This window comes from Lonchura striata, chromosome 11 (genome assembly GCF_046129695.1).
Source record: "Lonchura striata isolate bLonStr1 chromosome 11, bLonStr1.mat, whole genome shotgun sequence".
Lineage (NCBI taxonomy): Eukaryota > Metazoa > Chordata > Aves > Passeriformes > Estrildidae > Lonchura > Lonchura striata.
The window spans coordinates 12703529-12833742 of record NC_134613.1 but is presented as its reverse complement, the minus strand read 5'-3'; the positions used below and the strand labels follow the sequence as shown (position 1 = coordinate 12833742).

Sequence of the window (130214 nt, the reverse complement as noted above, 5' to 3'; positions counted from 1 at the left end):
AGCACATTTCCTTTTGCCCTGGGTAGCACATTAGTGACAGCAGACATTGCCAATGCACCTTTTACCTCCTGAGCTGCCTCAGAGATTTGCTGGGGGAATTGCCTTATGTTACTAATCTGTTGCTGTCCGTGTAAACCCTGCTGCAGGATGGCAGCAGCACATCATGCTCATTTTGGAAGGGGAGGAGGGCAAAAATAGTGCTGAAAACTTGGAGGCAAGGAAGAACAGTGAACCTTCTGAGTCATTCCATTATCATTGGACCTCATGATGGGATATTTGATTTCAGTTTCTGGAGTGAAATTAATGTCAAATTGCCAACTAGCCATTGCAGAATACTTCTGAGTTTCAACATGTTTTTAATTTAGCTTCTGTATGTTTCTATTCACAGCGCCTGAGCTGTCCATGCCAACAGCTGCTTTCCATAAGCCTCCTCTGTTCACATGCACCTATAGCACAGGTACAGCTGGATATGCAGGATCTTCACCATGGTCCCCCACTGCCATCACTGCTGAGCCTGCTGGTGCTGAGTGAACAATAGAGTCTTCCTTTTCCTGCTGAATTCAAATTCAGTGCAATTAACCCCTACTTTTAGCCTCTTTTGATTAAAAAACAACAAACACAGTAGATCTGGATGTAACATGGATATTAATGGCAGCTTCATTGATGTGCTGTGAGTCACTTCTGAAATCTTCTGTATTTATTGAGTGCAGAGGGTGCCTCAGACTACAGCACCCCAGGCTTGAAGGTGGTGGCCCTTGTGACACTCCTCTGAGAGCAGCCTGCCCTGGTATGAAGGAATACTTATCTGGAATAAGAAGGCAAAACAATTACATGAGTGCATATCAAGCTGTGTAACAAGTTTCTCTTCCAAGATCTCTCTTTGCCTTCCAGACAAAGTTTACCAGTGTTTATTTTTTTCCTGTTGGTATATTTTAATTTGACCTAATTTGCCTTGTAGCCCATGTTGTCATTCAGTGTCCAAAACTGGAGCATGTTTTTGGCCTGTGACTATTTTTAGCTGGTGCAAGTAGAGCACTAAACCAGCAGCATTCATGCCTTTTTTTACAGGCTTCTCACTTTGGCAGCGGGCCGTAGGAGTGCCTTGGCAGTATTGGAAGTGAAAAGGTGATGATGGTCCAAGTGGGTCATTGTTTTGTATCCTGACTGTTACTGGGTGCTGTTCCTTAGCTTTTAAAGTCACTATTGTACGAGAACTTTCTCAGATCTCGTCAAAGAGAGTTGGCTGCTCTGAGTGAAAACTTTTTCCCTTCCTTGGATAAGATGTTTCCGTTGGAGGAGGGTGGGAGACTCGGGTGTCGGTGCTTTTCCTTTAGGTAGCTAAGCCATATGTAAACTAACGTGCCTCTACAGTCTCTGCTCAGATTTATCTGGTATTGACCTCATATTCCTTCACTGCTTGCACTTCAGTTCTCTGCTCATGTTGCCTCCCTGTTTAAATAGCTACAGAAAGCTTGGAGATCAGCCTGCAAATAAATCCTTCTGGTGAGCTAACGCAGTCCGGCAGTTTGGTGTCCTTCATTTTTGTTGCTACGTCTTTTTTATTTTGCCGAAATGCTGCCCTCGAGTGGCGACCAGCCGCTTGATCCCAACGGGAAACCGAGCTGTTCTCCTGGCTGGCCGGTGCCCCTTTGGGAGGTAAATGTTCCTGGTGGCCCCGAGCACAACGGGGCTCCAGAGTCAGCATCCAGCAGAAGCACTGCTCAGCCTCTTTGTGCAGGAACCGGCTGGAAGTTTCCAAGCAATACTATGGCACAGCAGCTGGAGCTCCCTGACACCAACAGTGTCCTCTTACAAGAAGATGGAGAACTGTAATTCTGAAGGAAATGTAATGTTTTGGTATGCTTATCTGATCACAAGACCTCTAAATTTAATTTATATGATTACTTCTTGCAACCTGTTGTACTGTTTCTTTACTTGAGTTCAAGATTTTAACATAGAAACCACTTGTAGAAGAGTATTTTTCTGTGACAGGGTAAAGATCTCTGATCTTGTCTAAGCAATACCTCCACTGTGCTCTCTGGGTCTTAGGTCTGGGTCTCATGTAGCAAAGGGTCTGTGTGAAGGTCCTGAATGAGCTCCAAAGCATCCCAACAGTATATTATGTTGGAGTACAACATCAGGAGTTAATAACAGGATACAGGTGGTTTGTGGTAAAGCAATTTGAGGCATTACTGCTTTGAGCTTTATTCTGTGTCTGTGTCAGAGGTTGCAGCCTTTGCAGCAGTGTTGCTCAAGCATAAGGACACTGGCTCCTCAGTACTGGTTTTACTCAAATGATTGTTTTTCTGGGCCACTGGAAACTGTGTCAGCATGTGACTTGTTTTACCTGCAAGGTAAAAAGCAAAAACAAAAACAAGGAAGGGTTTTTACGTGAAGGGAGAGATGTCTTTTAGGAGGACTTTGTTCCTAGCATTCCCAGGGTATTTGAAGAGCACTCCATGTTTCTGTGCTTCACTGAAGACCAATTGTCCAAAGGGATATATAATCCTACCTGTATGTAATTAACCCTTCTGGCAAGTACCTAAGTGTATCCTATTGGGAATATTCTCATGCTCTCATCTTTTCATAAAGTCAGGAGATAGTGCTTTTCCTATGTACTGTAAACTTCTGTCATCCTGCACAATATGCAAATACCATCATTTCTTCCTGCTTAACACACTTAATTAGGGATAGGCTTGTTTGTTCAAGTATCACTCTGGTTTGTGAACTCAGATAAAGTGAAGACAGAAAGTGAGATAATTTCAGATGCAGAGGCCCTTCTAGAGAGTCCTTCAGGACTGGTTATTTACGTGCTTGCTGCAATGACCAGCTAATTCTTGCTCACCACCCTTTGGATGCTTGTTCCTGGCAATAGTTCTACCTATGTATGTATGAATATATGGCATGTATGAATACATGGAGGCCTCTGAGAGGCTGTGTGTGAAACACCTCTGTCAAATACTCTCAGTTGAATAATTTTCGTGGTGATTTGGCTCAGCTAAAGGCTTCTTGTACTTAAAAGCTCTCTCAGAAATTATTTACATCTCTATTTCTAGCTTCTGAGAGCTCCTTAATTAAGACGCTGATGCTGGCCATAAAATGTGGGGTTTTTTTCAAATGATCATATTAGCACCTCATCTTTTTTACCCAGCACTTCTGAAATCCCATAAAACACAGTGAAGTATGGGAAGACTGACTGGGGCATTATTACCACAGGGAAGAATACAGAAAGGAAATGTTCAGACTATTCCAGTAGAAACCAGGTATACATATTAATTCAAGCTCTGAATTTTCAAACATGAGTTCCAGACTTGCAAGGCAATGTTACAGGCAGCTAATTCTACAGTGGAAGTTAGTCACTTGGAGTGCCTGAAGCAGTGGTTATGTCTAATATTAAACCAGAGATAGGTAAGCTGCCAATGTCAGTGCCTAGGCTGTATATATGTAGAGGTCTGGATAGTGGTAGTTCCTGGTAGTTACTTTTCACTGGACTTGTAAATGAAACTATTAAGCAGAGCTGCAGCAGAAGGAGGCAGACTCACTTTCAGCTAGGCTGTACTGGTTACATTATATCTCACATTTACCTAATAAACATGAATACATTTTGAATCATTTAGTTCCTTCAGGTGAAACCTGAAGTGAATAGGGACCCACTGATTTGCTTGTTCCTTACATCAAATCCTCTTTACTTTCCTTGAATTTCAAATTTTGTCTTACATACTTGAAAACATAATGAAATAAACTTAAGCGAGGAAAATGGAGAATATCAGTAAAATAGGAATGTTTGCTCTCTGCAATTTAGTGCAGAAAAGCATTTTTTTCTTCCATTTCCTGGCTGAAATACTCCATATACTTTTGGCTTTAGTTTCCGAGCTCAGTCCAACATCCATTTGTTACTGTGCAGTGAATCTCTGTATGATACTAACTAGACATGGCAGCTCTTTTTTAAAATAGACCATTCCAATCTGTCGCTTTATTCTTTGGCAACAGGATTTTTACTTTCCTGAGATGAACTCTGCTGCTGGCCAGCAATCTTTTGGAGTGGAAGAATTGCAGAACAAACTGCTGCCATCAGCTAATTCACCTGAGCAGAGCTGTGTGTGAGACCTACCTTGTCCTCTGAGAGTCCTGTCAGTCGTAGCAGCTGGACAAATATTTTCAAGGTGGCAAGTGAGCCAATTACCTGAAAGAGCCCAAACAGTTTATGCAAATACCTGTGCTGTTCTTAGTCACACAAATTTGCTGGAACTTGCCTCACATCTTCTTTCCTGTTAAGCAGTTCTTTCAAGGTGCTCTGAATCATTTCCTGGCTCCATGCATGTGAAGAGCCTGAAAAGGTACCTCAGTTTCCCAGGATCAATCTTCTCCTGCTTCCTGGTGAGAATCTCAAGTAGGTTTTTCATTAGAAAGCAATCAGGGAATTAATTAGCATTTAGCTTCCAGATTGACTTTGTTGTAAAATCATATAAAACCCTGCAGCATATTTGTTTGTTACACTGGATACAGCTACCAAGATGCATTTTTCCATCACAAAATGCAGTGTGATCACTAACATGGCACCACTAGGTGATGCCTTTATGACATATTGCTCAGTTCCTTGTTTCTAGAGAAGCACACCACATTCAAAAAGGGAAAAAACAGTGAACGAGACAAAAAAAGAGGTAAAGGAATCAGAAGAGAAATATATCAAGAGCTATGTCTTGACCTGGTATGTGCAAAACATGAAGCTCACTCACCTGCACAGCTCCATAGGTGGGAACAGAAGCCCAAGGACTTCAAGCACATGTCAGGAGTAGAGGCAGAGCAGACCTCTGGAACCAGGATCACTCTAAAACTGTGTCTGTGCCTCTCCAATGACTTTATAAAGAAAAAAAATAATTGTTATTATCAAGATTTGGGCCTCATTATACATGGGTCCGCAGGAATTAGGATGCCACAGTCGGATGGGTATTCAGACCCTTTTGTTGCCTCTGTCCCCTTCAGCATAATGTGAGGTAATGTGAAGCTGCAAAAAGAGCTGGCTAAAACTCTTTCCTCCTCACCCCACTTCCATGTATTTAGTGGTTTTTTTAAACTTGGCAAGCTGACCAGCAGTATTTAATGCATGATTTGAGGAACAAGAGGTACTGAATATATCACTCTCTTAAGCAATGTGACATAGTTGCCATCTGCTTTCATTACTTATTGGTTTAATTGTCTGTCAGGGTAAGAGGTTAATTTTCCTTCATAACAAGTAGCATTTCATACTATCAGTATATTTCTGCTCACTCAGGCATTGCCTTAGTTTGAAATGTAAATTACAAAATGCAAGAAAAGAAAGAACTTCTTTGGAGTGGAATATTACTGATTGATTGCTCTTTTGCTTGATGGAGATGCCTGTTCATGTCCAACTTAGTGCTGAGAAATACATGAAAGATAAGAAAAAACAAGGGAAGTCTGCTAAAACAGCGTTTCTTACAGAAAGATATAACTGTGGGTATCAAGTGGCTCTGAGGGCATAATTTCTGGGAAGATTCAGGCTTTTCACATATCAAGTGCAGTCACTCATCACGGTGAATATTTGTACGAGTGGCTGGACCAGCAGGGGATCTTTCATAGTAAACAATTATCTGCCTCCTAGGGCAATAATGAATGCTTGAAATTAGCAGCATAATGTTCAACAGTAGTTTTGAGATTCTGGCTCTGAACTAGATACTAAAATTGAAATCTTATTTCACAGTTTTGGGTTTGAAAAAGAATTAGTTTTTTTTTGTTTTAATTGGCACCTTGAATGATAAGGTTGTATGAACTACACTTCAGCTAGCTTGGATATACAAAGATTCCTCAGCCTACTTTACAGCAATAAATTAATAAGTGTGTAATCATCCTGTGAATTGAGATCATTATTTTAGTGTAGCCATAACTAAAAAGGAAAATGTTAATCACTGAGATTGGATTATGCAGTGACCTTTTAAATCTATGGTTGTTTGCAGCTATTAGACTTGTTTCAAAGTAGGAGTCTGAGAGCACTTTTAGTTGTGGACGTTTTGGAAATAGTTGCAATGTTTCTGTCCAAAAAAAAATAACTACTTTTCCCCAAAACAGCTAATTTCTAGTTACTGATTTTTTAAATTCTTTGTATAATCCAAACTATGAACATATAAGATGTTCTCCAGTGCTTTGGTGTCCTGAAGAAACAGCAATTTTCAGCTTTTGTTTAAAAACTCATAAACCTCCTTTTCTTTCTTCTTGATGAAAAGGATTTGGTGCTTTTCTTTATTATTTACATTAAATCTGAAAGTGGAAACAAGCAACTCAAGTTCTTTTGGGCAGATCTTTCTCCCCTGTAGGACTCCAGCTGCTTATGAGTTGTAGTTCAGTGGCTGTGCTGGTTCTGGTTACCCAGAAGGGATTTCTGTGGAAAAAACACTTGCAAACAAAGAGGAGTTTCTGTGGAGAGCAGAGGGTGGAGGGTGGAGGTGAGGTGAGGAGTCCTTGCTCTGCTGCAGAGGCTGACTGGGGTCTCTGGGTGCTCAGTCACGCCTGGGCTGCTCCAGTCTGGCTTTGGGAGGCACCTTGGCTTGAGGTCACTGGAGAGACCAGAATGCATGAAATTAAATACAGCTGGGCTTTTAGGTGCGGGGGAGCCAGATGTGTGCTTGTAATTTTGAACTCTAAAATAGAAATAATAATCCTGCTGGTTTAGTTTCTAATCTTTTTGCAATAGTAACTATGCATTTGCTAGATATGTGATCTCTGCATGGCACACTGGGGCCTCCCACTCAGCTGAGGCTGCTAAGCTCTGTGAACTACAGCTAGGTGTTACAAATGCACACACATCTTTAGTGCTGGCTTTGTAGCTTTTAATTGACCCAAGTGATTATCTAAGGTACAGAGTGAGAGCACCACATTGGCTGTTCCAGTGAAGGGCTTAGACTCATCTTCTTAAAAGCCTTTTATGAATCATAACTCTCTCTGTCCTTGAATAACTTAAAATCTAACAACACTGAAAATCTCAACAGTCCAAACCTCTTATGACGGGTGGTTTTGACGCACATCTGAACAAGCAGGTACCATTACTCACCCTCACTTGGATTATATCCCAAGGTCCCTTTTGTAACATCCTGTAGTCCTGTGACCAGCTCCTGACCTGCTTCTGTAAACAGGCAGGCTTCTGTTGTTGAATGTTAAATCTAGCACACAAGTAACTCAAGTAGAATATGTACTCAGAGATGACATTTCAAAGGTGAAACCTATGACGATTAGCTCAGAAGTGAATTTATTTTTCCAAAACTGATTACACCAAAATCTATTTCCAGTGGACAACATCCTGGTAATTTAGTATCATCCTGGAAATTTAGTCCCATCCTGGTAATTTAGTCCCTTTCCTAGCTGCAATCACTAATTGGGAATTCTCTTAGCAAATGTTTTTGCTTGCAAGGATTTCTCCTCATCATCCCTATTGCCAGCATATCATCTGTGTACAAAATCTACCTTAGCTTAACTGTCAGCCTGTAAAGATCCATTTCAGTGTATCAGCTATTACATCAGTATATCCATGTTGGTCTTTTGTGTTGTTTGTATTCTCAGGCTCTCTAGTCCTCATAAACCCAGATCTTGGCAGAGTAGCAGCATTTTCATACAGAGATTTCAGTCTTCCCTGCATGTGGGTTTGTTTTGGGGGATTACATCTGGTCTGGGGATGAGGCTGATGTTATTTCAGCTGTGCCATTACACAGATCAGTGTAGATGCTCCTCAATGGTAATTTCTGTTCCACACTGAGTTTCAGGAGACTCAAGCCAGTCTGTGGCCACAAACAGTATCAGTTTATGCCTATTTTACCATTTCATCCCCTAACAAGAGCATGAACCCTGATTAATCTGTGGTGTGACACTTAAATCTTTCAAGTCAGTCTGAAGTGTGTTCAAATTAAAACCATTATTCTCCTCTCAGTTTGCATGTGTAAATGGGATTAGGTCAAAACAACAAAAGCTCCATGTTATTTATTACAATTGGACTGGTCATTGTGAAATGCAGGTTTGCTCCTCCGGCAAGCAATCCCTGTAAATAGGTTAGTTGTTAGCATCAAACCCCTTCGTGTCTCAGGTAGGAAGTGCAGGGCAAGCAATTGTCTTCTAATTGGAGAGAGCATTATGTAAGTCACTGTTTCTTCTCTGTACTTAAACAGATTTTTGTCTAGAGCTTATTAAAGATAAAATTAAGTTCTAGAGAAAAAAATGTGTCCTGCTTCTCCCTGAGCCAAAATGAGTCCTCATCTCTTTAAACCTCTTATCCTCAGGAATTTCTTCTGGTTAGTGCAGTAATTTTTCCCTTATATGGCAAGTTCATCGGGAGCCCTGAACCCTGGGTGTCTTCTGAGAGAGAGTTAATGGCATCTGAGGAGTGGGGTGGCAGGGGAATCATTTCAAAAGTGTCAGTGGTAAAATTTACCAGCATGCATGTTAGCCTTCCTATTGTTTTTTACTTTGAACCTTTTTTCCTGAATGATTGCTATTATAGGCTTTCACCTAATACTGAAACAGTAGAAAAACCTCAACATTTCCAACTGTGTCTTCTGGTTTGAACTGATTTCTAGCCTATAGACTTCGGATTCCTAAAGGTCACTGGCTTACTGTCCATCTACCAGATGACATAAACCTATTTGTTGTAGGTCTCAGCCATCCCATTGTGAGGAGAGGGGACAAGCCTTGGCCTCTTCCTCCAATGGTCAGCATGAGGCATGCTTGGGAGCTTCTAATTCCAAGTGTATGTTTTGCTTCCTTGTTCTGATGCTGAAGGGGCTTTCTCAGTGTTAAGGCTGACAGGTGCTGGCAGTGAATCTCAGTTCTTCTCGTGATGAGCATACAGGCTCCAGGCAGATCCAGCTGGTGCCCCTTGCCTTGGTATTGCCCTTCCTTGAGGCAGCCAGCAGCTGTACCCAGCCCTGATTCATCAAGGAGATCAGGGCTTTCTCCCATGTGCAGTTTGGAGCAGCTGTAGTCTCTGCTCTTTTCTGTTTGGAGTGTTCCAGGGGCTTGCTGTGGGAGTGCAGTGAATATTCCGTGTGGGAGAAAGGAGGGAGTGAGAACCAAGCCATTAATTAAAGGCTGCCTAGTCTGAGCAAGCCAGTGCTTAAAGCACAGTTGCCATGGATGCTCCAGCCTGAGTCACACTCCTCATGCTCCCCTCTGCTGTGCTGGGGTGCCTGGCTGTCCCTGTGCAGAGAGGGTGACACCGATGGCTTTGGTGATTCACAGATAATAGGGCAAGAAGCATCACTGCAGCCCCAATGAGCTCCCCTGGAAAACAAATGCATGGCCAGCAGATAAATCTCCACTGACAGACTAGTGCATCTCTAGGAACTCCTGCAACCAGTAGCAAGGGCACATCTATTGTTAACATTTTGTTGGGTGAATGAGAAAAAAACATTGATATATCTGTACCTCAGTCTCCTCCTCTGTAGTGTGTGAAGGATATGTGCAGTAGTCTTTGTTTGAGTACTTTTTAAAGTTTACACCAAAAGTACTTGGCAAAATGCAGCAAACTATGATTTATTAATGTTTTGAAGATGGACCAGAAACTGAAATGTCACCTGAATCAGTTACAGGGCAAGTGCCATTGATAGCCAGCCCTTCTACATACCCTTGTGGTATATAAAACCCTTTTGGGGAAATTTTTTTTTAATTCAGGGCAGCTTTATCCAGGGGAAGAGATTCAAAGGGCCATCCAGATGGCTGATCAGCTTGGCATGGGTTTAAACATTTTCAAGGAAATTAGTCTGTCGAGATTTCTTTGTCAGGCTCCAAACAGAGCAAATGATTGGGCTCAATCTGAACATTCGGAAAAGGATGCAGGATGTTGGTGCCAATGCTTTTTTAGTATCTCTTGTATCAGATCTTGTGTGCCAAACTGCTCATGTGTCCAGAGGTAAACTTAATCACCAACTCTGAGCTGATTCTCTCCACCCATCTGAGCTGATGGAGACATCAGGCTCTTCACTTCCTCTGTAGCAGGTGGCTTTTAAAGTATCTTCATATGTCACACCTAATTCATTCCTGCCATTGCATCACTTACTCTCTGGAGCACAGTTCTTGTGTCAACGTTTTTCTTTTATTCTGTATGATGCAAGTATTTGGCCTGATTAAATTATAGGCTGGTACTCTCATGCAGTTTAAGGATAGCAGATACACAAGAGGTCAGACTAGATGGCCCCAATAGTCCCTCTCATGGAAAAATGAGACCAAATGGAATCATTACAAAGCACCAAGTAATTTCAAAGCAGCAGGCACTGAAAGCAACTCACAGGCAAAGCTGTGAGCTGTGCCACTAGGTGATTTAATACCCACCTGGCCTTTGACTTATCTGACACTGCTGTGAGTGGCACAGCTGAGTGCTGCAATGACTGTGTGCACCAGTGGACAAACAATAAGCAAAACCTTGTGCAAGTCTCCTCCTGAACACCCAGATCTCCTTGGATATTCTTGCAGTGATTCATTCTGGCTCCAATTTATCCAGACAGCCCAGTGAGTCCTTCACAGGAGCAGCCTGAGGTGCCTCAGCCAGGGTGTCTGGGCACTGCTGCCCTTCCAGCACTGGCTGTGTGCAGCCTGGAGTCTCTGCTGACTTCTCAGCATGCAGGATCATGCTGCTTCTCCTTGGAAACTGTGCTTTCCATTGTGCAAATATTAAAAGTAACTCGTTATGACTTGTTCATTTAATTATGGAGTCAATTTGAAAGCTTTAGAGGAGTGAAGGGAAATAATATTTTAATTGGATTTTCTCATTGGTACAGAAATAAAATAGGAAATATCTAGAAAATATTAAGTACAGCTGTCTCATTTTAATGAAAAATGTATATGAAATTAAAACAAATGTATTTTTATGTAAATGTCATCACATATCTTTGTTTAAATTTTCAGTCTTTCTCATCATGGAAATGGTCTTTCAAACCCCATGAATCTCTAGTGCTGGAAGGGACCCCAGCTCTTGGCAGGTGGCATAGGCACTCACGTCCTGCTGGCTGGGTTTGCCACAGCTGCTGAGTGCTTCTGTCTGCTCCTGGCAATCAAACTTCCCTTCTGTCAGGCACCCTACACTGCTCCACAGATGCCTATGAGATCAGTACTCTGCAAAAAAGGAGGGCAACTTTAATGTGAGGTAACCAGGCCCAGGTTCAGTGAAAGTGTTCTTGACTTTATTCTAGGCTCAGAAGAGATGCCATAAACTTCCCTGTGGTGCATTTAAGGTGTCACAGTAGTTCACCTGGATCAAGCAGCACATTTGGAGTGTGAAGGCAGAGAGGGTTTAACTGGAGCTTTCATCAGCAGCCACAGAGCAATTCATTCTGCAGAATAAAATTTTAAGGAGACTCTTTTGAGGGCTTACTTATTTTCAAGTGAGTTAACACATTAATGACACTTTGTTTGTTGCTTTTCTTCTTTGTTTTTTTCCCCCTCAAGCAGCCTAAAAGCATACAGGAAAAATACAGGGATGCATTAGAGTGACTGTGCTGCCTGGCATTGCCCACCAGCCAAAGGGTGGGGGGAGCCTCCACAGCAGCTCCTGCCAATGTCTCTGCTTTTCCTGCTCCTGAATGTAGCATCCCATGAACTGTTATAACACAAAACCACATTAGATCTCTAAGCAATCTGCTTCATGTGGGTGATGAACACCAGTGTGTGCAGGGTGCCAGCGCTGCTGAGTACAAACTGACCATGAATGCCAATGCCCTGGTTCACCACACCCTGGGCACAGTGACCTCCTTCTCCAGCATCATCATCTGAAAGCTTTTAACCTGATTTGGATGAATGATGAGTATACAACAATTTAATGGACAAGTGGAAGAATTGATGCAAGATTCTCAGGCCTGGGGAATTCTTTAGTGTTCACCAACAGATTGAGAACTAAGCAGATTTTAGGTGACCTGTATCTGTGGTGACAGCTGAGAAATAAACAATTCTGAACTAGGAAATGTTGCTTCCAGATTCTCTTCAATTTATTATCAATGCAGTTATTATCAGAAAAGATTGACTGTGAAATAATACATGCAATTGCTTTATCTGACTGCCTTGTTTTCTCCTCCCTTTCTCACTGAGTAAGTCTACCTAATGTCAGACTCAATAAAGTCAGACAGCTGGTTATAAGAAACAAACAGACCCTCATTAAGGGAGGCCCCTCGTGCTGCTTTTGTTTGTGCTCATCTGCTTTATGGGAATAGACAGGAAAAACATGAATATTTAAGGCACTTTGCTTTGGCTGGGAACCAGCTGAACACAATTTCAGTGTTTTGCCCCTGTGCCACCTCCTCCAGAAGGAAGCTTCAAAACCCATTGACCACTCTGCTCCATTCATACAGCAATACATTTGCTCTGGCTGAAACTGATGGTTTGGTTTAATGTGCAAATGCTGTCCCCTGTTAAAATATCCCAGATGTTGAATTGAGAACTGCTTGGTTTCGTGGTTCCTGTCCACCAGCCCCATCCCCAGCACAGCACCTGCCTTGTGGTGCCTGCCTGTGCTCTCCTTGCATTTGGGTGCCAGCCTGCTGCAGGCTTGGCAGCAGCTTGTGCTGGGCAGAGCACAGAGCTCCCGGCTCTGGCTACAGAAACACACCAGCCACCAGATCAGAGCTCCTGCAGGAGGGCACAAGATTTAGTCAGCTTGAACCCCGTTCTTTGATATTGTATTAAAACTCCCTAGAGTCTCTGTTTCATTCAAAACGGAGATTTTACTTTTGGGTAGATGCATTAAAAGAACACAAGCAAGGGACCTTTGGCATGGCAACAGCAGGGGATGGATGGGCAGTGGGAAATGCAGCTTCCTGCAGTTCAGGCTGCCACTCCATATCATGGGAAAATGACCTGGAATTCCTGGTAGAATATGAAGCACTAGGGTTTGCACTGTTGTTGCTCAGGCTTGGGAAAGGATTGAACTGATTGGAATAGGAAAGATATAAAGATGTATGCTCAGAGACTAAGAATAGTATCAATCCTCTCTTTGTAAAGTCATTATTTTTCAAAAGGTGCAGCGTGATAAGGTGTGTTCTTTGGTATATACTACATTTATATTCAAAATCCCAAGGGAATTGAACACAACCCCTGTAATGCAGGACTAAAACTGGTCTTTTGGTAAAAGCTATGAATTATGTAGAAATAAAATTCTGAAAGATAGGAAATGGAGTGCAGGACCTCATGAGCTTCTCTGCAGCTGTATTCTCTGATTCCCTTACGAGTGAGGATCTGGGAATTGTGCTGCATAGTTCCCATGAGCACTCTTCTGATTTAGACTCTGCAAATCCCAGCAGAACCACATACTGAGATACCTCCTCTTCTTTCAGTATGAGATTTTCCCATTTTCTTGAAGTATCATCCACTCATTTACATTGAGATGAAAAGAAGAACGATACTGTGAGATTTCACAGTTAAAGTACTGCCATAAGTAAAGGTGGTCTTAAAATAGGTAGAGAAGATGTTTTATTTCTCTGTGGGTTAACTGTGAAGTTCTCTGGGATTGTGGAGAACAAATTGTCCGTGGGAAATGACATTTCCTTTTCAATTGTCCTTATGCATTGTGCAGCTATGTGTATTTGGCAGTTCTTTTGTCATGCAGCACAGGTTCTAAGGGCCATGTTAACCACTCATTAACTCAGTCCAGGCCTTTAGGCACTCTGCAATGCACCTGAGTCCCTTGAACCTTAGAACTGGGGATATTGTGAAAGAAAACGGTGTGTTTTGGTGTCAGGTTCTAATGAGGTGCCATATGGAAATTTCAGATACACTGTGGAGAACAGAGGGCAGGAAATACCACCAGTCTCTCCACCTGAGAAGGTGAAATCCAGCAGAGTGAAAGTTGCAAGAGCTGCAGAGGAGAAATCAGTTTAATCTAATGTCCGAGAACCAACGGGGGCTCAATTCAAGTCACAAACCCATGAAAAATTGCAAAATCCAAATCCTTTGTGAAGGTTTATTTAGAAAAACCACAATGCTGGGGAGTCACTGTTACATAGCGTGGTAATTCTCTTCCTCTTGAGTAATATGCACCACACTGTGCGCATGCAGTTACATCTGTTCCAGAGCTAACATTGCCATTTATACATGTACACATATGGTCCTCAGTGCACGCTACACTTCACAGGGACATTAGGACACACACAAAGTTGAGCATTTCCATGAAAAAACCTGTATAAAAAATACAAACCAAACTGAAGCAGTCAACACGAGAAGCAATGTGCAAAAATAGACAGTTACTCCTGAACGTTTGCTTAAGAAAAAGGGACTTTTCTGTCCTTGTTCCCCATTTAGCATTGACAATGCAGATGTTGTCTGAAAGTAGGATATGAAATAACTCATCCTGCCCCCCTTTTTGTTAGTTGCAGAGATTTTTAACCAGCTAAATAATCCTGTAGTAGTGTGAAAATCTGCCTCCAAGCATCACCACTGTGTGCTGTTGTTGCATCCAACAGATCTTTATATTGCTGCAATGTCTGACCTGTGACACTCAAGGCTGGTGACAGCCAAGGCCTTGTGTGGAGCACACAGAAGAGGCAGAACAAAGACATCTCTGGTCACTGAGCCCCCTGGCAGGGGCTGGCAGCAGCTGCCTGCAGAAAACAGCCGGGGATTGGGAGCTCTCCTCACACATGCTGGAAGGAGCCAGGCTCCCAGGTCCTGGCCATGGGGTGCACAGCTCTGGCCCTGTCTCCTCACTCATGGTGGGGCTGGAGTTGGAGATGATCCCTCCAAGGGTGAGGCTCTTCCCTCAGAGGAACCGTGGCTGTGCAAAGGGAAGGGCAGATGAAGGGATGGAGAGCCTCAGAGCTTTCCCCAGCCAGGTACCTCAGTGCAAACTGGGGCTGCAAATCACACCTGACTGCGTAAGCTCATGTGTGGCTCTGAGCAAAGCCATCCAGGACATGCTGCAGACACCATGAAGCAGCCAGACCAGCCCATCCTTGTGAAACTGCTGCATGCAAATACCAACACTGTCAATGGCAACTAAGACTAGAAATGGATTGCACTTGTCTCCCTTGAACACAGATACGTACCACTAAAAAAGAAAAAATAACCATTAAAAAATCTTCAAACGATTGATAATTGGGATTCCCTTGGTTGGAGTAAAGGAAAAGAACAAGAAATTAGGGGCAGAGTGGTTCCTATCACTGAAGGTTGTCAGTAACATAATCTTTAGATGCTGTGGATGAGGATTCTTCCCACCATGAAACTTCATGGTGCAAAGCCCAGTATTCCCCTTGTAATCCAAAAGTTTTCTAAGGATTCTATTTAAGCCCATGCAGAGTTATGACTGTATTATAGAACTTGTAATTTTTTTTAATAGGAGATCAAAGTTTTTCACAGCAAATCCTGCATGGATCCAGGGAAAACCTTAGCAAGAGTCCCCTGTGTGTTTTGTTTTATTTGCAAAGCAAAGGTTTCAGTTTATTCTGGGGAAGGAAGGAAGTGGAAAATGTAGAGACTGGGAGCTGCTGGGGGAGTAAACTGTGGCTACTGCACTTTTATCCCAGCTCAGCAGACCACTTCAGCCAAGTATTTTAAGTGGGATTTCAGCAAGTGTTATTCACTTTGGGCCCCACTACAAAGACCAGTATCCAACAGGAAGAGCCTTGCCTTGCACCTTCTCCTTTCCCTTACAAAAGGCACAGAGGGAGGGTTCATCCTGCTAGCTCACACCTCAGCAAGGTGAAAGCATCGCTCAGGGAACCGTGCCAAGCACTGCCTGCTCCGGGGCTCCCCGTGTCTCTGATTCCAGCACCCCACAGCTTCCCTGCTAATCCTGAGCCACTCCTGCAAGTCCTGCAGTGACTGAGGTGTCCAGCACTGCCCACAGCAGTGCTTCATCCCTGTCTCAGAGAGGCCGGAGTGCCCCAGGTGGCAGCGCTGCCTGCAGGAGCATTTCTGCAAGCTTGGGGTGTGTGACACCTCTGACCTGAGCGTCCCTTGGCTCTCACAGCCTGTGCCCGTGGAGCCAAAATGAACCTCTGCCTGTCAGTCAGCTGTTGGCAGTGATACAACTGTGGTAGAGAGTAGTTTTAGATGGTAAAATACACAAAATGACACATCAGACTGAAGTATTACTGAAATTTTGACGCTGTTGAGCGTTGGGGTTAGCTGCTGCTTCGTGAGTGTTTTCCACTGGGTTAAGATAATGTCCAGCATGTAAGTTAAAGCCATGATTTAGCAAAGTATTTCTGCATGAGCTTAAATCTGCCCTTATTCAGATAAACACTGGCACGAATACTCATGTGCCTTGTGATGCAGGGACAAACCTCAGCTGCAGCAGATAAATGTCAGGCATGTAGCTGTCAAAACTACGCCTTTAGTGTCTTTCCCTGGTAGCACAGTGGCTTTCTTGGATTAAGTATTTAATTAATCTTCATCTAAAAGGTCCTGAGAACAGTCCTATAATGCTAACAAACGTATATAAATACAGGACTAAAAAAAGTCAAACTCATGGCTCAAAGCAAAACAAATATTGCTCAGAATACTTGTTTAGGTTAAGATCACTAGCTGTAAACTGTGCATTCTAGTAGCAAACAAAAACTTGTTGGCCTAGAAAAAAAAACCAAAAACATTCAGTGTCTACAGGATTGGCAGCACTAATATCACTTTACAATGTGGAGTAAGAATAAAAAACATCAGTGTAACATTGCAAAATGATCCACCTAACCTAAGCTTATGTAAACAAGTACGCTTTGAGAACGTGTGTACGTCTAGGCGTGATCCTGCGCTGGGAGCTGGGTGGGTGCAGACCCAACAAGGGTGGCAGGAGCTGTTCCGAGGTGGGTCCAGCTGCCCAGATCCCACTGCAGGAGAGAGGCTCAGGGGTGTGAACCTGCAGACCTGTACTGGCATCACTAGTTCTACTCCTGGGAGCAGCCCATTGCAGGATTCAGTTCAGCAGGACTATACACATAAGTAAGGATTATTCACAAACATAAGGCATTGCAGAACTTGGCCCTAAAATTTCTATTTTCAGCAGAGAATCCCTTATCCATATTCAAGGTCATATTTTCATATATCAAAAAGTGTCTAAAATAAGGGTCAGAGTCATGTTATGCTCAGGAACATGGTTAAGATGCTGCATATTGGCTTCAGATACTGCAAACCATTTTCTTCATTAAAATCAAACCAACTATGAACCTTTCTCATAAGAATTAAATTAACCATGAAAATTAAAAATGTGCAGGCTCTGTTTTCAAGGTTAAAAGGAGACATTAACAGAAATCAGCAACTCCCATGGTAATAGTTTTCCAGTGCCTTCCCTTCTGAGCAGTGAGCACTCTGAGGCTGCAGTGGTGGTGGGCTCCAGTCCTGCCTGGTGTCCTCGGCGCTGTGGCTACTGCCGCTCCCCTTCCACCCGCTTCTTCCGAACTGCACAGAGCAAGGAGAGAGTCAGCACTGCCCTCTGAGAGCTCCTCCACAGCCAGCCCCCGGGACATGGAGCACAGAGCGAGCAGCTCCTGAGAAACGCTCAGAATTATGCCCACAAATACCACAATCAATATATACTATAGACCGTAATGCTCCATAAAATAATTGTACCTAAACTGCATTGTTTGTATCGCAGACTGTAGAATTGCACCAAGTGTTCACATCAATGCATTTTCCACAAAAATCACATTCTGAGCTAAAGGTTTATTGCTAGATGATAAAAAAATCACTGCTTCCTGCACTTCCTTCCAGTGATTCCATTTAGATTTTATTACAGTTTTATTGTTCTTTTAAAAGACGCTGTGTTCCAGATAAATTAATACTGCTCTAGTCTGCAGTGCTGTGGATTATTTAAGATCTAGGCATCAAAAATTAGTAATTTCTGTAATTGCACAGTGTATCCTATAGGTAAACAATAATAATATTTTTTTAGAAAATAATTTGAAGTACGCTTAATACTGTTAATATTGGCAAAAAATATCATATTGGACCTGTTTAAACTTCACCTGCTCTGACTGGATCAACCATCAGACAGTCAGTTAATTAACGCTGGCTTTTCACTGGAAACCACATAGGTTGAAGTTGCCGTTTAGCAAAGCAGAGTGGTAAACCTTGTGTTATGGACAGGATTATTTTGACAAGCAGTGTGAATTTTTACAGCTCCTAAGATATATTATACCTGGTATAGAGCAGGTTTAGTCGGGCAGCATTTGCTACTCCACATTCTAATAAAATGCACTGAGTTTTTTCTGACCTGGCCAGATAAGATTTGTGAGGTTTTCCTGTTTGTATGATACAAAATTTAGTGTTATGTCAGTGTCATGTCCTGTTCCTGATATTGAACAGCTGAAGCACAGAACAAAGCAGTAAAACTTGATGGATGAATGCTTTTCACCACAGAAAGTCAATACCAACAATATATTGCTAAACATCTCATTACTTTACTAAGAGGAGGTTTTTTTTATCATGCCTTTTTGGCAAACAGACTGCATTATTCCAAAGCCTGCAGTGTAGCATCAGTCATGTGTGTCTGCTTTCAGTGTTTTGTTCATTTATTTTATTGAATTCCTTTAGGAATTCTGTCCTACAAAATCTTGAACAAAACCAAACGACACAAACATGGGAAAATTAAGATTAGGACATAACTCTAATGACAAGTGGTGAAATAATGGGGGGAAAGGGTTTTTCTCACTTTGTAGATGGGATATTTCAAATGCCCTTCTGGACACTGATAATTTTAGGAAAAATAGTTTCTAGTTGGAATGCTTAGGTATTGCTAAAAATTAAAATTTCAAACCCCTAAAAGTATGTATGAAATAAAAAGGCTTTAGCTGAACTTTTATCTTAGTTCCCACAGAAAGAAACCCAAGCTGAAACCCACAAAGTCATCAAGGTTTGATACCCCAGTCTGAAGCAGAACTGATTAAAAATACAAAATTTAAATTTTTCCCCCTTCTCACTCTAAATTTCTTCTGCCTAGTCATCTCCTTTGTATTCTGTGTACTGAGCACACAGGGTGTGCATGTCACACTCAGGTGACACTTGCAGGGTTTTATTGTCTGTGCCTGTTCTAGGCCACAGAAGCAGGAGGGTCTGGTTTGCTCCCTTGGCTGGGCAGGCTTGGTCCATCATGGGCTGGACAACAAAGTCAGGACTTCTGTGTCCTCTGAAAAAACAGGATGGGTTTGACTCCTCATTTACTAGCCAGAACAGCTGATAGAGCAGTGAGAAATTTAGGATATTCCATAGAAAAGGCTGAAGTAACTCCCCAGAAGGAGCAGGAGAAAAATAGTGGCTCCTAATTCCAGTACGATCTTTGCTGTTTTCTGCTCTAGAGTTCTGCATCTCCCCTCACACAGAGCAGTGTGAATGCTGTACATCTGGATGTACAGACAGGGAGAGCTATGCCTGGGAAGATCAGGGCTTGGCTCACACAAAGAAATGATGAGTAAATGTAGTGACATCTTACCCAGGTCGTTGTTTTTAGTGATAGCTGCTGCCACCCTGGTTCTTGGACCTTGTTTTGTGAATTGGTATCCAAACTTGAGAATCCTGGAGTTCTCCTCCAGCATCTTGGCAATCTCCATCTCTACAGCTGTCCCAAGCTGCTGCCTCTGTTGGTGATGTAGTGAAGTGTCCCCAAAAGAAAAGGAAACATTTGCTTTCATATGAGAGAGAAGTAAATGGTTGTGTTTAAGTACTGGACTGCAAACTACAGAGAATCCCATCCCTGGAGGTTTTGCCCTGAGTTTTTTTATTTGGCTTTGAGTAGTTTTATTGAGAAGTTTTCCACTCTTTGGTTGCACTGGCTGGGGACATGAACTGCAGAATGAGCCACAGAGGCTGCCTTGACTCTGCCAGAGTCCCCTGGTAGAACCCTCTGGGAAATCCATATAAAAGAGAAACAAAAGTGAACTTCCCCAATGGTCTCTCTTTACCTGGTTGTCAATTTTAATCTCTGTTAGGGATTCATTCGTTTTCAGTGCATCAATCAGCGCCAAAATCCCTGTCCCAGTGATGAAGTTGGATTCTACATTCAGACTCTTCAGTGTTTTGTTCACTTTCAACATATCTGCAAATGCCTGAAGGGCCAAAAAGAGGGAACATGACATAACATCTTGAAAGTTTCAGGGAATAACAGGGAATCTGCAAAACACAGCTTTGTACCGACAAGAAATAAAACATAAATATGCTTAGAAGAATGGAGAGGTAGATCAGAAGATATTCTATTTCTACTTTGCATAGCCATAGGGCATTCCTGCAAGGGAAAATAAAGAATGTATCCTAAAACAGACATGGACCTGCTTAAAAGTTGTTGTGGTTCTTTTTTCCCAGTAATGTTAAAACTTACAATAGCTACAGGATCATTGCTTCGAGTAGCTGCAAGGCTGAATGTCTTCACATGTGTGTTGGTTTCCAGAGCTTTTGCAAATTCTTTCAGTGTTGGAATAGGAATATTCTAGAGTAAAAAGACAATAGTTAGGAAAGCCAATCATACTGCTGATTTTAATTATTATGAAACTGATTGCTGAACAACCACAGTCCGTGCAAGGAAGCATCCCTGGTGCCTTTAGGAGTGTGTCAGAGTGGGCACAGTGTGCCCCAGAGGCTGGGGGTGCCTGTGCCAGGCTGCAATGCCAGCGCTGCCCAGAACTGGGGCAGGCCAAGGCAGCCCAACTCTCCTGAGCCACTTTCTATTCCTCTGCCAGCTGTTCAGTCTCCACCTGCCAGCTCCTCCTCCAGCTGCCTGAGTGGGCTCATTGAATTTGGCCAGTGATGATTACACAGTGCCCATGAGATATCTTCCTTTACAATCTGCTGAGAAAGGCAGCCAAAGGGAGTCACCCTTTGGGCATTTAATCAGCATTTAATTCAGCATCAGGAATTGATGACCTTGGAGCCACTACAACAGTCCTTTCCCCAGCCCTTCCCTGAGTGTCTTGCTTTTTCTGAACAATAAAGAGAGACAAAATGTGAGGATAAAAGGCACAGGCTTTGGAAGCATTTTAATAAATCCTCCTATGATGACATGGACAAAAACACAGCATCTACCTTTATGTTGTTGAGATTAACTTCTGTGAGACTAGGATCATTTGCTTTTATCCTTTGTAGACTTGCTTCCACATTGGTTGGATTGGGTGGCTCCTCAAAGATGGGCTTGACCTTTTCACCTTTCACCACATCTGCAACACAAAATCTCATTAAATGTCAACCCAGGAACAGGCACCATCACTCTGGCTGTTCAGTTCCCATTTAGGTTTGTAGTGCAGCAGTCTAAGAAGGCTTTATGGGAACCACAAAACCTGCAAGTAGGAGTGTTATCCCCCCTAATCCCTGCCATGCCCTTTGCACCCCCTGTGTACCCAGAGCTGTCACTGGAGGCTGTGGTCAGGCAGGCTGGGCAGCATTGTCATGGGAAAACTTCTCCTTTATATAAAAATCCCTGTACAATTAATGGGAGCCAAAACAGCTTTGACGACTATTGTTTGGGATGTAATATTCTGCAAAAGCTGCTTTGTACTTTGTCTAGTATCTGTAAAGAAAGGTGTGCTCAGAACTTGCCCATTATATTAGTAAGTAAATGTCCCTGCACCTATGAATAGACATAAAGCAACATGAGCAGGAGGCCCCTCAGTTTCCTCCTCTCAGCTGATACTATCAGCCTTACTATAAATTCAATTAGCTCTTGTAAAATTGCAACATCTGCACTTTTTAAATAATAAAACTATCAAAGCATGAAAAGTAAGTCTGTCTGCCAGCACCAAGATTTACGAAATCTTTGAGTAGTCATGTTCCAAAGAACTATGGTATTTAGTGCTGGAAGCTATGAGCTATAAATATTCTCAGAGATGCATAAAAATCATAGCTCAGAACATAATTAGCTTAGAATACAATCTAATTCCCACGCATATAGTTGTGGAGATTAATTTATTAGCCCTGACCGCCCAAGCCACTAGAAGCAAAAAAGGAATATTTTGCTGACCACAAGTATGTTTGAATCCTTTTGTTTTATGCTGCAGACAGGGAGAGGTTTTGAAGATTTGTGTTCAGGTCTCAGTGTACTACACATTGCTGTTCATTGCAATGGGTTAACGTTCATGCCATATCACGGGCCAAAAGTAAACCACATCTTACTCAGAGCTCATACTCATAGTAGAGATGGTCATAGACAAATCTTGAGCTGGTTTTCACTCTGCTCCCTTTGATCCCAAATATATATATATTTTTTTTTTTACTAATTCTCTGAGAGACCTCACATATCCCTGGTGCCATGTCAGCCTTTCTAGGCAGTTGGGAATTGAAAACTACATTTAGAGAATTCACCTTGGATGCAAGGATAGAAAGTAAACAAAAAAGCAAAGCATTTTTTGCACTTGTGGCAACACCCTGCCAGACTGGGAGCAGGGGAGACACAAGCACCCTGTCCTCAGGTTAGACATCACAGTGTACTCAGTCTAGAGTCAGGAGGAATTTTAATTTTCTAGTTCTTGTTGCTTTCCATGAGTTTTTCTTGTTTCTTTAATCATGGTGTTGTTTTGCCACATTGATGAGCAAATTTTTACTGAAGCATTTCACTTAACTAAGGAAAGGTATTGCTTTTGGACCAAAGAATACAGTGATGTGATGGTGATTTTCTGGTTCATAGGTCTGCAATTGGAGCATAGTTTAGCTGACTCACATAGCTGACTTTTTGACTTAGTACAACAAAAATATTCTGAAATCTATGAGGATTAGTAATGCATGCAGTTGCCTGTTATGAGATAGATGGCAGCTCACATAGGGCCCCCACTGGGAAGGTTTGCAAAGCAGCTTTATCCTGAGAAAAATGAAGTGACACAGTGTCCTGTCTACTTTCCCACCTCCCCTTTAGCAATGGAAGATGGAAAGGAAAGCCCTTGGTAAAGACAGCTGCTGTTCTCATGGCCTGAGAAGAAGAAAACATTTTTTTAGTACTGTTTCCCTAGGAAAGGGCATTCTACAGTTTTGTCTTAAAAAGTAAAGTTTAGCCCACTAGATATCCAGGGCCTGGAGGCAACAAGCTCTGGATCAAGGCTTGGCAGCTCTCAAGAAGAGCTTGGAATTCAGATGTGCCCATTTCTCCCTCCATCCAGCCTCCGGTGGGTTGCTGAGCTAAGATCACATTCACCAAAGGTCTGTTTATTTAGTGCAAACATTTCTGGATTTGTTTTTAGTAACTACAGCTGTTTCTCTTGGGGGATTTCCAGAACGATTCCGTTTCCTGTGTCCCTAAGGAGCCACAGAAGAGGCACTGCAGCACTGCCACAGGAGCCAGGTGGAGGTGGGACATCAGAGGCAGAGGCTGGGGCAGGAGCACATCCAGGCAGTGTTTGCCTCCAGTGATTGCAGCTCGAGGTGACCCTGGTCACAGACGTGACTCTGACAGGGATTCTACCACATTTGAGCCCAGTGATTACAAGTAATTTTTCAAGTGTGTAAATGTAGGTACTTGGGGCAAGATGGCCTGGCCTGAACTGCAGCCAATTCTCAGCTACAGCTCACTCTGTTTTCTGCCTGCTGCCTAAACTGAAATGGAATGGAAATTTATATGTCTTGGCCTCTCAAATACTCCCACTTTTTCAAATTCCTCTGCAGAGCCAGATACTGCTATCCAGGAAAACAAATTTCCTTAGGAATGGTTTGTTTGTATATTACTGTTGTTTTTATAATTAATTTTAAGATTGTATTTACTTTTAAAAAGCCACCTAATGATTAATTAGATCAATCAAAGTTAGGCCCAGTTACATTACACTAAATTAGATCAACAGACCCCACCTACAGGTGTAGAAGTCCCTAATGATGACATGTGGCCCACAAGAGAAATCTGCTTGCTTACTTCTCACGATTCCTTTTCCATCTTTACCGCGGGCTCCTGCCTCATCAAATTTTGGGTTGTTGACCATGTTGTGCACTCCAAGAACAGCTGAAATGGGTAAACACCAGCAAGAGGATACAATGTTAATGACAGGAACACAGACTACAGGAAAGTATCTGCTACAAATTGTAGTTTAGTTCCCCGAACAAGACCCCCTTTATAAAATGTTAACTGCGTGCGTCATGCCCGCTGGTAGGGAGAGGCTTTTGGGCTCCAAATTCTGGAGGTACAGACACTTTCAATACAGATTTTTGAACAATCAAGTCAATGTAGAATGCATGTCCCAGAAGTGCCAGCTGGAAGGAACCACTGTGGGTCATCTTGTCCAGCCTCGCCCTCAGGCAGGAGTGCTGCCAGCATTAATGAGGTCAGCCATGGCTTTGTCTGCTGGAGTCTGAAAACACCCAGGGATGGAAATCCCGCAATTTCTTGGGGTAAACTGTTTCAATGCTACACTCCTAATCACTTTCCTCCCTTAATATACAACCTGAACTTCTTATAACTCGTATGTTCTATTGTTTGGTGTATCTGGGAACTTCACTGTACATGTGATGAGCTTAATGCATTGGCATTCCCACCAGGGTTTCTTATGGAAGCTCATCAATATTAACGCCCTTGGAAAATAATCAGAAGTGGTGAAGATCCCCAGGTCTAATCACCTGGCAATCAATTTTCTCATTCAAGGGGTTAGATTCCAAATTTCCTCATGGATTCAGGATCTTTATCCATGCATGCTGTAACAAGTTTATCTGGCTATTTGGGATGTCAGAGGTAGGGAGGTAGCTGTAGTATGCTACAAACAACACAGATACAGTAGGATCAGTCACTTCCATAATAGTGCCAGACCCCAGCCTGCAGTCCACTGTCCACCTTCCCTTCCCCAAATCACATGAGCTGCTTCATCTTCCCCCCTGGCCTGACACATCCATTTTAAGCAGAGAAGTCTGAAATGAAGCAGCTGTTGAGTCCCGTTTCAACCATCCTGGGCAACGTGTGGCCCATGGCCTGGCCAGCCATCAGACAAGCACCAGGGGCTTGAGGGGTCATCACGAGACACTCCTGGGGCAGGTCTGGCCAGAGAAGAGCTGGACACGTGGGAGGATCCTGTCTGCATGTTGTCTAACCTGCAAGGTCATAGAGCTCGGTATCAGAAGCACTGGCCAAGGCCTCTTCTAGTTCTGGATCCAGGGTCACCTTCTCTTCTGTGCGGGTTTCTACGGGCTTTTCTTTAGGGATAAATATTTTTCCTAAGATAAGAAAAAAAGCCAAAGTGAGCAATGAATATTGGAACAACTTCTTTTCCTCCTGGCAGCAGAGGAATAGGTCTGTGACAGTGGAACTGCTTGAAAATATAATCACATGCATGTTTTTCTCCTTCTTACTTGACGTTATCCTCCACACCAGGATCTTAATAAGTCTAAAAATAAAAGGTGTAGATTACTGCTCTGTGTTGGTGATTGTTATTTTAGGAATTTGCTCTCAGGAGGTGTCCCAGCTGGGATTTTTCTGAAGGTCTTGTGTCCTGAAATAGGCAGAATCAGGTCTACACAAAAAGCTTGCAGAAAATTCCTCCTTATATTTAAATGAGGCAGTAGGAGCAGTTAAAACCATCCTACTGCAAGAATCTTTCAGTTAATGAACTTCCATACATGATCCTGAAAGCTCAGCAAACCTGTTCTCTTCCAGTAACTCAGTTTAGTTCCCAGCTCTTCCAGAATATTTTCCCTCTGTGTCTCCTGATGATCATTCACATAAATAACCTTATCCTGATCATTTGTGCAAGCCTGAAAAGTCTGAACTGAACCACTCCTGGCATATTTGTTTCTCTCTGTATCCTGCTGATGCCTTTGGGCAGCAGATGTGTTTCCATGCAATATTCCCCCAAGACTGAGGTCATTGGCCTGTCTGCTGAAATGAGGGAAATGCAGGATAAATCCAGGAATAACACAACAATTCCACCACTCCTTCAGGCTGCTGTGGTGGTTCACCTCAGCAGTGTGATGATGTAACTGCAAATGCCTGGAGTGAGGCCCTTTCACTCAGAGCTGGAGCTGCTCTCAGGTCACCAGCACTGCTGGGCTTTTCTCCACCCAGCTTTCCTGACCAACACATCCAGTGCACAACTGGATGATCCCCAGGCAGCAGGCAGTGCCATTGCTCCAAAAATTGAGTGAATTCCCATGATCTACTGCCCACTGTGCCATGGTTCCCCTCACCTTGTCCCTAACAACTACTTCTCAAGCAGGCTTTAATTAATGCTGTTGTAATGATGATCTTTGGTGCAGGCAGCTTTGGCCCACTGTCACCATTGAATTTTCATTTTGTGCAGCTTTTTACACTCTAGGTGTAATGCTTGAAGCATTACATCTAGTCCTGTGGCTTTCTGAAATGTCTCTAAAATAGTTTAATTTTAACTCTATTAGTCATATTGTTGCCATTCATAAATGTAATTGTGATATTTAGTATTGAATTACAAATGCTTTGCCTCTGGTTTTTCAACACTATCATCCTTTTGTGGCTTCATTTTTTCCCCATTATGGTCCAAAGTATCATTCTCATGTAGTAATTTCCAATTCATTTATATCTTTTATACAAGTTTATACAGCCACTTTTATGCTGTCAGCTTTCACGACTCAAGTCACTGAGTAAGCTCAGAAAAAAACTTCAATTAAATTTCTGAAACTCTGGCAAGGTTTATTGATACATGATTCAAATTATTTGCCTTACAGATATTTCTACCAAGACTAAACCACTTCTGAGTACAAAACTGGACAGAAAGTTATACAGAAAGGCAAAGAAGCATCATTGTATGATTTATTTTTCATGTGATAATTTAAGTAAGTAATCTTTTTAGAAAAGGCTTCAAGAAGATAAAAGGATAAAAGCCTTTGGTGGGTGAGAGGTAAGAACCATTTTAACTATGACTGCATTAGGTCACAGCAATTAAGGACAGCCATCCCAGCAGCACCAAACAAAAATCAAGTGGAAATCTGGGGTAAGAAACACTCTGCAAAGATAGGTCAGTCATGCTTTACAGGTTTAACAGCAGCATGGGCTTCAGACTCTCTCTGTGCTACCACCTAACCTCAAATGTTGGGTGGCACTGACCAAGACTTAACTTGATTCCAGCTTGACATAAGAAAAAAATTAATTACTGTGCTGGAGGCCAGAAAACCAAAATCAATCAGAATATCTGAGTGAACAATCAATAGTGAGGAATTCTGTCCAGAGAGTGTTTTCCTTTCAGATCACTGGTGATTCCACGTGAATTTCAAGTATTCAGTAGGTTGTTTAAGCTATTGAGGGAATTTTTATCCTGACTGATAGCACTGTTGTCTAGCAGCAATTCCACAGGGCCATAGCCTGTGGAGACAAAGCATCTCCATCAGGCAGTAAGTGATTCTTCACAGGCCCAAACCCAGGTCCCACTTTTCACAAACACTGATCCCAGCCTCTACTGTCACCTGTAACATTGTAAAGGAACACAGGACCTTGAGGTTGGACTAAACTGGACAAAATATGTGGTGTAGTTGGTCTTTAAGGACTTTGGATATGTGAAGGTCAAGTATCTTGCATAGCAAGAAATCAAGGGGTAATGGAAACCTCTAGAGGCTCAAACCTTTTCTGTACAGCTCACATATATAGGAATACAATTTTAAACATTTGCTTCAGGCATATGTAATTCTTGGATAACAGCCTGAATCTCGTTAAATGTGTACATGATTCCCAATGATAGTTTCATTTAACACATTCTTGGCAAATGTTTTAGAGAAAAAAATCTATTCTTGGTTATATGAAATATTTAAAGGGGCAAGGTCATGTCAAAGACAGTAATAGATATCTTTAATGTATGTGGGCCTTGCTGGCATCCAGTGGTGTTTAAAAATATTCTTTTTATTGCTATCTAGATAAGAACATTCCAATGTGAAGAGATGCTGTAGTACAGTAGATGGAGGTTAGAAAAGTTTCTGTATTTAGCATGTTATTAGGAATTTATTACCTGTCCACCAGCTGCAAAACAGTGTGTCTGTTTATAGACAGCTGTCAACCAGTTTTCCTTCATTATTTAAGGACAGAGTTTAAAGATTCAGGAGGTGTCTCCTAGTCCGACAGCTGTACATTGTAAATTCATTAGCCAGTGCATCATGGAATTCACTGACAAAATAAAATATGGATTGTGGCTTCCTTGATTCAATGGTCCAACTTAAAATTTATTACTTGGAAGAAGTCTTGGAGGAATAGTGACATTTTATTATTATAAAGTGAGATTTATGATGAAAGGCTGCTGCTCTTGGTGTTCTTTATATTCACACTGTGTTTTAGAAGATACTTTATTATTACTTTATTCTATGTGGTATAATTAATGTTGGCTGTGTTATATTTTTCCTCCAGAATATGCTAATATTCTGTGCTAAGTTATTAGTAATAGCTTAATTTTCTACCAATGAAAAACACAGTGACAAAAGTTCTGTTTATACATAACTTGAGCTACTTGGTTGTTAACAAGAAAAAGATAACCACACTTCTGTATAAGAATAAGATATTTTTTGTTTAACTGCAACCAAAGTTCAGTTGAAGTAGAATATAATTTCATTTTTACACAAGCATAGAAACCCAAAGTGTGTGGAATCTGGAGTGCTTTCTTTCAGTGTGAAATTTTAAGTGTGCATCACTGCAATTCTCCCTTTCTTTTGGCCAATCTGAGCCAAAAGTGCCTGAGGTGACCTGGGTGATGACTGAGGCAGCTGATTACAAACCAGGGACTCTCTGAGTGTGAGTGCAGTGGGCAGAGTTTTGTCTGGGCTCAGTTTAACAGCAGACCTACTCCTTTTCACCCACTGCAAAACAAGGCTTCTATTGAAGCTGAAATTGGATATGGTTTTCCTCAAAAGAGGCTACATGAAACAAAATCCATTGACAACCAGAGGGAAGAAGGATTCAGAGGAAAGCACTACAGAGAGACACAGAAATGTGAACCAAGGTAAAAGGAAAGCAAATTCTCTATAAAAAAAAAGAAATTCACTGGGAACAGTCATGAAACCATAGATGTAATTTTGCCACTTGGTTCAGCCAGGTCTCTGTTCCTGCATTGTGCAAATGCTCCCATTAAAGCAATGTCAGAGTAAAGCAAGGAAATGAGACCTCCACCTTCTTACACAGTAATAATTTACCAGCATATGCACATCTATGGAAGGATTTATTAAATTAGCAGGGAACTGCTTCAAGTGTATTTTCCTGAAATGATTTTTTTATTTATTGATGTATAAGGAGGGGGAGAAAAAGGAATTTGGATAGTGTGGTTAGTAGGATTTTAGCAGCAAGTCCAATCTAAAACTATTTTGAGGATTTCACCTTTGTAGTTTGCAGCATTTGGAGCAGCATTTCTGGTATGCCTCCTGTATTCCTTCCTTCTTATATCATTTGACTTTTATGAATAAATAAAAATTGGCACCATTTTATTTTAGTATTTTTTTATATTTAGTATATTCTTGGTATTTATTTCCATCTTGTACAAGTCAAAACTGTATAAGCCAAAACTCAATAAAACACAGAGCAATGGGAAATAAGCCCATTCATATTAGATGAAATAAATCTCCTTTTAACATTACATTTTTAAGGATATTTACTTAATTTTATAATACAAATGCATTTTCTGTTATAATTGTAAAATAATAATGTACTTTATTTTTCTGTATAGCGTAGCTCAGATTATTGCATTTTCAAGAAAATACCTGGTTACACTTACTACTTCTGACTTCTCAATGAATCACTGAGTACAGTGAGTGCTTGTTTGTTCTCAATTACAGAATGCTACACTGACCTTGGGAGTGAAATTCAGTAATCCTGGAAATCTGCCTTGCATAAATCACAGGCACCTGATTCTTTTTTTCATTTTTCACTATTCTTTTCTGTTGACGCTTTTTTAAACACCTCCCTACAAATATTCTATAAAAATGGAGCTAAATTAGTTCTTACCAAGAATAAATTTGTATTATGAAGAAGAAAACATGCGAAGTTCAAGTAAGCATGAAGCTCAATGCCAGTAGTAATAAAAATGCAGTATCATAATTGTTGTTGTTCTGTTGCTCTTGGATTAGTGTCTGCATATTCTAGGCTTTAAAAATTATGACAATGGAATAGGAAGGCTGCGAAGATAAGCATTCCAAAGTTGTTAAACCTATTGTGCATAAACACAAAAAGTGAACTCAAGTTGCACCAGTATCCTTGACTTTGATCAGCATGCTGTGATTCTGCCACTGCAGCAATACCCTTCAAAGAACTCTCCTGGAAAGTATGCTTGCTCAGACAAAAATAAACAAAAGCCAACCTGCACTTTTTTAAAACAGAAGGAAACCTAGAATTTCTTCAGACCCTCACGTAGATTAACACAAATTAGAATGCAGTCCTAGGGCAGTCCTCTGCATTATCTCCTGGCTTATTCACTCCACTAAGCATGCAGAAAGCTCTTAAATCTGATGTGAAATGGTGGTAGAAGAGGAAGAAACTCAAACTGTGCCACTGCACTTCAGGTCCTCCTGGACATCAAAGACCTTTGAAATATGGGCAGAGCTGAACACTACACTAGTATGTTCCTTTCTGGCCTCTTTTCTCCCATCCAACACATTCTTCTCCTCTTTTCCTTCCCTCATTGCCCCCTGTGCCTCCCCCATCCCCTATGTCTCCTGGTTTTGAAAATCTTTAAGTTCTAACCCTTCCCACCACCTCCCTTTCTTCTGCCCTCCCTTCCTTACCACTGCTCTTCTCTAGTGCTCCTTTCCCCAGAGCTGCAGATCCAATCCTTCATCCTGGAATATTCATACAGTTCCTCAAACCCCCACTCCACCTCTCTGCCCCAGCCTCTCTGCTGGCTCTTTACTCTTTTTTCTCAAGTACAGTGCCCTTACAAAGGGAGGGGAGCTCTCAGATGAGGAATTTCAAGAGCATCCTGAGAGCCCAGCCATGCCAGCTCCCTCTGGGCACTGCTGTGCTGCCTGCACAGGCAGGCAGGAGCTCTGACCAGCACTCACTGCAGGGAGAATACTTGGAGAATGCTACAACAAACTGGATGTACAAGAAAGCACAATATGTTGAGGATGCCAGACTTCAGTATATTTCCCTTGGGATTCCATTTCAAGTCTTCTCTTCAAAGCATGGAGGCACTGCAGGTCATAAAAAAAAAAAAAAAACAGCTGGAAAAATTTACTCTAGATGGATAAAACAATGTGTTTTCTCCTAATCTTGTTCCTGGAAGCAGCTAAGTCCTTTTTGCTGACACTTTCCAAAAATTCAACTCGAGGCAGCCTCTCAGCATGGGAAATTTCACTGTGAACTGTGCAAGTTTGGCAAAGTCATGAGCGACTAAAAGAGTCTTAGAAAAGCAAACAGTGAAAGGCACTGGCCAGAGGCATTACTGTCAGCAACTGCAACGCTTTCAATGCCTTAAGAGACAAACATCAGTTCTAAATTTAAGCCCTAAAGAATGGGAAAAAGGTGGCAAAAATTTAAACAAACCATTTAGGCATTGAGGGTGAAAGGACTGCCATGTCAATCCAAGAAAGATACTGTGTCTCTGTATTAAACCCTAACTTTTGAAAGCAGTCTGTTAGACACAGTGGAATTGGAACTCATTAGCATCTACTTTAATACTCTGACCTTCTGAAAATGACTGTCCTTATTACTGGTGCTGTATATTGATACTCTGCTTGGCACAGAATCACATGCAACATAGATGGTCTCTGCCAGAGCAACTGAAAACACAGCTTTGGCCAAAAGTTCTCTGGTACTTTCTTCCCTTTCCCTTTTATCAGTCAGCTGAAAATGTTAGTATTTAATCACATACAAGCATGTTCCCCTTCCCTTTCCAGCCACAAATAATAATAGCCCAGTCCACTGGAGTTTTTCCATGACTTTGATGAGAACTGGATCGGATCCAGAATGAAATGGTTTGGCAAGGAGCAGAAGACCTTGTAGAAAACTGGGACAGTGGTGCAGTGGTGAAGGGTTGAAACAGCAATCCTTAAAGCACCCTTTCATAGCTAATGACATTTCACAACAGAAGAACTTTTTAAAATTGTGTTTCATTAGTACCATACAGTTCAGAGAAGCCCTGCAACAAAGCAGAAGCAGAAATGCTGGTACCAGTTGATGTCTGCACCACAGCAGGACTCAGCTTTTAGCTGAGGTCAGGCTGCAGAGAAGCACAGCACTGACAGAGCTCCAGAATACTTTGTGTCTGCACTGCCCCTCATGTCCCACCTTCTCTTTTTATTCCTGGGTCATTCCTGAACTTGAAAATGATACTTCACATGAAAGTGATGGAAGTCTGGTAACCACCTGTCCCAGTTATATGTGTTAAGTACAGTGGGTCAACTGTACTTAAGTACAACCCTAAGTAACTTCCACAGACCATCAGCTTTTATGTAAGGATTTCTAGAACATCTATCCTAAGTAGGAACAAATCCAAAATACACAAAATAAACACTTATAAACTGCCCATCACCATGGCCCCAGTTATCAGCCCTTACTCTTCACCTACACTGCTCAGTATTAACAGACATCCGTGTTGCACAAGAGCTCCTGAAAGCCACCAGATCATTTCAAATCACACAATGGGGCATTCAAATGAAGCACCCAGCCCTGACTTGCATTAGGGAGGATGTGGGTAAAACAGTCTGATAACATTTCTCAGTGGCCAGCTTTGGGTGTGAGCCTGTGATCATTTCAGCCCTGGTTCGGGCAAACCTTGGGTCTCCACTGAAATCTGAGATCTATCCCATACAGACTTAAATCCTTTTTGTACAGCAATTAATGAAGTACGTTACCAAGCTGCAATATGGCAGAGGTCCAAAACCCTAATGCATTCCATATGTTTGATTGTTTTTGCCAAACATCTCCAACCTCTTGAAACCACAATTACAATCAAAAACAAGGCAATTTCCTGCATAATCAACCCCCAACCCCTGTCTTGGGCTCACATTTAACACTTCCTGTGTTGTAACCATTCTGCATATCCCTGCAGCTCTGGAGTTTGTTTTAGCTTGTTTTCTAGGACAATCAAAACCTTATGGTTGCTCAGCATATAGAGACCAACATAGGCAACTGAGTTTTTGTCCTTCAGCAGATGCTTGGTATTGCTTCTTGGTCATGAACTCTCTAATAAAATATTAACAACAAAAAAAGAGAGGCAGTCACAGTAGATAAAAAAATCATCATGTCCCACAGACTGGTCTGGAAGGAGGATATTTTAAATGTCACCTTCTTTCCAGCTCATCAGTGAATTTCCAAGTTTTAGCTTTGTATGATAACTGTAAGAACTGGTAGAAATGTCTCTTTACATTTAGTAGAAGCATCCCACTTCCTATAGTTGGAAAAATAAATGCTTTCCCAGTGGCAGACAAATATCATAGTACAAAAACTGACAAAAGTTCAGACAACACTTTACATACTCTAATCCTACTGAAACACAAATATTCTTAGGTCATAAATACCAAATTATAAATTGGCATCAATTCCTCCCAAATATACACAACTGGATGACTTTTAGGGCTGCTTGAGAATTTAATTTTTAACTAGCAGAAATAGCATCAAATTAAATTTGAATTATTTAGAGAATGGCTACATTACAGTGCATTTAGAGTGCAAAGAAATAATTCAACAGAAATCTATATCATATAATCATATAAATATTTACCAATCTGTAAATGCATCTTAGAGACCATCAACATGCAGAAGATGAAAAATAAGATTTTCCTCAAGAATTCTTCTTTAGAATTCTTCTGAGGACACATTTTAGAAATTTAAATTATTTTTCCTGAACTAATTACTGAGCTTTGGAAGAATACTAATTATTCTCCAATTAAAGCATGTAGCATGTAGTAAAAGATTTGAAAATGTCATTCAGGATTACTTTGTTTCCTTGCATGGGAAATATCTTCTTAAAGTGTAAATCAAGTAATTTATATTTTAATACAGCCATCCTGATGGTTTTTTGTTTGTTTTTAATTGAGAGTGTCAAAACGAGTAACACTGCATTTGGCAGATGGAGATTTCAGTTATATATTCTATAAGGCTCAGCTTCTGCATTGCTGGAAGTCTGGTGGTGTTTCTGTCAGACACCTCCTGCCAAGCCACAGAGGGGCAGCAGGACTCACACTCCAGTACCAATTCAGGATATGACAAGCACAAAATAAACAACTTTGTTCTCAAAGTCAGTTCCCTTAAAGCAGCACTAAAATGACACTGTGCAGCCCATCAGCTCTCAATTGTCAAGGTACTGGACCTCATCAGACCTCAGATTAATTCAGTTATTTCTAACCAACAAAGAAACAAAGGGTATTTTCATAGCATTTGGCCTCTGACTTCAAAGAAAATGTCGTATAATTCTGTGTGTTTAGATTATAATTGTAAAATGACTGCAGAAATCACAGAACACATGGTTGTTTTCATTTGACTTAATCTGTTAAAGCTGATACTGAGGATTTTGTCATGAATTTGTATGGTACAAAGAGGAAATTAAGGGAATAATTCCTGTATCCTAAAATGCTGCCATTACCTCATAATTGTAATAATTCTTGAAATTATAATTTTGAAGTAAATGAACACAGTGAATCAAAAGCCAAATTAAGAACAGCTTTAAATGCTAGGAGGGCTGCACTCACTCTGTGCTCAGGGGGAAGTGAAACGTGGTTGAAGTGGTTGGTTGTGTTTGCAAAGCAGTGGTATTCCACACCAGAGACACCAGGAACTAATAAGCAGAACTAATAAGCACTTTAAGGGCATCTGGAAGCAAATTTAGGAATAATATTGCTTCAGCTTCATCAAAAGAAAACTGAAATGGACTAAACAGCCCAGTCCATGCAGTACCACTGTCAGGGACAGTTCAGGGTCTCATTTTGTACAGATCAAGGGCCAGTGCTATGGGTATAGACAATTCCATACACTGCTGGGTTTTGTGCACTGATGTTTCAGGCTTATTTGGAGATCTCAGATATAACTACAGTGAAAACTGAAAAATCTTAAGTCTGTAAATACCAGTAAGGTGAGACATGACTGAAGGTGTTGGTATAAATATCTAGGGACCTGCAAGCAGTGACTTGTACTGCTCTGACCCAGCAGTGTGCAGGAGACTGAAAACAATTGGTAATAAATCCATACTAGAGTAAAGTGCTTTCCTTCCTGCACAGTGTGTGCTTGACTTCTCCTGCTACTGGCAGGACCTCTGCCCTGTCACTGCATGTCAGTGGGCTCACAGTCAGCCCTGGAAGAGCAGGATGTGGGCATGCTGATGGGGGGAAATGTAGGTTAAAGAATATGCTGCATGCTAAAATGACACATTGATCAGATCTAGCTGGAAAACGTCTCATTTCTCTGAAATCATTGTTTCAAAGACTGAGAACACAATGTAATGATAGTAACAACTCCTGGCCTATGAAATGTTATATAAATAACATTTTACATCTTTGATAATGGTACATAATGTAAAAAATGCTGCCCTTGACTTAAGTCTGCTTTCCCTTAAGCAGATCCCATTGAAATAACAGCAAATCCATTACATGGCCAGAAATGGACCCAGACACAGAAAGTTCCTTCTTGAATGAAGGGGTTGCCTGAGGCCATCATTTTTGTACTTTTTATAAACAGGGAAAAGGAGCTAGTGGTGCTAAAGGAATATTGTTTGTTTAAATTATGACTGTTCCTGCCCTGAGGTTATCCTACCAGTGTTTAAATTATTAGAATTAGGTTTTCCTGTTTTTCCCCCTTTTTCCTGTAGCTGTAGGACAAGGGTAGCAGGGAAAGTGTCTGCATGAATAGTATTGCCATATGTGATAGTAAACAAGTGGAAAAATACTTATTTTTTTGTAACTGTATTCCCTGAGCTGTTACGTACAGCAGCTGTAGGCAAGATTCACTCAGAAAGGCATTTATGTGTTTCCTCCTGAATGCCTCCCCCAGTGCAATGGCCCAATGCTTAACAGGGACAGTCCCTGTGGGGCTGGTGAGGGCAGCTTTGTGCTTGAGTGCACCCAGAGGCACTGGCTGACCAGGAGCTGCTGCTTGAGCCCTTTGCTGGGCTGGTGCTCGTGTTCCTGTACCCCCAGCAGGCCATTAACCACCACAAGCACAGAGCTGCCACTGGGGCAGGCACAGAGCTGCCACTGGGACAGGCACAGAGCTGCCACTGGGGCAGGCACAGAGCTGCCACTGGGACAGGCACAGAGCTGCCACTGGGAGTGCAGAGCAGTGAGACAGACTCTGGCAGCAGCTGAAGCTCCCCTTCACCTGCTGCAGCAGCAGCCCTAGATCCGACGCCAGCCTCGCCCCGCGCCACCAGAGCCTCAGCTCTCGTGTCCCAGCACGTGGCACAGAACAGCAGGGCACTGCCAGTGCCACCCTGTGTCACACAGCATGGCCAGTACCTTTCTTTTCCCCTGTAAAGGGTACGAAGTCTTCTCTGTCCTTGTGCTCCAGAGCTTGCTTCTCCAGGTAGGAGAGCAGGCGCTCTCTGTCGAAGGGGCCCGTGGCAGGTTTAGTGGTCTGGTCCTTCTGCCGAAATCCCGCTGGAAGCAGGGCGTTCTGTGAGACAGGGGCATGCAAAGGAGAGCAGGCAGCTTCACACAGTGCTCCAAACCTCAGCTCAGTGTCACTGGTTCCTAAGTGAAATCATTCTTTGCATAATGCTCTTGGGTGAGAGCAGTAACACACGTTACCTGAATGCAATCACGAAACCCAGCATATCATTCAGCCTTCTTGACTTACTACCCACTAATATTTGTATTAACCATATTCACAGTCAGAGCACAGAAGAACCAAGTAAGGTCAGAGTCCTTTGTTACACATATTATAACCACAGTTTGCAGTCCAGGTAGATAAACCAGGATGTGTTTTCTGTACATTTCCTTTACTCTTTTACCTCACTGTTTTTCTCTCATTGAAAAAAAAATCCTTTTATTCTAAAGCAGATGTCTCTCAGACTTCAGAAATGAATGGCATGCACTAAAGAGACTGGTGAATGAGGTAGACTTCAGCTATTCAGAGTATGAGGAAGCAAGCAGATAATTCCCACTTTCAACACGTGGGATCCTGTACAACATGTAGCTGTGGGTTTCATCTGCATCCTGTAACATAGGACCAAGAACAAGGTCCCCACATGTCAGCCCAGGAAATCCCAAGAAGAAATACAGGTAGATGGACCTTGCAGTGCACATGCAGTAATGCCAACGTGCTGAAGGTGCCCCAGAGTACTTCAGAAACATTTCCTCACTGGCCAGAACATGCAAAATAAATTTGATCCATGGCAAATACATAGGGAATTCTGAGCACATCCAGTGAACTCAAGTCACCAGCTATTTTACCTGTGCATGCACAAATGTGTCCAGAGTGCTCCAAATTCACTGCACATATGTAGCATAAATACAAATGCACCATGGACTGATTTACTGGGTTGGTTGGTGTTGTTTTTTTAAATGGTTTTCTGTATCTCCATTTGAGATGCCAGATACTTGAAAATCTAGATGTGGTGGTAGTGTGGGAAGTGGCAACATGGTGGGAGAGAACACTAAAGCCCCCCTTCATTTCCAAACAAACTGGTGCTATAGAATTAGAAGCTATAAATCTATTGTGCTTCTCCAAATTCATTTCGCCTCCAGACAGAACATTTTATCTGCCATTTTACCTGCCAGTTTTCAAACTCCTACATTAGTTTGAATATTTTCAGGTAGGTACAGTCACAATTCCCTGCATATTTGTGACTGCAACCTCATTATTGTAGTGGTTCTCAGACCAGAAATCTTTAAATTCTTTGTGAGAATTTCTCAATTATTATATATAATAATTACATATTACATATTCCAAATAGAATTACATATTATATCATCTATTGTATATATATAATTACATATTACATATTCCCAATATATAATTGGTATTTTTATATATATATATATATATATATATATATATATATATATATATATATATAAAATCCCAATTATTCTTACTCACTGGAAAATGACAGTTTTGTGGCTGAATCCTATTTTTCTTGATCACGCCCAAATATGTACTCTTCAGATAAAAACATGTGCTAAACAACACAGTCAACAGATTTCAGAAGTTCAAGAGACCTGATCTCCATAAACACAGGTTATGTTTGTTTATTGCTGTGCTCAGAATCAGCAGCCATAAAAAGCTTCTCATTGTGTTGCAGTGTGCCAACACTATTAAAGATTTAGATTGCAGACAAGCTCATGTCTAAATAGACATGGGATAGATCAAGAGCACAGTGACTTTTAGAAAAGTAGCACATCACAGCAGGAATACAACCAAAATGTCTGTAGCTGAGCTGCTCATACTGTAGGGTGCACTGTCCCTACTGCAACAGAATGCAATAAAAAAACACTGCAGTGTGTGGCATTTCTAACAGGCAGTGTTGCAATTATCATCACTCACCTCAGGATCAAGGTCATCAAGAACATGTTCTAGCTGCTTCAGTTCATCCTCTGAGAGCTTGCTGAGTATTTCATCTTCGTTGATATTCTTGTACTTCTCCAGCTCCTTTCGGAAGGGCAGAGACATGGCTCCTGCTGCTCTGCTCTGCTCTGCTGCTCAGGATTTCAACCATCCAGGGGTACCCAGCTCCTCCAGCCGTGCTCGCTGCTAACAATAAAGCATTGTGAGCATCTCCATTTAGCTGAGAGTCCTGGAAAGCCCACGTGCTGAGGGTCACTGTGACACTTATTCATGAAAACAAAGCAGCAAGATGTCCTGGCACAGCACAGGGGGTGTGGGACGGGCGGCAGCCAAGGAATAGCAAGGACGGGTTCAGTGTACTGGGGGCAGAGCAAACAGCAGCTTCCAGATATAGATAAGGAAAATGTTAGCAACTTTTCCTTTTTTTATAGAAATATAGTTGGTTTATTTCATTTGCTTGGAAACAGTATCTGTTTGCTCTTTTGGCCAGAAGCAAAGGAAAGTGGTAGAGTCACAGACAACAGTCTAACACTGACAAAAAACAAAATGTTATGCCTTGAGGTATTCTATCTTATCCCAGCTTTGCTGGTGGCTGAAAGCTAACCCACATATTTTGCCTGACTTTTTGGCACATTCTGGTTACCTAAGCATCTTTCAGGTACACTGGTAGTTAGTCTTATTTCAGCATGTTTGGATATAAATGATAGCACATATTATTAAAATTCCTGGAGTAAGGAGATGCTAGTTATAGCTCAAAATATTATCTGTAATTCAGTCTGTTACATGGGAGACCTGCAGAAGTTCAAAACTTGAAGAAACATGAACAAAATATGAACAGAGTATTTCACAAACTCTTTTAGTTTTACAATTTGAATATGATTCCTTGTTAGATGACCCCAACTGACTGGGAACAAGAAGATCTCATTTGCATGACCACAACAGCCATTGTCACATTATCTGTCATATGACAATATGACAAAGGATTCTCTGTCTTCACTTGCTCTTTTTTTTTTCCTGTCCAGAACAAATTCTAGAACCAGAATCACCCTGTAAAGGGATAGAGTGAAGGAGATTTAATTTATTATTAGAAACAGCATTACCTGGGGACTCTCAGGGTGCTCCAGGCCCTCCCAAGTGTGCCCGGGGCCCACAGCAGCACAAGCACTCTCCAAATGACACAGTCAGCTGTGCACTTTTACAGCTGAGTGTTTGCATTCACAAATTTCAGAGTTATAGTTGATATGGAAACCAGTCAACTGGCACCTACCACTGATTTATGTATCAACCCCAACCCTAATTTCCTTTGGGCAGGTTTTTAGTGGTCATAAGCAGATAAAATCCATGTGGGTTCTGTTGCTTGTCACATGAGTTGGAAGCCTGATTTTTATTTTTCTTTTATTCCAAATCCAAATAAAAATATTTCATTTACTTAGGAGTTTCACTATTTAAGTACTAAATAATAAATCATATTATATTTTTGTATTTATCAAAAAGACTAGAAATAAGCAGCCTATTGAAAGGGAAGGGAATAATCAGTGGATTTAAAATCTGAAATATTTGGAATTCTGTGACTACTGCAAGGCACAATAAGCTTTGACCGGAAACTTAAAATATCCAATTCCAAGAAGAATCATTATTTTGCCTACACGCTTTCTTTTTTCCTTATTCCTGCTCTGTTTGTGGCTGCTGTTTTCCTAGCACAACATCATCATCAAGCAATTCCAAATGTCAGGATAGAATTCAACCATTCTTTAAAGTGAGAGTTTGTTTTTGGGAGGTAAAAGTTACGGCTGTTGTGAAATTTTCTTATAATACCAAAATTTCATCTTATGCAATGAGTGTGGGGGATATTTTGACCAAAAACAGTACAAAAGAACTAATGTTTTTGTGTACTTAGTGATGAAGGAGAACACTAGTTTGATATGTGTTTAATCTGAGCAATTTTTTAACCAAAATTACTTGTTAAATAATGAAAGCATTTTATTTATGAATTATATTTATTTAAACTGTAAAACCAAATTGAGCTGCAGTACACCATTCTGCCCTAGGGCATCAGGTGCCTTCTCTAAGTTCCTTTGGATAAACTCATTACAAACATAACATTTCAGCCAGCAGTCATTAACAGAGCTAAAATATTTCTTTGAGGGGATTACAGCTTTTTAAAACTATTTAAGTGAAATGGTTATTTTATTAGAGTTTAATCACATCCCTGGAAAAGACAGAAATGTAATCCCAAGGTTAGGGTAATTAAATATTGTAGGAAAAGCAACTTGTAAGAGTCCAGGAGAGTTTCCCTGGCTGAGGGTCAGGGGTTCAGTTGTGCAGGACACCTGTACCAGGACCTCTCCTTGGATGTACAGACTGCAGGGTTACTGCCAGGAATTGTGGCATCAGCAAGACCATGGACCTGAGAGCTGCTGTGAGCTCTGCAAAGCTGCACCCGGGTGAATCAGAGTATGATCCTGTGCACCAGACACTCCCACATTCCTTGTGAACTGCCCAAGCACTCAGCCATGAAGGGAAGACATGCCAGGAGACATTTTGGACAGGTGACAACTGTTGCTATTTTAACTTTTAAGAAGAGAAGGTGCTTGATCATGTCCAGCAGGAATGCCCCAAAGAGGAATTTATACTCACATATGTATCAGCCTAACTTCTCTCCTGGAATGAAGCACTGTGTTGAAAAACCCTCATTAGATTGATAGTGCATGGAAGAGCCTGAAATTGTGCTTTTCTTGCCTGCAAACATTTGCAACAGAAATTCCCTTAATATTTTCCTTTCACAACAGAATCCTACTCTTTTGTGACTGAACAAAAGCAGAAGACACTGCTTAGAGAATTTCTTTGTCCACAATGCCTGAAAGCAGTAAAGCCTTTCTGGAGCTTTCACTCTGCTGCACAGGCTGCTGCAGGCTGGGCTGAAACACCCATTGCTCCTGTCCCGGGTTTATGCTCTCCAGTGACCTTTCACCAGAGCCACAGTATCACAAATCAAGGGAAGGAGATAAATCCAGCAATTCAGCATCAGTCAGACAAGGAAGGAAATGCTGAGCTCTTGATTCACACACACTGGAAACTGCTGCCTAATGTGATGATAACGATCTCCACCTCCCTAATTGGATTTGATACTGTTAATATTGTGTATGTAAACAGAGCCATATGCTGTCTGTGCAGCTCCTTACTGTGGCCTGAGTGTGCACAACTATTTACTCCTTGCACATTTCTTCCATTGGATTTGCTTTGTTGTGATTTATTGTGTGAAAACTTCAATTAGTTACAAAAGCAGTTCTAACCCGGAGCTCCCTGCTGCTGTTATTTTGAGCATATAAAAGCAGATCAGGTGTCACACAGCACAAGGGAGATGTCCAATCTAGCCACAGAGACAACACACTCTTGAATGTTACTCTGCATTAGGGACACTGAGGGAAGCAGGATGGGGGACCATGGATAACACCATGCAGTTTCCTTTCAAACCTACTGGGAAGAGTGAAAGAGATTAAGGATTGGGGGAGCACATATCCCAATTGTTTTTCTCCACTGAGTTTCAGTATAGAGCATCTCAGCTTCTCATGGGCCTAAGCTTCCCTGTTAAACAGCAAAGCCCAAAAGGTGAGATCTATGCTCGTTCTGGATGGGGCAGAACTGTAAGAGGCATTTCTGCTATCCACATGCTACTTTTAAACCTTTGTGGAGCACAGAGGTTTCACAGTGAGCATCAAAGAACCTCTTGCTACAGCTGTGTTCCTGATTCCTTCTAAAGAAATAAATACATATGGTGTTATTTGGGGCAGCTTTTCACCTATTCCTGTCAACATCAGCATTCAAAACATGTTTTCAAAGAAAAAAAGGGTGTCATTATTCAGCCCACATAAAATCGTTATTGCTCAGTGTAGTTAATACCTGCTGTGATCTAGCCCCTCTGCACCTTGCTGTGTTCATAAATACTTTTTGTTATGCTCATACAATTCTGAAAGGGCTTTCTAGAGGAGCCAAGCTGCGGTTTCTGCTGATATCACAACACTGTTGTAATCTTCTACTGCTGATACAGATGTTTCTTTCTGAGAGTGAATCACTCCTCTGCTGAATTAGTGTTGAATGTCACAGGGACCCACTTCCATTTGCTTGGATCCCATAGGAAATGTTGGAACAATGTGACTGTAGAATCTCCTATGGACCAGCAGCTACAAATGCACTTCAGGTCACTCCTGCTATCCAAAACACAGAGTACACACTTAGAGAAAAATCTGCCTCTGGGGTCCTGCAAAGAGGAGAAGACTGTGATACAGAGGATGTGAATTTCCAGGTTTGATAGTGTGTATAAGCTAAGAATGAAGGTGCATGACAGTGTGCATTATGAAGTATAGAGAGATATGATGAATGGGAAATTAATAGAGTTCTTTGCATTTTTATTGGAAAAAAAGTATTTTTTTATAATCAGGTTTGAGAAATTGTTCTCATTTTTGCAAATTATAGCATCTGATCTTTATAAAGGAAATCCTGATGCATGACCTATTTTAAACTACCTCTGTATCCAGAGTGGTGGATATTTGTGTTTTGAAAAACAGTTGTGAAATTGATCTGTAAATGTGGAAAAAAATCTTCCCTTTCTTTAAATAGACTCATGTAAACATGAAAATAAAAACCAGGTGGAATTAATCCCAAGTTAAATTGATACTGGAGCAAATAAATAGGATTGGGGCCATTATGATTAAGAGCCGTATTTGTGCAACACAAGCAGATGCTCAGTAGAAGGAGGATGATTGTCCCATGCTGTCCAGGCAAGGAGTGCCCCCACCACTGAATCCAGTGCCAGACAGGGAACATTAGAAATACTCCATTGTCTGACATATAAATAAGTTTCCTTTTCAATTTTTTATACTTAAAAGGCAAGACAAATGTACCAATGTATTTTCTAACCATGAACATATGGAGGATGTATACTAGGAGATCATGTTTTGCAGTAGGAGTTTCATGAATCTCAGAAAAGTTAGGAGGAATGCATTAGGGCCAGCACAGAACACAAGTGTGGCAGGAACAAAGCACTACAAAAGTGGGGTTTGTGTGTGCATGATGAGAATAGAATTAGCTACAGGTCCTGATGTCAAAGAAATTCACATAGGTAGAAAATGGAAGAGAGATCAGTAGAAAAGTATTTCCTCTTCTAGAATCCCTCAACTTTTCTGTCTGTTTCCCAAAAAACCCTTCAGAACATAAGAAGTGCTGAACTGCTGCAGCCTAGTCACCTTTTCTAAGCCTTTACATTCATGACATAGCATGATCACTTTGGGGATCAGAGTAAGTCACCTGTTGAAGGATTTGTAGAACTGGGTTCTTCAGTGGGTGTCTCTGGGGCTGGCAGGGGGGAGAGCTCAACTGCACTTGGCACCACCTCAGGGCTGGTTCTGGGAGAGTCAGAGTGTGGCCAAACCTCTCCAATGCCCAGCCCAGCTGCCATCCTTTGTCATACTGCAGCAACGAATCCCTCAGAATCCCTGTATAGTTAAAATGCTGTTTTTCTCCAGAGCTAGAGTTACTTCATGCTCTATTCTCAGCAACTGGTTTAGTCCTATACAGAGAGCAGTGTATAATTAACAATTATGTTGTCCTAATATCAGACTAGGCCTGAAATTTTAGGATAGTCGTTCAGTGATGGAAAAACTCCACTTGATAATTGGATGTGGCATTCTGAACCTTGGTAATGTTTATGCTACTCTATAGTAGCATCACAGTTGGCTGCTTAAATGGGGATTGATAACTTCCATGCAAATAAAATGTGAGACATTAATTCATTGTAATGGGACCTCAGTCATGCCCTTTACAAAAAAATAACCACCATGTCTATTGCAAAATTATCCATATGAAAGCACTGTTATTTATAGAAGACATAAAGGGATGTATTCCCTCTGATTGAGGTAACATGAAAGGTTTTTCCCTGGTGATTAAAGGAAGATGAAACATTGATGCTTCTCCCACTGAGGCAGAATGTTACATAACGACCAATTTCTGATTGTTTCTAAAATATCATTAGTGGTATTACTCATAGCCATTCAAAGCATGAAATTGAGTCCTGGAAACAAAGTATTTCTTTACAATGCCTGATGAATTTATAGCTTGTTTCTGGGTATCATGGTATTTTTAGATCATAATTGTTTCCAGACAAACATATGATGACTAATTTTACAGTGACCATATGATGATTTAAGTCTTAGAAAATCCAACCTTTAAATCCCTCATTTCCTACCTCCAAGAAGAGGATGACAGAACAAACCTACGCCTTGCAGACAATGGTGGTCTTGTGTATGGTGGTCTGACATTTCAGTGATGCATCAAGTACAGGAAAACAGCAGAGACCTGTTTGTCTGACCTGTCTCTTGCAGCTGAACACTCCCCATTGTTTCCAGAGGGGCACAGTTTCATTATAAACTAATGAAACAATCTTTCTGCTCACTGCAGCTGGTAACTTTGTAGAACTGGAAGGTAGGGTTCTTCCGTTTATGGAACCTATGTGATGGTTTGAAAATCTGTGCAATGTTAATTAGCTCTTCTAAGATAAAAACAACAGTGACTGTCTGAAACTGAGGGTGGTGTGAAGTGCACCGCTGAGAATCATGGAGGACAGTCTTTTTATACAGGCAAAACAGAGGATGAAGTGGCAGTTTTTTTATACAGGCAAAACAGAGGATGAAGTGGCAGCTCCACCCACAATTTGTCATCGGTGTGCTTCACTCTGATGTGAACAGAAACACCCTGCTGCTGAGCTGTACCAGGGGTGGCTGACTGATGGTCCCTTGGATAAGTGCCCATTTGATTGCAAGCAGAAGAAAATGGCCCTATTACCTTCTGAGGGGCACCAATGATATTTTAACCTCCTTCAATAACTAGCAGACTGTGCAGGTTTGCAGCAGACAGGTGCTGATTTACATGGAACAGGTAAAGATCTGAACCCCTGGTCAGCACTGCCCCAGAGCTGACATCTCCCAGCCTGTGACACAGCAGCCCATGGCTCTGTGGCTCCCAGGGGAGCATGGATCATACACATTACAGGAACAGCTGTCATGTTTACAAGGAGGTGTCTTCATCCAGTTCAGAGTTCCAGATTTTTTTTTTTTTTTTCTTTTTGTGTAAAGAACTGCAGTCTTTGTAATCAGCACATCCACCATGAATGCAAAGCAAAGCACACACTCTGGTAGGAAGACCTGCAGCTTTGCAGCTTTGCACAGAGGCAAACTTGGAAAGCCAAAGGCCAGGTTCTGGTATCCTCCTTGACTGATCACATTTACATGGAACGAGCTGCTGTGGAGCCCCAAACACCATCAGCCACACGAGAGCCTCTCCACTGCCCTGTCAGGAGAAAGAAATGCCTTGTGCAAGGTCAAATGGGAAGTCTGTGGCAAGAAAAGGAACTGAACCATCTTCCAAGTGTCAAGCATTGGACAGCATTTCCTTTGGCTATGGATTCCTTCTTCCATGGACATTTTGTACATTCAAGTGGATCTTTTAAATGAACCCAAGTGAAAGTACAGCAGAGAGACCCAAAGGCTGGCTAAGAGCATGTACTAAAGACTGCAGAACTGAGATCCTGAATAATGAACACTGCTAGGTACCCTCTAAATAAACCTCTTTTTGCATCTTTCCTAAGCTGTTTTTTTTCCTTACAATGTACAGAGACATCATAATTGCCAACATTTTTTGCATTTTATCTGTAAACCAAAGCCAGAAACCATACAGGATGTGCAGATTCCTACAGCTGAAACAACAAACAGAAGAAGGAATCACCTGGAAATTGAGTTTTATGCTTGCAATGAAATACAGGAGACCAACCCTGGAAACAACAACAGCAGTGTTTGTTTCCCACATGTTGGAAACGTCAATAGGAAAAAAGGACACTGGGTAACATAAACTCCAGCATTGTTCCACCTGTGCTGCCAACAGATAACAAACCAAGTGCTACCTTTTTGTCACCACTGTTCTCAGATTTCCCTGTTTTAGCATAGCAGCTGGACACTCAGCCCCAACTGCTCTTTGAAAGAAGGATTTAAAAACTAAGTTTACAGATTTCTGGGGCACCAAATAATGATGACCAAACCCCTTTGTTAAACAGAAGCCACGACTACACTTGTCTGCTGTGGTCAGTAAACAGAACATAGGCACTCACCCCACTGTTAACCCATCATGTACAAATACCTGTGGCCACAGGATGCTACTGGGGCCTCTCAGTGCAAAACTCTGCACAGCCACCTCAGCCCCAGTCAAAAGGACACTCAGTTACAGGAAGCCATCAACCTAGGAGGTTCAATAATATAGGAATGCTACCAAAAAAAAAAACCCTAAAACAGATTACTAACAGTAGAAATGCATGAGCATCGCTTGCCAGAAGTTGTAAAATACTGGAGATAATGTTAATTTGAGGAAGGAAGAAAAGGTATGCAAACAGAGAGCAAAGCACTCCACTTTGAACAAAATTATTTAGATTATCAAGAGAGGCTACTGGCTAAGCTCAGACATACAACATACAACCAAACTGGATAAATGGATAAAAATGGAATTTAGGTTGGTGAAGTCACTAAAATGAGTCACATAAGTCTTCAATTTCTTACCCAGTGGTAAAAATTTAAATATATCCATAGTGGAAACCAGTTAAGATGTGCACAGTGTAGAGCACCAGCACAAAGGTAGGCAGGCTGTTAGACAGCAAATGAATGCAGAAGAACAGGGAAAGGACTGTGATATTGTCAGTATAATTCAGTGAGACATCACCATGCACCCTGAGTTTGAGTTCAGTTTTCTGGTAACTGCATCCCTTTCAAAGAGTTAGATGATGTGATCCCTACAGTACCAGACCAGCTGTTCCCAGGTGTTTCTTTGCCATTACATGTTCCTCACTCCAAGAGTGAAGAGCAGAACAGAGGAAGTTCAAAGACAATTTCTGAGAATAATCAGTTAAAGTAAAGCTTTCATATGATAAGAAATTGAAAGACTGAATCTATTTACTACAAATAAGCAACTCAATAACTTGATGAAGATTTCCTCTATGAAACACTTTCAAAAGCATAGATCTGCACAGTAGTATAAAAATATAATTACTTCTTCCAATTATTTTAAAATTTGTATTTGACACTGATAAATTTCTGAATTTGTCTCGTAAGTAATAATGTCAGAATTTTTTTCAGAAGTTTATGTCACTACTAAACTCAGGATGCTTTTGTTAGTCTAACCAGTTGTCATTTACTTTTTGGTGTTTATAGTCCTCAGTTATTTTTACATGCTTCTCATTGATTAACTGTGGATTTTTACTCTGGCAGAAGAAATTCCCCTATAGTTTCCATCAAAGCAAATCCCCTTTAATTAGGGCAGCCTGATTATTTTTAATTAGAAGATGACAGAACAGACAGTATGTGATATCTAATGCCAGTGTGCAGGTTTTGAGGGTACACTTTGCTCCTCAGGACCTTGGAAACGTTCCTAAATTTTCTAAATCGGCGATCTCTTCCCGAACCCGGCACTGGTTCGTTTGCTCTGAGCCGCTGCCCGGCGGCGGAGCAGAACCACCCTCCGCCGGTCCTGCTGTATCCGTGACACACAAAAGGCCGGAGATCTCCAAGGAGGGGCAGCCCGTCATCACCGACACAAACACCTAGTTTACGTATTTTATTAAATGCCCCATCTAATTTCTGTCCTCCCACGCGTGACCCGGAGGATGCGAGCGCTCCGCAATAAACAGGGGCGCGCTCGCTTGTCAAAGCTGCGGAGGCGCCGGGGCAGGCGCCGCGTTCGCCGCCGAGCCCGGGCGTGGCGGGGCCGCCCGGCCGAGCCCGCCGCGCCCCGCACGGCTCCCGCGGCGGTCCCGGGGCGCGGCCGGGGTGGCATCGGGGTCGCGCCGCATCCGCGCCCCGCGCCGGGGATGCTCCGCCACCGCCGCCGCGCCCGCTCCGCAGTGCGCGCAGCCCCGCGGAGCCCCCGCGGGCGATGCGTCCCCGCGTCCCGCCCGGCCCGGCCGCCGCCTTACCCCGCCGCGGGGCCGGGCCTGGCCGCCGCCGCCTGCGCGCCGCTCCGCGCCCGAGCCCGGCGCCGCCCGCCGCCTGCGCGCCCCTCCGCGCCCCGAGCCCGGCTGCAGGTGGGTGCCCGGCGCGGCGGCTGCGCAGCGCGGCCCGGCCTGCCGGGCACGCCGGGACTCGTAGTCCGGCGGCGGCGGCTGCCGCGGGCACCGGCACCGGCCCGAGGGCTCCCGCAGCAGCGGCTCCCGCAGCAGCGGCCCTCCCGCCCCGGCCAGGCCACCCTCCCTTCCCCCTGCTCCCTCAGCCCTCTGCTTCTGTCTGCCCCAAGCCTGCAGGTGAGATCCCACTAACCACGAACTCCCTGTCGCCTCTGCCTTGGCATGATGCAGCCTGAGCCTTCCCCTCACCTTGTGGCTCGCAAAGGCTGCGCTGTGCTTTGGGCGCTCTGCCAGCCCGGCCACCGCCCCTGCCCCAGGAACAGCTCTGCCCGCACTCCCTGCAGGGGTACCCGGTCAGCTCCGGGCACGTGTCGGCAGCTGATCCCACAGAACACGGTCTGCTCAACACCTGCTGCAAACTGAGCCAGCCAAACAGGTCCTGCAGCAGAAACCTGCTGGCCCTCACCCTGAACCAAGATGTGTCACCCCAGGGAGACAGTTTTGGAGTAGAGGGTGCTGGGCCCCGAGACCATTTTGATATTTTCCCTTTCTTCTGTTAATTAGTGTTGGCAATTCAATTTATATTTGTTCTATTATTCTATAGTAAGGTTAACTATCAGTTGAAATTATATGTAACATTTGAGTGAACCCCTTTTAATTAAGCAAGTCCATAATTTAATTTATCACAATGCTTTCATTGGGTGTTGTGATTTTGAACAGAGGCCCTTGGTTCTGAGCACTAAGTGATGAGTCACAAGTAGCAGAAAAGCTGTTCCAATGATTGGGATGTCTTTAAGTTTTCATTTCACATTGGCAGGAAAATAAGACGTTACCTTGTTAAGAAGCGGATGCTGCACTAGAGTTGAATTTTCCTACAGAAAAAAAGTACAACTAAGAAACACCAAACCCTGCCAAACACCTCAGGTGTCTGTACAAGACTTAGAGCAGAAGACTCAGGCTAATATGAGGGGCTGGAGGGTTACTGTGGGTGTTTTGCCACTGCTGCTAAGGAAAACACCCATATCCACAATCATGTACAGAGTGTAGAAAATTCCTCCAAAGCTGCAGTTACTGCTTGGAACCTCCTTGCCTCCAACTTCTCATAAAATGGGATAGCCAGCCATAAGTTAACAGCTTTTTTGACAAACATCTAAAATGTTATCAGATCAACAGAAATGTGAAATAATTAGATCCATTTATTCTTCAGTCTTTTTCTTTCCTTCCCTGCCTTGAAGCATTCAAAGAAAACAGGGTTTGCATCTGTGGATTTGTTTGTTCAGTCCCAGAAACATCAGAGAAGCTGAAACAAATTGCTTTGAAATCTTCTGCTCTGTAACTTGGTGGCTCAGGCTGAAGAGCAATTTGTTGATTTGGTGGTCTCATTCAGCCATGAGACAGAAATGTGGATTTAATTATTGACACAGTTCAAACCCTCTTTTGGGATTTAATCTTGGCCTGTAGGATCAGGGTTTGAATGAGTCAGTCATAGTTACACAAATACTGGGAAAGGGGAATGTATGCTATCTACACAGAGTGAAAGTTAACATTAGGGTGTTTGTTTTTTGATAAACTCCTACAAGTTTTTTCACTCAGATTTTCCTGTCATGCCTTAAAATTTAGTAAGTTGATATGAAGGAAAATAAATCCTCCCATGATGACCTTTCCATCTGCATGCTTTGTATCTGATGAGAAATTCACTTTATATTACTTTCTGTTAAAAATGTAATAATCCTCTGCAAGGAATATAGAGTTTGGCTGAAGTCAAGATTCTGCTCTTCTTTGGCTGTGGTTTCATGGTTCTTTCTTCCTTATAGCTCATGCATGGAATTTGCAACCAAGAAATTAGAAATATGATCAGTTTCTGTTTAAGAAAAGCTGCAGGTCACCTGTATTTATGAGGCATACCAACAAAACCATACACAGTAAATAGATTAAATGCAGATGTACTAGATAATCTTTCATTCTTCCCAAACTGCAACATTAGAAGAAAAATGTACTCAATACAATTCATTAATCTGAGCTCTATCCCATGTCTGGGCTACAGGAGATCCCATTTATGGGCTATGCCTGCTGTGATATATTTACCTCAAATTACTGTGGCCACCTGCACTGACCATATTTCCCATGTGTGGGATTTTCCAGGCTGGCACATCTGACAGGGTAGGGTAAGGCTCCCAAGCAGTCCTTTTTTCCCTGGCAGAACGTTTACATAACATTTTTCCCACCTAGCATTTTAATTTATTTTTATTTATGTATTTGACCTGTTAAAAGAAGTGCAGTGGCAGAGTAAACACCCTAAGGATATAACATATTAAGGGGACAACTACTCTAGAAAAAAAAATTTACTCCACTCTGGGGGATGCCTTTGAGAGCTGGGATCCTGTGGATCCCAAAACAATGCATTTCCCTACAGCCAGTCACAGTTTGGTTCAGAGGCTCTGTGGTGACTGCAGTGTAGATGTTTGGCATTTTTCCAACTCTGTCTAAACTGGGCTTACTGCCAGCAGGTTGTACCAGTAAGTCATTAGCCGGGGCACCCAAAAGCAAGTTTTATTTCACTGAACTATTTGTAGCCAAAATGTGGTCAGTTGTTTCAAAATGTTTATTGCATTTTTAAAATAAAAAGCCACAGGGGCTGTTGTTGTTCATCTGGTTTTCTTATGACACAGCTTGTAAGACTTTGCTTAATTAATTCCTGCTAGAACTGGAGCTTGTCTTCTAGACAACATCTGGACTTGATTTCTATGTGGTGTATATTTTGATCTCTTCCCTTAAAGAGCAGATATTGATCAAATTCAGTGACCTGTAAATAAAAGCCCCTGGTTCAATTCCTGATCAGCAAATTTCAGACCTAAGGTAGAGAAAATAATTGACTATTGCCCACATGTAAAATTACTGAAGTGGGGAGATACTTCTGAAATGGCCTTGAAAGAAAACCAATCTATGTATGCAGCCTCCATTCATAAGATCTTGATGGCCCAAGCCTTAAATGTCAGCCAGCAGCATTTCAACTGGTCAATCCCCAACTATATTTGAATTGGAAATTTTTTAGTTGCATTGCTTTGATAGATAATAGGATTTTCTTGGACTGTTTTATAATGTGAGGTACAGCAAAACATTAAATAACACTATTGTCAAGTCCTCCGTTATTTCATTCAAACTTGCTTCCTGTGAACCCTTCTACATCCTTAGCACAACAAATCCTGAATAAATGCATTTCCATTTAGACACTGCATTTGCTATGGTAGTAACACTGATAATAAATATCTTATCGATACCAGTTAATTTGCAGCAGATATCCAATTGAACCACAATTTTCATTTTGTGGGTGTGGAAAGTGAGACACAGAACAGATGGCTATTTGAAGCCTGGGGCCACCTGGCACGCATGCCACTGGGAACAGGAACAGGCTGAAAGGTGGAAGGGATTGTCACAGGACACAAGATGACCACTACTGAGCCTGGGGCCAGACCCCAGCACCTCAGCACTTTCTGTGCCCCTTGCAGAGCTCTGCATTCCTGCTCTGCTCCAGGCAGCCTGCTCAGGAGCACCTTAGGTTGGTTCACACTGCCCTGGAGACACCCTGGAGTAAAGGCAAAATGACTCTGCTCCATCCACAGAGATGTGGCTCCTCCTCCACCCGGCCCAGCTCTGCTGTCTGTTCTGGGATGAGAATGAGGAGATTTTGGCCAAATCCCCACCTTTTTTACGTGGTCCCATTTAAAGTGGTTTGCAGCTCAGATAGGAGCAGGATCCAAGAGATACTGTGCTCCTCTCTTTATAGAGTCTGCTAATGGTGAAGACCTTTCTGTTCCAGTTCCTTCTCAATGAATGGATCTGCAGGACAACTTCTTCAGCACTGAATTTCTCTCTTTATCTAAAGAGTCAGAGGCCCAAGGAACTTCTGGAGCTCCTGGAGCTGACCAGTATACACTGGGCATGTTTCTTGTAGCACTTTTTTCTTTCATACAGTCAGTACCCAGGGAATTGCATCATTTGGGATACATCTAAACTGTCTTAATGGTCTACTTGAGAAACAAAGCCCTGTGAGGGGTGGTCCCAGATGCTGGGCAGAGCATGTCAGACAGTGTGGGCTCCTGCAGATGGGGCTGAGAATGCTTCCAGTCTGATGGTTGATGCTTGAGCTCTCTCCAGACATGGCTCAGCAGGTGGGCTCTGGGCTGGCCACAAGGCAGCCATCCACTAGAAAAGGGAGAATTTGCACACAGAGCAGGTAGCTACCCCTGTGGCCTCCTACCAAAGGCTCTGTAAACTCATGGGAATGTGCTTGTCTTAACCCTTTGCATCAGAGCATGACATTCTCAAAGTATTAGTGTTGTGTCTCAAGAGAACCAGAACTGAATCATGTCCCTCTTTGCTGCTACTGGAAGAAATATGATTCCTCACACATAATTTGTTTTAATCTGACTCATTAAAAGAAAGATATATAGGATAGAGTGTCAGGCATCACTTTTTGTTATCATCTGCTTTACTGACAATATCCTTCCTGTCTACATCCCATGTGAATTCCCTAGGCAGGAAGATATTTCTGTCTCAAACCACATACTTTGAACCAATGCTCTTCATTTTTACCACATCAGCACTGTAGAGAGTAAGTATATTATGTTTTAATCAGTTTAGGATTATGTCGGAGCCTTTTTTCCTGCTGTGCTCAGCTCAGTGACCAGCAGTGAGGAGCTCAGTGCTGCATCTGCTCTTGCTGCGCATATACATTGTTTCAGCACCAGCACCATTGTTTCCACTGCTGTCCAAGTCTTCTAGTCACATTATAAACCTTAAAAAAATTGTATACAGAATATTGTTTACTAACACGTGGTGTTTAGCAGGTAGCTGAAACATCCTCAAAATCCTGATGATTAAGCACACACCAGCACATGGGGCGCGCTGGTGCTTGGATTCCACTTGCCCCGTGTCAAGAGAAGCGCCGCAGGAGCTGCGGCCCGGAGCTTCCCGGGAGCAGCCGCTGTGTCCCTGCTCCTTGGGCGGCTCAGGAGTGACCGGCCTGGCAGCCCGGAGCGGGAACCTGCACGTTTTGAACGGAGAGGAAACAAAATGTGGCCAGAGGTGAAGACGAGAAGCCTGAACGGGCCAAAAGAAAGGAGATACAAGAGAGATCTGCACGGCCGAAGCGGTCCCCGTGGGCTGGGGCCCCGGCGCTGCACACGGTGCGCCCGTCCGGGGCTGCCACCCCCTCAGGCACGGTCCGCTCAGCAGGGACCCTGCACATCCCTCGATCCAACGCCCTGCCGGACAGGGGCACCTTGCACAGCCCGGGTTGCTCCGAGTCCTGCCCAACCTGGCCTTGAGCACCTCCATGGCCGGGACCTGGAGCAGGACCGCGTCCGGCACCGGGTCCGGCACCGGGTCCGGCACCGGGTCCGGCTCCGGGTCCGGCACCGGGTCCGGCACCGGGTCCGGCACCGGGTCCGGCACCAGCCCCGCCCGGGCCCCGCCGCTCCCCGGCCCGCGCCCTCGGCCGCGCCTGCGCGGGCGGGCCCGTGGCTCCCGGCGTGCGCGGGGCGCATGCGCAGACGCGGCGCTGCTGGTCGGGCAGGGCGAGCGGGGAGCGGCGGCCGCCCGGGTGAGGGGAGCGGCTGCGGCGCGCCGGGCCGGGCCGGGCCGGGCTGGGGGAGCCGGGCTGGGCTCGGGCGGGCACAGCCCTCCGCGGCGGGAGGAGGAAGACGGGGCTGGGTTGACGCCCGGCCGGCCGGACCCCGGCGGGTCGCGGGGGGCCCGAAGCCCCGCTGGTGCCGGGCGGCGGTCGGGCCGGCAGCGCGGTGCTGCCGGGGCAGCCTCCGGGGCTGGGCGCGGCGCTGAGGGCCGGGGGAGCGGCGGGGCTGGGCTGGGTGTTCGGCCAGCGCCCCGCTCTGCTGAGCAGCCCGAAAACGGAGACTTGGGAAAGTTCGCCTGCAGAGCCGGTGCCCGTAGTCTTTCGGTTTGCTGCGTGTGCTTGCCGCGGCTCGCTCGGCGCCCGACTCCCCGCGGTCCGTGGCGGAGGGATGCCTTTCCGGGGCGCGGTGCTCTCCGGCTCCCGCACCGGGCCCGGCAGCTCCCGTGGCCTCCCGTTCGCCCCTGCACAAGGCTTGTCCCGAGAGCTGCGCGCGGAGCTGTCGGGGGCTGCTCTGAGAGCCTGGCGCTCTGCGGGTAGGCGCAAGTTGTGTTGAAATAAGTGATGTTCCAGGGAGGTTGCCGCGTACGCTAAGTTTGCTGCAATGTATTGGATCAATCCTCGTAACTAAAGTTTGGCTACGGTGTCAGGTGTAGAGAGCTTGAAAGGCAGCCAGTGATGTAGGGGAGGATCTGACTTGTACTCAGAAGTAATAGAATGGAAATGAACTAAATTTCTTCTGCTGTTCCGTTCCAGGCTTGTAAGTTTTGCCTCTTTTCTGCCATGGATAAAAGATAACTGAATGTTTCAATAAACATTCAGGTAGCTTGCATCTGATGTTTCTTTTTGACTAAGACACCAGCAGGAAATTCCTCCAGGAGCAGATACTGTATATTAATGGACAGCAGGTTTCTATCAAAGAACATCCAGGTATTTTCTGAAAAAAAATATGCCTAAACATCCCTTATCCTGGCCAGTCAGTAGCTTCCTGCATGTTGGGTTAGAGAATGGACAGCTGGAGTGGTGATTCCTGACTGCGGAACTTCTCGGGGCACCTGGGATTTTTATCTTATCCCAGCCTTGTATTTATTTGGTATTGTAACACCTGCCCTGCAGCAAGTTTTGGTGAGCATGCCTGGAAGTGCCATGGATGTGCTGAACTGCTGCCACTTCTATACCCTGTGCAGCTTGCCAGGTACTGGCTTTGGGGCTCCAGGCCCTGCCACTCCTGCTGTTGCCTGGGCTGAGTGAGAATGTCTGTTTAGCCCTGCAATGTGGGTGACCAGTATTCAGGAACAGGCACACAGGAGTAAGTTTTTGGGACAATGCCAACTTGGCAGCTTAGCCATCACTTGGAGCGCCCTGTCTGCAAGAGAGCTGTGTCCAGTTCTGTGGCATTGTACACAGGATATATAAAAGAGCAAAGTGGGCTTTGGTTGCAGGTGCCCTCTGATACAGAAGAGGAGCTTGCAGGAACAGATGTGTTCAAATTCCTTCATTATGGAAGCATCTTCATGGTCTGTGTAGTTACTCTGCAGTAGCTGCCTGTCCCCCTTCACTCCCTGGGTCACTGTGTGGGCAAATGTGAAATTAGGGAAGCTCAGTTTGCCATCTATAAAGCTTAGTGAATTGTCTCTTTGAACAGAATGAAGCCTTGAGCTTGCTTTCCTAGGAGAATACTCCAGAACAGTTGTGTCTTCCTGCCTGGAAAACAGTTTACCCTGACAAGAAGTGCAGGCAAAGGCGAGCTGCCACCTGCTGGCTCCGTGAGGGTCTGGGCTGGGGGATGTCTGCTCCTTCCGGGGCAGGACAGCCCGGATCCTGTGCCCCAGCCCAGGCTGGGGGTTTGGAAACCTCAGGGGGGTTTCTAGAAGCTTTCTGCTAAGAAAGACAGTATTGGGCTGTTCAGTAGACTTATAAGGCATTACAAAAATATTCTAAGAAACCTGCTGGGATTATGGTAGTATTTATATTTACTCATTTTTCTCCTTGCTTCAGTAAGTAAAGATAGCTCTTTCAAGTGCAGTACATTCTTCATAAACAGTTCTGTATAATCTTGCACACAGGAAAATAGAGTTGTTGCCATTGTAGGGGTTCCCTGGGGAAATGCTCAGATTAGGTCCTCCAAGCAGCTGGGAGGAGTGGTGCAGGAATGCTGACAGCCCTGCAGACCCCACTGCTCCAGAGCCCCTTGCTCCGCCGGGTTCACCCAGAGGCTGGGGGAAGGAGGCTCATGAGGAGCAAATGAGATTAAAGTGAGCTCTGAATGTGCTGGCCAAACCCAGCTCAGTTTGTTTTTCATGATGTTGCTTCTATTTTAAAATCCAAGTCACGGAAGCCACTTACAGTGGACTTTAACAACACTGTCGTTTCCTGTGGGCAAGTTATATCTAAAAAGTTTCTGCTGTTTGTGTCCCAAGAAATTATATTCTTGAATATAACAGAAATTTCAGGAGGGCAAGGGGTGGAGTTTTTAAAAGATAATTGGAAGCCAGCTATTTTTAGAATCTTCTGGTTTTAAAAATATACTTTCAGAGAGGAGGGGAGAAAAAATGTTTTGGCTTGTGCATAAGAAGTGTGTGAAAGTTGTTTGACAGTCTTTCAAGTGATTATTCAGGTAATGATATAAAGTCAAGTCACTGCTGTTTTCTTATTTCTTTAGTTCTTCATTGATTTCCCAGGCATGGGAATAATGGCAAGATTTTTTTCTCTGTGATGTCCAGCAGAATTTCTTCCTTTCTGATTTTTCAGCTTCTCTTCTGCTTAACAAACAGGGAATTGACATTTGATGGACTGGAAGTGATGGCTTTCTTTCCATTTCTCTAAATGTGACTATGAAGTTGCTGGAGTGCAGAACTTCACATTACAGTTATTTGTCTGAGAAAGAATACTAACTCTTGGACTTTTATGCAATGTTTTCATGGTAAAGCTAAGAAGGGTACTTAAAAGTAAACTAGCTCTGCTCATGAAAAAAGGTCAAAGTATTTGCAAAGCCAAAATTGATGGTTACAGTTTTTCCCATGATTTTCCATTAAGAAGACATATATATATATATATATATATATATATATATATATATATATATAACATGCCACAGATATTCACAGGCCAAGTATCTGCCCTTCTAAAAGCTTGTAGTTTGTTATGCATGTGTCTCTACACTGAACTGCTACAGCGAGTGATGGAAAGCAAATAGAGCACTAAGTGTGTTTAATGGGAGGTGAAAGGCTAGTTTGATTAGATTAGGGTTTTAGCTGGCCTTTATGCCCTTTTTAGGCAATGAGAATTCCTTACACTATGTTTTAAAACCTGATATTTAACATGTTGTATGCAAGCGTTGTATATGCTGTGTTTTCTTTTGTAGGGAATGTTTCTGAGTGTGGTTGCCAAGCAATCTCAGTGTGCTAACCAGTGCTACCATCATACAATTTAAAGGTGTCTCACATTAAGGATGCTTTCATATTAAAAAAAAAATATCCCTGATAGATATTAGAAAACATGTCCAAAACTCTTTAAATTTGCCAGGCCACATATGATTCCCTTCTTGCTGAAATGAAGCCTCAGTTACAGCAACTGGGTTTTTTTTTGTTCTGCTACTTTATTTTTCACTTTTGTGTGGGTTTGTGTGAGCACTGTACTTGAGGACTTGATTTGACTTCTTTGGTCATATACAAACAAGTGAGACTAAGGGCTGTGACCTGAAGATTAATTAATGCATTACAAAGGATGAGTAGTTTTCCAATATGAAACATCCCAATGCAGTAAATAAAAGGTAATTAATTCTGGATGACAGCATTTTATGGCAATTAATGGAGAGGGAATACAGATGATGTAGATGAAAATAATGTATGGTTATGCAGTGCATCTCTTTCAGAGTAAGGGCAGCATTATTCTGCAACTTACTAACCATTCTGCTCCTTATAATTACCTGTTAAAACTACACCTTTTAATATTTGAATGCAAATGGACATGCAGAAATGTGGTAAATAGCAGTGTCTTGATGTAGGGCTTGGACGGTGCAGCCTGGTCACAAAGAGCAATGTGGAACAAGCTGCAGGAAATGTTTTTCTCCTGTGATCCTGTGTAATGGCTTGAACTGTAAGGAAGGGCAGAACATTAAGGCTCCAGCAATGAGAAGTTCACATGCAGATTGTGTGGCATCAGCTAATTGTCCGTCAGCTGCTTGCACCTGGAGAAACAAATACACCAGACTGTGAAAACTGTAGGAGGTGGCTCTCTAGGCCACAGAGTTGCTCCTTTAATTACTTTTGGAACTTAGGAAAACATAGGTGTGCATTTTCTGCAGCCAATAATTTGGATGTCTCTAGTTCTGTGGCCTCTTGCTATAGGTCTGGGCTCATCCAGCATTATTTGGTTTAGTTCAGAGGAAGCCAGCATTCTTTTGATATAATTTACCATAAAAATTAGAATTCCTCATTTTGTTTGAGAGAGCTTTGCAAAGATCAGCTTCAGTCCCATCAGTGTCAACTGTAGTTCACAGTAAAGCTCTTCTGTTTATATCAGCAATACTTTTTTAAAAGCAGACATCCTGAAAGTAGCTGAATATATTCCTCATTCAGGTGTAGATGTTGATAGGACCTGGAAATTCACTGTTCTTGCAAAGGCAGTTGTTAAAACCAGATTAATTTTACAGGTACACTTGCTTGAATGGTGTGGATGAACCTCTGTGTGCTCATGTCTGTTTAGTGTCTTTGAATTAAAATGTCATCATATGTAACTGTGGCAGCCAGGGAGACCTTTCTGGATGTAAACAACTGAGGTGGAGGAATCCTGTGGGAAGGATTCCATAGTATAGCATGTGTGTATATACAGCCCGCCTTTTCCTGCTACTTAAGAGCAGTGAATAAATTGATCTGGTTTTGAAAGACAGTGTAAGTGTGAATTTGAAATAATGTAGTTGTATTTATGGTGTGACCATCTGTCCTTGGATAGGGGCTACTGGAGAAAAAAAAGATTTTTACTGTGTGCCTGGTCTGTGTTGAGCATTTGTATAGAGCCAAAAAAAGGGTTTAAGGAGACCAATGAACAGGAATGTATACATTTAGCTTTTGCTTCCTAAACACCTTATGGACTCTCTTGCTTATTTACAGAGTCATCAAAATTACCTTTTCTTTGTCTGTGTGGTCAGCTTGAAGCAAGAATTTGGCTGAAAAAAGGAGAGTCCTAGAACTTGTTTCAGAAAAATGAGAGGAAACAACTTGTCTGCTTGAACACTGCTGTGATTAACTGTTTTTTCCAAGACAAATGCTCAAAAATTGTGGGTGTTAGAAAAGATGTTCCCTGCCCTCCTCTTTTCTGTGAGAAGTGCTATATAGACTGCACATTTTGAAGGACCCTGGTTTCCCTTCAATATAACATTTAGTGGCCAGTTTATTCTTTAATTTTAATTTTTTATTTCAATTTTTTATGGTCATAGGATTGACTGGAGTGCTGCCACTTAGAAGGTGTATTTCCTATGCTTTTCATCAAGCTATTGTAATTTTCCTTGGACAGAACAGTATGTTGTTTCAATGGTAGTGCTATAATTAACTTGGAGGCAAACTTCCTTTGTTTCCTCTGTAGGTAATATGCAAGGGTATGAGTCAGTAGTAACCAATCACCTTGTTTATAGGAAGTTATCCTTAAGTGCCCTTGAACTGCTGTAGCTACAATAAATGTGGAGCATCTTAACTCTTCTTTTGGCTTCATTATATGTAAAAAACAAAGGCATTAGACTGGACTCATAAATGGTAGGATCTCCTCCCTCCTGCCCTGCTCTGTGGGAATTATGGCTTTGGTGCTCTTGTGAAGAGGACTGGGTATTGACTTTGATTTGAAAATAGATATAGCTTAATTAGATATAGTTTAATTACTGATGGACAAAGGCGTGGTGGGACAGGATTCTCATCAGTGAAAAAACACAGCTTCCAGGTGCTCCTTGCCAGCTGTAGAGTAATAGATACCAATACTGGGTGACAGAGCTTTCCTTTCACAGATGTGGAGGCTGAAGGTGCTTTGTGGTTGGGATATTTACCTGAACTCTGCTTATTTCTTTTTTAAAGTTTTTCATAGATCTGGATAAGAATTAAGACTTGGTTTTGAAGTGCTTGAGCAACTTTCTACTGCCCAAGTCATGACGCTTCCATTTCGAAAGGACTTGGACAAATACAAAGATCTCGATGAGGATGAAATTCTTGGCAAACTTTCGGAGGAAGAGCTGAAACAACTGGAAACTGTTTTGGATGATCTTGACCCCGAGGTAGGCATTAGCTAAGAGAAGTTTTATTTTTTTCATTTATTCCATTAGTAGTCTAAAATAAATTGAGGCTTTGTACAATATACTTTTGGACAGAGATTTTTCATAGCCTGCTGATGAACTCTCAGATATATATGTGTATTTAATGCTTATTTCCTGTTTGCAAGGTGGGCACAACTGCAGCAAAGGAGAACATAAGAAGGGTTAGCTGGGAGGAGCTTCCTGGGATTGATTTATAAATAAGAATTGCTGTTGTTCATGTTCTTGAAAAGAAAGTTTATTTAGAAAGACCTGTTTAACTTTCCTGTTTCCAGTGCTGTCTGGTAAACAGCCCTTTTGCATCCATGTTTGTTTTATTATTTCTGCTGTGGAGTTTGATTGGAGTGGGAGGGTGCCAACCTCTTCAAATGATTGCTGATCCTGTATCTGGTAGCTTTTATCTATTCTTGTCCTCCTGCTGACTTTGTGAAGAGAAGGCAAGTAATTGCTAAGCTCTTGAATGATTATGTCAGCATGGGGTACTGAAAAAATAACATTACAGCTTTCTGCTACAAAGAGCTGAGTTGTCCTCTACAGATATTGGAGCTAATTTCAGACTTCAAGAGTTGTGTTTTTACTTCATGGTTCTCTCTGGTTTTGCTTTAATAAAACCAGGATTAGTTTAATCTTGATGTTCAGGAATTGGTTCAGAATATTATGATCATCTGTTTTGTTGCACTGCAAAATACTACTGATACTTTAAATGCCTTTGACTTTATGGATGTTTTAACAGAGGAGAATTGGCAAAAGGGACTAGTTGTCTTTCATGGCAGTTATAATTCCTATGCATTCTGGTCATTCTGTACTAATATCTTTTTTTTTTCTTTAGTTGAAATATGTTGATATTATCAAAGAAACATCCTACCTTGAGTCAGGTCAAAACCAGAAATACTGTGTTAAAATAATAGTGGAGTCAGTTGTCTTAAAGACTTAAAATCACATGGATATAAGTGACAGAGGAAATAGTCTCTTGCTGAATGTCTAAACTGTAAATAGCTGAGTTTTATTTAGTACTGCTCATTTAAACAGTGCTGATTCTAGCAAAGACATGCAAAGTAACTGGCAAATTGAATGCTGGGAGTTATTTCAGTAAACTAATTGCTTCTGTCCTACTGAGAGCACAGTGTGCTGCATTTTCATTATATTCTCCATGTCTAGATTACCTTATGTCCTTCCCTGCCCCAAAAAGATGAAGTTGGCAAGGGGATCAAAGATTGCCGACAGTAAAAGATGATGTATCAGGGCTGAACATTGCAGAGAGAGAGGAGGAGGTGGGAAATGAAACTAAGCAGGTGCTCACCCACTGTCTAAGCTGTTCTTCTTTGCTCCATTTGTTGTACAGAACGCGCTGCTGCCTGCAGGCTTCCGGCAGAAGGACCAGACTGCCAAGAAGGCCTCGGGTCCCTTCGACAGGGAGCGGCTCCTGGCGTACTTGGAGAAGCAGGCACTGGAGTACAAGGACAGGGAAGACTATGTGCCTTTTACAAGAGAAAAGAAAGGTAACATCACATGAAATCTCTGAAGTGGAGGACCAGAACTACTGTGAACCGAATTTGATTGAAGCACTGGCAGCTGTAATGCTTTTAACTTGCAGCATTTCCAAATGGCTGCTGCTGTGCAGGGCCAGGAGGTTTCCTGTTCAGGCATTTGTGCTGCTGCGGCTGGTGTGCACTTTGTGTGCAGCACAGGAAGGAAATAAGACTCAGAGATTTTATCATAGATTGCAAAGTTCTGATGGGCATGGTATCCTCAAAGTAAGAGCTATCTCTGATTTATGTCAATAATAACAAATGCTGTCATTGTGCCTGTGGCATATGCCTTGTGCTGAATACAGACAGCAACCTTTGTAACACTGTTGGATTGGAGAAACAGCAGTTGAATGATGTTGTGGTAGACAGTAATGTTTGAAGATGATGTAGGCTGATAAGGCCATACAAGTGGTGTATGCAGTCATGGTGTTTTTCTAGCATCCTTACTGAAAGGTTTAATAAGATTGCATAGCTACTCCTGACTAATTATATAGTTAACATCACAAGTTTTGAAATCTGGCAGTGGTTTGTGGTCTGAAAACCATGGGCACATTATTAAAGACTGGGATTTTAAATTTTTGCTTTGGATCTAGTATTTTCATTGACTTGATGGGAAGCATTTTCCTTTTCAGAAGAAAATGTAAAAAAATATGCTTCTTAAATATTGTAAGAACAACTCTTTTTTTTTTTCCACTCAGAACAGAAGTTCCCAAATTTGTGGAGCCTTACAAAGCACTATTGGTAGGCACAGACACTCCAGACCTGTGCAGGGCACACATGCATAGGAGCAGGCTTTAGCTGTCACCATAGTGTTTGAGCACTGCTTGTGAGTCCTGGCTCTTGAGAACTTTCCCCAGCAGCAGAGCAGATCTGCTGCACTAATAATTCAGTAAATTGTTTCCTAAATTGTATTCCAGCTACTCAAGATGAGCAGTCCCCTCTTTTCTTAAGGGTTTGAAACCCTTTAGTTCTACTTAGTTCTCTGGTGTGAATCATTGATTATTTCAGAATTGAGTCTTTGTTCATCCACTGAGTTTATGTATATGATTGTGGGGTCTGTTTGGTGAAAATTTTGGTGGGGGTATTTGCATTTTCTCTTCCTGTGCCAGATAGCTTTACCTGACAATGGTGGTGCCTCCCTTTTTTTCTTGAAGTAATAGAGAGATTGTGACTTTACAGTGTGCTGCACCATGTATGGTGGACTTCCTTCACAGAGTGTTTTTTGCTTTATTTTGTAGCTGAGCTCTCTTTGTGTTGAGAGATAGCTGTGGCACTCCTTTGCTGACAGCAGAAGGGGAGTTTGCTGACAGCACCTGTAGGAGTAAGCAAGTGCAGGACAGTGCAATGTACTGACTGTAGAAGGCAGAGGCACCACAGCAGCAGTGCCTTCATGGTGCTCCTGCTGCTGCCAAGTACCTGTTCATTCTGTGTTTGGCTGTGCCTGGCTTCTGCTGCTCTCCTGGCATGTCTGCCACTCTGTGTTGGAGACAGACTGATGCTTGAGTGTGATTGGGTTCAGTATATTTGGGGCTCACAGGTGATGGGGAATCCTTGAATCCTGTGCACTGCTCCATCAGGGAGTAAGCTGGGCAAGGAGGATGTGCTCTAGTATTACATTTTCTGCTGACTGCTAGTGCTCCTTTCACATAGTTGGCTCTCTAAAGTCAGCTTACGTCTACATGCACATATAAAAGTATTTACTTGGGTAGATAAAATCTGTGAGAATCTTGCAGAGAAACAGAAGGGTCCAGCTGTAATGCAGAGCTTGGTTAAGAAAGATCAAATGTCATTTCCTTTATGTAATAAAGTATTACTAAATAGTCTGTCTGCATGTTGCAATGAGTCATACCAGTGTAGTTTGTAAAATTTCCTGTATCTCATAAAAAAAAGTTACAATTTAGTAACTTCTGTCATTTATTTTATGCTGTAGGAGAAGAGAAAATAATTTTAAAAATGAAATATAGATTACTTTCATTTAAACTAAAAATGTGGAAACAAATGTTTAGTATCCAAATTGATGCTCTGTTGAGTGGGCAAGACGCAAGAAGATCAAGCTCATGTAGTAGTTGAGGGATAACCTTTTCTTTTCCCCTCATGAAAGTATTATGGTTCAAATTTTACTTGCTGCCACGTTTGTTGCCATTTGCACAAAAATGGCAAATGTAAATAATTTAATCTATTAAATCAAGAAATTATGATATTGGTCTAGATGTAGAACTTGGAAAGCACATAGGATGCAACTTAATACTTGAATAGGATTTTTTTCTATAGAGGGTTTGTATTCTAATTTGTTTTTTGGTAATATGAAAGCAAACCAACAGACAAGACAACTAAGCTAGGTTATAATTTTTCACTTCATCTAGAAATGTGTTATGAAGAAACAATAGCAAGTTGTGGAATAAGGGTAGGTGAAAATCTTGCTTGATTGTCCTGTTAATTTAGGAGAAATGTGACAAATAAAACCTTCAGTTCCACAGGTTTTGGGAGGAGAATGATGGATTGGAGCTGCAGCTGGGTTTTTTGGTGCCATTTTTTGGGTCAGAATTTGCTAAAATATTTCTGTGTCCCTGGCTGGTCTCATTGCTCTAACTTACTCATTTCATGGAGCAAAAAGAGCAGAAACCTACCTTTCTCTTTCCTTTTTCTATTTTAGTAGAACTGATGTCCTGCATGGTGATTTGGTCTGCAAATTTATCAAAGAAACTTACCCTAGGTTAATTTTAAATATCCTGGCTTGCTACTGATTCTGGTAACTTTGTTTTCCTTCTAAAGTGTGAAGGAAAATACTCTCTTCCACATGCCCCAAATACCTAATTTTGGGGTAACATGTTATTAAAATAGTATTGCTACTCTTTCAGTGATAGATGATGTAGGTCTTTGGAACCTCTTTTGTTTTGTTCTATGGCATGTGGAAGATCTGTTTCCCAGTGCCTTGATTTTGCTTCTAAAAGCATCCTTAAAAACTCACTTTGTTTTAAAACATGATTTAAGTCACGTTCTGTTCCAATTAAGTGTTGAACCATACAGTAAACCATTGTTCAGGCGATTCATGAGACCTATGTGGTAATGATTGCAACAGAACTAGCTTTGTCTCCATGTGTGCATGTAAGTATGTCATATAGATTTTATAGGGTATACTGCAAGGAGCTCGTCCAAACAGTAAAGCAAGGCTTCAGCATTGAAGGCTGTTGCCCTCAAGTGTGTTCCACTCGTCTGACCAATGCTCCTCCTCCTTCTCCCTTCTCTTGGAACAGCAGAAAAAGACAATTATAGCTGCTGAGATAAAAACATATCTGAGATAGTAATGTACTTTGTGCTGTATAGTGCAAGGCATTAGCAAATTGTTGTGTAAACGAAGCTTTGCATTGCTAGCCTTTGCACTCTTCTAATTGTGGCTTTCTTCCCTTTGCGTTCCTGCCTGGGTGTGTTTGTTCTGTGGAGATTTGCAGTTCATGTAACTTCTGCTTTAGGATTGGTTTGGTCTTTCTCCTTCTCTATCACCCAGAAAACAGACTGAAACTGTAGCCATCTGGCTAAAGCTCTTTTGTTGACACCCTACTCAGTTGTTGCTTCAGATCACCATTGCCTTCTGTTGCAGCAGGATTTGGGATACTGTGCTATCTGTTTGCCATGGAATCACTTTAAAGTCTCTAAAGGAAGTGTGTTACATGTTGTGACGTAAAACTAATGTCTTGTAGGAGCTTTGCAGAAACATTTGTCAAATTTATATTCTCCATACAAGAGGTCTAGAACAAAATAAGATGTGATACTCCAGCCTGAATGAGAAACAGTTTTCTAATTCACTGCTATGCGGCCTGTAATCAGATAGCAGCTCTGCTTCTGCACTAAGACACTGAGGAACTCACTTGTAAGTTGAATTAAAAACATTAGTATGAAAATGTGCTTACAAGTGAATTGATAAACCTAAGTCTATTACATGGTAAGAAATGGAGATTGATGAAGTGTGGATTATATAAATTTCTCAACTAAGGAAAGTTAAAGGAACATCAGATGTTGCTCACTTTTCTTCATGAAGTCAGTGATGAGAAAAGCTTGTATTCAGTTGTTTTCAGGTAGCACTTAATTTGTTTCCCCAAATGGAGTACCCCAAAAGTGGAATTTAGACTTTTTTCTGCTGTGCAAGGTATGGCTGCTTGCTGCCTGTTAGTGTGGGGTGTGTGAGAATAGTGCCAACTATGTTCAGTGCATGGCCCCATTGAACAGACCTGATTTCTGCAGGGTACTAAGTCCCACTTGAAATACTGTGAATCTATGTGGGAAATGTTCAGGGCACTTCCATAAACACCATCCAGTGTTCTGCCTCTAGAGCAATACAGTTGGGTGGAACTTGGAATTGAAACTGAAAGTTCATTCTGTAGCAGAGGAGGCCTGTGACTTAATCCTGGATGTGCATCATCTAACATGTTACCTTAAAGACATGGAACACCTTCCTGTATAATTATTACAAAAATGATGTGAACATCCCTGAAATTTGCCTCTTCATTTGCTTCATCTTAGCTCCTTTACAGCCAGCCAGGATAATGCAGTCATGTTCCTTCATCTAATCAAATCCCTGCTATTTGGAAATGTTCCAATGAGGGCCAGGCAAGCTGCATATCTCATGGGCTGCGCAGATGTGTAGTGGTTTTTGGTTTTATTTAAAGCCTGCATTAGGAGGGGGGAAGGAACTTGCTGAACTGTATTGGCAGCAGGCCTTGAGTGAGATCATTGTCCCCAGAGACACAGAGGTCTTACCCTTCTGGAAGTGAATTCATTGCTAGGAGTGGGGAGTGGGGAAGGACCTACTTTTGTATGTGCATTGTAAACCTCTGATTTCTGTTCTAGGACAAGATGAAGCCAATGAATGAGAAATTATGTACACAAGGGTGTGACTTGTTTTAAAACTGCTTCTGACCCAGCTCACATGACTGGAGTTGGCTGCAATGAACATTTCTGGAGGGCAGTGGCTATTAACATTTTTACTTTATTAAAAACTGATTATACTTCTCAGTCTCTTTAGGTTTTCTAAAGAGTCAGGCATGTGTGGATAAGTTTAGTATCACTCTTAGGAAGCAAATATTTGAACTAGATGTTTCTAACCGATGAATTTAAGAATTACTGAAAAGCAACATCAGGAAAAGTAGTTCTTTTTTTATGAGCACTGTGGGATGAACCAGACAGAAGACTGAATTAGGTTAAAATACATTTTTGCCAAGTTGTTTTTAATTAAGATTAATTTATTTTTTCTGGTCTCTTCCTGCTGCACTGATGATGCAAATAGGATGCTGAACTAAGGCTCGGGTGCTCGAATCCCACTGTCCTCCTTCCTTGTACTCCAAAATCCTCACCCTTTTACTAGCCCGTATTACTGAGGAAAAATAACACAACCATAGCTGCTGAAAGGCTTTAGATCATGTCTGTGCTGCTCAGAGTATTTAATGGATTGATGAAAAGCTTGTCAAACATTCTCTTCTATAAACTACAGTTTAAGTTAAAGGTTAATCTCTCCCCAGTAGGTGATGCTGGTAAAACAAAATTATAGAAATGTATTGTATCATTTATATCAAAACAACCTGAAACAATTGCTACACAAACCCTCAAGTTATGAAGAAGAAATGTGTAATTTGTGAAGGTTTTCTTTTAATCCTGAATCACCAACAATTTCTTTTGCACTGTCCATCAAAGCTGAGGTATGGGTGGTAATGCATGTCAGCTGCACTTAACTACTGTTTGGAATCAGTACAGTTATGTAAGGAGGTCTGTTTTCTGCTTCTAAATATGGATAATGACCATTTGTGCAAGTTTCCAAAGAGATAGCAACCCAGGAACAAAGATACCGTGTTGCTAGCAACAGCTCTTGCTCATCAGACTGTGTTGTCAGAGAAAAACCTGATGTCCTTGTCTGCAATCTGTGCTAGTGGGAAAGCATTAACTTCCTTTAAAAGGAAAATGACCACAAACTACTGTAATCTAGAGAAGATATGGAATATGTGATTTTGGGTTTAGTGATGCTGAACTCCACCTACTATCACTGTAACTGGGACAACAATGATTCCTCAGTGGAAATACTTTTTATAGATATGCATATGACAGAGGGTGGGCTCCTGAATTAGGACTGAGTCTTCATAGGATGATTATCAACACCACTTCCCACTCCAGGAAGTAACAAAAGGAAGTTGGAACTCCTTTTCTATTGCTCTTTCTGTGGATAGCTCAGGAAACTTGGAAAGTTTGAAAAACTTGAACCTTAAATAGCTGTTAAGATTGATTCACAGTTGTGTAGTTGGGAACGATTTCTCTCAAATGCATTGTACAAGAGCTTTTGTTTGCCATGTTAATTTGTCCTGAACCTAAGCACCCTTTGCCTGTCCTGGCTCGTACCCAGTGGAAGACTTCTTTATTCTGAAGGACTGGTTCTAAACCATTCACAGCTGAACTGTTAGAAAGACTTTCTCATATTCTGATTTCCTACCCTAACTTTCCAGCTAAAGGTGTATGCAGGAATTATGGTAACTACACAGACCTCTACCTAATTCATGTCTTCTAGGATAAGTTTTCCCATTACCTGTCTATAATAACTTAAAGGTTGGTGCAGAATGTAATATTACTCCTGGTTCTTTTGCCATTGAATCTTCAATCAGCATTCTAAAGTATCATTTTAGAAAGCAATGTCACTGGCAGAGAAATCTGTTACCATGTTTTGTGCTGTTCATAAACCATGGTTTTCTCACTCAGCTTTGTTTTTTTTTGGTTCAGAACTGAGATTAACATCTGAAATCAGAAATATTGTGTATGGTGTAAAAACTGCAGTGAATAGTCAGGTGTGTGATTTCAGAGAGCTCTGCGATTTTCTCTCTCTGACACATTGCCATTACAGTTCTGCCTGGGTCCCTTTTTCCCTTGAGAGGAAACAGAATTCTCTAGTGATACTAAATCTTTCTTACAGTCTTTCTAGACTGTTCAAAAAGTATAATGCAAGTATTTATGTTACTTTCTAATCCTTAGGAGAAGCAAATAAGGTTGGAATCATGATTCAGACTCCTGAAAATTTATTCTTGTTTATACTCTTTCCTCATCTCTGACTTGCAACAGCAGAAGAGCCCTTTATGTTGTCTGTGGTTCTCCTAGTATTCACTAAATGTAATATGTATTCTTTAAGTACATAGTATTTGAAACATAAGTAGCAGCATATTACAAAGTAACATCAGACTTTCCATTTTGTTTACTCCAGGGAAAATATTTATCCCCAAGCAAAAACCTGTACAGTCTTTCACAGAAGAAAAATTCTCTCTTGATCCAGAACTGGAGGAAGCCTTGACCAGTGCCACAGACACAGAATTGGGTGACCTCGCAGGTAAAGTTTTTTTGAAGGATGAATGGGCTGGTACATATTTAGAGAAGAAAGATATATAACTAAATGTGGTGGTGTATTGGTCTGACTGCAGGATGTTGCAGTTGTGACAGAAGCCAGATTATGTTGTTTGCCAGTGTGCTTGAAGTGTTTCACTTTGTTGATTTGTGATAATTTGTGAGGAAGTTAATTGTTTTGGCCGGCAAAAGATACCTGATTTTCAAACTCAAAACCTTTAAATCCATTCCTCAGACTGGCTGTTTTTTGATGTGTATGTAACTGCTTTTTATTGTGTACAACAATGGGTTTGTATGTGCCTGTATTCCTAAAGCTTCATTTTTGTGATTGAATTGCACTTTTTAATGCTGGTGCTTCAACCTGGTGAGGTCAGAACTTCCTAAGTTAACTAAAATGTCTATAATTAATTATTTTTTCTACTTTTTTCAAATAATTTCAAATAATTAAGATATTGAATGGCTTTTTATACTGATAAGTATTGTACAAACATCAGGTTTTGTTGTTTAAAGGAACTCTGGATCTGAGCTAATTAGTCAGGAACAGTAAAAACCGTTTTTTTCTTTTTTTCCTTTTTCAGCAATACTGGGAATGTCCAACTTGATAACAAATAATCAGTTCTGTGATGTAGTAGGAAGCAGTAATGGGATTGACAAAGACAGCTTCTCAAGTAAGTGTGTACACAAGTGCTAGAAAAATCAATTCTCTGTACTGCACATAGTTACTATAGCATTCACTGTTTCCTGTTGCACCAACATTCTTTTAGACTCTTCAATCTTACTCTGGAAGTGTGTATGCCTGTAACATTGCTAATTGAGTTCTGGCAAAACTGGAATTGAAATATATGTACACTAAAGTGTCCTCTGCATTTAAGTCACTTATTGGTGACAAAATAGGCATAAGCATGCATTGTGTGTGTTGGTTCTTAGTTTTATATTTGTGTTTGTAATTCTCCTATGTATTTTCAGAAAAGAAACAAAAAGCAGATAGTCTGTGAGGACTTTCAAAATTCAGAAGGATTGAACTTTATGAAAATATGGTCAGGAGAGGATGGTATTTTGGTATGGCTTTTTTGGTGGGGGAGAGATGTAAATATTTAGTATGCGTATAATTTATTCAAAATGAATGTGTGCAACCTTTTGGTTACATTTAAATGCCTTACTTTTCAGATATAGTAAAAGGTGAAAAAATGTTGCCTGTTTTTGATGAACCACCAAATCCCACAAACGTGGAGGAGACACTGCAAAGGATTAAAGATAATGATTCTCGTCTTGTTGAAGTCAATCTAAATAACATTAAGGTAATTACCTGAAGGCTGCAGTAAATATGCTGCTTTTTCTCAGTAGAAGACACTTTTAGCTGCAAAACTCTCTAAGAGAGCATGATAGGCTTATTCTAAGTTCAGCAGTCTTTCTGCTGAATGTTGTAGTGTCTCTAAGCTCAGAACCTGCAGCTAAACCAATAAGCTGTCTTGGTTTCTTTTGCCAAATGTGTATTTAAAAAGTCTTAGACTTTATCACTGCCAGCCCAGATTTCTGTCACTGGCAAGCTGGCAGCAGTTCCAGCAGCTCATTATCATGGAGTTAACTACTTTGTTGAATCCTTTGTCCTCGATGAAGCAATATGCTCTCAGTTTCTATTGCAAGCAAAGGGATATTTGTGCCTTTCATCCTTCTGATTCTTGTACAAAAGTGCTGGTGGAAGTTAGGGAAGGTTCTGCTCCCTAAGTGTAGCAGTTGTGTTTTTACACATGACAAGCTTTTGTATATTTGCTTGAAAGAAACCAGAACTGCAGCACTCCTGACTTACAGTGCAGACACCAGAGACAGCCTTGCCAGCAACCAGGGCTGCTTGTTCCCCTCACTAAAGGGGGAAAATAAAATCCATGGTTTAAGAATACTGTGTAACAGGTACATGCTAGGCAAAATAACTGCCTAAAAAGGCAAAATATCAAAGTTTTTGATACAATAAACTGAGACATTTGCTTCTTTAAAATTATTCTTTTTAACCTTGGTTGCTACTATTCTGTAAAAATGATTGCTTTATAGAATTGGTGAGTCTTACAGCCATTGCATCTCAGGGTAGCTCTTCACTGTGAGACTGCTGGAGACCAGTGGTAGTTAATACTGTAGGGCATTTTGCTGTAAAGAGAGTAAGACAGTGGGAGAAGTTCGGGGGAGAGGATAAACTTGTGTATCTCAAGAGAGTGAAATGCTATTTTTAATTCAAGAACATACCAATTCCAACGCTAAAAGAATTTGCAAAAGCCTTAGAAACCAACACACATGTGAAGAATTTCAGCCTGGCAGCCACCCGAAGCAATGACCCTGTTGCTGTTGTAAGTACTCTTGATAATGGCTTTGGGTGGGGTGCAAGGGAAATTAGGATGGAAAGGCAGTGGTAAGGGATTGAATTTAATCCAGTTTAAATGCTCAGGGATGAAAATGTTTCCATTCTGCTACAGTGTAAATTATGTTTTCTTTAACAAACCTTTGTTGTATCTAAGTTGGTAAATGGTTACTAGTAACTTAATATGCAGCAATGCTTCAGATGTGTGAGGGAGAATTCTTTTTTCCAGTCCCTTTCCCCGATTTTTCATTTTGCTAACCTCCTTCCTTTTTTTTTCTTTCTTTCCTGATTGTTTAGTTCCTGCTGTTCATTCCAATAGCCAATAGTTCATTCAAAATTAATTTGCAAGAAGCACATTTGAGGACTTAAAAACACCCATAATGTTGTTCAACTAACTATAGAGTTTTAGTTGTAAAATCCATGTTTCTCTAATTCCCTGCTACCAAAGATTGGCTTAAACTATTGGTATACAAAGCATAATATTAGTCAAAGTATCAAGCTTGATACAATTGAAACTTAAATGTAATTTATTGTCAAGTTGTTTTTTTCTATGTTGAATTAAAGCAGTACCTTATTTAATTGCAAATAAAGAGGTGAGAAAACAAAGCTAATTGTTTTGCCAGGACAATCCTTTACACTTATTTTAACTTCAAATTAGAAAAAAGGCAACTAGTTTGAAAGGCTCCATTAAATGAACAAATGAGCATTTAAAAGCTTTGGGTTTGAGTCAGTTACGAAGTTTATTTTCAACAGGACTAAAATGTGTAATAAAAATCTGTAAAGGCTTCTTTTCTCAAGTGCGGTTTTGTTGTATTTTTTGTATTGTGACTTGATAGAAAAAAAATTCAAAGGCTACAATTTTTCTGCCAATAAACTCAGCACATAGCCATTCCCGTTTTCTTCCTTTCTCAGAAATAACGTAAGGTATAAAAGTGCCTTTAGCTACATGCTGCTACTATGCTTAGAGCTTTGAATTTACCTCTTCCTACCAAATCTGTAGACAAAAGCATTTTCAAAGTCAGATCTCCTGTTTACAAATTAACCATATCTAATTCTCCTCTCAGTTGACTAATGCCCTTTCTTTGGCCTTTGCTTAGCAGCCTGCATTGCTCGTTGTGTGCTGTGAAGGCTTACAAAATGGAATTGGTCCAATATGCTAATTTCAGGCCATTTATATTCCGTATAGCTTTTTAGTTTGTAACAAGAGAAAGACAGGCCTTCTCTTGACTGAATGCTACTTAAGAGGGGAATGTAGATAATGTCTGGCTAAAGAGTCATTTCAGTCTCAGTAAGGGAAAGCTTGCAAGGTTACACCTTGCATCTCTGAATTTGCTGGTTCCATGGAACTAGTTAGTGGAAATGGTTATTGCTGTGTCCTATGAAGTACTGCAGCAAAATTTAAAAGTTTAATGATGCTTTCTTATATTCAAAGGCTCTTGCAGATATGCTGAGAGTAAACACAAAATTAAAAAGTTTGAACATAGAATCAAACTTCATCACTGGAGTTGGAATTCTGGCATTGGTTGATGCACTGAAAGACAATGAAACGTTGACAGAGATCAAAATTGATAATCAGGTAAGTGAGGTGGTGGCGAGACCATAGCTAGACCCAGCCAATCCTAATTTACAAGACAGCTTGTGATAAACTCTTCATTATTTTAACACCATCAACAATTGCCCTTAAGATTGTCAGGAGCATCCAGCTGAGGTTGATTTCTGTGCTTCCTTGTGCTTTAAAGTGTACAAATATATTTTAGGACTCTCTGCTGATTTGATTAACTAGAATGAAGCTGAGTGTTTATTGACTGATATGGGGAAAGTATTTTGATATCTTTCAAGATGGACACACCTGAGCTCTGTTGTCTTTGTGTGCCTTTTATTTTAATAGAGGCAGCAGCTGGGCACAGCTGCAGAAGTAGAAATTGCCAAAATGCTTGAAGAAAACAACAAGATCCTCAAATTTGGATACCATTTCACACAACAGGGGCCTCGAGCCAGGGCAGCTGCAGCTATCACAAAAAACAATGATTTGGGTAAGACCTGTCAATTATTAATTGACTGAGTGTGTTGGCACAGGCTTTAAAGGTGTCTGGTTATTCCCCTTCTCTCTTGACAAAACCAGAATAGCACAAGATTAGTAGATCTGTTTCAGGTTTCTTTTGTGCTTTACTTCCACTTTTTAGTTGCTGCTTGATGTTTTCTGTTTTGTTGCAGGGTGTTCATGAGAGGAGAGTTTTTAGCATAGTCTAGAAGAAGAACATTCAAATTTTATGCGAGTTGTGGCAAAGGGAGTGAAAACAATAGTAAGATTCAATTCCTCTTTAAAAGCAGTACTTGAAATTAACAGTGTAGGATGGCCTGTTCAATGGCAGTATCCTAAATGTCACTGGGATTGCTTGAGCAGGGAAACTGAACATACTGTCATGTACAGAGGCTGAGACTGGGTAATCTCTCCCTTGGTGGTTCTGTTCATGCACCAGTAGCTGATAGCAGTGGCATCTTTATTTGCTACAGTCAGGTTTGTTTAAGCTCATCAGTTAGAATCCTATTTAAATGGATGAGCAGAAAATTGGTTAATAACATAGCACATGAATGGAAATAATTTATATAATAATGTCAAATACTTGAGGCACTCAACCACAAAATCATGTCCATCTATTCAAGTAGAAGTTCATTTTAAAACTCTATTTAATTAAATCTTTTTGTTTTAGATGCTTTGTACTGACCTCTCATCAGTGTGAAAAGGGGCCAGGCAGTTTAGTAGTAGTAGCAGTAGTTAAGGAATATGTTAGAGGGAATGACGCAGGAAATTAGAATTTGGTTAAAGATCTGATTCCCCTCTGAATAAAGTGGAGGAGAACAGCTCCGAAAGATATGGATGAGTAACTAGAATAGAGCACAGAGAGATAAGAAAGGCACTCAGACACTGCATATTTGTTTCTCATAATGCTTCAGGTGTCTCAGAGCTTTCTAAGGTTTCCTCTCTCACTAGTTCTCTTAGTGCTTGACTGTTCAAAATCTATGCTTCTGTTGATATCTTGCTTTTTTTCCTTTGCTTTCTTAGTCTGGAGTATGCGAGTAAAAGTTTCTGCAAATACCTTTTCATCTCTCCAGCCCTGAAGCTACAGAGAAGGTTACTCTGAATACCCATCTCCCTGAAACCAAGATGTTTGAAGTCTCTTAATTTCTCTTTGTACGTTCCTTCTAAAAAAAATCTACATCTTTTTCTTTCTCCTTGCTCACACTGTGTTGTACCACATCCCTGTTTTTTGTCTGTGTACTTTTAACTGAATGATTGGAGAAGTCTAGGGCTGGAAATTATTTTCATCTGTTCTTGCAGTTTGATGAAAGCAGGTATGAATAACTTCTGCCACCTACTTTCCATTGAGTGAATTTGAGAACAGATTCACTTTCTTCTTATATAGGTGTGTTTGCTTCACTTGGTTAAACAAAATGGAGATGTCCTTTATATTTTGTCCTTTATATGTCCTATAAGACCTTTAGTGCCATTTGCTTTGTCTGCACAGAAAAGGAAAATGTAATTTGATAATGTGAAAACATCAAAAATAATACAAATGTTGAGGAAAACTCCAGTCATTCAATCAATATTGCACATTCTCAAATCTTAATAACATGTGAGCTTTTAGTTATTTTAATCACAATTTTTATTGCTCTTGCATTTTCTGACAATTTGTTTTATTAATAAATGGAAGGTTTTAGGCTGTTGATTTTAACATCTTTGTTAAAATTGTGTTAGATATATCGTGAAGCTCTTGGAGTGTTTCTTTTGAAGCCATGTAAATTAAATTCACCTCTAAAAAACTGGAAAAACTGTAAAAAAAAGAATCCTGGCTAAATCTCCTTATTAGGTATAAGATGATTAATGTTTCCCACAAGTCCTTCCTTGGAAATATTTGCATTAAGACGATAAGCTCAGCTTATTTGCTTAAAATGCTGTCTAATGCCAAGTGTTAACTACCTTAATTTGTGGTACTTCCTGTGACAAAGTAACAGTTCAAGTTACAGAAACACAAAAAATAGTTAAAATGCTAATATAGCAAAACTTCTCTTTCTTGTCTCCCTTGCTGCAGTTCGGAAGAGAAGGGTTGAAGGAGACAATTAGCAAAGCTGATGCCAGAGCCGTGGAGTCAGCACGGGCAGCACCGTGGGCTTCAGCAGTCTTGGACTACATTGACCTGGGTTAGAAGGGAAAAGACTGGAAACCCCATTCCTTTCAAAGCAAAGCAATAGAATCATCTGGTGGTATGCAGCACGGTTTTGGGATGCATGGAGACACAGTAACTGTGCCAGTCTCTGTACCATAGGTTTTGATTGGGTTTTTTTAAGAACTTTTTTTTGTATTTCAAGACTTTGGCTGTGCTTTCTACTAAAAATGTAATTGCAAATCAATGGTATAATTGTCTATAGTCAAAGAATGGGACTTTTAAAATGATTGGGCAGATACTGACCCAACTGATATGTTTGTAAGAAAATCTGGGGGTGTGTATTTACAAGGAGGGGTGTGTATATTCCCGACAGCAATGCTCCAGAGAAAAGGGATTCTTCACCCAGCAGCTGCACTCATGTAAAGCTGTTCAGCTTTGTTCATCTGCACTGAAGAGAAATCTTTCACAGCAATGTTATTTGTAATTCTACTGGTTTATTTTTTATTTGTTCTTGATACTGTAATCAAGTTCAAAGACATCCTTTTAAGCCAAACAAAAATAAATTGGCTAAGGACTTCTCCCAAGAAATTAAAGGGACTAATACAAAAATGGAAGCCTTGGAAAACAAGAAAGAAATTCAGGAGCCTTGAAAAAGGAGAGTTCTTCTGTTACACCTAAATCCTTAAAGTCTTTTTCAAAAGGTCCCATAACTGTGTCTTGCTCTGTATCTAAACTGGATACATTTTTAGTCTGATTTCATATGCTCATCAGCATTATTTAGTTTATATTCTTTGTTTAAAAATTATCTACATAAGTATCAATTTCTCTAGAAGTAGTGGAAATTAATATTTAAAATTCCGCATAACTATACAGGAAGAGCAGCCTTAACTGTAAGACCACTGGCTGGAGTTGCATTACATTAAGCTGTTTGTACTTCATACAAATCTAACAGTTTTCTATGATCAAGTAACACTTTAAGAAAGGGTTTTTCCATTCTATATCTGTCTTGATGTTGAAACACTACCTAAGACATGCAAAACCAAACCAATATGTAGTTTCAAATCTCTAGGGCGTAGTCATTATTGAAGTGTTTAAAGTTCTATAAGCAAACTAATAAGGCAATGAGAATCACTTCAACTTCTGTACATAATCACACTTTGAAATATGAAAATCTAGACGCTTTTCAGTGTAGGTCTGTTTGGACTGTCTTGTACTAGTTTGCTTTGAGATCACAAAAATGTTCTACAGGACTGCTTGGCTGTATTTATAGCAACAGAGAATTCAACTGACAACTGTTTTCATCCAAAGACCATAATGTGGTGAGCATTTATGTGTAGAAAACATATTGGACTGAGAATTTTGCATCAGGTTGTATATACTATAAAAACAGAGCAAGTCTCTGACACTGTGCCCACGTTGTAATTTGCTGCAAATCTTGGTTTGGATCTTTAAAGACAGACTTTATTCTGGAGGTGGCTTCAAATTTTACTTCAACTGTACAGAGAATTTTGAACTGTAGTGCCTTCAGAGAGGATGTATATAACTGGTTTATACTTGTGGAAGAAACTTTTTTCCCCCCTACTTCTAGATCAGCATTTTATTAGAATTACAAATAAATACATGCTCTGAAATCCAAGTTGGAATTAATTCAGTTAAAGCCAAAGACTACACTTACAGTGACCTCACAACACCACCAGAAGTGTTCTGATGAGTAACAAAAAGGGCTTCTTTTATAAATTTTCAATAACTTTTTAGATTTTAAAATAAACTTCGAAACAATTCTAATACAATATGCACACAGTCAGAAGTTGTCTTTTTACAGACAAACACTGCTGTATAAACATGGCCAAAGCATGTCATGTGCTGAGTTGCCTAAAGCTGTACTTTACTTTTTATTTTCCAGGCACTATAATAATTTTGTGTCAAAAAACAGGCTGTAGTCTCTTCCTTCATTTGTTGAAGGGCTGCATGTTCACAGAATCTGTTCATGTATTAGGATTCTATGATGAGTTGTTTTATCACTGCCTAAAAGGATTAGGCAGTTATGTCCTACTTAAAAATGAAGGAGAAATCTGAAAGGCTGGATTATGGAAATAATAGCCCAAACCCCTTCCTTGCTTTTACTAAATCAAGTTTGGCTGTTTAATTATTTATATTCCAATCAAAGGCAGAACCATTTAAGTTGCAGCTCTCAGGTGTCCTGTCACAAATGATAGTTAAATGGTTTGACTCTGTAGACAACAGCTAAAAATTTGACTGCTTGTGACTTTCAGGACAGATACCTGACAGCCTGGGCATAGAAAACAATTATTTTCAACCAGAAGTAAGGTTTAATCATCCAAATTGTTGCAAGACCTTTGGTGTGGTGCGTGGAACAGTTAACAGCAATCACTTTTGTGCCTGCAGTGTGTGTCCTTTTTGGAATAAATGAAGAAATTCAGTGTGTAGCCAGGAATCTTCAACAGTCTCAACAAAGGAAGTGAACACTAATGTAATGCCATCGAGTGTGGTGAGATCCTGCATATGATTTCACCGATTGGAAGTGCAGGAGTGGTATTACTTTGATAATCAGTTACCATAAGCACAAGGTCTTTTTCTGAAAGAGATACTGTTTTCTTATTGATTATTTTTCCGCCTTAATGCAGAAATCAATTGACTGCATATGTTGATTCTGTTGGTTCAAGCTAAGCATGGAAACAGAACCAATATTTCAGAGCAGTTACATATTTACTCTCTTGTATTTTAAAGAAATAGCCTCACTCTCTCTGCAACTTGAGTAATCTTGCGTTTGTAAGCTACAAACGAGCAAGGGTTCAATTTAAATTTCCGTTGGGGAAGCAGGTATTGAGTATTTTAGCAGGTCAGCACTATATGCTGTCAGATTGTAAAACAGTTACTAATCTGTGGATGATTAAAGTACTGTATTCTTGTTGTGGCTGCGGGGCTTTGTTTGTTTGCTTTAGTACTGCACGAACTCGCTGGAAACCCTGGTGTCTATATGAGAACACAGCTTTCCTTCTGCAGCCGGGAGGGAGCGGCCGGGCGCCGCTGCGGGGCCGGGACTGCCCCAGCCGGGCGATCAGAGCACGGGAGCGGCGCCGCCGGCAGGGAGGGGAGCGCCCCGGCCCCGGCCCCGGCCCCGGCCCCGGCCCCGGCCCCGGCCCCGGCCCCGGCCCCGGCCCCGGCCCCGGCCCCGGCCCCGGCCCCGGCCCCTGGCGGCGGCGGGCGCGGCCCCTTTAAGGGGAGGCGCCCCTTTGGGAGCTGCCCCCGCCGGGCGGCCCGCGCGAGCGGCGCTCCGTGTGACGTCACTGCCGCCATGGCCGACATGGCGGATCTGTTCGGCAGCGACGCGGACTCGGAGCCCGAGCACAAAGGTGTGGCGGTTCTCGCGCTGTCTCTCTTTCTCTCTCTCTCTCTCTCTCTCTCTCTCTCTCTCTCTCTTTCTCTCTTTCTCTCTCGCTCTCCCTCCCTCCGCCCGGGTGCCCCCGCCGCGGGCTGCGCCGCCTGTCCCGCCTCGCCTCAGCCGCGGCCCCCGAGCGCGGGAGGGAGGGAGGGCGTGGGGCGAGCGGCGCGGGGCCGCGGCCGGGGTCCGGCACCTGCAGGGAACAGGGCAGGTTGTGCGGCTGCAGCCGAATCCTGGAAACAGTAGAACACCTGCTTTAGGTCCCTGACGTTTTAAAAATCTTGCATGCGTTCATTTAAATTACTTTTTAAGGCAGGTGTTTTTTTATTTTCCAGCCTCGGCACTGAGGAATAGTTCCATTGTCATAAACTTCCCTGGGTAGATGATTTGGATTAAATAGAAATTGACATTTTGGATTTTTAGGATCTGATAAATTGCATCCATATAGTTAATTATTTAAGCCCTCACTGTTTCAATTATTACCTTCGTTTGTGTAATTCTTTATTCGTTCTACAGTTTTAGAATCTTAGATCACAGCTTCTACTTTGAAACTTTGGCACCTCGATCATTTTCATTGTGCCTTTCTTTGGCTGTGCTTTTATTAGCAGCCATTTTATTTTACTATTCTCACTGACTGTTGATCTTGCTGACAGTTCTCTGTAGGTTCTCTCTGGCAGTTGGGTTGTGTTTTCGGGGTTTTTGTTAAAGCAGTGCACATCATCTCACGTGCATGCTCAGAGGGACATCTGTCACAATCTGCTTGTGCAGGGTGTCGTGATGGTTTGATAAGGGACTCCAAAAGTGCAAAAAGGCAGGGGACCATTAGTTTAATCACAACAAATGCACCTTTGTTTTGGTACCAACAGAAAATGTGACAGAGGGGACAGAAAAGGAAATAAAGAATAGAGAAAAAAGAGGGAAAGGGGAATATAGCTCCCACTGTCAAGACGAGATCCTCGACGGTCCAGCCACATGGATTCGCCATCGTCCATGGGGTGCACCAAAATCTTTCCAAAAAGTCACAGTTTATGCAGTCTTTAGCCAAAGTGAGAGGCATCTGGCCAGAAGGTGGGGAAGATTGAGGGGCCATTGTGTAGAACCCATTGATCTGTGAAGCAGGTGCAGGCATACAGGTTCAGGTACAAGCCACCGCTTGTCACAGCCTGCTCAAACGCAGGGCTCTGTAGGAGCACAGTGAGCACCCCTGCTCACAGTCACTTGGCAAGTGTCCACATCACCTCAGCCACGCCACAGGTCCTGTCAGGGTCTGCAGGGTCCTTGCAGCGGTCGTGGGGCAAACGAAGGGAACTTCTGACTGTCTCTCACAGCATCCTGACTCTTGAAAGGCTGATATTTGTTTGGCAGATTCCGATTCTGGCTCTGATTCCGATTCCGACCAGGAGAACGCTGGCTCTGGGAGCAATGCTTCTGGCAGTGACAGCGACCAGGATGACGACAGGGAGGCCGTAAAACCCAGCAACAAGGAGTTATTTGGAGATGACAGCGAGGATGAAGGGGCATCCCATCACTCAGGGAGCGACAACCACTCTGAGAGATCCTACAACCACTCGGAGGGCTCGGGGCACTCGGAGCACGAGGACAACGAGCAGTCGGACGGGGAGCAGCACAGCGCCTCCGAGGCTGCGCACGACGACGACGAGGATGAGCGCGAGCACGGCTCGGAGGAGGGCAGCCATCGTTCCGAGGGAGAGGGTTCTGAGAAAGCTCATTCAGAGGATGAGAAGTGGGGCAAGGAGGACAAAAGCGACCAGTCTGATGATGAGGAGAGGCAGCAGAACTCTGACGATGAGGAGAGACAGCAGAACTCTGACGATGAGGAGAAGGTGCAGAACTCAGATGAAGATGAAAGGCCACAGGTGTCTGATGATGAGGAAAGACTCCAGAACTCAGATGAGGAGAAAATGCAGAACTCTGATGATGAGGAAAGGCCACAGGCCTCAGATGAGGAGAAGATGCAGAACTCAGATGATGATGAAAGGGCCCAGCGGTCTGAGGAGGAGAAGATTCAGAACTCTGATGATGAGGAAAGGGCCCAGCACTCTGATGAGGAGGAGCAAGAGCACAAATCTGGTAGGAATGAATACAGAAATAATGATTTGCTGCTGGTTTGGTCTCTGTTGTTTTATTCACATTGGCCTGAAAAGATTGAAACTTCAATGTAAAAGCATTGATTTCATAGCTTTTAACTATAGTCATCTTTGCATATTTTTTTTGATGCAGTACTTTCAGAGCTTATTAATAGGAATTTTTTAATCTGTGGATCAAATTTTCTATTTTGCTGAGAATAATTATGCTCCTTGATAGAGTCTGCAAGGGGCAGCGATAGCGAGGATGAAGTTCTGCGAATGAAGCGGAAGAAACCAATTGCATCAGATTCGGAAGCGGAGAGTGACACAGAAGGGCAGAAAGGTAAATGTTGGGGGGGTTTGTGGGGTTTTGGGTCCTTTAATCCTCCTCTTGAGCCTGCCATTCATCAGCTACAGGGCTTGATAGAATTGGTAGCGTTTGCTGGACGGTGCCATGGAAATAACCAAACAGACATCAGGAATTCTGTGTGGGATGCACATGCTGGTCCTCTCCAGATAGCTCTGTCAAGTTTTCTCTTCTGCAAATATTCTTTCATGCATTTTTACTGAAAGATACTGAAAAATGGTTCCTTTAATCAGAGCAGCCCAGGGAACCTGTACTATATTTTGTGGTGGTTTAGCTGGCTGAGGAAGAGGTGCTTATATTCTGAGAAGTAAAACCTCCAAAATGCATAATGAAATTTCTTTACTTCTGTTCAGTTACTTGAATAAGGATTATCTTATACTCTTCTGTTGTCATTTTCTAACTTGATTTCCTTATTTGATGAATAAATCTTGCTTTAGGGCTGTGTGTGCATATATATGTGTGGTTTAAAATTGTAATTTTTCTGCTAAAGAGCATGCAGATGTCATGGATCTGTTTGGAGGTGCCGATGACATTTCCTCAGGGAGTGATGGAGAAGACAAGCCACCAACCCCAGGACAGCCCATTGTGAGTGGACTTGACTTTTGAGATAATTAACATGCACTCTGCACTCTGAAATGCAGAAGACCAATTGAGTTGGATAATATTCTAGTAAAAAAAAAAAAAAGACTAGTGACGTTAAAGTAGCATTACAGATGATTTTGTCCTAGCTGAAAGAATTATTAAGATTTTATACATATCAGATTCATCTGCCTTCTCCCATCCCTGCTTCACTTTTTGAACTTTAAAAAAATATAAAGAATAGTTTGACTGCTACCAAATAAAATACAAAGCCATAGCTGTCTTTGATACCTTATTGCAACTATTTGAGAAATATTTTTAGTTTTATGATAATTTTTCATCTTTTATTGATAATAGATAAAAATACCTTCTTTAATCCTGTAGAAAGGGTCCCCCAGTCTCCAGTGCTCAGCTGAAAACTCTGTTGGCTCCTTTGCTGTTCTTTATTGTCTTTGGTCTCTTGAGTTTGCACTGGTGCTTGAAGTCATTTAAAGTGCCACATGACAATGTGTTGAATTCCTCATTCAATGAATTGAATTCCTTTCATTTAAATTGCCTGAATTCTTTTCTCCACATCTTCCTGATCTCTCTGTGCCTATGAATGACTTTTCTTTAAGCAAAATGGAATTATTGGAGCAGCAGTAGCCAGATAGGGTTTTTCACTTATGCTCCTGTTCTTTTTTTTCACTAGGATGAGAACGGACTGAGTCAAGAACAGCAGGAAGAAGAGCCTATTCCAGAGACCAGAATAGAGGTAGAAATACCAAAAGTAAACACAGACTTGGGTAATGATTTGTATTTTGTGAAGCTGCCCAACTTCCTCAGTGTGGAGCCCAGGTAATTGTACATTAAATACAGGACTGATAAAGTTTTTTAGTGTTTCCCTATATTAATTTAGTGTAGTATGTGTTTACCCTATTTAAAGTTGTTGACATTAAGATGCATATTTTTGGTTGTGATTAGTCAATAGTAATGGTTGTTTTCTAATCAGGTAATTTTATTATGAATGTGGGTTTCAGCTTGATTGAATAGCTTACTGTCTGTAAAAACCAGGCAGAAATGTGATTTAATTGAAAGTACATGCTGTCAGTTGAATTTTAAGCATAAGTTTAGGCTCTCAGAGATGTGAAAGGTGAATGCGCTGACACTTATGCACTTCCCAGTGATTAAAAACATAATTCTGAATTTCAGAACAAAGCCTTTTTTATTTGTGTATGTTAAATCTACTATTTATGAAGAGGCTGGTTGCCTGTTTTCCTAACCAAAACTGAAGACATTTACTTGAATGCCTAAGGAGCAGCAAAATAAATTATTAAATAAGAGTTGTTTGTGATGTTAGGTTTGGCCCTAAAGGCCTCCTTCAGCACCTGCAGCACAAGGCTGTTGAGTCTGAGTGTCCTGCTGAGCAGCTTTCCTGCTTTGTTCCCAAGATGCAGTTTTAGCTGGCAGCGCAGCCTTGTTGGGGTCACACCTTAGCTCAGTCACTCTCCTGGGCTGGGGCTCTTTCAGGGGAGAACTGTTCCAAATCTGGGTAGTGGCTGCTACCAGTGAGAGAACTCCTGGTGATCTCTGGAGGTCAGACAGGACTGAAAACAGAATTTACAGTAGCAGAGTCCATCACTTTTCCCTTGAGCAGCCTTGGAGCTATTAGGAAGCAGGTTAGGGAAAGGGTTCCCCCCTCCTCATCATGCTGACATAAGGAAACAGAATTTTCTGAGGCAGGCTTGTTTTGTTCAGCTGGAACATTCAGAGTGTGAATGTTAGCCTGTAGCTGATGGTAGAGAGAACACTTGGGCCGGGTCCCCAGGCTGGGAATTAGTGCATTGAATTTCCTGACTGCAGAAAGGGCTGTCCCACACTGCAGTGCTTGCTGTTGTGGGCAGGGAATAATCTAAAACTCTCAAGCACTTCTTAACTTGCACAACTCTGCAATAATCTGCACTAATTTTCTTAGAAGAATAAAGAATGTGTTGTAAAATTTGTTGCAGACCTTTTGATCCCCAGTATTATGAAGATGAATTTGAAGATGAGGAGATGCTTGATGAAGAAGGTAGAACTAGGTTAAAACTCAAGGTACAGTATTAATTTTTCTTTTGTCTTTTACACTCACCTAGGCACTTTCCTTCCAAGTCTATTTCACACCTTTTGGAATGGTGTTTTGAGTTTTCATATTATTAAAGTGTGGGCACTGAGGAAAGTTGATCTATTTTAGTCATAGATTTTTAAAAAGCTTGACAGCTGCATTTCGCCTATAAAAGCAATACTTTTCACCTTTATTTCTTTGCATTATGACACAAATTATCAAGGCTTTCTAACTGCAATTCTTGACCTGTATAGAGTCTTTTAACACAGTATTCCTTATGAGCTAGAAAAACTGTTTTGTTCTTTTCCCCCTACAGGTAGAAAACACAATACGATGGCGGATGCGACGAGATGAGGAAGGGAATGAGATCAGAGAAAGCAACGCACGGATAGTTAAATGGTCAGATGGAAGGTTAGTTTGCACTCTTTGTTACTGAAGTAATGCAGTTGTTCTCGCAGTAACATGCAAAATTGGAAGGTCGGCAAACTTTGACATAGTTCTGCACAGTACAAATTATTTTAGTCTCAGTGCTTTGAAAGGTTTATGCTCTGCCTAGTTTAGATTGAAATGTAATTATTGGCTAGATATAAAAAGGAAACATAAAGGTTTCCTTCATTTAGAAATGAGGCAAAAAAATAGACTGCAGTGGTTTTATTGAGTAACTGATGTGGGAATCTCTTTTAAGCATGTCCCTTCACTTGGGCAATGAGGTCTTTGACGTGTACAAGGCGCCGCTACAAGGAGATCACAATCACTTGTTCATCAGACAAGGGACAGGCCTGCAAGGACAGGCTGTGTTCAAGACCAAGTTAACCTTCAGGTAAACTGCTGTTCTATATCAAATGTTGATACTGTTTTTGCAATTAAGTGTTGTAACTGGTATATAAAGATTAGATATACCAGTTTTTAAAGCTTCAGAGCTTCACTGGTTAGTAAGAATGTGCTATTTTCCAGACTCAGTTTTTCAGTAAGACTTGTCCTACATTAGGTGTCCAAGCTGGGAATGTAAATGTTCCATTTCATGCATTGTGTAGGCTACATATAGGTTTTTTGTATACATGTTTTAATTTGCATTTTTACATGCAATCCTGATTTGAGTCAGAAAAACTATTACTGTTCCCTGAAATTAATCTTCTGTCTGAGGTACAGTTGCTATCAAGATGGCAACTGCTTCTTGAGATATTGATGTGAACTGTGAGGAGGATGTATGTTTAAGGTTGATGTTGATAGGGAGGATGTTGATAAGGGTCAAAGATTGTAGGATTCTAGTCTCATTAAGGGTAAAAAAAGGCCTTAGAGATCTTTGAGTCCAACTGTTAATGGCTTGACTGCTGATTTTACTGAGAGAAGTCTTGCTGTCTCCAGTCTCACAGTGCACTGAAATACTTTTTTAAAAAGGGTTGATGCTTTTACTTTTGTGCAGATAAATCTCTGGATTTTCAAGTATGCTGGCCCTACCATTGGCTTTTGAAAATGGATGTGTTCCATAAAGAAGTTTTTAACTCCTAGCAATTTTTTACCAGGCCACACTCTACAGACAGTGCCACTCACAGGAAGATGACTCTGTCTCTGGCAGACAGATGTTCAAAGACCCAGAAAATTCGTATTTTGCCAATGGCAGGCCGTGATCCAGAGTCTCAGCGTACAGAAATGATCAAGGTATTGTGGCATGGAACTCTCCAGTCTGCTGGTTTAATCTTCATTATCACAACTGTGCTGGACATTTTTGAATATTCTATGATTTATGAAAAACTAATGTTTTGGCGTTTTAAGCAAGAGTCCCAAGCCATGGGTGTGGCTTGCTTAACCTGGCAGATGACAAAACAAGGAGAATATTTGCAGCCTTTACACTGCTGTGTAAAAAGCTACAGTAGTAGTGCTCTTGAGGTGGTTTGGGGGTTTTTAATCCCTCAGTACACTGCTTATCTGTTTGGCCAGAAAGAAGAGGAGAGGCTGAGGGCGTCCATCCGCCGGGAGTCGCAGCAGCGGCGGATGCGGGAGAAGCAGCACCAGCGCGGGCTGAGCGCCAGTTACCTGGAGCCCGACCGCTACGACGAGGAGGACGAGGGGGATGATGCCATCAGCCTGGCAGCTATCAAAAACAGATACAAAGGTGGCATCAGAGGTAATCATAAACCTTAACAGCGTGTCATTAAGCGTGATTCAGACAGGGTAATTGCTCAGGAGAGCCGTGGTAAGATAGGACTTTGCCAGTTCATTTGATACGTGAAGAGGTGTTAATTCAGTTCATGTAGGTTTATTTTGTTTACTCTGGACTTAGGTTCTGCAAACATTTTGTGGCACTAAATATAAGACATTTTTAATATTCTCTCTTCCTCACCAGTTTCAGATAAACATATTTGGCTTTTTATTTTTTTCCGGAATGTGCAGAGGAACGGGCTAGAATCTACTCTTCTGACAGTGACGAAGGCTCAGATGAAGATAAAACACAAAGACTACTCAAGGCAAAGAAACTTAATAGTGATGAGGTAAGAGAAGGACTTTTTTCTTAAGCTGCTCATTTTTAATGAGGAACATTTCTTTCACTAAATCTAGTGTTTAAACTTGGGACTTCTGTGGTTTCATTTATGCCATGATGAATGTGTTACTTGACTTGGCATGCTTTCCTTGGTAATTAATCACCAATTTCTTATGCACTGCATTAGTTCACAGACCTGAGTAATTCTAATTCCCAAAGGAGGACACTATTGCTATTGCTGATTTAAAGATGGAAAAAATTATGCAGAGTTATGTAAAATGAATTTACCAAAATTATGCAAGGAGTAAGAAGACTTAATATTGGAATCCTAGTGCAGTGTTACCTAAGTTACGTGGTCCTCTCCTGTTTATTATGGAAATAGTGGAAGCATTTTCACATAGTATTTCTGCTCTTTTTAAGTAGAAGAGTTAAAATACTGAGTTAAAAAGACTTGTTTTCCATTGCTAACCATACATTTTCCATCACCCCAGGATCATCTGAAACACTGGGCCCTGATCAAATTAACTGTTAGCTACAGCAGTAGTGCTGTTTCCTGATCTAAAATGGTGTTTTATTGGTTTGTAATCTATTACTGCTGGGTCTTATTAAATGAGTCTTTGTGAACATTGAATTTGAGGTTCAGTTCAAGTCTGTCACTGCTGATACAGCACTGCAGTGTTATACAAGGGAGCAGGCTGCTCTCATTTTCATTTCTGTAGTGTGTTTCCTGTAAAGTCCCTGGGAGGCCTCACTCCCCAGCCCCTTAGGTGTTTTCTGTGTGCTGGTTGCAGGTTCTTGGTGCTCTTACAGAGTCAGCTGAGTTATTTGCACTAACAGGCATTGTAATGTGAAGTGGAATAAGTAAAAATTAATTTTGTCTCCCAAAGACATAGATTCCTGGCTTTTTATTATATATCAGAAAAATTTAATATATCAGAGAATATAACAGCCATAGTGAGCCATGTAGACAAAACTGTAATTTTGTAAGCCCCGTGAGCATTTGTTAGTAGAAATTGAATTGTTGATTTTTAAGACTCTTACTCGATGTTAGTTCATGACACAGCAATGTGAGGACTCCTCAGTTCCATTCTCTCAGAAGAAAAGGTCTAATCAGCAGCATTTCTCTGCTGCTTGAGGAGCCCAGCCTCCATTTTAAAGAGTGACTGGAAGGTAATGCTCCTCTGGGGCCTTGGAGTGGTGCTGCAGTGTCACAGAAAGCCCCAGTGGTGCTCGAATTCCTGTGTTCAGTCCCTGCAGGGGGAGTGTGGTGTTCAGTGCATACCCACACATGTGGAACTCTGGCTGCCTTGTACACTCACTTGCTTTTACCTGCTGTCAGTCAGCAGTGCAGCACAAATCTTTGTGCTGATAACAATTTGTTACCGTTACTGCAAATGTCAGTCTGTTATTAATAATATACTTTATCACCACACAGCAAGTAGTTTCACTGTTGCTGCAGTTATTGGGGATATTCTGCTGAACAGGAAGATGACTCACTGAACAATAGCCCAGCTAGATTACAAGAGAATGTTTGTTCTGAGGAAGAAGCTATCATTGAGATTCCCACCCCTGTTAATTTCTGTTTTCCATGCTTAAAATTCCTTCGTAACTGCGATTCTCCCGGTACGTACTTAACACGTTCATATAGAATCACACACTTCTGGATAAATAATTATTTCTTGGAGTTCTGAAACACTAAAGTTCTAGAACTCAATTTTTCCTCCTTAAAATCAAAGCAAGTTGCTTTTAAAAAAAATAAATAAAAAGCCAAACCCATACTTCCAGAACCAACAGATGGGAAAAGGGATGAGGTTACTTCGGCCTGAGAGTATTTTTAAAGATACACTTCTTTTTCAACAATAGTTGAGTTACCACTTGTTCCTCCTGTCATTATTGATGAGTTTTGCATGAACAACTCGTGATTTAAAATGTTGTTTGGAAGGATGATTCAAACTGAACTAGAGGAAATATACATGGAGCAAAAATCAACCTGTTGACTCCATGACCTAAAAACTGTAGATCAACCCTATAAAAGTCTTTATGGTATTGCTTGTAAGCAGGTAATTAACTCAGTGATTTGAGTTCATTTGACCAGCTCTTTGAAGCCTCATAAACTATAAACTGTTACATTTCTTGGACTGTTAACTGGTCTGAGTTCCAGTGAGTCCTCCTAATTTTTTTTCCTTTATGCCAGAGAGCAGTTAGTTTAGTTTTGTCTTTCTGATGAGCAAAATACCTGCACATTTCCTGAATTCCTTCTTTGCTTCAGTAGCTCTGATTCAGGCCATTCAGGTATAAATAGTCTGAAGACTTAGCAAAACTGCAGAGGCTGCCTGAAGGGAATGTGTCAGTGTGCTGGAGAACTCAGTGCAAGTTCTCCAGCTCATGAAACCTGCTGAGAGTGTTCCTCACATGCTGTAAATGCAGATAATGCAGAGAGACTCTGCATGCCATGCTCAGGCAGAGCAGGGCCAGCAAGGGGTGGAGCTGCAGCTTCCTGGACCCTCCTGGTCTGGCACTGGGAGCAGCCACTCAGTGCTGAGGGTAAAGACTGGCACAGAACCAGCCCTGCTTCACAGTAGCACAGAATGGAAAACTGGAACTAGTAATTCTGCTTTTCTTACAAGAATGACTTTGAGGTATTTTTGTTGTTGTTCTGTGTTTTTTTTTTCTTTAGCTGGAAATATGGTGGTTTACTTTTGTCCTTTTTTTGCCTTTAGGAAGGTGAACCTTCTGGAAAAAGAAAAGCAGATGATGATGACAAAGCAAGTAAGAAGCCTAAGAAATACGTGATCAGTGATGAAGAGGAAGAAGATGATGATTAATATTAAGGAAGCGCAGCAGTTGATTTTTTTTGTTGTTTTTTCTATATATATGTTTATATATATTGTACAGTTCTGTTAGAGCACAGATGTAAGTAACCATAAGGGGCATATTTTGATAAAGGAAAATTCCTAAGTCTGCGTTTCTGCTGTGAATAAAGTTTTTTTGACTTCCTTTGACTCTTAAGAGTTGTGTCTCATTGCAGCAAATGTTGCACCAGGGATCATCACAGTGCTGATTTTAATTTTGCACACTGCATTTCAGTTTTGAGAACTGTAGTAGCCAGTTACCAAGTGAATTGGTCATTAACTTAGTGAGTTCATTGGGAGAAGCCTTGCTAATCTCTGTGGAATGCTTAAATAAGTTTGCCTGACAAGGGTATGATGATAGAGCTTGCTAAGAACATACAGTGGTGCAGTACAACTCTGTTTCTCCCCTGGATATTCCTTACTGGACAGTACATTACTATGCTGGTATAGTTTGCTGACTAAAAATATTTCTTGCCCTGTTTGAGTAAATAATTTTAACTGCATGAACTTCACAGTTAACTGATCACATAAGATATTTATTTTTCATGCATTGAAGTCCAGAATAAATATCTGCATCTTGCCAGAGCAGTAATAACAATAATAATAATAAAAACAATAATAATACTCATGTGCTAGTGATGTAAATGTCAGAGTAAAAGCACTTACTTCAACAAATCTGACATTTCTGCCAGCAGAGCTGAAAGTTTCCTTTAAAAGGTGAAATGAATCAGTGCAAAAAATGCAACTTGACAATTGTGTCTCAGAATCTCATGTAACTTATGGTGCCTTTCTTCTTGTTTCTGGTAGGTTTTATAAATGGTGGTATTTAGCTGGGACGTCACTGGAGGAGAATGTTCTGGACAGAACCGTTGCTGTGTTTACACTTTTAAACACCTTATTTGACCATACAATACCAGCTGTAAATCAGTAGAAGAAATAACTGAACTTTTCCACTCTTTCAGAGATGAAATACCATGTGCAGTTTTTCTCACTGATGAGAGAGCATTCATGTGTTACCTGTGCTTCTCTTTTGGCTGATTTCTCACACAGTCCACAGACCCTGAATGTGACTTGAAGTTGAGAAAGCAGAAGTAGCTGAGCTCCCCTATAAACAAAAGCATTGAGTGATGCTGTGCAAAGTTTATGATGTGGATTTGTGTTACACAAGCTGAAATAAAGTAGCTGCTAGTTATTGAAGAGGGATTGGTCCCCATCTCTCTCCTGCCAAACTGAATTTGGCTTGTTTTCTAAAACAGAAGGGAGAAAGTGCCTCACAGTGAGCGCTTTGCTTGTGGCATTCCCTGGCTCTTTGAGTTAGAGCTTTCAACCTGGACATCTTGCTTTTGTCATCTTTAACTAGGATAGTTGTTTGCCACAATGCTCTGCCTTCACTTCTGGCTGGAAGGCCCGGGAGCATTCTGGCTGCAGAGCACAGAGCTCTGCGTGTGTTAATTAATATATTCTGCTGAGCAGCTGACTGCAGTGGAGACTGCGAGTAAGCAAAAGTGAAAAAATTCATCCTGGAAATCTGAGTGCCTGAGAAACTTTTTTTAAATACACTTAAATAGTTATCTGAGAGTTTCTGCGTCTCTTTAATGTGCAGATAAAGTCCCCAGCTGCTGGAATTTTGACCCTGTAATCCTCTTAGTTTAGACGTCTGCTGGGAGACTGGTTCCTTACATAAGGTCACCTGCTCTCCATTGGTTACCTTCTCAGGAAGAAGCCAGCTCTTTAGGAAGAGACTCATTCTATATGGATGTAACATGCTGTACTTTCACAGATACCTCTAAAATAATAACAAATTTGGCATATGGAAACAGCATCATTTCACTGGTAATGTGTTTACTTTTATATCAGTTTAATGGAAATATTGGCTATTTTTATTTTTACTATAGTCCTAAGAGTGAAAATGTCTTAATCACTTTCTTGAGTTTGATGCTGACTAAGCCTTTACTAAGTCAGTGGTCCACTTTAGCTTCCAAAAATGAGGCTTTTTGTGGATTACAAAGATGAAAAGGAGTAATTTTTTACACTGTCGTCTTTTGTAAATTGCTCCTTTAAAGTCTTACTTAAATGTGGACTTTTAGAAAGTGTTTTCTCAGCTTAAATTGGTTTAACAATCATCTTGTAATTAAAGTCACTTGAATGAACTTAGCCTTATCCCCAGTATTTTTTCAGCTGTGGGTCTAATACATGGTTTTATTTAACTCAAAGGCAGTTTTTGCTCTCCCTTTTCCCAGCCTCCCCGTCTGTCTGTTGATGGAATGAGGGTTCATAAAGCCCATGCTTTAGTGCCTGGTGAGTACTTGTGGTGGGTTGGTAAGAGATTCAGGTGTGTTGCACAGTGTCAAGAGAGCTCAGCCCTGACCTCTCACTGCCTGAGTGGGCGCTGCTGTGAAAGCAAAATACTCAGGTAGGAGGGGGCAGATTCCCTGAGGAAATAAATTTTCTCCTTCCTAAGTAGGCTGTGCAAATGAAGCTTTCTTGGGAAGAAAAGTATCTCCAGTGCAAAGTACAGGAATGTATTACTAGATGTTCTCTAAAGTTACCAGGACAAACTGGTCTTTATTTCAGCACTCAGTGCAGCATGCAGTTACAGGCTGTGCCTGCTCTGTCCGTGTTCATTTCAGGTCTGGACTGAAACCTTTCCAGAAATTTGCCAAACAAGCCAGGAAGCAGCAACAGAGCTGCCACAGGGCAGGTTTGAATAGGGCCTGGCAGTGGGATGTCCTGGGAGTTTGTGCAGCTTTCAGGTCAGGGAAGAGCAGCCCAGCTGAGCACAGCACCCTGAAGGCATTGCTACCCACTGACCCAAAATATTCCATTATGGAATTGCATCTTCAAATAAACCCAAGGGCGCTTCCTTCTCTTGCAGTCACAGACAGTGAGAATATATAAGGAATATGTTGACTTTTATCTTGACAGCCAGGTAATTTGATCTGGCTGCCCTTACTGTAGATATGCTGGATAGGATGTTGCTGTGAATAAAAGTGTTTTGATGGGTATTAAAATAGCCATATCTAATTTTAAATATCCTTAATTCCAGTGGGATGAAAACAATGTGGGGCAGGGGAATGAATATTCAAAGATATCAGGTGTTGTCCTGTAGTGACTGAATGAGCTCCAGCGTTTTCTGCAGCTCTAACTGCCCCTGTTGTTATCACAGAGGTAACATCTGTGCATCTATTTAGATTATGTATGGTGCTTGTCTGGTTGATAATTAGGTTTGTGTCTGCTGTGACTGGTTAGGTAATGTTTTCCCAGGATCTCCACTTGCAAATGGCTGGTTTTGTTTAAGAATGGAAGTGTTGTAGAGAGTTCCTTCAGAAGGGTTCCTTCCTGCCCTTTGGCTCACATCAGGGGTTGGTACTGCAAACAGCTCAGTCCCCTGCACTGTGTGGGGGCTGCAGTTTCTTTTGGCAGCAGTGGTTCACAGCTGCCTTGGGTGAAGGCTTTTCTGCAGTGAGCCGAGTGATCGGGACTGCTGTTTGCACAGCAGCGTCGGGGCACAAGGAATCAAGAGCAAAGACGTGGAAGTTTCACACCCAAGCCCTTGTAAAGACCCTCGCTGACAGTGGGCTCTGGGAAGCCCTTCAGAACAGGTCCTTGCTGTAGCTGCAGGCACATGAATCCCGGGGCTCTCGGGCTGGGAGGGAGCCGTAAGGAATGGTGACACGGCTCGCTGAACTAAGCCATGGCACCAAGAGCATTCAACACCTCTGGAACCCTGTCAGGCTCGGTGCTGGGACACTTCTCTGGGGAGCTGTTCCAGGGCCCACCCACCCTCTGGGTGAAGAACCTTTCCTAAATGTCCCTGCTGAGCTTCCCTGACACGGCTTCCCCATTTCCTGGTGGCCAGGGATCAGCCCCTCTGCCCCTCGAGGCAGCTGGAGGCTGCAGTGCTGCTCTCCATGGCTGCTGCCTGTGGGGCACTGGCATCTGGGCATCATTTTGGATGCATTGTCAATTAATTGTAGATGATACCAGCTTGGACTGTATCTTTGTAAACAACTGCTGCTTTGATAGTGTCCTGAAGTTCCTTCTCCCAAAGAAAACCTTGTTTAGAAAAACCAGTCACTAGAGAATGTTGATTCTTTCTGTGCTAAGGAGATGCTGTGAGCTGTTGGGGCGTTCCCTTTGCTCATAGCAGAAGAACATTTCTGTGTGAGTGAGTCAAAATTCATGAGAGGTAGATAAGGAGGGATTGGTGGTGTATGAATATAATTCCCAGGTTTTTCATATATATATATATGAATATATGTATTAATATATATCTATTACTATATATGGAATATGTATTTTCCACTTCTCATGTCTCTCATGGTCAAAATTTGCTTTAAATCTACAGATGAAAATATTTACTGGACATGATTGCAAAGTGACCACATTTAAACTGAGAACATTTCACTAATCTGTGGATATGTTACCCTTTTGCAAATCCTGTTTGATCTCTCAGAAATAAATAGGATTATTTTGGCTCTCAGACTTTCTCAAACTCTAAACTTGAGCAGCTGCTGGCATGTGGCAGACAGCACCATGTATGTGATTGTCTGTTGAAGATTTAGTCCTGCCACAGGACAACATTGCTAGATAATGGGGAAAATAAATTCCTGAATGTTGCACTGTCAGTTTGAAGATCTGAGTCACTTTGTAATTTGGCACTTTGGTGGACATCAGGGTTGCAGTTCTCCTCAGTCATTTACTGCCTCTGCTCCTTTTTTGTCTTGGGACAACTTTCCCTTCAGCTAGCCAGCAAAGTTTTTGAATAAACTGGATTATCTGAGATTTTTCAAGCCGTTTAAATGTCCTTAATACGTGTGCAATGACATTTATTAAGGGCATTCTGGATTTACATGATGGGAATTACATAAATGTGCAAGGCATTGTGATTGCAGTGTGTTACTTACAAATACTTACACCTCTGCATGAATCCCACACTGTGTGGAGCAGCATTTTTTAGTCTGATTTCTCTGAAGTTACTGGCCAGAGATCCAAACCATGTAGCTAAGAGGAGCTGGAAGTTTGGGAAGAGGCTCCTGTTGGAAATGCAGATGAGCTCATGCTACTGTTAAGAATTGAGGCTGTGGGTTGGAAAAGGTTGAGTGCTGACCTGGATGTTTGGGACAGTTCTTAGTTTGGATATAGCATTGGGTATGACAATTTACATCTGACTCACTTCCCTGCACACAAATACAATTCCCAGATAAGCTGGAAGGAAGTTTGTTTAGGAAAAGAAATTATTTTGAGTGTCATCGACTCCTTTTGAGCCTCTCTTTACCTCTGTTTTTGTTTTCCTTTTTGCCTTCCTTTCACAATTTGTTAAATCTCTTCAGACTTTGCTGGGCCAAACAGGTTTCTGTTGTTACACAACATCATCCAAGGCATGCTGGCAGATCAGCTCTATTGCAGGGATCTAGAAATGAGACCTCCAGCTTCTTGACACAGTTAAGGTGTCACATCTGAGCTGTATGAGAGGAGCTCTGCCTTAGTGGTTTAGGACAGGTGAATTACATGCTGTGAGGCTGAACTCTGAGCAAACTTTTTTTTTTTACCCAGCAGACTGTGACTGCAAAATTTTAGAAGAGTATATAGCCTTTCCAAAGTTATTAGAGATTTTAGGTAGATTGGCTTTTTGAAGGACTTTGATCTTGAACAAGTCCAGCTTTTCACTTTTCTTACACCACGTTGTTTCCAAAAGATTAAAGGAAATCTGGAATTAAATAGAGGGGGAAAGTCTTGTTTTGGAAGCAGGGAAGGAGCAGAACTCCTAGCATGATTAATCTCACAGAGGGGCTCTGTTGGGTGAAGCTGGGTCTGTCTCATGCTGCAGGACCCACCTGCCCTGGGGCAGAGCCTGCAGACAGGGGCAGGAGGGTGCCAGTCCCTGCTGGAGTGTGTCAGACCCTGGCCTCTCACACCGGGGGTGCTGCAGCCAAGGCTCAGAGCTGAACTTTATTTCTGCTTCTTCGGGAAATGTGGCAATTAATGAAGAGGGGGCTCACAAATAAAAAAAACCCAGGCATGCCCTGACTTTCTATAAACACCCTAATTACTCAGAAGTACACAAGTTGTCTGCCAGAAAGATGTGTTTTTCAAATTGTTATTCCAGATGTTTTTTTCCAAGCCATATAAATATATGTGTTTTTAAACTGACAACAAAGCCTATAAAATAAACTGAAAATTTGCATTAAAAAAAAAAAAAAAAAAAAGTGTATTCAGCAAGGAAGGCGTGAGGTCTCTGCCTGTCCCACAGCCCTGAGCTCGGGGAGGGAGTGGAGCAGCCCCGGGCTGCTCCTGCTGAGCCTGGCCCGTGCAGCTCCAACACGTGCTGCCCTCCCATCACTCAGGCTTCATCCTCCCACCTCAGGATGTGTCTCACCCTGTGCTGCTGCCCTGCAAGGCAGGGCTTCATTTCTAGTCTGCTGTTTGGCTGTTGCCCGAGTTATGGTGTGTTCAGCGTTTCTCAGGCTAGGTGTAATTTTATTCTGCTCCAAGATGGTTTATGGGAAGGGCCCTGTGAGTTGTGAACAGCTGGGGTTTATTTTAGCCTGTGTGTGAAAGCTCTCTGAGGCTCAGGTGGTGAGTTTGGGGCCATGGTGTGGCATGGCAGGGTTGGTGTGGCATGGCAGCTTGCCTTACAAACCCTTTAAAGGTTTAGAAAGCAGGGAAATGTTTGCTGAGATATAGAGAGTAGCAAATCTAAAGCCAGAACCCTGCAGCATGGAGTTCTGAGTGCCTTGATCCTCAGGTTGCTTGGCATGAAACACCAATGGGTTTAGGCTCATAGAAAAATAGGTTTGCACTTGGACCTCTGTCCTCTGAGACAGGATAAACTTGATGTAAGCTTTTCTGACAGTTTTTAACCTGTGATTTCACAGGGTGGATTGTGCTGCTTAGATGTCTCCAGTTTCCCAGATGTTTTCTGAGACTCAACTCACCTTTTCCTATGGCTTCAGTCTGTACATTTTCTATGTTTTGTAGACAAGGCAGAGCTGTAATTTACATAGCTGCTTTTTGAGCATTTCCTAAATGTGGAGGCATCCCTCTCATTCAGTTTTGGACCATCAAGTGCTTGTCAGCTCCCATTTGCTCAGACCCCTGGATTATTCCTGCTTCTGGAAAAATAAAAGGTGCCTTTAGGCCCTTCAGCTGGAAGTTCTGTCGTCTGTATGTGGGGAGTCTGTTTTGTGAAGATGAAGAGCAAGACTGCACATTGCAGAGGTCATTTGGAGGTGGGAGATGAAATATCCTTGTGTTTTAGTGTGACCTCGATAATGCATTGGCAGAGCTTTGATGTGAAAAGCTGAGATTGCTGCTTTGGGCCAGCTGTAACTATTTCATGTTGTTGTTCATCAGTTTTAGGGTTTCAGAAGGGAACAGGACAGATTAGGAGAAAGCAGCACACAAAATTCTTGTCATTGGGCAGCTTTTTGGTTCTTGTGACTGGTTTCCATAGCAGGGAAATACGCAGCTCTGGCTAAACCTGTTACGTGTGACTTTGTTGTTGTGCTCTAGAACGATTCCTGTACTCAACAGCAGCAGTGTCAAACCCACTGCTGCCAGCTAGGGAGTGGGTGTTGTGCCAGGGTGTTTGTGCAGCGAGGAGCTGCTCCAGCAGCTGAAGGGCAGCTGGCAGCTCTCCTGCCTCGTCATGTGTGCTGGCAGGAGCTCCTGGGCTGATTCACCACCCCAAAATATCCCGCTGGGCCAGGGTGTTCTTGTGAGCCCCGTGCGCCTCAGCGTGACCGAGGGGACACAGCGAGGCTCCCTTCTGCAGGGCTGTGCATTGTCAATACCAAATATGAAGGGGATTCACCCTCTGAGCTGTAGATCCCAGCACATGCTGGGATTCCTCTTCTCCAAAGCCACGCACCTTTGGGGAACAGGCAGTGGCTGTTTTCGTGCCAGATCTACCGAGGTGATCCCACGGGTGCTTCCATGGAGCTGGGTCCAAGCACGGGACCTGTGTGCCCGTGTGCTCCTTCAATTGCAAGAGAAGATTCCAGCCCCAGTGCTCATCAGGTTGTCACCTGTCCAACAGCAGCAACTTCATGGCTGGTTTTCTTCCTTTTTCTGAAAATCTGCCCACTCCGTACAACCAGAAGTGTGGTTCCCAGCTGCCATTTCGAGAAAGGTGATGGCAGGAAAGGATTTCAGATTTTATAGGAGTGAGGTGTCCCTGGAGAATGTTTGTAGTAAAACCTGATCATTTTGCCCTCTGCAAATCCCAGGCACTGCTTCCTGGAGGGGTGGCTCATGGAAATTGCACCCTGGATGTGGGCAGCCCTTGTGCCACAGCAGCTCTTGGAGTGGCCTTGGGGAGGTACCAGGGCAGCTGTGCAGAGTGGCCTCTCCCCAGGCTCTTTCTGTGCTTCCCTACTGCATTTCCCCCACTGCTTTGGCTCCTCTGACTCCTCTACAGGACTCAGTACTGGTAGCTTCATTCTGCTTGTGGTAAATTCTGAAATGAAGTGTGTATTTAGAACAATTTTATTATCTTTAAAAAATAATATTGTCACGTTTGTTTCTGCTTTCAACAGCAGCTGAACACCTCGTTTCTCCCCAGCCCCCTCCCACCCCCCCAGGCTGCCGAGGTGCCGCATTGTTCCCTCTGTGGCTGCTTTGAGCTGACAATATTTAATCACCACCTTTTGCAAAATGGCTTGCAATGTATTTTCTTCCTGTTGCTCTTCTGCCAGCCTGCTCTGTTCTGCCTCATTTTGATGTATAGCTCCACCCGTGGTTGTGCTCACGGGGGGAGCCGTGCAGGGACAGCTCTCTCCTAACCTGCCACAGGCTGCTTGTTGTCACTGCAGCATATGCTCTGATGGGGGCTGTTGATTCAGCAAAAGTAATGGCAGCCAATGGAGCTGATCAAATGCTCCAGAAATAGTTTATCACATAAATCATTCAGCGGCTGTTGGTGTTTCTTATCACGTAATGTGTTTGACCACTTGGAGGTTGGTGTGCTTTGGTGCACAAGTTTGCTGAGGGGGCTTTTCTGCTTCACTCACCTCTGCTGCAGGTACAAAGGTTTCCTGTGCTCTTAGTGGTGCTGACAGACTGGGAGTGACAGGTGCACCCCCAAGACTTTATTATTTTATTTTATTTTATTTTATTTTATTTTATTTTATTTTATTTTATTTTATTTTATTTTATTTTATTTTATTTTATTTTATTTTATTTATTTTATTTTATTTTATTTTATTTTATTTTTTTGCATTTGAAATAGTTGGCTGATCCCTCCTCTACTAGTGGGCTGCTGGCAGTGCATTTACAGTATGAACATCAACGGTGAGAACCCCAGTTTCCCTGTCAGAAGTGAAAGATCAGGCCTACAAGCCTGTCTGGGACTGTGACTTGCCTGTGCACGGTCAATTTGCATTGCAGATGTGTTTTCCTCACAGGGAAGGCTGAAGGCAGGTTGTTCTCCCCAGGCATCCCACACCCATCCTTGTCTGCTGGGCACCACCTTGTCCCTCATCAGCCTCTGCAGTGTTTTAACCCAGGGCTTGCTGGGGCGAGTGGCCAAAGCAGCCAATTAACCCCTGCTCTGCCAGCCCAGCGCCCTTCCCTGGTGTTGAGATGTCTCACACAGTGTCTGTGGTTGTTTCCTGTGGTATTTTAGATAAATCCACTCTTGCATCCTGCTTGAAACAGCCCTTAGGGATATGTTTGTCTCCTTAGAGCCACGAAAGCCGTGGCAAGAAGCCTGTGAAGCTGTGATCCTGGCTGGGCTGCAGGACACTCAGGAGATCGGAGGTACCACCAGCAGCATCACCTCCCAAAATGCTGCTCACTGCCAGGGCTCCACATGGGAGAACGGGGAGGAGAGAGGAGCCTTCCTTCGGAGGGCTCTGGGATGTGCTGGGGGCTGAAGGCTCTGCTCCCCTGCCCTGCCTGTGCAGGTGTGGGGCAGCTCCTGCTGCTGCTCTGCTGCTCTGCTGCTGCTGCTGCTCTGCTGCTCTGCTGCTCTGCTGCTGCTGCTGCTGTTGCTGCTGCTGCTGCTGCTGCTGCTCTGCTGCTGCTTGACAGAGCCTGTGCCAGTGGGACAGGGCTGCTCTGGCAGTGGCTTGGTGTGGCTGTAGTTCCATGGTGTGGGTGCTTTGGTGACAATATCCTCCACTCCACCCTTGGCTTCTCATCCTGGGCTCTGGAACTGAGTGAACGTCCCTCTGAGGTGACACAATGCAGACTGGGATTCTGCAGGCTTGTGTTTAAAGGAAACACAAAGCTGGTTTTATGTTACTTGTTTTTAATACTACTAATTTTAGGGCATAGATCTGTCCCTGAGTTAGTGGAGCCCCACAAAAAGTCACTGAGAGCTCCAGGAGCAGCCAGCTGTGAGATGGGGATGTGCCAGCCACTCCTGCTGCCCAGCTGAGGCCAACCACACCTTGCTGCAGAACCAGGTGGGACTTCACCACCTTGGGGAATGACCATCCCTAGGGGAGGTGGAACTCCCTCTGAGAGTTTCTGTGGCAATTTGTGCAGTTCATACCACCCTGAGCACTGAAAATTTAACAAATTGTCTGGAGAAGGAAGGATTTAAAAGTCACAAAGCCAAATGTCTCCTGACATTACCTCGGTGCCTGCAGTCACCACCCCTCACGTGCCTCCTGGCTCTGGTGGAGTGGGAGTCTCCAGCTCTTCATCATTGGCCTGTGCAGGGAGAGCAAGTGGGAACTGAGCCTGGGGGAGTATTTCGTGTACCAAAACGTGACTCAAGGTGCAGCTCAGTGCTGTGTTTCCTTTAGCAACAAAACCTTCTGACAAAACAAGCCAAAGCCACTTGACAAAACTGTTCCTGCTCCAGCAGCCTGGGTTTCTGCTCTTGTGACTGACCTACCTGTGGGGCCACGGTGGGAGTACTGAAACAGTCAGAGTTTTAAAAAGTATCTTTTTAAACAGAGGAAAGTTTGTTCTGAACTTAGCTCCTCCATTTGGGAGCCGCATGGTGCCTCAGCATTTGATAACATTGTAGAGCTGTAGAGAGAGCGCTGGCCTTGCACGTGTGTGTCTGAGGAATCTGCCCCCACCCTGAAACCAGGGGAGGAGAGGAGGAACTGTATTTTTGGCACAGGTTACTTTGTGTATTTACATTTTCTGCTGTGATGAATTGCCTCTAATGGCCAAATATGAGTGATTCACTTAATTTGGGGTTCTTTTCCTCATCTAGCCTCATGGCAGCTTTGCAGTGCTACACAGGGACGCAGATCTGAGGCTGCTTAAATATTGCTTACTTTTTCAGTTTATCACACTCCTCCTTGATCTTCCCTCCTGGCAGTGAAGCCGTGTGTGTCACATTGTGTGAAGAAATGTGTGTCACATTGTGTGCTGAGCCTCTGAGTTCATTGTTGGGGCAAATTTGCTATTAGCAGCTGAGGAGACCATGCTGGAGTGCCTCAGTTTCCTCAGGGCAGGGGTACTAACAGAGCTGGGAAACTACAGCTGGGAAAACCCATCCAGAAGCCAGAAAGTGTGTTGTTATTCCGACTTGCAATTTACTACCAAGATACCACAGTGACCAAGATTTTATGTTGTTTTTTTTTTTATTTTTATTTTAGTAGCTGAACTAACATTTTTCTCTCACGAGAATTTACTGCACTAGGCAGAAAGGAGTTACCTCCTTGGAGAGACACCAGTTTGGGCAGTGCCAGGTTTTCAATGTCATGGCAAAGGGTTTTCAGTAAGATGGAACATGCTACCTTCTCTGTCATCAAGCTCAGCGGTAAATGCAGCATCCCCCAGGGACTGAGAGTCCTGGGATTGGTTCTGGGAAAAGCAGTGATGCTGTGGGGCGGGCTGGTTACACACAGGTAATGGAACCCAGCTGGAGAAAGGGGAAACTGCAACACGAGAAGGTCATGTTGTGCTGCTTCTCTGGTTTCCCAAGCTAAGGCCCACTCCATGTCCCTGAAAGACCTAGGTAAAGCTAAAGTTAAGTCAGTCAGATAAATATTTATAGTACAAATGTTGGAATATAATCCTCGAGGGGTCTGATTGCTCTCTCTGTACTCCAAAATGTACAAAAGGGGAAATAATAGTGCTATAAATACAGTCATGTTTAGCTAGGTCATTACCTTGGGGTGTTTCTGGCCCTTCTCTGGGGACTGGAGTTGCAGCAGAGAAAAAATTAGCAGGGAACATAAAAACCAGTAGAGGGTGATCCCTTTGCCAAGGATACCTCGTTTGCGAGGCTCCTCAGTTATGCAATGATTCATCGTTACAGTAGAATCAGGTTTAAAGTCCTTGTATGTGCAAGTCATGGCAGCAACTGGGGCAGCCCTTGTACAGGCTGGTCAGACCATTTTGTTGCAGATTTCTTTGGAGAAGCCTCGCCCATCAGAACTTTTGGGTTGCTTGTGGTAGGGTTTTTCTAGTTTCTTATTGCCTTGTATTAGAAAACAGAGCAGTGCACAAGATTTGAGGATTCAGAAAAAAGTAATAAAATTATTATTATATTTTTCAACTGCCAGTTTCCCACACCAATTTACAAAGACATCCTCCAAAATAGCTAATATCTATACACAGAAAAAGTGCATCTTTGTGTAGTAGAGGAGTTTGATTTGGTTTTGCTCTTTCTGTTTATAGGAGCAATATTTGGTGCTGCTGAGCATGTTCCTGGACCAGGCTGCTCCAATTTCAGTAATACAGTGAGTAGAGTTTGCAAGAACTAAAACCAGCTTGCACAGAAAGTGAAAGGACCAAGCTTTCGTAAACCCACCATCCCCAGCTTCTGTGGGAAAGATTTCCAGGTTAGTGTGCTCTTCCTTTGACTGTGAAGTTCCTGATCCGTGTAAGTCTAGGGGAATGTTGAGTGTTTATTGGGTCTGAGCTGGCTCCCCACGCTGGGAATGTGGGGGTGTGCCTGCTGCCCGGGGCTGCACCAGCCCTTCTGCTGGGCAGCAGCTCCAGGAGAGTCGGGAGGGAGCTGTGGGGAATGGAGCTTGCCTTGTTTTCCGAGGTGAAGCCAGCGTGGGTGCAGGACTCCCCATCCATCCCTTTTTCTGCGTGGTAACTCGATCCCAGGTTATCTCCTTCATGTCATTTCGTGTGCACTGGTTAGCCCTGAGCAGCCTGGTTGCTCTAACTCCTGTTGCTCTGTAGTTAACTCTGAAATTGAGCTTGTGCAGCACAGCAGCCCGAGCAGGAGTGCAGCAGTCTGGGGTGGGCAGGTATTGGTTATCCTGCACATGACACCAGTACTATCCAAAATCTGGCTGGCTGGTGCACACACCACTCTCTGCAGAGAGTGCATGGGGTACATTTAGGGTCATGACTATATTTAGTACATGGTTTTGAAACATCTGACAGCAGAAGGTCTGGGCTCTGGGTGCTTTGCTGTTTGAGTACCAACAGTGAGCTGGAACTTTCTCCTGTGTCATCAGTGTTTGGGCTCCTCACCCAGCAAAAATTGGTTTTGCTTGAATTTATGTCATCACTCCAATGCTGATTTTCAGCTTCTCTGTGGCAATAGAAACTGTGAAAGAAGAGTAAAATCCCTTTCCTTTGCCAAATGTAGTAGCAACTATGTGCAAGAAGTGGACAAAGTGTGCTGTGAGGGGAGCTCTGGCCAGCTGTCCCAAGGCATCTGAGTGTGTGTTACCTCTGTCTGTGATGGAGGAGAGCCTCTCACGGGGACCAATCTCACCCAGAAAGAGAATTCAATTTCTCTACTGTAAATCATGTTTGCCACAAGTTTCATCTATTATCATTCATCTTCACACCTACCTTCCTACATTCCTACATTCTTGTTCCCTTGACTGCTGTTTCGGATCTTTCTCTTGTGGTTGTGTATTGTTATGTGGAATGGGTGGCTGCAGTCACTCCCCAAACACCTGCTGAGCTCTGGAAATTTCATCACACATCAATTGGCATCACATGGTAGGCCTAGATTATACTGAGATAAAATCCTCTTTTTTTTTTTCTTTTTTTTTTTTTTCTTTTTTTTTTTTTTTTTTTTTTTTTTTTTGGTTGGTGGAGGGCTTTTTCCCCAGGTGGATAGCTGAAAATAACCTTGTTCAAAACAGACCTCCCACAGAAGTCTGTATGAGTCTGGCAGACACTAGAGCTTGGAAAGTGCTTCATGGGTTCATTTTGACTTCATAATTTGTATCAGCATTTGAAAAAAAAAAAAATTACACTGCCTCTTCTTCACTGGAGAGCTTTCAGCTTTGTGCTTGACAGTCTGATCAGGTACAAGAAGACTTATTTTCAGGTGATTTCCCTCTGATGTCAAGCCATAAAGCAGCCTGGAGTCTGGTCCCAGAGGACCTTACCCAGCACTGGCTGCTGGCTGCAGCAAACAGTCATTTCTTGCAAATAATTAAACCCCTGTAGAGCATCAATATCTGGGTTGCTGATATTGCATTTAGATAAGAAGGAGGAACCGTAGGTGATGCAGGAGAGTTACTTTGAAATATTTGTTCTCTCTCTAAAGCACTTTCTAACTCAAAGGAGATGTCTATCAAATCTTCCTCTTGCCAATTAAATTTAGGTCTGAAATTTCTGCTTCTGTGGAGTTTCCTGAGGTTCAGCCCTCACAAGCACATCAGCTTGTTGCTCAGTTGTGCTGTGGACTGGTGTAAGCTAAGGTTGTGATCAGACATGTCCCACAGCAGCCCAGACCTGGCATGTTCTGCCCACTCCTGGCTGCCTTAACTGCAGGAACCAGGGCAAGAACTGGAATAAAACCTTGCTTTTCTCAGCCTGTTCCTGTCCCTGCCCAGGGCAGCCCCTGCCCAGGGCTCATGGCCACACTTTGGGATAGGTTTCCCTGAGCATTTACTCCCGCTTGCCCCTCACATCAGGAGTTTGAAGCTCACTGACTCCTGCCAGAGCCAGGGTGTGTACCCTGCCTCCCCTCATCAAACTGCTGTTTTGGAGGAGCTAAACATTCACAGCTTCTGCTGCAGCTAATGGGAGCTGCAGTAAAAGCTCAGCAATCATGAAAATCCAGCCTTCGACTGCACTCCTGGGAATGCAGATGGCTTATCCTGTCACGAAGTCTTAAAAGCCCTGGTAGTGCAGTGGAAGTGGTTTGTAATAGCAGGAATTCATTTGTTAATAAATTTCCCCTTGCTTGCCCTGACACTAATCCTGTGGGCTTCAGCTGCAAGGTGCCTGGTGCTTACGCCAGGGAAAAGCAGCTCAGGGTTCCAGGGATGTTGGTGGGGTCACAGTTCTGAGAAAAGCATCCTGGCTCATTTCACGGCACAGACGGGGTCACACACAGCTTGCTCAGCCTCTGGTTTCCTTCTGGAATATAAGGTGTACATAAAGAATAGCAACTGCGATAATTTTAGGAGAGCAAGTTTTAAAAAAATACATGGGAAAGTGGGGTTGACTATAAAAAACACTAAGAGCAGATAGTCTTGCAGTGGCAGGGAGAAAAAATATGTTTTAATAGGCTTCTCTGATTACCACTACTGACTCAACAAAACCCTCTACTCTCCCTAATGAGAGCAGGTGAACTCTCCTGACTTTAGGAGTGACCTCCCCATGACATCTTTTCTCGAGGCTCGAGCCAGGCTGATGTTCCTGGAAGAGGTGGGAGGATTCAGTTATTTATGGCTAAGTCTTTTGAAAGAAATTAAATGGTACTGCACCAGAATAACTCACTGCATCTCACCTGGTATTTATCCTGTCATTCAAATAAAAAGTTAAACATGTAATCAGAAATTTCAAAAGTAGTGTTTCCTTTGTTAGCTTGTTTTCAGTAAGCATTGCTCTTCAAAACTAGAGAGTTAGGAGGCTGGTGGTGTTCTTAGAGTGGTTTGTCCATCTTCAGTCTGGAGAGGTGCTGCAGAGCCCCTGTGACAGGCAATGGATCCATCTGTGAAAAGAAGGCAGAGCAAAGCCACTGGCAGTGTAAGTTGCAGCAGTGGGAACAAAATTGAATTCTCTGCAGGCCCTTGGCATGCTGTACACCAAACAAGCTTTGTGTCCCTGGCTCCTTTATGAGCTGAAGGAAGGTGGCCTCCCATGTCCCCTGTGGCTGGAGGGACACACCAGAATGCTTTGTCCATGTGGTCATAGGAAATCTCTTCTTAGAATAGATGTAAGAGCCCTTGTTCTTTTCTGCTCTGTTCCTGCTTTGTGCACAAGCCTGTCCTTGGAATGATGTGCTGTTTCCTGATGCTCCTGGAAAGCAGTTTCCTGCCACTCCTGGAAAACAATTTTCTGCCCTGAGATAACCAGGAGCCGTTAACTTTCACTAGGATTTGTCCACACATCCGATTTCCCAGCAGTACCCACATGGGAGCTGTGGGAACGGAGGAGGCTCTTGATGTGCCAAATTCTTCCATGGGCCCCTTCCAGCGGGGCCAGGACAGGCAGTCGCTGCTCAGCTCATGTTGGAAGAGAGGAGGAAGAGGGGGAAACAGAATACAGTGTCTATCTTTTCTTTGCTTCATTTGCATGTATTTTCTGGATGGATTTTCCTGCTCTCACTCAACATCAGCGAGCCCTCGGTGCCCAGTGTGTGATTGTTCTCTGCTGATAGAGGAGGAAGGAGGCTGTCGTCATGTGCCGTTGGTGAAACGGCCTCTGACATTTCTCTGACATTTCTCTTAACTTGTTTAAACAAATACATCTCAAAACCAGTTCTGTTTGAGAGGGCAGCACACAAAGATTAACTCTGTGTGTGCTATGAGAACTTTTATGCGATATTATGCATTTTCAAGGAGCTTTAGGTATGTTTTCATAGAACTTGAGCTCCTAATTTTGGGTTGTTTAACAATACATGGCTCCACTGCAAGTAAGTTAATATGAATGCCTTTTTCTGCTGGTTGTGGAATTTATCTTGTTCTTTAGATTCATTATAATGAAAATATTCTGTTTGTCTATTCAGATTTGCAGGTATTTTCATTCCTGTTTGTGAAACTGTAAGATTACATCATGATAATATTTTCTGGGTTTTAAGAGGGCTATGACATGGAGCTATTATGAATGGAAAAAAATTACCAAATAAAGCCTGTGACAGTGTTTAATAGCAATGTCTGTGTCTTTTGTTACTGCAGGGTTGTAGTCTGCTTCCTCCCCATAAATTCACAGCATACATTTCTGTCTCATGTTCATGCATGTCTTGGAGAATAAAAGAAGTCTCACCTGTGCAGCAGCAGCTGGAAATCAGGAGAGATGTTATGAGTTGTTTTATGTTATTTTTGTTTTACTGACCAGTTCCAGTCTACTCACAGGAGCTGCTGCCACCTCCCCAGGACCTCGCAAAGCCTGGATGTGAGGAGCAGGACTGAAGCCCCGTTTTCCATGCCTCTGGAACAACACACTGAGTTTCCAGATGACAGGCAAAGGATTTCAAAGTGAAATCATGCCCAGGCTTGTTCTGTTCCTGACATCAACCCCCTGAGTTCTCTCTCTGGCATCTCAGACACTTTGTGAAGCTCAGTAGCCTGTACTGTGTCCTGTGTGCAGCAGGTTTGCCAAGGGCTCTTGAAAAGTCTGTGACAAAGACCTTCCTTGCTGTGCTGAGCTAGAGAAGTCTTTTAAGGACTGGAGTTAGCTGAATTGTGATAAGCTGCCGGAAGAGATTTTTGGGTTGCATTGAGCTCCAGGGAAAAAACTTTAATCCACAAAGCATACCCTGCTGAAGGAGGTCTTATTTTGCATAGCTGGTCAAATAGCAGTTTGTCTATATTTTCATTTCTGTTTAGAGCTTAGGAAAAACACTGACCTGTTTGAGTCCTTGAAAGGGTTGTGCAGAGCCTTACAGAAGGAACGGCCTTCTCCCTCTGAGCAAGGAGCCATTGGAGCTGGTGCTGCATTATGTAAAGGGCAAAAAATGACTCAGTAAAGGTGCAAATTCAGCTGATGAATTAGGACCTGGAGAACAGAACAGTGCAGAGAGCTGCTGGTGATAGATGGTGGTCCAAGAGGCTATTCCAGTCCAGGTTTATTCTTGCTTTGGACTAAGAATGCTACTAATCACAGAAAGTTACAGCTTTTCACTCAAGTTTGTCTCCTCAGCCTCCTCCACCCTCAGCAGAAGGCCACAGAGGTGTGTGCTGCAGCTGTAGTTTTCCCAGTGTTTGAGAAGGTGCTTCAGGGAATGCTCTCCCCAAGCACATCAGCTGGGGCAGTGTCCTTCACCTGTCACCTCACTGCTGGGGCTGTCAGCACAAAGCCAGTCTGTGAGCCCAGCCTGGCAGTGCTGAGTAGGTCTGGCACAGCTTCTGGTCAGCCTGTGGCCATAGCTTGTGTTTCTGCAAACATTTTGCATTTAGTAGCTGTGATTGCGCCCATAGGATCAATTTCTATAATGTGCTGACATTCTTTGCCCCTGTAGGAATCTGTCTTTTGACACCCCTCTGATGCCCACTGGCATAACAGGAGAGCCTTTCCTTGTGTTACCATTATTTTTAGCACTGAATTGCACTTTCTTCTCTGCCAGGTCAGCAATCCTTCCCACAATGCATCCTCATTCTTTTTTCTCCCCGGGCAAACATGACCTGCAGGCTTTCTAGCTAACAGATGTAAATCATGTGGCTTGGATGACCTTGACATCAGCAACAACTGCTTGTCTTGTTGATTGTCTTGCACAGATGTGCTTGAGACAGGTATTCAGATGTCTGAGATTAGAAGAAATCCTGGCAGAGGAGGCAGACAGAGTCGGGATGAGTTCACTCTCCCCAGGGAGCTGCCTGGGGGAGCAGAGCACACCTGCAGAGCCCTCCTCACCCTCTGAGCTGCAGGGAGGAGCCAGGTCCTGTGCCAGGGCAGGGTCCTGTGCCAGGGCAAGGTCCTGTGCCAGCCTCTGCCCGCTGCCACACAGCCCTTGCCTTGGGGGCAGCTGCTGTGGAGGAGCAGCAGGCTGTACCCCAAGGGCTCTTTGGCAGCCCCTGAGAGCAGAAATAAGGCAGCAGAGATTCAGGGATTAGGACCAGCACCTTCCAAGCGAGAGCAGTGAATTTATGCCTGTTTTCTGGGTCTCCCAGTGAAGCTGCACTTCAGGAATATTCTGTCCAAGGCTTGACCTGCAAACAGCTTTGCACCAGTGTAGCCAAAGAAGTGATTTTCAACCAATAGAGCACCAATCCTCTCTGACTGCTCATCTCTTGAGAGCTGGAATACTTGTGTTTGGCTTGTCCTGGGAGGGGCTTGGACAAATACCTTCTTCCAGTGCCTGCCTCCATAGCAAAACCATCTGCTTTTCCAGAGCTCCCTCAGATCTGCCACTGCAGCTGCACAACCTCCTCCAGTCAAAATGAAATGGTTTTGGAGCTACTGTTTATATCTTTATACCTATAACTTTTGTGTGCAGCTGGACTTGCAGAGCTTACAGCAGCTGTTTTGCTATAAATGTTGCTTGCAAGCTTTTCTAACAAAGACCAGCCCTTGACAAGTGTTTCACAGGAGGGCCACATGTTGGAGGCCTCTCCTGTGGCAACAGGTTTTGTAATCTGTGCTTTAACGTCTGTTTTCTGGCTGCTGGAGTGAGGTTTCCTGCTCAGTGCTGCAGGAACAACCAGAGCTTGTGTCTGACCTGCTGTTCAAAGCCAGCCCTGGCACCCAGCTCCTGCTGCAGCCACGGGCAGGGATGGAGCAGGGCCGAGGCTTTCTGACGCGACATTTGCTGAGGGAGTTGTCCTGTCTGAAGGAGGCTGTCAGCACGGCTTTCCCTGGGCTGTCTTTGGGATTCAGCGTGTGCTGGGAGCCCAGGAGAGCAGGCACTGCTTTCAGTAGATGGCCTTGGGGAAGAGACCTTATGACTCCATGTTCTGGTTTGCCTTTCTCTAAAAAATGTTTGGTGATGCCTTCCTCTCTGTCACACCAAATCCAGCTGGGAGAGAATGACGCACAGCGAGCACAGGCTGTCATTGTGGGATGGAGTCACATGAAGCTCTTCAGAAAAGCTGAAAGAAAAGGAAAATCACTTCATCTCTGACTCCTTCATTGTGAACAACCTTTTTAGATAATACATGAGGCAAGGAGTTTTGCACTGAGATTACAGAGTAGTCTTTGCTCCCAGGTATTACTAAAGTTCTTCCTTCTGCTCTTATAGACCCATCTGAAGTGGTATGAAATGCAGCAAGTTGCTTAAAACGTGTCTGAGTAGGCAAAACAAAAAAAAAGGACTGGTATTCTGGGAAGTCAGCAGATGTAAAGCCTGGCATACCTCAGCCAGCTCTGTGCTGGTTAGTGCAGGTGAGACAGCACCCCAGTCCATCAGGGCAGCACAGCCCATGGGAGCTGGATAAATGGGCACCACACTGAGCCCATGGCAAGACCTTTCATTGCTGCAGGTGAATTTCTGCTGTAACCCCAGCAGCTGTGCTTCACTGAGAGGTGACAGCCATGTAAGTGAGCTCTACTGCAATCATGACCTGTAAAACATTGCTATTTTGAGATTGCTGCTCTTGCACTTGTCTTTGCATACAGTTAAATTGGTGCCTGAAAATATTCTCTAACAACTCTGATTCATTCACTAGTTTTTTGGTTTTTTTTTCTGGTAGCTGTTTTACTTTTTTTTCTCTTCTTATTTTAACTGTGTTTAAGTAGAAAACTTAGATGAGCAGACATGTTATTTAGACACTGTGAGAGGTAGAAGTACAAAATGAGGCAGTTTGTTTTTCCTGTCCTAGCTAGCCAAGCAATAGCCTGCTCAGTCAGCCCTCCCAGCCACAACTGGGTGCAGCCCAAGGTTCCTACCCCACCTCACAATACAGACATTCACATTGTTCCCAGCTAATTGCTTTCTCCTGTACAGAAGCTGATTTTCTTTGAACTGCAGCACAATGTGACATCAGATATCACGTTGCCTTCCTCCTCACTGTCCTGTGGCCTTAGCAACCTGATACAGCTGTGACCAAGATAAATGCCCATGGCTGTTAAAGTCAACACAGCTTTCCAGTGTTTTAGGAGAGAATTGAGGAGAGAAATGCTGATGTGATGTGGTCTTGCATGAGCCTTCATGGTTCTCTGAACTAACTAGACTGGTCTTCCTCCCTGCTTTCAGGCAAGCTAAGCTGCATTAATCACTTTATAAAGAAATAACACAGTGCAATGAGGTAGGATTTCTATAGGCTCAGAAACACAGGAGGAAAAGCAGTGTAAAGCTGAGTTTAAAGCCAAGATTTAGCCTCATCTGGGCTTTAATTGGGCAGACTGGTTTCTGCTGTAGGCAGCTTGTTTCAGTTCTCTGCCTTACTCCTGTACCCAGGGTACCCTGGGTTAACTCCCAGGGTTTGTTTCTCCCCTGGTTCCCTGTGCAGATGGGAATGGCCACTCAGTGGTGAGGCTCTCTCTGGATTTTCAAGTCTTAACATCTCCAAGACATCCTTGAGCAACTCTTCACTCTGCCTGCTTTCACTGCCCTTCCTGCTTGGCTGCAACATGTCAGGATAAAAAATAATACCCCATTGTCCCATTGTCCTTGGGCTTGGTGCTGTATTTGCCATGTGAAAGCAGCTGGAGGGTTCAGAGCTCCTTCCAAAAGAAGCTTTGCCCCACCACGGTACTGTGCTGGAGCCAGCTGGTGCCCTGTCTGTGTCCCAGCCTGCTCTGGCATGCACAGGTGAGATTAGAGCCTTTTCACTGCAGGTCTGAGCCTGGTGGGGGATTGGGTGTGTTTTGAAGGAATATTGAAGAAATAACTGTTATTACATGGTTGTACTGTGAGTTGTTCTTCACCCCAGAAGAGCAAATGCTGCTGCAAGTCACTTCCTCCACAGGGTACCTTGAATTGACCCACAGGGCTCACAGTCCCTCAGGACTCATCTGCATCTCACAGCTCACAGATATGCACCTGCAGCTGGTTTTTGTTCCACTGAAAGAGGGAATCTTTCTTCCTAGCTCTGTGACTTTCCTGAGTCTCTATGCAAATCCCTGACTCTAGTAGAATAAGTTATGGGGATTTCCTGATCTGCACAGCAAATATTTCAATTTGGTATAGCTTTGGTTTTAGACTGAGGCTATGGGGCATTTTCTTTTTCTTTTTAAAAGCAGAAATTGCCCCATTTTACATGAAATACAAGTAGCAATGCAAGTCCCTTACATAGAAACTTGTTGCAGCTTCTTCCTAAGAAGAATTGATTTGGATATACAGAATAACATTTTACCTCCTGGGTAAGGAGTGATTGGGCAAAATCCTCAGTAAACATGAGTACCAATGATCCTTAACCTTGTGAATGGAATTGAAAAAGCAAGAAGAAACCTGTGTGTCTGTAGCACCACCAGCCTTCTCCCAGGCAGTTCTGGGTCATCAGGCCTGGGCAGCATTTTCCTCACCATCCTGTACAAGATGAGCTGGCTCCATGGCTTCAGCTCTGCACCCTTCTAAGGCTGAGTGTAGAGAAGTTCTCACTCAGCTGTATGCTGTCTGCCCAGCTGCATGTGTCCCATTTTAAGTTGTGCTGAGCTAGGTGCTTTCAGACACTGGCAGATAACTCTGTGACCTGGTGCATACTTCAGGATTTTCACCATATTAAATTAATTTCATCATGAATTATTGCCAAGTGCTTCAAAATATCACATGAAAGTCGATTTGAAAGCAACAATAAATTAATATTTTCAGAGGGATGGAAATTAGGACAAGGAACATGTTGGCTTAGAAGTATTTACCAAGCAACCAAGTCACAAAGGTGCTGGCCCTGTTTGATGTCAATTTGTTGCATTACTTCATCTAAATTGAGTTCTGCTGTCTCTGCTTCCTTCTGCTAATGCTGGGGCACTGTTATTGCTGTGGTCCCAAGAATCCCTGGCAGGCTGGATGGCACTGCCCAGTGAGAAGGTTGTCAGAAACAGAACTTATGAAGTAGTACCCTAACAGATATCACCACACAAAAACTGGGGCATGTTGGTGGGGAAGATTTTTTGGGTCCTGTTGACGTGTGTATTGTGTGTGCTCAGTGGTGACAGAATGGCAGAGAGACTCTGTGCTTTCATGGAGCTGTGTCATCACCCAGACTGCCAGCTCAAGCTGGATTCTGCATTGTGCATGGTCAGGGCTGAAGTGAGGATGTCTTCCCCCAGTGCTCTCCTCACAACTGCAGTGAATAACTCCCCTAAAGGGAATTACCTTGGGGCAAATGCTGTACCCCACAGCTGGCATTGTCCCCTCAGCCAAGCCTTGGCCACAGGACAAAGGGAGTTGGAAATGTGGTGGATGGGATCTGGAACCATGGCTGGCAGTGGAGGGGCTGCTCCTGCTTGGTGGGTGTGGGAGGACAGTGGAGTCAAATTGAAAGCTGCTTTTGATCCTTTATAATGAATTTTTGTGATGTCAGGTATTTAGTGGTTTTCTTTTTTTAAAATTCTTTTATTTCCAGCTTTGAAATATCGTAGTATTTTAATGTTCTGCTATGTAACTGGGTATATACAACAGCGATTAGTTTGGGAATTTCTTCAGATCTTTAGAGATGCCACAGTTTCTTACTTGACAATACAATAATACATGAGAGCCCATCCTGGCTGCAGGCTGTGGTAATTAGCTAGTTTTGCTATAAAGTTGCTCGAGCAGTGCTTTGAAGCCCTGCCAGCTGCCAGAGCCCTTCAGCTCAGCCAGGGCCACACGAGGTGCTGGGAGCTGCAGGTTCCTGCCCTGGAGTGGGGCTCAAACGGATGGCAGATGTCACACACAGCACACTTCCAGCTGCAGCCTCTGGCTTCAAAGACTGTGTCAGAAACCCTATGTAAACACAGCATTTTTGTAAAAATATTCCAGATTAGTCTTCTTCCAGAAGGCAATATGAGTGAATAAACTAGGTGACAATGGTCTACATAAAAAAGTGATAAAACTCATCTGTGCAATGAATGTGAGTCTGGATCTTACTTCAATCAAACATTGCTAGGCTCTGTTTTGTTTGTTTTTTTCTTTTCCTTTTGACTATAGCTGCTCCTGTGATGATCAAAAAAGATGGTTTATCTCCAAATCATAGATCTTTCAGTGGCTTTGAATGGTTACCTGAAGTTTAATTTTAAAGAAATAACAGAAGGAGGCTGCTCAGAAAGACACTTTGCATAGAAAACATACTTGGGAAAAGCAGTAAATAAGAGCTTAGGAGTAAAATCTAACAAAGCAGTCAGAGAATAAGATTCCTGAATGATTTGTCCATATGCATACTTCTAGGAGCCTCTCAGAAATTACTTCAATATTTAAGCCCTTTTTCTTGTAGTACTGAAAGTCTTTGCTAACACTTCAGCTCTATCTCCTTTATTTATTATTTGTAGCACATGACTGCCTCTACTATATGTGCTTTCTCCTCTTAAGTAACACCTCATAAGCAAGCATTCAAGATTATATCTTTAAAATAAAGTATAATGTCCCAAAGAACAAACATAACAAAACCTTTACCTCGCTGGGTTTGAGACAACAAAGCTGTGAAAGAGCTCTGGTGTTCAACAGTAACTACAGTGGAATACAAGTAGTTTTTAAAACGCTTTATTCTCTTTTCTTTTCATAGAATCATGGAATGGTTTGGGTTGTAAGGCACCTTAGCGATCATCTAGTTCCAGCTCCTTCCTGTGGGGGTTGCAATTAATGACTGCTTATCTTTTTTTTTATGTTATGTTTCTTTAAAAAAATTGATTTTTAGTCAGCATCTATTGCTTAAAAATGTTGTAAAGGTACCTACCAACTCCTTCTCACACCAATGACTCTAGGAGCTATTCCTTTTTAGCATGCCCATCAGTCACTAGCTGAACTGGCATGGACATCTTCACCCAAATGCCAGTGGGATCACAGTGAGAGGCTTCTGTGGCTGTTTTTCATTATGTTTAACCACATCACCACCCCTGTGAGGTTGCAACTTGCATGAGATCAGCTTATGGAAGAAAACCAGCTTTTTGGGGACAGAAGAAGGCACTCTGAAAAGTCTACAGAGTCCTTGGCTGAAAGTAGAAAGCTGTAATTGTCCAATTTCATCTGCAATTTAGGAGTACTATTGAATTTCACAGTGTTCCTAAGCTTTCTCACAATAGCACCCACTTGTCACTTTTCCCTATATCTCAGATTGGCTTAAAGTCTTGTGCTATATAATTTTGTCAAAACTTTTCCATAAATGGGCTCTGAGGTGATATTGCTCAATGTCTGCTGTGCATTTTTCACTTGGGTCTGACAGCAAGGGGAAGCAAGCCAAGGGGAAGGTGGACATTCTGCACATTTGTTGGGAATCTGGAATGTCTGGAAATCCAGGATGTGCTCCCCAGGGTTTCAGTGTTTCAGGGGACAAGGACAGGGAGCTGCAGGTGCCCTGCTGTCTGTGGCAGAAAGAACATTGGATATAGGCAAAGCGGGAATGGAGGATGTGACATGTCAGCAGAGAGAGTCTTGTCGTGTCCCTTCGACTGTGGCCCGGTCCTGCTCTTCTCTAGCATCTCCAAGGGAATGAAGAAACAGGGAACTGAATTCCTCCCGATTTCACCCTCTTCTCCTGCTCTTTCCTTGCTGTCCTGTATTGGCCTGTGTCAGGAGCAGGGCTGGGTAGGTTGGTGCTGGTGTGATCCAGCCTGACCCGCAGTGGTGGTGCTCCTTGCAGCGTTGTGAAGACTGCAGCTTTTGCTCTTGTGCTGGGACTCCTTGCTCGTTGTACTGTAACACTCGAGAGCTGGGGGGATTTGAGGTTGGCTTTTTGTTGTTCTTGTCTTTAAGGTGAACCTGACCCCACAGGAGCTGAAGGCTGCCAATGGCCCCGTGGAGCGAGCAGAGGGAGGCTCTGGGAGCTGTCCTGCAGTGACTGCAGCGTGCAGCAGCCCCTGCCTGGCTGTCCTGCAGTCACTGCAGCGTGCAGCAGATCCTGCCTGGCTGTCCTGCAGGGACTGCAGCGTGCAGCAGCCCCTGCCTGGCTGTCCTGCAGTGACTGCAGCGTGCAGCAGCCCCTGCCTGGCTGTCCTGCAGTGACTGCAGCGTGCAGCAGTCCCTGCCTGGCTGTCCTGCAGGGACTGCAGCGTGCAGCAGCCCCTGCCTGGCTGTCCTGCAGGGACTGCAGCGTGCAGCAGCCCCTGCCTGGCTCTGAGGCAGAGCCTGCTGCTCACCAGGCTCTCTTCAGTCATGCAGCCTCTGAGCTTGGGGGAAAAACAGGATTCTCTCACACTTCTCCTGTCAAGAAAGGCAGCCAGGGCAGGCTGTGCCACTCCAGCTTCCCCACTTCTGCTGCTTCAGTGTAAGCATTCTCTAACTTGCTCTGCCCTGTGGGTTTTGCACAGAGCTTCAGGGCTCTTTGCTGACTCCTGACCTGCTTCACAGTGGAAAATTCTTCCACAAGTGTTACTTACAGGAAGCAAATGAATATCTCCTCTAAATGGTCTGGCGGAGGAAATGGGTCATTTAGTGAAGTACGCTGTTTACTGGATAGCCAGTAGCCCATTCCAAAATATATACTTAGTCTGAAAGAAGAAAAATATCTGAAATTATTCACTTTTTATGTCAGTTTTTAAATGCTATGTAGCTCATAGTTAAAATTAAATTGGGCATTTTCATGTGGGCTAAAAACTTCCTATCTTGTTCCAGAAAAATCGGTAAAACCAAGCTTTAAATTTCTTTCAGTAAAAAATCCTGGGTGTGTATGACTTGTTGAGGTTTTCTTTGTTTTGGTTTGGTTTGTTGTTTTTTTTTTTTAATTGTGTCGTGATCCTACACATACTGTAACACTTTATAGCTTTGTTATAATGGCTTGTGGTAGGGCTAATATCTCCCAGTGATAAACTGGTAAATTTTGTATTTGTTTTACTCAGTAATTCTAAATGCAGCAGCCAGCTTGAGCCTGGAGCATGATCTTAGTTTTATGCAGGGCTGCTTTTGTGATGTCTTCATTTATAATTGCAGTTTCTGCCTGCACCCCTTTGGTATTTTTGATGCAGCCTCGGGCTGAAGGGAAAGTGCCTCATTCCTTAACCCAGCAGACATGAATAAGCATGTTGACATGGATCAGTGCAAGATTAGCACTGGTCTGGCTTCAGATTATCTAGATCAGACACTTTTCTGTAATGTGATACTATCCACATTCAAAACATCATAATCAGGCAAAAACAAAATGCACCCAAACACAATGTTTAATTTTTTGCTCTGGCATGGGTACTGCACAGTTGCCAGGGAAGGCAACACCTGAGCACATGAGCAGAATGTGCATCAGGCCAGGGTTGGTGCTTTCAGGGAACTGTGTTAGCAGTACAGAAATGCCTGTAGCATTTGTCACATGGGTGCTTTTGGTAACTCTCAAATGTGAAAGAAAATAGAAAAAAAAAAGGTAGCAGAAACCTGTATGTATGGAGGCTGAGCCCCATGAAAATGAGAGGGACATTTTGGGCTGCTCTAAAGGTTTGTAGCTGGCCCAACACCCAAGGGTCATCCAGAGCTTCATGGTTAAATTTGAAGCTGTGTCAGAGCACAGAAAGGACCCTGCATGTGTCTGTGTCTGGATCAGCTCTGCACTCTCTATCAGATTTGGCACTATCAGCTACACCATCCCTCATGTCTCCAGCAAGTAGGTTTTTGCACAGGGCAGAAAAGCCTTCCTTTTCAATCCAAAACCATTAATCAATCTGCTTCAGAGGTCAAATCCTCAAACAGTTTGGTAATTCTACCGTCATCATCCTCATGTGATTCCAGTGCAATCTGGTGATGACTTTTAAGTAGAAGTATGTCCAGGGCTATGGCAAACTCCTCTGAGCAGTTTCATTAAGCAAACTCCCATATCTCTAGACTTTGCTTAACAATTGCAAAATGGTTACCCAGTTAATGTTTATCCTATTGTTACTAAAACTCACAATTCAGCGTGTCTCAGTTCAGAGAACAGTATATACGTCAGTAGTAATTGCCAGTCAAAGCCTCCCAAGCTAAATTAAAAGCAACTGTGCCTTGAGCTACATGACTAAAGGACACATTTTCAAAGGCAGCCAGTCTATGAAAGGTGCAGTTACATATAGTCCCTATAATCTATCCTTTTGGATGGGAATTTAATTCCTAATTTACTTTTTGGTCCTTGAATTCCTAGGGATATGTATCCCCCTTAAAAAAAAAAAGTTATTTTCTTAAAAAGTCCTGCTTGAAATCTCCCAGGTGCTTGCTGTTTCTGTCTAGCATCTCCTATGGGTGACACAGATGCAGAATGGCACAAACCACATCCTGGCTAGAGACTGCATCACTTCATGGACAGCAAAAAGCTCAGCAGTCATCAAGGAGAAAAAGTTTCAGAGCTGTTCTACCAGCTGTAGGTTTTACAAGGACTTGACAATTTTTTAGTACTATGACTTAGTGTGTATCAAAAGGAAAGGGTTTGTGTGAAGTTGTATGTGAGGCAATGAAAGTCCAAGACACGATACAGAGGGGGAAAGTCGAGTTAATGTGTCTGCCCTGGCTCTGGAGTATGATGGTGTGCAGGAGCTGGCTGCCTCCTCCATACTCTTCAGGAGCTGTGCTGCCCCTTGGACCCCACAGAGCCTCACAACAGAGCCTCCTCTAACATTTTCCAGACCATGTTTGGAGCCTGTCAGCTGGGGACATTAAGAAACTCCCTCCTTTTGGCACTGGGCAGGTGTCCATCAGCATCGAAAGGCAGCAGCTTGCTCTGGAGAGGGCTGCTGGGGAGATTGCCAGGGTGACTTCAGTATTCAGTTGGCTGGAAGTCCTTGTCATAAGGGCTTGTTTTCACAAGGACTTGAATCCTAGAGTAGAAGGAGCAACTTTGGTCCAGTTTGGAGTCAGTTGGCTGCCAGCAGCCTGGCTGGGAGAGCTGATTCAGCGTGGCCAGCCACTGCCTGGGAAGCTTTACCCAACCATGTGGTTCCTGTGCTGCACAACTGGAAAAAATTACTTGTTTAATGGGATGCAGGCTCACGAGCTGAATCAGCCTCGGCAGGGTTTTTGTTGTTTCAACTGTTTCTTGTATTGAAAACCCTGCTCCATGGCCATCTGTGGAGGCTGGCAGGGCACCAGAGGCGTTGAACCAGGAGCGGTGGCTGGGAAGAACAACCCCTGCCCCAGGGCGGCGAGGGGAGGTGGAGAAGGCAGGTTAAACCTCACCCCTTTGCTCAGCCCCTTCGAGGGAAGGAGGGGAAGGTACAACCCAGCCACCAGCACATCACCCTCACAGCAAAGCACAAACTGTGCACTTCTGTGGAGAGCAGAGAGACAGCGAGAGGGTGGCAGCTGTGTCAACCCACGCGGCGTGCTTGGTCCATTAGGGTTTTGTCTGTCAAATGCATGCAGGCTCTGCTGCCTCCAATCATTGTGTGCTGCCACAGTCATTGCTGCTCTTTGTCTGGTGCAGGCAGCTCTGCTGGGGCTTGACTTGCTGGGGCCCTTTCAGGTCACTGTGACTTACAAAGGAAAATGCTTTTCAAACCTCCTCTTCCCCTGCCATGTAGAAACAGAGATCAGCGGGGATGCAGTCAGGGAGTGCTCCTTGCACTTGCCTTCCTGAGCTCCTGACTGCCTTTGCTTTGGCTGGATGCAGTGAAATTGTACATTCACCTCACACAGCAAGGCCACTGTCACACAGGCTCAGACAGCAGTGTAGCCAGTAAGTCCCAGACAAACAGCTCTCTGGCTGCGTTCAGCAGAGGTGCAGCTACAGGTGAAATTCTGAATCTGAGCTTTGTATACAGTAGCTGAGGAAATGGTGGATCACACTACAGAAGAGCAGCAGAAATAATAATGGCAAACCCTTGCAAAAGTAGTAGCAGCACTCCACCCATACCATATTCTGCATGGAACAACTGAAATAAGACTTGTGCAACCTAAACTACAACGGGCTAAAGAAGCAGAGAACCAACTTCAAGTTTGAAGTCGGGGTCTGTCTCCCAGGCCCATGGGGGATCACATCAAGAAAGAGGCCAAAACTGCAGCAAGAAGGGCTGGCATGAGCCAGGGCTGTACTGCTGCCTTTCTGCTTCAGGGAATCTGGTCTTCATAGTATGTGCAACGCACTGACTTCCTTTACCTAAGAAATGGGGATAAGAAATAATGGCCGGTTACTTTTACCCCAACAATCTACTTTTTTCTGAACCATTCCAGTGCCTTAGAGGTGGCAGGGAGCCCAGGCAAGCGTCACACTTGAGCAGCAGCTTGTGTTTATGGTGTGAGGCTGTAGCTGGTGCATGTGTGTGTGTATGCCTGAGCCGATGGCACTCCCAGCACACAGCAGATGCTCCCTGCACGTACAGCCACACAAGCTGGTGCTGCTTCCTTCAGCAAACAGAGAGCAGCCGGTGTTTTGTCTTGTGACTCTGTCAGCATGGCTGCTGCCATCTCAGGTCTGTTTTAAAGCGTGGCAGAGGGTTGGTGCTGTTCACAAGAAGAGTTTGATTTTGCTGTCAGCCAGCTCCTGCATGGAGCTCCTCGGGGCACGAGAATTTATGCAGCCAACACTGTGCCTTGTGCAAGTCCTGTGGATTGTAGAAATAAGACCCAAAGCAGGGATGTGGCTTGCCTTTCATCTCCCAGAGCTTCCTCAGCCACATGCACAGCTTTATCAGCTCTTGAGACTCTACTGTGACTGCCAAGATACTTGGTAGCTTGGCAAAGACACAGCTCTTTGATGCACAATATTTCAGGGAAAACGAAATATTTTTTTGTAAAGGGAGATGAGGAAATGAAGGATGTCTCCAGTTCCTGTGCCTGCAGGAGACCTCAAAATGATGACCTCTTGTTGTGCTGAGCCTTAGTTTTAAGTTCAGATCTGTGCAGTTTCATACTGACACAATTGCCTCTGACTTCCAGCAAAACCCCTGAAATCTTTTCAAGGCAGCTGAGTTGAGTGCATCTACTGTTCCCTTTATGAAAAGATTTTAGCACCTTGGGTCTGAGGGAGCACTGAGATTTAATCATTACACTAGTGCTTCCAGTTTGTATTTCTGCAGAATTTTATAAATAGCAGAAAATATGGTCTTTGCAGCATGCTATTGTAAACCCCTGATTACTCACCCTGCAGTACAGCATCTTCTACAGTTAAGGTTGTCTCTAATTTTTAGCCTTGGCATCCTTGACCATGACCTGGTTGGAATCAGACCTCTCTAAGCACTGCAGGGCATCTTAGAAGTATGCTTCAGCTCAGATCTGCTACTGCCTGGATCTGATGGCAGAGGAGCTGAAAGCTCTCCATGCAGATTGCTCATTGAAATGCAAACCTCATCCCAGTAAAGCTTCTGTCTGCCAGAATACCCTTTGACAAACTGATAATCCATGATAATAGAGAATTTTATCTCCATTCTTAAACATCATCAGGCATGATTATTAATGTCTTCCTATTGCACAATAAACAACACAGAACCCTCAGCTTTCCTGAAAGTGGAAGGCAGGCAAATTACATCTGCACTGTGGGTGAGCTGTGCATTCACTGCTTCTGCAATCAGCCAACAAACCCCTCCAGATTTCCGAGGCCAGACTATTGCTCCTGGCAGCTTATCTCCTTACTCCACAGCAGAGCAGGCTCTCGGGGTGAAATCAGTGGCAAGTCCTGCTCGTTTTTCTTGAGTCAGGATTTCTCACTTAATCTCTTCATTTCTGAGTGGGCAGAGGAAAAAAATCCTTTATTTTTGGAGTCCCTTCTTGGAGGGCAGCCTGTGTTCTGCTTTTGTCTGTGCAGAAGGTGTGCAAGGTCTTGGATGTCCTGCAGTCCTGTCCTGCACCAAATGTCCCGTGCTGGGAAGGCAGGAGCAGGAGGACAGGATCCATCTGTGCTCCCAGTCAGGGCACATGGCATTCCAACCTGAACTCTGTACCTGGTGTTCATCCTGTCAGGACTGAAACACATCCCAACAACACAAGAAGATTTCCTGGTACACGCCAGGAATTTCTCTTTCTGGATCCTCTGGTAACTTGGGTGACCCCTTCATCTGATTAGGCAAACAGGCTCTGTAGTATTGCTAGAATCAAATTCATATTTCTCTTTGCCAAGCATTAACTTCCCTATGGGCAGGCTCCACTTGCCCATAGGTAGGTAAGCAAAATGCTGCTCTTGTGTGTAATGAAAGTTCCACCTTGTGCCACCTTCCTGGTGGCTGCAGCACTGACACAGCAGAGAGCTCTACAAGAGCCTGTGAGAAATCCAGTGATTGCAACCCAACCATACACACAATTATGGCCAGCTTTGAATAGAAAAAATCCCTAGAAGTGGCAGTTCAAAGATGATTTCTGACCAAGCACAGCTCAAACAGGCCCTGTGCTAGATCTAGCAGGAGTAGGAACTTGTGTAACTCTAAATTCTCTTGCTCACACTGACGCACTAAGGGGATGGGCATTGCGAGGGGCCGTGGCAGGAATCCTGCTGCTCTCCAGAGAATGCTCAGGTGCTGCTGGCCTGTCTCCAGCTCCAGTGAACCCTTCAAAGTCACGGCAGCCAACTGCCCCAGAGGCCAATGACCTGTGCCTCGTCTCTCACGCACTGCAGCACAACTGCCTTTTCTTTTGGAGCTCCTGAAACCTGCCCTGGTTTGCTGTCAAAAGAGCAGTTACACAAGTCTTTCTCTCCTTGCCTGTATTTTGCCAAAGACCTCAACTGCACCTTGGGAGTGGGGGTTGTTGGTAATTTTTCTCCCTTTTATCTCCTAAAGACTTTGATGTGCCTGGCCCCTTTTACTTAGAACACCACCTTGATCACAGAGCACCTTACAGATAATTCCGGTTGTGTTGTTTTAAGGCATTTCCTCTGTCTCTCTTTTTGTGGTAAACATTGGTAGAGCTTTGCTGAAACACTGCCTGAACCTCTAGCCCAGTATTAGACTTTGCTTTTAGAAAAATATGTCTTTTTTGGCTCCAGAGTGCCCATAAAAAAAAAAAAAAATCTCAATTAAAATGGAGGCAGAAGGAATGTGCTGTGAGTAACTGCGCTTTCACTGATGCAGAGCTGGCTGGTTCTGACCTGACTGCTGCCCCAGTGCCTACATGCCTGTGCTGCACCTCTGTAGGGCTGATGTGCACCTGAGTCACCACTAAAGGCTGCTTCACAAGCTTTGACACAGTTTGTGTCAAACTTGATCAAATGAGGGCAACAAGAATGGTGAAGGGCCTCAAGGTGAAGCCATAGGAGGAGTGGCTGATGGCACTGGGTCTGCTCAGCCTGGAGGAGACTGAGAGCAGACCTCACTGCAGGTACAGCTTCCTCCTGACGGGAAGAGGAGGGGCAGGCACTGATCTCTGATCCCTGGTGACAGTGACAGGACACAAGGGAATGAATGGCCTGAAGCTGTGTTAAGCTGAGTATTAGAAAAAGGTTCTTCCTCCAGAGGGTGGCTGGGCACTGGGACAGCTCCCCAGGACAGGGGTCACAGCACCAAGCCTCACAGAGCTCTAGAGTCTCCTGGTGTGACTCTTGGGGATGGTTCTGTGCAGGACCAGGAGTTGTACTTGGTGACCCTTGTGGGTCCAGAGGACAAAGACTGGCTTCTCTGCAGCACAGACTGCCAATTCAGGCTGTGACTGCACAGGGGGAATTTGGCAGCCCTGCTCACCAGTGCCACAGGATGGGCCACTGCTGCTCCACATTTTCTGTGCTCACTTTCATACTGTTAAGATAAGCAATGCCCCGTGGAGACGAGTCAGTTTGCAAGGGTGGCAAGAGGATTCCCAGTTCTCCTCACCACACTGTGAAAGCCTGATCTGTTCACTGTTATCCAGCTACTGCCAGAGGCTGGGCAAGGATCCCCAGGAGCTCACCACAGAAACCTGGGGCTTATTGTGCCTCCTCCTGGGAATGGGCCTGGGTGCTGTCGTGGGAAACGTGGAGATGTGCACTTCCCTGTCCTCTCACCTTTCACAATGGCCTGAGTTCAGCTGCTGCCTGCCTGAAGGAGCAGGGCAGGACAAGGCTCCAGAGACTCTTCCTGCTGCTCCTCACGTAGCTGGAGGCACTGGCATTGAGTAACCCTGGGCACACCTTCACCCCAATCCCAACACACTGCCAGGGTACATGTCAGCACCTGGCCATGGCAGAGCCCAGCCACTGCCCGTGTGCCACCAGCCCATGGTGTCACCAGCCCACGGTGTCACCAGGCCTGTGGTGCCCTGTGGCCCTGCTCTCAGGAGAAGCCACACTGCTGAGCCCCTGCCTGCCTCACAGAGCCGGCCATGGGCATCCAGCAGCTGCTCCAGTGCTAAGGCAGCCCAGCCCTGAGCACTGGGCTGCATCCAGTGCCAAGTGCCTGCTGAAGTGGTGCTGGGCAGAGGGTCACCAGGAAGCAGGAGCTCCCTTTGCAGAGGAATGTGTGTATTCATGTGTGTCTGTGTGTGCATTTGCATGCCCAAGACACCAAATTGGTTCATTTATATTTTCACACATTTAAACATTGCCAGCTGTGCTAATGATGGATGTAGCACATCAGCCACTTCTGTTCTCTCCCAGACTTGTTATTTTCCCACTGGTTGTTCTATCTGTTCTATGAGAGTGTTAAAGTGTTGTTTCTTTCACACAGTCTCAGGTAGGAAATTGCAGTGTAGCCTGTATATTTTAAGCACTACTTAATTTGGACTGGAAAGATCATGAGTTTGTTAGAGCACAGAGACCTCATAGCTGGGATCAGTTAGCTACAGAAGCTGTGGAAGACTGAAAAAAAAAAAAAAGAGTAAATTGTCATCTTTGGGAGATTTAAAAAACATATGCCTTCTCTTCAATATTTCAGACTATTGATCTTTATCAGTTTTACTGCAAACTACAAATGCTTTTTCTGTAATGACAGCTCTTTAATTAGAACTTGGAAGCAATAGCATCTGCTGATTATAGCATGGTCCAGCATGTTCTTATTCCTCAGTTTTTATTTCCAGCTCTGCAATTAAATTGTTGCATGCCTCAAGGCAAGTAACTTCACCCCTCAGTGTCTGTACTTCCACAGATGGAATTAAAACCTCCACTGGAGATCCCTGGACAGAACCTGCTCAAATGGCACAGTCTTGGGTTACTTTTCCATCCTGTGCATGTCAACCCATGTGTCAGTCCAGTGAGTGAAGGTTTGGGATTTACCTTGTCCAGGCATAGTCTGTGAGACATTCCAGGTTTGAACAATGGAAATTTTATAGGCTTCAGTTATAACTGGCTGGGCAAGAAACAACAGCTTCACAGCAATGAGTCCTCACTTGCATGGAATTCCATTTAGTGTCTGATCTCTCCTCACCACAGTGAGATATTAAAATCTGTCTATCCAGAGTGTATTTCTGGAGGGATGAAAAAGGGGCAAAATCCTTTCAGTTTGAAGTGACCCTTAGTTCTGTATGGAAAAGGTTTGGTTTCCCAGGAAGAATATTATATACTAGAGATTATGGGAAAAAATTAACAATGCAGTTGAGAGAGAAACAGCACAGCTGGTTCTGCTGTCTGCAATCTTTGCCCCACACTGATGGAGATACCGGTGGAGATGAAGGAAAATGACAGTGGTTGTTGTGATGACCCTCTTTAAACCTTTAGTTCTGTGATTGCCAGTCTGAACAACAGGAACAGGTTATTTGCCCTCACAGCCAAAGGGTAGCAGGGTGCTGTCTGAAAGTCACTGCAGTCCTTTCAGTGGAGATTTCAGATGCAGCCAACTGAAGATTTTTTTTAAGTAGTCCCAATCACTGGAGCCAAGTGGGGAAAAGTCAGAAGGGATGTGCACAAGGGAAGGAGGTTGAGTCACACTGAGCACTGGCAGTACATCAGTGTTATGGGTGCTCACAGACAAGCAACTGCTGTAAAGTACAACAAGAAAGTGACAATTTTTTTTCCAGTCTTACTTAAAAATGTTCCCAAAATCTGTGAGTACAGCATCACAGAATGTCTGATATTTCGTAATGCCATAAACACTGACCTTAACAGACACCAGAAATCCCACTGGGAGTTTCATCCATTTGCAGTGGAAACATGATGTCTTTAATAGTAAGGATGTTTCAATAACTTTCCGGGATTTTTTCCACTTTGGCACAGCTGTTCTCTGACAGATTGCAAAAGAGAGGAATTCAGTAGTAACAGCTTGATTCTGCAGGATGCTAAAGCCTTTCTGTCCAGGACTGTGTGTCCTCAGCCCCTACCCAGAGCAGATCAGCATCACACAGGATTATTCAGCATTTTGCAGCCTGAAGCCATTCTTACCCACTTGGCCTTGCCACTAATATTTCTATTACTATTTCTACTTCTGAGCTGAAACAGGTGCCTTTTTCTGAAGGAACTCAGCCTTTCTGTCTAGGAAAAGGCTTGGTGTTGTAGGAAAGCTGTGGAGCAATAACATGTCTTGAAAATGTATGCCTCGATTTCTCTCTCTTAGAAAAGCAGCACCTTGATGCCAGATTTAGTAACAATGGCAGCATAATTGAATTGTTTATTATGTTGTGTTAAGGTTATGTAGAGGAAATGTGAAGGGAAATGGCTTCCTCTCTGTTTCTAAAACTAATTGTAGACCCCAAACAGGTGTTTATTCTGATAGAATTAATAGTTTGAGAATGAGTGGAGGTTTATTCTAATTAAACAGAAAACATATGGTATCTTTGCTATGGCTGGGTTGATCAACATTTATTAAACCTCTTATTTGGACATAAAATATCCAAATTGCATAAACAGTGCCTGGGCTTTCCCCATACAGCACTAATAGAGTCAATGGTAAAGTTCTTGTCAGCTTCAGGAGGCCAAAGGGGTTTCACGCTGTTGTGGCCTTTCCTGTTATTTGCTGCCTCACAGATCAGTGTATTGCAGAATCTTCTGTTCAGAAGAAGGCAGAAAACATGTTTTGCCTCTCTTTGCCCTGGCTGCTCCTTGTCAGAACAAGGGAGAAGAGCAGGAGGCTGAAGCAAAATAAACAAGAGCAGGGCAGGATGGAATTTGTTTCCTTTGGGGCTGAGTGAGCAGCAGTGTGGTGCTCACTGCTCTGTGGCAGGCTGTGTGACAGAGATGTCCCACGTCCCAGCAGGACCCTCAGGCTGCTGCCACTGCACTGGGAAGGGCTCTGCCCTGTGCAGGAGATGCCTTCCCCACAAACAGGCCCAGACTGCTGCCCCGGCTCGTGACTGGGAATGGTGACTGCTCTTTAGCTGGCCCAGCACCCCAAATCCACCCCTGTGAGCACAGCTTTGGCACTGCTGCCAGATTCCCTGCTGCCAGAGCAGTAAGCCAACCTGTGCCCTGTCTGCTCTTGGAAGTCCCCAATCTTAGGCTACCAGGGTCCCTGAAGATCCTGAGCTGCAGGCGGACAGGAGGGGTGCTGGGCAGCGCAGGGACGTGTGAGCTGGAGCTGTTGGTGTTCCCAGGGCACAACCACACAGGACACTCCAGTCACCTGCTGCAGGGGCTCAAACTCATCAGTGGGGACTTTCAGCCAGTGGAATGATAATATTTTTAACTACCCTAACTTGATTGCATGCAACCATCTGCCCTTCAAGGAGAAAATGTAAGGAAAGATGTTTTAACACTGAGGTCGACTTCTTCTGATTGCTCTTCCAGGCCTGGTTTGCAAACGTCTCATTTGATCCCTGCTGAAACTCAGACTGGCATTTATCTGAATGGAAGCTGCTTTTGCTGCCCTTCACTAACCTCTTGGTCATTAACTATAGAAATTAATGTGGACTTCCCACTCCTACATATATAAAAAACAGATATACAGCACCCTGTTGGATTACAGACCACTGCAGCATGTGTGTAACTGAGGGGGTCAGATGCTACAGTACTATCAATCCTATTGTGATTTTTAAAACAAAGCCATGTGGAAGCAACTTCAAATCCCAGCCTTGCTTTGCTTTGCTCTGTTTGGGGTTGGTTTGGTCTGGGATTTATTCCTTAATAAACCTTTTCAGAAATGCCCACAAGGGCTGGCTCTGAGGCAGTTGGTGTGATGGGACACGATGTCACACTGATGGAGCTGGCGTGGGGCTGGGAGCAGCCAGACCTGGCTCGGGTGCTCCAAGGACCTGCCATCCCTGCTGTGAGGCTTCCTGCTACCCCAGCACTCATTTCCTGCTCCCAAGAGCAGAGCCTGTCCTCTCCCTCCTCCCCACAGCAGCGTGAGCTTGTGTGTTTATTTTGAAAAGCCGTCTGCAAAACTCTTTAGGGTTGTTCTCTATTGTAAGGGGAAAAACTAAAATTAAATGAAAAGTCTCCTCTCTAAAAACACAAAAGCAAGTGCCTTTGTTTTGTGTAGCAGAGTGCACTGGCTTCTATATTTCCAAGGATAATGGTTACAGATTTTTCCAGAATAAAGTGTCTTATGGCTTAAATTTGTCCCCCAGGTCTTTAAGGCCAGGGCCACATTAGAAGCTTATGATAATGAAATGCTTGTTAAAGAAAAAAAAAAATTATGCCCTTTTTGTACCATTAAAATACCATTGTAGGTGGATAATTAAATCAATGTGATCTTTTTCCTGTTTAGGTTATTTAACTTACTGAACTGGGAATTGCTCTGCCAGCAAAAATACCTTTAGTAGGAAAGTTTGTCATTTTTACTGCATTGAGAAAATCTTGTGTTAGAGACAGGGCTGTTATATTATGATTCTTTTGTGTCTTCAGAGCAGAGATTTAAGAGCATTTTGAATAGCAGTTATTTGCCAGAGTGCCTTTAGCTGTCTGACTCCTGGGGCCCAAAGCCCACTGCCTGTCAGTGTCACTTCTGACAAGGTGACTGCCTGTTTGTACTACCCAGCAGTGCCAGGCTTGCCAAAGAATAGTGGATTCTGTTAGAGATGGGATATGCAGTTTTTCCTACAGAAATATCAACATCAGAAGCATGTGAGGAAAAAAAAATGTATTTCATTTACATGTACTGTTTAAGTGAAATGCATGACTGAGGTATCAAAGCAACTTTTGAGTGGAGAATCTGACTACTCTTTTGATTCTTATTCAGCAAACTGCTTAGGCATATGCTTATCTCTGCTATAGATCTGCCTGTTTGAAAAATTAAAGAGAGAATTGAAGTGTAGTAGCCAAATCTTCAATGCTGATTAAAGGCTTTTCTTCCTTCTGTGGTTTCTTCTGTCTGTGGCTTATTAGGGGAAAATAAAAAGGAAAGAGCAGCTTCTGGCAATCCTGGCAGCCCAGAGTGCTGAACAGCCTTTTATCCAGGGTGAAGAGCAACAGATCCAACTCACAGGAGGGAAGAGTTGCTCCCACATTCTCCAAAGCTTGTTTGTCAAACAAGGTTTTTCAAGCTGCAGTCCTGCTCAAGGAGCCAGGGAAGCTATTCCTGACATCAGGTGTCCCATCCAAGTGCTGTTGTGTCCTACGTTCTTCGCATTGCAACAATAAGGAGACTAGGCTGCTAAAATGAGTAAGTGGAGTAGGCTTCCAGCTTGGAACACAACAGAGAGGGAAGGCACAAGGTCATGGCTGGAGCATGGGCAGAGTGGCCACAAAGCAGGGGGAGCAGAAAGCTCAAAAAGCACCCGTGCAAGTGTTAGACAAGTTTACAGTCCATATTCCCAATGGGCAGCAAACAGATGTGGTAATTAAGGCAAAGAACCTCATTGCCATGTACAGGGACTGAGTTCAGAAATGCTGACAGCTCAGGAACAGGTCTGGTGGTTCAAGGGGCAGGTGTGCAGAGCTGCTGGGCTGCTGCTCTGGCCAGCAGGGCTGGGCTCCTAGCTTTGCTGTTCTCTCTCTGCCTTACTCTTTCCCCTGGAACTCCCAGCTGTTCTCCTCACCAGCCCGAAACCCTGTACCCTGGCTACAGGAGAGATTTGAATTTTTAGTAAACCTGAGCTGAGCACAGTTTTATTTTGAGCAGAGTTTCTGTAAAAGTCTGTGGTTCCAGCAGTTTTGCTTTGAGTTTTGGGTGGAAACCTGCACTCAAAGTGAGGTTCACATTCTGCAAAAGAACCAGGCAGAAGTGTTATCCCATACTTCTGAAAGTTAATGTTTCAGATTTGTTCAGCCCCAGAATACCCTTTTTTTCAGTTCTCAGGGTGCTGAAATGCAAACGTGTCTCTCAGCAACAGTGGAGTCAGTGTGAGTCTTTCTGCTTGTCACCCTTCTCCCTGTGAGGAGGTTTTATCTGAGGGACCCTAGCTGGTGACTGACTGGGTCGTTCTCCCAGCAAGGGCATCAACTCTGTCTGCTGAACATGGCAGCAAGACTGCAGCACAGACTGCTTGGCTGTCTGGGAATGGCCTGGCCATCAACTTTCTCAGGATGAGGGGATAAAAAAGATGGGACCTGCTTGTCAGCTTCTGGAGGTGGGGAGAGAGGCAGGACAGATCTGTCTGTAGGAAATCAAATCTGAGGGCCTGCTGAATGGCATGGTTGAGAGTCTGGAATTTCAGTCCCAAACTTCCCTCTGACTGGGAGAGCTGTGATTAGTAAGGCAGACATCTGAGAAACACAGAATAGCACCCATCTCTAGCGGGGTGATGACGCAGAGGGGTAGCAGGGCCTGAGGCAGTCCTGCTGCTTGTCTGTACAGTCCTGCAGAGGTTTTGGCCCCTTTGGTTGTGTGTATTGAATAAAGTGGTTGAGCCTTAGAGACTCTTGACCTGCTTCTCTTTGGCCTGGGCCTGTTGCTGGTTCCCAGGCAGTTACTGGTTCTGCTGTGTGGGTAGAGCCTGGACTTTTATCAAGCCCAGATTTTGAGAAGGCTGTATATCATGGAGCTCAATCTTTCTTTCAGTGCTAATCCACTGGCAGGTCACAGATGTAGTTTTCTTTCCCTTCCCTTGCCCTGTGGCCCTAGTTGGATGTCTTGGCTGCATGC

General features: G+C 43.1%; 3 protein-coding genes across 7 annotated transcripts; 2 read left to right on the top strand and 1 right to left on the bottom strand.

Moving 5' to 3' along the window:
- Positions 1–13928: 13928 nt before the first annotated feature.
- LOC110474227 (tropomodulin-2) lies at positions 13929–48355 on the bottom strand. Of its 3 annotated transcripts, none has more exons than XM_021537449.3 (10): positions 48294–48355; positions 38267–38473; positions 36238–36394; positions 24946–25068; positions 23783–23869; positions 20980–21110; positions 20279–20386; positions 19866–20009; positions 19397–19541; positions 13929–17367 (listed from the first exon to the last, which is right to left on the bottom strand). In XM_021537449.3, exons 2-10 carry the CDS (start codon positions 38390–38392, stop codon positions 17333–17335), a joined length of 1056 nt encoding a protein of 351 aa, XP_021393124.1. In that variant the 5' UTR covers positions 38393–38473; positions 48294–48355; the 3' UTR covers positions 13929–17332. The 3 variants fall into 3 exon arrangements, with proteins under 3 accessions (XP_021393124.1, XP_021393123.1, XP_021393122.1); XM_021537448.2 differs by having other exon boundaries at positions 38267–38470; XM_021537447.3 differs by lacking the exon at positions 48294–48355 and having other exon boundaries at positions 38267–41241.
- A 5612-nt stretch (positions 48356–53967) lies between these two features.
- LOC110474225 (tropomodulin-3) lies at positions 53968–78711 on the top strand. Of its 2 annotated transcripts, XR_002466043.2 has the most exons (11): positions 53968–54042; positions 60132–60328; positions 61707–61863; positions 69125–69247; positions 69840–69929; positions 70429–70559; positions 71490–71597; positions 73041–73184; positions 73497–73641; positions 74673–74801; positions 75700–78711. XR_002466043.2 is itself a non-coding variant. In XM_021537446.2 (10 exons), exons 2-10 carry the CDS (start codon positions 60203–60205, stop codon positions 75729–75731), a joined length of 1056 nt encoding a protein of 351 aa, XP_021393121.1. In that variant the 5' UTR covers positions 53968–54042; positions 60132–60202; the 3' UTR covers positions 75732–78711. The 2 variants fall into 2 exon arrangements, 1 of the variants encoding a protein (XP_021393121.1); XM_021537446.2 differs by lacking the exon at positions 74673–74801.
- A 332-nt stretch (positions 78712–79043) lies between these two features.
- Positions 79044–89774, top strand: LEO1 (LEO1 component of Paf1/RNA polymerase II complex). Of its 2 annotated transcripts, none has more exons than XM_077785897.1 (12): positions 79044–79148; positions 80543–81268; positions 81503–81607; positions 82122–82216; positions 82902–83047; positions 84199–84283; positions 84610–84704; positions 84979–85113; positions 85817–85952; positions 86232–86418; positions 86685–86782; positions 89497–89774. In XM_077785897.1, the coding sequence occupies exons 1-12, from the start codon at positions 79091–79093 to the stop codon at positions 89563–89565; spliced, it is 1935 nt and encodes a 644-aa protein (XP_077642023.1). In that variant the 5' UTR covers positions 79044–79090; the 3' UTR covers positions 89566–89774. The 2 variants fall into 2 exon arrangements, with proteins under 2 accessions (XP_077642023.1, XP_021393120.1); XM_021537445.2 differs by having other exon boundaries at positions 89493–89774.
- The last annotated feature ends 40440 nt before the right edge of the window (positions 89775–130214 follow it).

Coding starts and splice junctions, on each gene's coding strand:
- LOC110474227 (XM_021537449.3), bottom strand. CDS start 38,392: ATGTCTCTGCCCTTCCGAAAGGAGCTGGAGAAGTACAAGAATATCAAC. Junction 20,010..20,278: donor GCAATGATCCTGTAGCTATT/GTAAGTTTTAAC, acceptor TTGGCCCTTCAG/GCATTTGCAGATATGTTGAA. Junction 17,368..19,396: donor CACTAAAAACAACGACCTGG/GTAAGATGTCAC, acceptor TGCTCTGTGCAG/TTCGGAAGAAGCGGGTGGAA.
- LOC110474225 (XM_021537446.2), top strand. CDS start 60,203: ATGACGCTTCCATTTCGAAAGGACTTGGACAAATACAAAGATCTCGAT. Junction 69,930..70,428: donor TGACAAAGACAGCTTCTCAA/GTAAGTGTGTAC, acceptor CTTACTTTTCAG/ATATAGTAAAAGGTGAAAAA. Junction 71,598..73,040: donor GCAATGACCCTGTTGCTGTT/GTAAGTACTCTT, acceptor TTATATTCAAAG/GCTCTTGCAGATATGCTGAG.
- LEO1 (XM_021537445.2), top strand. CDS start 79,091: ATGGCCGACATGGCGGATCTGTTCGGCAGCGACGCGGACTCGGAGCCC. Junction 83,048..84,198: donor TTCCTCAGTGTGGAGCCCAG/GTAATTGTACAT, acceptor AATTTGTTGCAG/ACCTTTTGATCCCCAGTATT. Junction 85,114..85,816: donor AAGACCAAGTTAACCTTCAG/GTAAACTGCTGT, acceptor ATTTTTTACCAG/GCCACACTCTACAGACAGTG.